Source organism: Mytilus californianus, unplaced genomic scaffold (assembly GCF_021869535.1).
Source record: "Mytilus californianus isolate M0D057914Y unplaced genomic scaffold, xbMytCali1.0.p SCAF_11, whole genome shotgun sequence".
In the NCBI taxonomy this organism is placed as follows: domain Eukaryota; kingdom Metazoa; phylum Mollusca; class Bivalvia; order Mytilida; family Mytilidae; genus Mytilus; species Mytilus californianus.
In genome coordinates, this window is record NW_026262593.1 from 48,793,995 (window position 1) to 48,938,173 (window position 144,179).

Consider the following 144,179-nt stretch of genomic DNA (forward strand, 5'->3'; position numbering starts at 1 on the left):
CGAGGCATCTGATTTAATGTACCGATTCCGATCGGACGTGGTTGTATAGTTATAAATCTCGCACAACCAAACGAATCCTTCTCATTAGCATGGGTTATAGAGTTAAATTCAGTAAATAACAAGAAATGATTGTAACAGGATGCTGTTACGAAGTCTCCCAAACAAAGCGCCCATAATTCGTAATTCCCAGGGTCGCCTGACATTGGGCAACGTCCAGTGAAAATTGGTTTGGTCCAGTAAAGTTATATGCATTAGGGGTGCCTGTGGACTAACCTTGTATATCATTCAAATCATCTTGGCATGACAAACCAGAATATATATGGTTTAGGGGTGGGGATCTCGACCATTTACAAGATACTAGAACATTGGGGGTGGGGAGGAACCCCTGGGGACTGGCCCTATACGTCATTCAAATGTTCATTACATGACGAACAGGAATATATATGGTTTAGGGGTGGGGATCTCAACCATTTACAAGATATTAGAACATTGGGGGTGGGGGAACCCCTGGGGACTGACCATATACGTCATTCAAATGTTCGAGACATGACAAATAGGAATATATATGGTTTAGGGGTGGGGATCTCAACCATTTACAAGATATTAGAACTTTCTCAAATGGCAGGGGGTCAGGATGACCCCTGGGGACTAACCCTGTATTTCATTTGATGTGCTTTATCATGACAAACCAGAATATATATGGTTTAGGGGTGGGGATCTCGACCATTTACAAGATATTAGAAACTTTCTCAAATGGCAGGGGGTCGGGATGACCCCTGGGGACTAACCCTGTATATCATTCAAACCATCTTAGCATGACAAACCAGAATATATATGGTTTAGGGGTGGGGATCTTGACCACTTACAAGATATTAAAACTTTCTTAAATGGCAGGGGGTGGGGGTGACCCCTGGGGACTAACCCTGTATTTCATTTGATGTGCTTTATCATGACAAACCAGAATATATATGGTTTAGGGGTGGGGATCTCGACCATTTACAAGATATTGAAACTTTCTCAAATGGCAGGGGGTCGGGATGACCCCTGGGGACTAACCCTGTATATCATTCAAACCATCTTAGCATGACAAACCAGAATATATATGGTTTAGGGTGGGGATCTTGACCACTTACAAGATATTAGAACTTTCTTAAATGGCAGGTGGTGGGGGTGACCCCTGGGGACTAACCCTGTATTTCATTTGATGTGCTTTATCATGACAAACCAGAATATATAAGGTTTAGGGGTGGGGATCTCAACCATTTACAAGATATTAGAACTTTCTCAAATGGCAGGGGGTCGGGATGACCCCTGGGGACTAACCCTGTATATCATTCAAACCATCTTAGCATGACAAACCAGAATATATATGGTTTAGGGGTGGGGATCTTGACCACTTAGAAGATATTAGAACTTTCTTAAATGGCAAGGGGTGGGGGTGACCCCTGGGGACTAACCCTGTATTACATTTGATGTGCTTTATCATGACAAACCAGAATATATATGGTTTAGGGGTGGGGATCTCGACCATTTACAAGATATTAGAACTTTCTCAAATGGCAGGGGGTCGGGATGACCCCTGGGGACTAACCCTGTATATCATTCAAACCATCTTAGCATGACAAACCAGAATATATATGGTTTAGGGGTGGGGATCTTGACCACTTACAAGGTATTAGAACTTTCTTAAATGGCTGGGGGTGGGGGTGACCCCTGGGGACTAACCCTGTATTTCATTTAATGGGCTTTATCATTTAGAACATTTTCAATTAAAAAGATTGTGTCTATCACAAACGGTTTTCAATTTATAATCATTTGAAAATTTAAAAAAATTAAATCCCATATGGTTCTATAGTAAAACCCTCTTTTCTGTTTGCCCCTCAAAGTACCCCTTTATAAACCCCATTGCACAAACAAAACCCTGATTGCACCACTAGACATGTTAGTCTAACATATTGTGAAACCCTAAGTTAATCTGACAAGCGGTTTTGGAGAACGGGTGCGGACAAGTTCAAATTTAAAAGCGGCGGAAGAAGAAGAAGAAGAAGAAGAAGAAGAAGAAGAAGAAGAAGAAGAATAATAAGAACTGAGCAAAAACAATAAGTCTTCCCAAACTTCGTTTGGGAGACTTAAATATATGTCATCAAGTACAGCCAATTTGGGGGGGATAGCTTTCAGTAGTAAATTGAAGACATGTGCTGCACTGATTGGTAGATCAAGTTTTCAATTAATGTTTTTTGAATAGATGGATCAAAACTTAAGTTCTAAAAAAATAAAATAAATAATACTGAATGCATTTAATTTTTTTTACTACATGATTGAAAAGTGATGGGGTCATTGTAGGAATAGAGTGCGAATTTACAGTGTGTTTGTAAACAAAGCCACGAGGACGGCCCACAAATGCCGCATGACCCTATGTTTAACTGGTTGCAAAAGATTGGGCGTCATTTGTACTTTAGTGAAAGCTTTTAGTTTCTAAACGTACAAATATGTATAAATTTAATTGAAGATATAGGTTTACATTGAATGGGAGATTTTGTTACACCTATATTGCCGGATGTAAAACATCCGGATGAACATATTGAACTTCATGCAAAAAGAAAATATGCTAGACCAGGAAGATCCTTCTCATTCGCATGGGTTATTCTGTAGGATGTGAGACGTCCGGTTGAACTTATGCAAAATGAAATAAGAAAGATCAGGAAATTATTTCTTGAAAATGTCTTCTTCAGTGACAGGATTTGATATTGAATACATTTATAAGATTGGTAAAAGAGAGGCGAAAGATACCAAAGGGACATTTAAACTCGTAAGTCGAAAATAAACTGACAACACCATGGCAAAAAAAAACAATACCAAAAGACAAACAACCGTTCACAAAACACAACATAGAAAACTAAAGACTGAGCAACACGAATCCCACCATCTCAGGTGCTCCGGAAGGGTAAGCAGATCCTGCTCCACATGTGGCACCCGTCGTGTTGCTCATGTAACTATAAATCCTGTGATAAGTCTAATTCGGTATATCACATTCGTGGAAAAGGGGACGGGATTGTGGTTACGACAATTGGAACATATCCGTCGTCATATGTGAAAATTGTAACTGTATTGAAAAAATCTGCTAATAATTAAATTATATCGAAAAAGCATTTCTCTCGCTTTAACCCATTTAAACATCGGCCGATCGGTTGTTTATTTTTTCATAAGTAATCTGTGCTTAGCTTGTCCTAAGACTACATTGTAGCTAACTCGATACATCGGTATTTATTTCTAGTGACAGCAATACTTAATGGGAGGGAAACTTGAGAACCAGTACCACAGCATATCGCCTGGGAACGAAAATCCACGCTTATTATAATCTAAAACTATTTTCGTCAAATTGACTATGTTGACAGCTACCCTTTGCTCAGTATAATGCGTTACAATGGTAACTACATCACTTCGTAACCCTATGAACGAAGTGATGTTGCTACTTTGACCAAAAAGCTTTTATTGTATACTCAACTGATGCAGCGATACAAATTTTAGTATTCGAAACTTTTGAACAAGAGTATATTGATGTTGCATCTTTGATTTGTTTATTGACTATTGGTTGCATAACGTCCAGTGTCAAATATTTCAGGACAAAAACAAAGTAACAATAAATTCAATAAGGTTAGTTTTGCAAAGTGGGTCTACAGGGATGAAGGATGGGTATTTCAACTGCCAATGGAAAGCTTGATATGGACAAAGTTTGCCTTGCAGCAGGACAGCATCAAAGAGCAGGAATTCCTTCACGTGTAGGGAGCATCGTAGTCTTCCTACGCGAGACTATGGATTTCAAGTTTTTATTCCGACTTTGTATTTATACATCGCGCACTATCATTATGTAACCCAACTGTAAAACACATTGTGAATAACGGCATGTAAAAGCACTTACTCTTACACAAGAGTTTGAGAGTCCTTGATTTCGACATAGAGCGTAGGAATATGCGTAGACAATGCTGGTTCAAGGAAATGTTGAGTTCCGTGCATATGTGATTAAAAATTACAACATATTTTAATAGGATGCTCGCGGTTCTAGTCGATTATGCCATACACGAAACATCGGTCTTTAGCATGAGTTTTCTACCAGAAGTGAGAAGACCGGTTGACCATGTTGAACTTTATACACATGCAAAAGAACATAAGCATGTGTAATTTTGCCGGATGTGAGACGTCCGGTTGTACATATTGAACTTTATGCAAAAAGAACATAAGAAAGATCAGAAAATTATTTCTCGAAAATGTCTTCTCTCAAAATTTTGTAAAAAAAACTTTGAAAAGAATATATTGATTAGAAAAAGATACAACCACTTTTGAATCTTTTATTGATTTATTGACTATTGGTTGCTTAACGTCCAGTGTCAGATATGTCAGGACGAAAACAAAGTAGCAATAAATCCAATAGGTTCGTTTTGCAAAGTGGGTCAAAAGGGATAAAGTGTGGGTATTTCGACAGTCTCTGCATGGAAAGCAAGAGCACGCTGCAGAGGGACAGAAAGTTGCCTTACAGCAGGACACCATCAAAGAGCAGGGATTCTTAGACGTGCAGGGAGCATGGCAGTCTTGCTATGCGAGACTTCGGAATTAAAGTTTCTATTCCGACGTGACGTGGCTGTGTATTTATACATCCCGCACTTTCATTCGGACGCCCGTCTTTAGCCTAGATTTTATTGTCAGACGAGAAATGTCCAGGGAATGTCTCTATACCCCACGCAACCGTTTGGAATTTGCATCCGTGGGAGCAAAGTTATCACTGCGTGGTGATGAATATATATGTAACCCAACTAAATAGACATTTGGAAAGTACAGTGAAAGAATAAGACATACAATCCATAGCGTAGAATGGCAAGTAAACTTACTCTTACATTAGAATTTGAAAGTCCTGGCTTTCGACATAGAGCGTAGAAATATGCATAGACAATGCGGGTTCAGTTCAATGTGTAGTTCCGTGCATATGTAATTCAAACTTGCAACATATTCTAAGAGGATGCGAGGTTCTACTCGATTATGCCATACACGCAACATCGGCTTTTACGTCTAATCGGACATGAGTGCGCAGTTATACATCCCAAAAATAAATCAATTGCTCCTCATAAGCATGCGTTTTTAACGAGAAGAGTGACGACCTGTTTACAATATTGAACTTTGTACAAAAGAAAATATGAAAGATCAGGAAATTTTTTCTCGAAAATGTCTTCTCTCAAAATTTTGTAAAAAAATCTTCGATAAGAATATATTGATTAGAAAAAGATACAACCACTTTTGAATCTTTGATTGATTTATTGACTATTGGTTGATTAACGTCCAGTGTCAGATATTTCAGGAAGAAAACAAAGTAATAATAAATCGAATAGGTTTGTTTTTGCAAAGTGGGTCTGAAGGGATGAAGTGTAGGTATTTCGAGACTCTGCATGAAAATTGCATAGGGACAGACAGTTGCCTTGCAGCAGGACACCCTCACAGAGCAGGGATTCGTTAACGATCAGGGAGCATGGAAGTCTTCCTGTGTGTGACTTCGGATTTAAAGTTTCTATTCCGACCTAACGTGGCTGTGTATTTATACATCCCGCATTATCATTCGGACGCCCGTCTTTAGCATAGATTTTATTGCCAGACGAGAAAAGTCAAGGGAATATCTCTATACCCCACGCAACCGTTTTGAAATTACATCCTCGAAGGCAAAATTATCACTGCGTGGTGAGGAATATGTAAACCAACTGGAGAGACATTTGGAAAGTGCAGTGAAAGAATAAGATAAACAATCCATTGCATAAAATGGCAAGTACACTTACTCTTACATTAGAATTTGAAAGTCCTGGCTTTCGACATAGAGCGTAGGAATATGCGTAGACAATGCGGGTTCAATTTAATATGGAGTCCATACATATTTAATTAACAATTACAACTTACTTTTAGAGGAACTCGTGGTTCTAGTCGATTATGCCATACACGAAACATCGGCTTTGACGTCAATCGGACGTGGCTGCGCAGTTATATAACCCCACAACCAATAATTGCCAATAGTAGCATGGTTTTTTTTTACAGACATGAGACGACCAGGTGACCATATTGATTTTTATACAAAAAGAAAAATAGGAAGATCAGGAAATTATTTCTCAAAAATGCCTTTTTCAAGAACAGGATTTGACATAATGTTAATTTCAGCGATGGTTAATTTCCGTGTTGCGAATTGTTTTGATAATTCTGCAGCATCCAGAATAAATTGAAATGTGCAAGAAATATTTTGTCCAACCATTTTTTTATTCATTTCAATTCCATTTTTTTCGGCAATCATATGTACTTAAATTGTTCTCAGCCTCGGATTTAAATACATGTGTGTACATACCAAAACCAAAAAGAAAAACGACGACATGTTCACAATACACTGCATAGAAAGATTGATAAACATAAGCCCACCAAAACAAGCGGTGAACTAAGGTGCTATGGAAAGGCAAGCAGTTTTTATTCCATTAGTTACACATGGCAAGTAAAAATTCCAAACAGATAGGAACTCTCGTTATTATACCGAAGAAAACAAACTCAGCCAAGATACCAGGCTTATAATTTGGTTCGTCAGCCGCGCGTTTCGTCTACACAAGACTCATCGTTGGCGCTCGTATCTAAACACTTCAAATACGAAGTTTGGGAGAGAATGGAAACGGGGAGTGTGTCAAAGAGACAACAACCCGACCAAAGAGCCCAAGGCCACCAATGGGTCGTCAACGCAAGGAGAAAATCCCGAACCCGGAGGCAGCCTTTAGCTAGCCCCTAAAGAGCATTACTGAACCATTGTTATTTGAAAGAGTACAAAAAACTACGGAAACGTATTAGGGACAAAGTAAAAAAAAATATAAAAATTGAACTTTTTTTCAAGGCGAAATTTTAACAATTGAAATGTTAACATTCCGACTTGAAGTTGAAATTTTGACACTTGAAAGGCTTAAAATTTCGCCCTTTCATTCGGACGCCCGTCTTTAGCCTAGATTTTATTGTCAGACGAGAAATGTCCAGGGAATGTCTCTATACCCCACGCAACCGTTTGGAATTTGCATCCGTGGGAGCAAAGTTATCACTGCGTGGTGATGAATATATATGTAACCCAACTAAATAGACATTTGGAAAGTACAGTGAAAGAATAAGACATACAATCCATAGCGTAGAATGGCAAGTAAACTTACTCTTACATTAGAATTTGAAAGTCCTGGCTTTCGACATAGAGCGTAGAAATATGCATAGACAATGCGGGTTCAGTTCAATGTGTAGTTCCGTGCATATGTAATTCAAACTTGCAACATATTCTAAGAGGATGCGAGGTTCTACTCGATTATGCCATACACGCAACATCGGCTTTTACGTCTAATCGGACATGAGTGCGCAGTTATACATCCCAAAAATAAATCAATTGCTCCTCATAAGCATGCGTTTTTAACGAGAAGAGTGACGACCTGTTTACAATATTGAACTTTGTACAAAAGAAAATATGAAAGATCAGGAAATTATTTCTCGAAAATGTCTTCTCTCAAAATTTTGTAAAAAAATCTTCGATAAGAATATATTGATTAGAAAAAGATACAACCACTTTTGAATCTTTGATTGATTTATTGACTATTGGTTGATTAACGTCCAGTGTCAGATATTTCAGGAAGAAAACAAAGTAATAATAAATCGAATAGGTTTGTTTTTGCAAAGTGGGTCTGAAGGGATGAAGTGTAGGTATTTCGAGACTCTGCATGAAAATTGCATAGGGACAGACAGTTGCCTTGCAGCAGGACACCCTCACAGAGCAGGGATTCGTTAACGATCAGGGAGCATGGAAGTCTTCCTGTGTGTGACTTCGGATTTAAAGTTTCTATTCCGACCTAACGTGGCTGTGTATTTATACATCCCGCATTATCATTCGGACGCCCGTCTTTAGCATAGATTTTATTGCCAGACGAGAAAAGTCAAGGGAATATCTCTATACCCCACGCAACCGTTTTGAAATTACATCCTCGAAGGCAAAATTATCACTGCGTGGTGAGGAATATGTAAACCAACTGGAGAGACATTTGGAAAGTGCAGTGAAAGAATAAGATAAACAATCCATTGCATAAAATGGCAAGTACACTTACTCTTACATTAGAATTTGAAAGTCCTGGCTTTCGACATAGAGCGTAGGAATATGCGTAGACAATGCGGGTTCAATTTAATATGGAGTCCATACATATTTAATTAACAATTACAACTTACTTTTAGAGGAACTCGTGGTTCTAGTCGATTATGCCATACACGAAACATCGGCTTTGACGTCAATCGGACGTGGCTGCGCAGTTATATAACCCCACAACCAATAATTGCCAATAGTAGCATGGTTTTTTTTTACAGACATGAGACGACCAGGTGACCATATTGATTTTTATACAAAAAGAAAAATAGGAAGATCAGGAAATTATTTCTCAAAAATGCCTTTTTCAAGAACAGGATTTGACATAATGTTAATTTCAGCGATGGTTAATTTCCGTGTTGCGAATTGTTTTGATAATTCTGCAGCATCCAGAATAAATTGAAATGTGCAAGAAATATTTTGTCCAACCATTTTTTTATTCATTTCAATTCCATTTTTTTCGGCAATCATATGTACTTAAATTGTTCTCAGCCTCGGATTTAAATACATGTGTGTACATACCAAAACCAAAAAGAAAAACGACGACATGTTCACAATACACTGCATAGAAAGATTGATAAACATAAGCCCACCAAAACAAGCGGTGAACTAAGGTGCTATGGAAAGGCAAGCAGTTTTTATTCCATTAGTTACACATGGCAAGTAAAAATTCCAAACAGATAGGAACTCTCGTTATTATACCGAAGAAAACAAACTCAGCCAAGATACCAGGCTTATAATTTGGTTCGTCAGCCGCGCGTTTCGTCTACACAAGACTCATCGTTGGCGCTCGTATCTAAACACTTCAAATACGAAGTTTGGGAGAGAATGGAAACGGGGAGTGTGTCAAAGAGACAACAACCCGACCAAAGAGCCCAAGGCCACCAATGGGTCGTCAACGCAAGGAGAAAATCCCGAACCCGGAGGCAGCCTTTAGCTAGCCCCTAAAGAGCATTACTGAACCATTGTTATTTGAAAGAGTACAAAAAACTACGGAAACGTATTAGGGACAAAGTAAAAAAAAATATAAAAATTGAACTTTTTTTCAAGGCGAAATTTTAACAATTGAAATGTTAACATTCCGACTTGAAGTTGAAATTTTGACACTTGAAAGGCTTAAAATTTCGCCCTTTTGGAACTCGAAATATTTTATTTTTTCGTTTCTCAAAATTGCGACATTAATACGAAATTTCGAGTTTTTAAAATCTTAAAACTTTGATGTTTTTAGAACTCAAAATGTCTACTGGTGCTTTGTCTATACGCCATTTTGTTTTTCTTTGTTGACATTTTTGTTTGTTTTTATAGTGATTAAGATTATAACACAATGTTGACTACAGTACCCCTATCATTGTCAATTTAGTTAACAATCGATGAGGATAACATGTGTTTCTTTTAAAACATATATGCAGCAGATATTCAACGAGGAATTATTATAGCTCAATTCAATGCTATAGGAGTACTCTCAAACAGGAAGTAAACTGTGAACACATTGGAAATCTGTGTGCTTTTCAACAATTAAAGCGCTATTTTGATTGTTGATTGCTTAACGTCCAGTGGCAAATGTTTAATGCATATTCAGGACGAGAACAATTTAACAATAAATGCAATATATATGTTCTGCAAGGTATGTCGACAAGGATAAAGGGTGGGAAATTTACAACTTGAAAATCATGGAAGTTACACAGAAGCAAACATTTAAACTCGCAACAGACCACCTATTGACCCATCAGAGAGTTACGTCAAGTGTTCTCTAACGTGCAGAGAGCATGGAAATCAATTTAACCGAGGATCCTGATTTAAAGTCTCATTCCGATCGGTCGTGATTGCGTAGTTACCCATCCCGTACAGTAAAACGGACGCCCCATGTTTGCTTCTCTTTATTTAGTAAATGAAAGCAACACTTTATATAAAAATTTGGTTCGTCCGTAGTGCTTTTCTTCATTTACTTTTACAGGTATCAGGATCGTTGAAAACCTAAAAAAAAAATGAAAGCCGGGATCTATATGACCTATAAAATGATTTAACCAAAATAGCCAAAGCAATCTAAAGTAAACTTTCTCATCGAACCTTTAAACAAACTTATTAGTAAAGGTTATCTTATTAATGTTGTAATAAGATCTTTGAATATTGTTTACATATTAGGTACAAATATCGATTTTGTCATCAACAAATTAAAACATAACTAAATTTGTATTCTTTTCGAATGGTTTTTTTGGATGTATAAATACACATCCACGTTCATTTTCTATATAGAGATTGCTTTATATATATATATATAACATTATACATATTTATTATAAGGTTAAATCCAAACTATCCTACCGCCTGTCGATACTTTTATTTTGGCATTGCACAAGTCATGTCTTCTTTGACTGTTCATGGCGTTAAAACACTAAATCCCTGGGATGTGTTTTAGTTGATTTTAGTCTCTGATGCAGATTTTTTTATTATTAATTGTTTTTGGCTTTTAACTAGCTTTCAGTAACTGCGAATACTCTCAAATCGTACTTTCGTGTTAATTTGACCTGTTACACAATTTGAAATGCATTTTTGTTATTCAATGTTTACTTATTTTGTGTTATATCTCGTCTCACTATTTTTAATATGTACCACCTTTGATAAGTATTTAGTATGACGATAAATTTTCACTGCTGTTCTCGTACTATAAACAACAAATTTATTTATTTTGTAAAACAATATCTCCGTACTCCTAACAATAAAATTATTATATTTAAATTTACCTGTGTACGTTATTTTATTTAACGCCATTTTGTCCAAGGTTATAGTTGTCTTTTTGACATAGTGTCATAGATCAAATTTATTCGTTCATTTTATGCTTACTTGTTTTTGTTAATATGTCTTTTTGATTGAGTTAAGCCATTTCAATTGATATTTTATAGTGTGTCTTTCTATGTTGTAATGTTACACTACTATTTCAGGTTAGGATGAAAGTTGGCGCCTTTTAAAACGTTTAAACCCGCTGCATTTGTTTGCACCTGTCCTAAGTCAGGAACCTGTTTCAGTGGTTGTCGTTTGTTGAGTTCTTAAGTGTTTCACGTTTCTCGTTTTTTATATAGATTAGACCGTTGGTCTTCCTGTTTGAATTGTTTTACACTTGTCATTTTGGGCCCTTTATAGCTTGCTGTTCGGTGTGAGCCAAGGCTCCGTGTTGAAGGCCGTACTTTGGCCTATAATTGCTTACTTTTTACACATTGTGACTTGGATGGAGAGTTGTCTCATTGGCACTCATACCACATCTTCTTATTTCTATTTGCCTGAGGGAATTTGAACTTTAAATGGTTTACTGGCAGAAAGGACAGATCCATGGATGACTATATTTCTATATTACACTCAAATCTTGGAATTGTGTTATTTTTAACATAAAATTATTAACCACATGGCCAGTATTTCATGAGAATTTGTTTAGAGTGTGCTAAACTCCACCGAGTTCAATACGTATCATGGACATGCTGAATCAAAGTCCGGTCGGAATGGGGATTTCATATCAAGTTTTGGGAACTACGACCTCTGTGCTTTTATAAATCCGCCAGAAAGCTTTGTGATGGGAAATATTGCAAAGGAAAAATTCTGCCTTGCCAAAAATCCAATATATTTCCAATGACGGTCCAGATTTCCCGGCATTCATCTCAGTCGATCAATTGGAATAGTACGTGTATTTAATTGTATTAAGTAGAAAATGTTTCCAACAAGCGTAAATTAAACTAAAATCAATCTTTATTAATCTCCACGATACGAGAGGACGTGACCGTGTATTTAAGACATCCCACATAGTTCTACATACAGTTCAGGAAATATTCTATTCTTAGATTAAGAAAAAATGTTCTATACAAAACTACAGATTTAAATACGACATTATGGAAATAATGATAATACCAGTATTTTTACGAAGTCCTGCATTGATTCAAAATGTGTAATTATACCATACAAATAAACAAACATTGGAAGATGATACGAATAGGAAACCAAAAACAAAGAGGCGAAGAAAAACACTATATCTATAATACAGCTACAAAAAGTTTGACGAAAAGAAAAACAAACAGAAAACTTGAGACTGAGGAACAAGAAATCAACAAAAAGAGGCGTATGCAAGGGTGCCCGGGACTTATAAATATGCAGCCACGGTAGTCCGTAAGGGGGACTTAAATCAGACGTCCGTCCTATAAAGTATCGTCTAATTTGTGCGATACAGAACTCATTTTCAAGCTACATTTTGCAAATTTGTAAACACATATTAAACCAAACAAAAGTACCCGTAAAAAAATCGAGTTGTCGTCCTTCCTCCATAGTTCGGATACAAATCTATGAATCAAATCAAACAAAATCAAAAACAGACGAAGTTCAATGTTCTGTTTCTATTATATGTGATTATGTTGACTACCAGAGAACAAAACAATAATTTTCAAATAAAGATAGCAACGTTGCAACAATTAAAAGATATATCGTTTCCCCATCACAAGTATTTAGTACTATCATCAATGATGAAACAGTCAGACATTCAATCTGTTTCTTAGCAAAGTTGAAAAGCAGTTACTGATAGAAAAAAAGTCAATAAATTCATCTATGATCATTTCATTTCATTTCTGCCACATTTGTTTTACTCTTACTCACTGTAACTTATCCTACATATCCCGCCAATTTTGCGATGTGCTTTTGTTTTTTAAACAAAAATTGGATCATTCCTAAACTGCACTATGATTGGCTAATTTCGGCCGTCAAAGTCTATCCAATTTTCAAGAAAAAATAAGACGAAATTCCATTTAATCAAATTCCGTCAAAGTTTTTTTTATCAAAGTTTTCTTTGTCGGTTGTCACTATAAAAAAATCCTTCAAAAACTCTGATCAAGTTCTTTGAATAAAGAAACAACGGGTCTTAACCAGCAAAACATGTCAAGTTTAACTACAGTCAAACCTGCTTAGAGACCACCTGTTTTAAGCAAAAAAGCAAAAACCTGTTTTACAAGACCAATAATTATAGGTCCCTCTGTTGTACATATAGATTGAAATTGAATTAAAAAACAAAAACCACTTTTAATCAGACCATGTTTTGCTCTACCGTAACAGCAGATTCACTGGATATTCAAGAAATTAGCTAAATACTATGTATTGTCCAAATTAACGTTTGATTGTAAACAGTATTTTTTTAAGTGAGGGTGTAGAGATATATACGTTTCACGCAACAAATTAAATTGAAATTGAAAATAAAAACCTGAGTTCGACATATTGAAGAGTTTCGTAGGATTGCCAATGAGACAACTATCCACAAACGACCACAGGACAGAGATGTAAATATCTACAGGTCAACTTCTGGATGATGAGTGAAACTCATACTGTACAGTAATCTACCAAAGGTCCCGGATGAAATAATTCAAACGAGAAAAACCAACGGTCACATTTATATTTAAACAAAAAAAAAAACTTCAAACTAATATGACAGACAGCATCCGACTACAACCACTGCATTTGCTTGTGACAGGCACATAAATAGTGTGGTTGGGGTTAAACATGTTTGTGAGCGCTCTTTGTCAAAAAATACAAAAGATACAAAGTACCAACCTAAGACTACTCCCAGTTATGGGATATACCTTTCCCAACTCATTCGGTATTCAAGAGCTTGAAGCTGCTACTCAAACTTTATAAAACGTCACCAATGTCTGAGCAGAAAGTTGTTGAGCCAAGGTTATGTCAAAGAACGTCTCGTCCTCGTCAAAAGTTCATTGGAAGATATCAAAACCTTGTTGATAAATATTCCGTATCAACTTCACAATTAATACATGATGGTCTTGAAGTATAGACTCTAGGTACTGACGTTGTTTATCATCTTAATTACGTGTTAACGTTCCTTTTTTTTTTGTCCTTGTACATGTATATATTTTTAACCTTTATTGTTTATCCATTTTTGATTATATACTTATGACGTGGATCGGTACTTATACATCCCGGCATTGTGTTATTGTGCTATGGTCAATTTTGAGTTCTTGTCTTTCATTTTTGCTTATGTTCTTTGTCTATATGCCATTTTGTGTTTCTTTGTTGAAACCGTTTGTTTTTATAGTGATTAAGATTATATTACAATGTTGACTGCTGTACCCCTTTTTTTGACGTTTTTACCTATTATGTCTGTTTGTTTTTCTCACACATTGTTGTCAATATAATGGAATTATATGCGACTGTCATACAAGTGAGAGATTTAGCTAGCTATAAAACCAGGTTTATTCCACCATTTTCTACATAAGGAAATGCCTGTACCAAGTCAGGAATATGACAGTTGTTATCCATTCGTTAGATGGGTTTGAGCTTTTGATTTTGCCATTTTTTAAAGGACTTTCCGTTTTGAATTTCCTTTGGAGTTCGGTATTTTTGTTATTTTACTTTTTAATGAAAGCTAGTTCAACTATTAAATAAAACATGGTTTCCCGGACTAAAATATCAATCAGAACATTAACAGATCTAGTGTATAGACTTCATAATCAGTCTGAGAATAGCATGATCTTGTGCAATGCTAAAATATAGGTATCGACAGGATGTAGGCCCAAACGTGTTAATAAATGGAACGCAGTACATATGTAGTTATGTCCATGTGTTAACTAATAAAAAAATCAATGTTAATGCCATTAAAGACAATCATATTTGTTTTTCGCTTACATTTGGTATCTGGTGGAAAGTTGTCTCATTGGCAATCATACCACATCCTTTTATTTTTAAATATTCAAAATATACAACTCTCCAGTTGTTCGTGGGATTCGTGTTTCTCCGTCTTTAATTCTCTTTGTTGTATGTTTTTGATTGATGTTTATATTTTTGTCATTCTTTGTCAGTCTGTTTTCATTCCCTCACGACGGGTGAGTTTGAATGTCCCTGTGGTATCTTTCGCCTCTCTTTTACATGTGCAGCCAAATTTTTATTACCAAATATTTGTATCAATGAAAGAATCAAGTTAAGGATTTGGGTAAGTTGTGGTAACGAAATATTTTTTTTTTATGAAATGTAATTTTACTCAATTGTTTAACATCTCCCTCTTCTCCTCGGTGTGCAATGCTACACGTGATACATTCAGAACATGCGAGGGTCACCTATAAATTCGTACTTCTTATATCCCGCTCCGAAAAACCTAACTTTGTTTTTTTTATAGTAAATGTTGTGAGAGTATATTTTGGGTTTCTAAGTGAATTGTCTATTATACCAGAGTCCCTAATCAAGCAGTTTTATAGAGTGATCTTCAACCACAATCTATGAAGATATATGCAGCATGTTCATAATTCCAATGAGTTTTTAATTCTGATTTGATAATACGACCTTACAGTTTTAACCCATTCGGAAAGCGTATCTTGCTTAGACTTTTGTACTTTTTATTCCGACCGCTGGTGTAATCCCGAATTAATCCAAATCTTGTTATAAAATTCACGTTTAGAAATTAAAAGAAGTATTTATGGGTTAAAGGGACATTTAAAATGAGATAACAGATTGTAAGAATTAGTTCACTGTAGTTTCATAAAACGAAAGAGCTTCAAGCTAATATCTTATTTTTCTACTACTTCTACAGTTTTTGTAATGCCCTTACTACCTGATGAGGTCTCACACAAACGGTTATATTATGATAGGAAGGGATAAATAATACTTCCTAAAGAAACCACCGTAATCATGATAATCTGTCACCAACAAGAAACTTAATATTTATGTTGATTGAAATTATGTATTATACTTGGTTGACTTGTGTTTCCAAAGACATTTGACATTCCTAACCATGGAGCTGTACTCTGCTCGCAAATCTGTTCCTGTGTTGGACTTCAGCAGGTGTCATTCAGAGGTATATAGTCCAGTTCGCCTATATGAATGATGTTGTTCACTGAATATTCAATGTACGGAGACCATGTGGCATCCGCATTGCTTATATGTTGGTGGGACTTCTCAATACGCAGTTTATGTATAGTTCGATCCATTCCACCAATTATGTTTGTTGAAGAACTCGTTCTACAAATTGGGTACAAAGTATAAAATCAAACACGAGTTGTTTCTCTTCCATTAAAATTCTCGTATTTTATATTATTTTGTTTGGTTTGTTTGTCTTAAACTATTTGGGTGTTAATAAATGTCTAGATGTTGGACGAAATGTAAATTAGTATACTTAATAACGATGGTTATTGTAACGATTTCATGGTTCTAGTCATGCCTGGAATAAAATTAACATGATTTATACAAGAAAAAAAGTTTATAATTATATGAACAGTTAATTTTGTATTTCAATGTGAACATGTTTTACAAAATCATAGCGTATATAAAAATAAGGAGATGTAGTATGATTACCAATTAGACAACTATTCACCAAAGTTCTAATAAAGTGGATGTAAGCAATTATAGGCAACCGTACGGCCTTCAACAATGAGATAAACCCATACCGTATAGTCGGCTATAAAAGGCCCCGACATAAAAAATATGAAACAATTTAATTGAGAAAACTAACGGCCTAATTTATATCAAAACAATTTACGAAAAAAAATATGACAGACGTGCACCAACGTCAAGAAAAGCTTGGAATCTTGATGGTTTTTGTAACAAGCAATGATATGATGAATAAAATTATAATGTTGTTAAAAAAAACACTGAACTACAGGCTCCTGACTTGGGACAGGCACATAAAGAATGTGGCATAAACATGTTTGTGAGCGCTCAACCCTGTCCCTAACATGGGACAGTGGTGTAACAGCACAACACAAGAACAAACTTATCAGATCGTTACAAAGAAAAACATCAAACAAAAACACAGACAGTACATGGCAGGGTATATATCCATCCCTCATCCCTAAAAACAACAAAAGACACTAAGAACAGTTCTGAGAGTACTCGCAGTTACTGACGGTTAGTTCAAAGCCAATAACAACTAATAAAAAAAATAACGTATCTGCATGTATAATTGTGTATGTAAATGCCATGCTGCCCATCAAGGGCCCTTATTATAGGAACAATAAGCATTCTTTTTCTTATTCTTATTTCAAATATAAGAATATTCATGATCCTGGCTTTGACATTATTTACTGAATGAAACTTTGAAATCTTTTGCATACATAGCAGGATACTAACCAGGTTTATGCATCCGGCGGGTGCACACTAATTTGAGTTCATAAGATTCCATTTATTTTTTCTTCTATCTTACGAGACTTGTATCATCCCTGATATTCTCTCTTTTCGGGACTAAAACCCATGCTAAAGTTTGACATCCGTTTAGGGATGTATATATACACAGCCACGCGGGGTTGTAATGGGGACTCTAAATCCAATTTATCGTGTTAGTCGTTTTGCCACGCTCTCTACACTTGCAACAACTCTATGAGTGGTCCGTAGTTGGCCTAATGAAAGGCAAAATGTCTGTCCAATCGAACAAACTCCCAACTTCTAATGACAGTCTAAATTTCCAGTTCTTTATCCCGATTGTCCTATCTTGTTTTAACAGTTTAAAATTTGTTGATGTACTCTTCCAAACTCCTTACAGTGATCGTTTCCGATACGGAACTATTTTCGTTTACTCCATCAAGTTATTATAGAGTAGTATGCGGATCGCAGCTGGAACTGTCGGGGAGTTGGTTCTATAAACAAGCAAGGTAAATGATCGATAAGAAAACAGAAATCAATCAATTTGAGACTTGTATTTTAAACATTGATATACAAACCGTTTTATTTTTGAATTCCCGCTCCGACGGAGGGGGATATATCTGTATACCTCTGTTCGTTTGTCAGTCCGTCCCATGAAATTGTCGTCATATTCTCTCAGGAATTACAAATCAGAGCTACCTGTTTGCTGAATACGTATAACAGTTGTATGTATATCATTAGCGATCAATATTTCACAGTACATTTTGTGTTAACCTGAATATATGCGTGATATGAGGGGAGTAGACAGGAGGACCTTGATTCCCTCTTTCCTTCCTCAACTCCTAATTTCTTCCCCCTACTCCCATTCCCCCTAACTCCCAGACAAACATCCATCAAAAAAACTTTTCCAGCATATCCCTATTTGTATTCCCCAACTTCCCTCAGTTCCCATGTTTCCTTACCCCTGTCCACCCCCATGATATATATTTACATTTGGATGTTATGTCAATAATGATCATTTTTTTTCAAAAAATCGTTATGCCCTTTGTGGTTTCAGTTACGTTCAAATGTTGTATGTTTATGCTAATAATGAAGTGCCAAATGTTTTGAAAACTATAAAATTTAGAGCAATCAGTGTTTTTTTTAACAATTAAATTTGTGCTCCATAAGTTAATAATCAAACTGAAAAGTTGTTCCAAATACGAATAGGCCAATCTATGTCTATAGAGACCCCTAAGTGTGTCAAATAATTTAACATTTTGTTCATTTTATGTAAATTTAGTGTTTACTAGTATAAAATGTTAAATTATTTGACACACTAAGGGGTCTATAGACATAGATTGGCCTATTCGTTTTTGGAACAATTTTTCAGGTTAGGGGAGGGTTTGGTGCCAGCAAACATGTTTAACCCCGCCACATTCTGTATATGCCTGAACCAAGTCAGGAGCCTGTAGTTCAATGGTTGTCGTTTGTTGCTGTTTGTCATATTTGTTTTTAGTTTACTGTTTTGTACCTTAATCAGGCCGTAAGTTTTCTCGATTGAATAGTTTTACATTTTGCATTTCGGGGCCTTTTATAGCTTACTATGCTGTATGGGTTTTGCTCATTGTTAAAGATCGTACGGTGACCTATAGTTGTTAACGTCTATGGCATTTGGTCTCTGGTGGAGAGTTGTCTCATTGGCAATCATACCACTCTCTTATTTTTATAATTATCAGTGATATGTCTTGTCAACACAAAAGTGCTGACTGTCGGGCTAGTAACAACCTCGGGGCGATTTCCCACCAGCAGTGGCATCGACCCCGTAGATGTAAAATATCATCAAAGATACCGGCAAAACAACAATACCAAAAAATGTACATGTATATAAGGGTTGATGGATATTTATCAACGCAGCATCTCTTTCTATCATTTGTCTTGTAAAACATGCATAAACATATGTTCTCATGTTTAACCTTGTCAATTTCACACTAATAAACTTCAAATTATTCTCACACATAAATTTCTAATTTTCCTTTGATCAGGTTATTACCACAAAATTTGTCGAACACCCCAAAAGGTTCGTTAACAACTTTATCTTATCCTTTGCGATGAACCTGTAAATTAACCAATTATCTTAGTACATGATAACGTTTGGTGTTATCTTGATGATGTTTATATACAAATCAATTTATTTTCTATTGTTTATAATCATCAATTAAACATCAATTCATCTCCAAGTGCAGAATGAGGTCCTTTGGGAAGAGTTCATTAAGTCTTGAGATAATTTAGTGATGTTGCAATAACATTTTAGTTAAACATGCATATGATGAGTTAATTATTGAGATTTCCAATTCAGGATGATGGAAGTTTCGCATTAAGATTTCTCTTTGTATTTATGAAGCAAAAGAAGCCTTTTGTTTATTTATTTTTTTACACTTAATGCCTACTGTAAACATTGGGCATCTAGCTCCGCATTTATAAGTAATTTTCTTCCTTTTTTTTTGTCCCGTCTTGTTCTGAATGTTTTTGTCGGTACACGCGAGGTTCAGAATAGAGAATAATGGGCAAAAAATAGAGAATAATGGGGTGCTAATTTATAAAGCATGGAGAAAAACGAGCAAAAATATGAAGAGTAGAGAAAAATGCCCCCAAAAATAAAAGAATATTGAAATGAAGACCCTATCATCCAGACCCTCATGCACGATATAGACGTTTATGCAACTAAGGGTTTTTTGGACACCAAATTGTTTCATGCTCTTTATTTTTATTATAATGGGTTACTTTTTATTTCATTATATTTTTATTTGGTTTATCAAGCTAAATTATATATATTATATTTTCCGATTAGTGTAAGCATTTAAATGCGAGTTTAACTATATTCAAAATTGAAGTTTTTAATCATTGGACAAGTACGGTAAATTCAGAAGTTTTTACGATGTTTTCATCATTGCGAAAATTGCGACGACAGAGGTTTCGCAAAAATAAAAATTCCCGTTTTAAATTGGAAAGCATTATTTGTATGAAGCAATTAAAATTGCATTTTTGTTTATTATTCAACAATCGCAATAATATATAGATGCACGCAAAATCTTCTGAATTTCTAAAGAACTTATTTAATGGGAAAAGTTGTAAATAAAATTTCTGATATCATTTGCAGCATATTACGGCTTATGTTAAAATGATAATAATTTTAAACAGCCGTATTGAAAACTTGCAAGCAAGGACACTGATTTCACCTGCTACATTCTGAACATACTTGTTACCCTAATTAAATGCTCAATTTAAGGTTGACAAAAAAATTTAAAGACGTTGATCAACTTTTTTACTTGTTATTGATGGCTCAATGTGTAAATATGAGACCAGAGGTAAAATCACAGGTTGCTGAAGATCGTAAATCAACAAAGTCATCCACTTTCTTTTATCTGCCGTGTGCATCAGGGTTAAATATAAGACTCTCTATTCTTTGTATTATCTGTGAATGATATCTAACTTTATCTGATGTAAAATCTGTGACACTTAAGGCGATAATGTCGCAATTATATTACAATAAATTGATGAATTAAATGATAATGACCAATCGTTTCATGAGAACAAAACTGTACATTTTCTTGTAGAATCATGTCCGATCCAAATCTTACAGGAGTGCATTCATTTGTAATATAAATATTATAACTTGTTTGGTTCAAACGCTTTCTTCCAATGATTGACAAGGTCACAGTGACTATAATGTTTAGAGTCATCCGTTTAGCTTCTGGGTGATGCATAATAAATGCGATGTCATGTTCAGACTGAGGACGTCATTTGTTCTCTGGTGGAATGTTCTCTCATTGGCAATCATACCACATCTTATTTATAAATTCAGCGTCAATATGAGAAGAATACCACACACTCTGCACATAGAAGAATCCCATGTGATACTGTCCCCACTATACGTATTATCCATACTGACGTAAAGTAAGGCCTTTTTTAGGACTTGTGTGTGGCCGTGGGACGTTAAAGATCAGTCTATACGTAGAAAACCTGGAAATTGATGACTTGGTGCCGTATGTTTCTATCTCGAAATCGTAAAAGATCAATTTTCAAATAATATAGATAAATCATACATAAGTTGATTCCGAATTCATTTACTCCACGAATATGTAACTTTTACCCACGAACCTTCCCCCTGTAGCATATGTAGTGTACAAAGTGCGTTCTAGCGTCCCCAGGTCATAAAAAGACCGTCAGACGTCAGAGCAACTCTAATAAGTGAGGCAAATGCTAAACACACAAAACAAAAACAGTTAATAAAAAAAATAATAGCATGCTTACAATTAAAATACCTATGGTATATTTACAAATATTAGGTCCTTTGCTTAAACTTTATGGGAGTACGCCCTACACCCGGACGGACGACCTTTTATGTACATGTAGCTATGGTTAATTCTTATTCAGAATATAAAGTGGACAGTGTTATAACCTCTGAACATTGAACCACCAGTATACCAAGATGGTCATTAATTTATATTGGTTAAAGATGTCCTTTAAACACATGGAAATCGCATTAAATTTTTTTTTTCAGCAGCCACGTTTAGCGCTGAAAAAAGAGGGACGAAAGATACCAGAGGGACATTCAAACTCATAGATCGAAAACAAACTGACAACGCCATGGCATAAAATTAAAAGACAAATAGACAAATAATAGTACAGATGACACAACATTGAAAACTAAAGACTAAGCAACACGAACCCCACCAAAAACTAGGGGTGATCTTAGGTGCTCCGGAAGGGTAAGCAGATCCTGCTCCACATGTGGCACCCGTCGTGTTGCATATGTTATTACAAATCCGGTAATTGGTCTAATTCGGAAGGTCACATTCGTGAAAAGGGTAGGGTACTGTAGTTACAACATAAGGAACATATCCGATATCATCTGTGAAACAGTTATTCAATAACGGTCAACCAACTCGTGGTGGCGTCCGTAAAATTTACAAAGGGATGATTTCAACTTCACCATTTGGAACTCTTGGTTTAATAGCTTCCTTGTGAGCAGCAATCCTCTATCAAGGAAATCATGAAAGGAAATACAAGCCCGGGAATATTGTATCAATTGGGAGATATATACTCCGTATGCAGGCGCTGCTGGAATGTTGCTACATAGAAATCGAAGGTTCACAATTGGGAAGCTGAAATCATCTCTTTTGTCGTAAAGTTTTGTTTTCAACCGACCCTCATTGTCAATTTCTAGATGTAAGTCAAGATATTAGGCAGACTTAACTGTATCTGTAGTATCCTTTATCTCTAGTTCGATGGGATAGATTCGTTCAACATAGTCACCAAATTTTGTATTATTTAGTGAGAGAACATCATCTATATAGCGGAACGTAAAGTTAAGTTAAAGGATATTGCTAACTTCTTATGTTTATCTTTCTTCCTAAGAAGTTCCTGTTACAGTATGAAGTCAGCCTCATAATAATAAAGAAACAAGTCGGCAAGGAGAGGAGCACAATTGGTTCCCATTGGAATTCCGACAGAATAATAGTTTTGTTTTATGTATATATGAATAAGTGTTTCAAATTGCTTTAAGTATATTAATTCGTCTCTTCATTTCTTTTAACAGTGTCACAACCAGCCAAAAATGGAGGTTCGCAGCTCCTCGCTCTTTTTTGTGTTATCTCCTTTGGATTCTGTTCACCCCTCTACTCTTATAGCCATGCCCTTTGCATTTTTTTCTGCATAGGGAAATAAATTCTTTTCAATACAAAGCAATCATTTGAACAACAAAATACTATAAATCCAGCAATAATAATTAAACTTATGCAATTATTTCAATTTGTGTATCTATAAACATGAGAAAGTTTGCCTTTTTCAGACATGAAGCCCTTCATCATAAAGATGTGCTAGTCTTTAATAATCAATAATCAATTTTAACGAGCTTTCATTATATTTCAAAATTTGAACTCGCGCAAAAATTCAGGGGAAATTCGGCATATCTGTTAAAAATCAGTTATCATTTTGTCGTTTCTTTTTTCTCACATATTACCGATGTGTTTTCAAACATCTAGCACATGAAACGTAAATAATATGTTTATCTTTAAATTTAATCATATTTTTATATCTATATACATTAATCCGAATTGAGTATGAGCCCTCCTATAAACACCTGAAAACGGTCCGTTGGAATCCGAGAATAGCCCATTAGTCTTACTGATAGGGTTTAATGGCGGTGTCACAGATTTGGTTTTCAAATATTACTCAAATAAGACGACATTATGATTTAATCAACAGAAGTATTGGATTAAGATATCACATAATATGTTTATTAATATTTTGATAACGAGAAAAAAGAATATATAGAAATATTTATTAAATGGCTACTAGACAACGTTTTAACTGATAATATCAAATGATAACCGTTGTTTAGAAAACAACTTGTCAGTAGGAGTCTAGACGATATACGTTAGGTCAAAAATGTTTCACCAATAGGAAATTCAAATATGGCAATCGGACTCCTTTGTGTTTAAAAAAATTTAAATAAGGAAATAGTGGTTCCAAATAGTTACATAGTTTAACAATTAACTCTGTATCTGTTTAACCAACAAATGTTTAAGCAATACGTAACCGAAGTTTTTTTTTACAAAAAAGTGCTTGGATGTTGGATGTGTACTGATTGCTTATTTAGTCTTAGATACCTGATTGTTTATTAGTTGTTATACTGCGAGTACATTTACTCTCAGATATGTACTTAAAGAGTCGTTTATGTTGTGAGGGATGTATAAATACCCTTCCGCGTCCGGTCTGTGTTTTTGTTAGGTGTTTTTCTGCTTTGTGTCGATCTGATGAGTTAAGCCCTTTTCAACTGATAGTTTGTTCTTATGTTGTACTGTTTCACCACTGTCTTAGGTTCGGGGCGGGTTGGCGACTTCAAACATGTTTAACCCGCCTCATTCTATATGTGTCTGCATGTCCCAAGCCAGGAGCCTGCAATTCAGTGGTTGTCGTATATTGCTGTTTCTCATACTTGTTTTTCGTTAATTGTTTTGTAAAGTTTGTTCTTGTGTTGTGCCAATCGACCATTGTCCCAGGTTAGGGGAGGGTTGGCGCCTTCAAACATGTTTAACCCCGCCACATTCTGTATGTGCCTGTCACAAGTTAGGAACCTGTAGTACAGTGGTTGGCATTGGTTCATGTCTACCATAATTTTTATTCGAAAATTGTTTTGTTATAAATTAGGCCATTAGTTTCTCAATTGAATGGTTTCACATTTTTCCAATCGGGTCATTCTATAGCAGACTATACGGTATGTTTTTTTTCACATTGTTGAAGGCCGTACGGTTGCTTATGATTGCTTACATCCACTTCATTTGAACTTTTGTGGATATTTGTCTCATTGGCAATTATACCACATCTCCTTATTTTTATATTTGATTATAAAACAAAGTAAGATGCTGTAAGATCGCCAATGAATAAAGTCAGCAATAAGAGGCTTGGACATTGCAACATCTGAAACAATTCTAATAAGAAAACATACTGCATGATTTATTACATAACAATAAACGAAAAACAAAGACAACAGACAGCAACCAACGACAACTACTGAATAACAGGCGCCTGGCTTGGGACGGGCACATACAGAGTGTGGGGAGGTAAACATGTTTTGAGTGCTCAACCCTTCCACTAACAACAATGTTGTATAACAGCAGAACACAAGAACAAGCTATAAAAATCAGTTGAAAATGCTCGAATATTCAGACTGAGGAAAACAAACAACAAAAAAACGTAATGTTTGTAAGACAAAAGACACAAAGAGTGCTTGCAATTACTGACAGCTATAGTTGAAAGCCACTTACAACTAATATATACGTCATGTTCTCCCTTCAGACTTGCGTATCCTATCAGTATTTTGTTTTTACTTTCCGCCTCTAAACAATTAAAATGCATTTTGTGAACCTTACAATGCTGCAAACCGTCAGCCTTATTGCATAATCTGCAAAGGCATACATCCTTGCTGTTCTTTTGCATACAAATTCGAGACTTGCGATTGACACTTTTAACTTGCCCTCTCGTTGATAGATTAATTGTTGTTCGCTTAACATCCATTTGCGAATATTCAATGCATGTTCAGGACGAGAACAAATTAACAATTAATACAGATGTTAGGTCCTGTAATAGGGGTCTACCGGAAAATTTGAAATGCCACTTGAAAATGAGGGTATATTGGATAGTGACAAAAATTTAGCCTGGCAACAAACCACCTAAGGACCCACGAAAGAATTGTTGCAAGGGTTCATAACGTGCAGAAAGTGGGACCCTCTCTCTACACGAGGCATCGGATTTAAATCCCTATTCTGACTATTTTTTTAAATATTTGTATTTCTCGATAAAAAGAGTTGCGAAAGAGCTAAATTTTGAATATATATATGCATATCCACTTCAATGATATCGCTTCAATTTTCAAACTGGAAGATATCTTATCGGGTAAGCACTTGGCTATAATATCTAATTTTCCTATTAAATTGAATAATTAAAAAACCCGTTTTCGGTCAAATATTACAACACTGACATGTCTATGACATCATAGAGACATTTGTAACAGTGATTTTTCTGCACTATATTGTCAAAACGTACATGATCCCATTCATTTGGCAATAAAATAACATAATTTCGAAAGGGATCAAATAATGGTTCTTGTCATACCTTCTACTTTATGTTTGTTTAAGGGATGACTGTAATATTTTTGTTCTGTCTATGAAGAAATAACATCAAAAATGTGGTGCACACTGAATAACCCGCGTAGTGGGTTATTCAAAAGTGTGCACCACATTTGTGAGGTTATTTCGAATAGACAGAAAAAATATTATAGTCAGTCCTTATGATTTAATTTTAAATTCCGTTTTAAGGAGTAAATCATGAAAAAAAAGCTGATGAAGTCACGGTCACATGACAAAATGATGTATATAAGCTGATAGACAAAAACCTTTCAGCCAATCAGAAGACGTGTTACATCCAAAATTAAATTATTACAATTTGATGGAAATACAGATTCACAATTCGTTTACTCCGTTATATTTTCTGTTCCGGTCATTATAATATTAGCCAATGAAATTTCTGCCAATAAATTTTTGAAGGTGTGTATCATTACGACAAAACAAGAGGATCCAGCAAAGTCCTTTTAACAGAAAAGATATCCTTGTTAGCGAGGCGTGGAGGCTTAATCTGCAGTGTATTTTAATCATATTGTGTTTGTTGTTGTTTGTCTAAAACTTATATCTTGGAATAAAGAATATCGCTGATTTAGATAAATTAATATTGCTTTAATATTATAAATATACTTTGAACTAGATCTGGATAATAGGACGTTAGGGCTGTTCACCAACAAATCTTTATTTCAACAAGATAACGTCAATTTTCCTATTGTAAACTTTCCAAATGATGTAGTAATCTAGCAGCACCTGCATACTAATGTTGATACGATATAATAAAGATTGTTTATGTGATCATAATGACTTTTTAGGGCCCGATTGGTCATATATCTCTTCATATATTCAGGCATTGACAACTGTATATGCATCATTGGGTTAAGATTTTGGATTTGAGCGTGCTTGATGAAGGTAAAACAAGAAAAACTCTTCGAACGCACAAAATTTAAAAATGGATACGTTCATTTGATTGGCGATTGATCTTAACAACTACTTTACTTTAGCAAGAGTTCTCCATGTTAAAATTGAATTCATAACTGCAAAAGAACTCTATAAACCACGACAACAGTGTCAAATATGTTAATAGACTGTATTCAGAAGTTAGCTTCTGATTTCTTAGGATTCTGTTTGTATCTTTGCGGAAAGCTTAGCTTTCACCATAGGAAGCAGTATGGTTCAGATGACGTACTTTTAAGAACGGATTCTAGATCTAGAGCTTATACAAGATTGTAGCTTGCGGAAAGCTTAGCTTTTACCATAGGAAGCAGTATGGTTCAGATGACGTACTTTTAAGAACGGATTCTAGATCTAGAGCTTATACAAGATTGTAGCTTGCGGAAAGCTTAGCTTTTACCATAGGAAGCAGTATGGTTCAGATGACGTACTTTTAAGAACGGATTCTAGATCTAGAGCTTATACAAGATTGTAGCTTGCGGAAAGCTTAGCTTTTACCATAGGAAGCAGTATGGTTCAGATGACGTACTTTTAAGAACGGAATCTAGATCTAGAGCTTATACAAGATTGTAGCTTGCGGAAAGCTTAGCTTTTACCATAGGAAGCAGTATGGTTCAGATGACGTACTTTTAAGAACGGAATCTAGATCTAGAGCTTATACAAGATTGTAGCTTGCGGAAAGCTTAGCTTTTACCATAGGAAGCAGTATGGTTCAGATAACGTACTTTTAAGAACGGATTCTAGATCTAGAGCTTATACAAGATTGTAGCTTGAACACTTCTACTTGTTTGTTTTTAATTTTATCACTACCATAAAGTATTCTGTATAAAATATAGTTTTTACATTTGTAAGTACGTGATAAAATTGTACAAACAAACCCAAACTTGATTGTGAAATATGCCTCCGTTTTGAGAATCTCTAATTGCTTTTATGATGCCGTCTCGATCGATCTTTGTATACATAATAATTAGCACCCATAACGATCATTTAAACCATCAAAAGTGTGAGAAAGTGACTATTTGTGTAATTAAAATATCTCTTACACTCGATTTTTGAGGTATCAAAACACCATTTAGGACATTTATAAACTTTAAAGACATTTGCTGGTGTCCAAATATTGACAATAAGACGAGTATTTGATCAGCTCATTGGAAGCGCTTAAGATCGAACGTCTGTCATTGTTCAATTCAATTGAAAGATGTTCATTTCGCAAAGTTTGTTTATACAGATTACAATAGAACTAAACATTTACTGTCTTTATGTAAATAGAAAAAGAAATAATGTGAACTTTTCACATTTCTTTCTACTTATGCCGGCTTAGGAATTAAACAAATGTTACGGAATAAAGATCAGATACTTCTTGGTTGAAGTTATGGATCAGTTTAGTTGACACTTTCAAACACTTTTTAAAAGAGAGACTTCTGTTAAAAGCACTCGTGATTCTGAACGATAAAAGCAGCAGGCAATGGTCGAGTATGTACAAATGTATATCAAGAGGCGTTATATTTCTATCCTCGTGAAACCCTTTAATTTGGCTATTATTTTAGGTCCTTTTGGGTCATATAGCTCTTCAACTGTTCGGTTCTTTCACATCATTGGCTTTCAAATATTCCTGATGAAGTTAAATCCAGAAAAGCGCTTTCGACGCATGAAAGTGTTATTTTCATATTTTATTGCATTTTTAGTTGACATTAATTTTTAGTGTGACACATTTTATTTCGTATTCAAAACTCTTCGAACAATAGATAAAAAAGTTTTGCAAAATCGATGAAATTAAAATTTTGACTATTATACGCCGCTTCAGAGAACAATTTCTTTCAGAACTTTGAATTCTTTCCTGGAAAAATACATCACGAAGAGTTGTTGCAGAGTTTACTGCCGACAATATTCTCTCAACATGGAGATTCGTATTTACCGTTCCCGTGTACACAACTTGTGCAAGACGTATCTGTATAATATTTATACATTCTGCACAGCATTCATTCTTTTTATTTATATGGGTTTTACTGTCCAAACAAGTGAAAGACACACTAGTTTATGTCGAAGCTACTAAAAGAGAGGCGAAAGATACATAAAGGGATATTCAAACTCACAAATGATACTTTCGCAATTCACGTTGTTGTTAATTGTCGCTGTGTCTCTTTATTCTTGGACGCATGATTCGTCTTAACGTTATTCGGTGGAAATTTATTTGGCAATATTATTCCACCGCAACTATCCAAGCAGGGTTCTCACTTAAGCGAGTCCATGAGTTGTGGACTCTTGAAAATCTGTCTGGACTCATCATTTTCAACACTGGTGAGTTCAAATGTTCATCAAGATTGCAAAATATTGAATTAATTGCATGAGTATACATACATGTTTAACACAATTTTATAACAAAAATTTAAAAATAACCTAAATATAATGTCATTTCCTTGCTCTTCCTTCCTGGTCATCATGAATGAAATAATAAATTATATAGCAATAAAATTTCATCTTCTCACTGTTGAACTCAGCATGGCCAAAAAATACAGAGTCCTTAGACTCGCCTTTAAAAGTCCGTAGGGAGAACTCTGTATCCAAGGTAATGCATATTCACATGGAATATAAACTCGAAGACAACAACCATTCGTTACGGATTCATATGTGGTCTGTCGTTATAAAATTTGTTTCTTTACAAAAAATGTTCCAATTTTTTCTGGCAACCATTGGTTTCCAACGATATCTGTCTTGTCTTTTTTAGTAAATTTATTCATATGCGGAAATAAATATTACAAGAAAATGAAACATGTCAATGCCCTATAGCATTTTTGGGTCTCTTCCACTTACTAGCTTATAAGCTAAGCCGGTCTTGTCTACGGCTAAATAAACTATATAATGTGTCTAATATATATAACAAATTTATATACTAGTATATAAATATATATACCATCTCCAGTCTTCCCGAAAAATGATACGAAGGATGACAAATTACACTGCAGATATGTGTTGCGCATAGGTTATCATATGTGAATGGCTTTAATTATTGTCATTTATAGTTTAGTAAACTATAACTAATTCATGCATGTAGTATCATATTTATTTTGTTTCATGCTTGCATTTTTTTTTTCATATCCTCCCTTTCAAAATACGTAATCCATCCTGAATCCATGTTTAGTACACTGGAATAAAGTTAAGAGTGCAGATATGTACGTAAACTATTATACGAGAGCATCAAAACTGCCGAAAAAGGCCAAAACGTTATAGCCTACCTAGATCAAAACTGTAACAGACCAAAACGGAATAGCCTACTAAGCACCAAAACAGTAAAAGACTTAAATGGTACAGCCTCTTTAGCATCAGGGAGCATCAAAACTGTGAAAAACCTGATTGGAACAGCCTCTTTCGCATCAGGGAGCATTAAAACTATGAAAGACCTAAATGAAATATCCTTTGAGTCTGTAACATCAGGAAGCATCAAAACTGTAAAATACCTGAAGGGAACAGCCTCTTTAGCATCAGGGAGCATCAAAACAGTAAAAGATCTAAATGGAACAGCCTCTTTAGCAACAAAATTGTAAAAGAACAAAAGGGAACTTCCTCTTCAGCTTCCGAGAGCATCAAAACTGAGCATCAAAACTGTGAAAGAATTGTAAAAGAACTGATGAGTTAAGCCCTTGTTAACTGATGTTTATTGTTTTTTCTTATGTTGCACTGTTACACCACTGTCCCAGGTTAGGGGGGTTGGTGCCTTCAAACATGTTTAACCCCGCCGCATTCCATATGTGCCTGTCCCAAGTCAGGAGCCCTTAATTCAGTGGTTATTATTATATAAAGGGAACAGCATCAAAACTTTAAAAGATCTAAATGGAACAGCCTCTTTACAGCATGAGGGAACATCAAAGCTGTAAAAACGATCTAAACGGACCAGCCTAGTTAAGACATGAACATGACAGACAAATACTTACTAAATTGCATACTTGTCAAAAGGAAAAGAGTATGAAAAAAAAAATACTTACTGTCCACTTAGAGGGCCAGGGATTTTTCGGTAAAGGTTTCCTTCCTTTAGATAAGTTGCCGACCAAGGATGACGAGCCATTTTCTGTCCGTTATCATTTCAGAGTTTTCTTTCTCCTAGACAAATTACCTTCCAAGGTTAACGATCTTCATCTAACCAATGTAGAAGTCTTGACATTGTAGAGGCTATGTGCTGGTAGTAGAGGCTTACTCACTAGACTCTCTCTTCGATTACATATGTAGGCTAGCCAGCGGAGGCTGCTTTAATAAAAACAACCACACTAGACGCATACAACAGCTCTGTGGAAAAACCACCAGCGTATAATTTTACTCCAATTTCCTGGAGGGAGTTGAAACCTTAGTTTTGGTACCATTAAATTTTATCAATAAGACATTTAATTTATAATCAACGTTAATAATTAATTTTAAATTATGGTAGTACCGAAGCAGTGGCTACTGAGTGGTAGGTATCATCCGGGAACAACAGTCCACTAGCGGTACCCATTTTGCATCCAATGGTAGGCCTCAAAGAATTGCATGTTTTTGTTTCAAACAAGTCCATTTAACACTAGATTATATAAAACCAAAGACTGAGCAACATGAACCCAACCGAAAACTGGGTTGGTCCCATGCAGATGCTCCGCAAGGGATAAGCATATGGCACCCGTCATGTTGCTCATATAATATAGTAAGTACAAATTTCGGTGATAAGTCGCATGCATTTTGTCATGTCATAAATCAGAAAAGACGGATGTGACGATTGTGAGATTTGGGGTATACTTCAATGACATAAAAATCAAGAAGACATGTAGAGGTCAAACTATGACCTTTGATGATTTTTTAAAGCATGTTTGTGTAGAAAAGACACTTTTGCAATTTCAGTATTATGATTTTTTTCTGGAAGACGTTGTTTTGGTACCTTTTAGGTATCTACTTGACACAAGTTATGTAAAAATAAGGAGATGTGGTATGATTGCCAATGAGACAACTATCCACCAAAGTTCAAATGAAATGGATGTAAGCAATTATAGGCAACCGTACGGCCTGCAACAATGAGAAAAACCCATTAAGTGTGGTCGGCTATAAAAGGCCTGTTTTATTTCTTTGATATCATCCTGTTGGATGTCGAAATGTGCAGGTAAATATACATGATATATTTGCCACTGAACTGTAAGCAAAGGGCCAACTAGACGTTAAAAGATTACCACCCCTTGTCAAATAGTGCATATATATGTTGAACAAAAAAAAAAAAAATAACATATATTTGTTATTTGTTATTATTTTCTCTATTTTTTTTTTGTAACTGTAAAATATGCAGATAGCACAATTCGTGCTTATTACTTATTACGAACTGTACTTAACAATGAGGACAATATGCATAGACTCCTACAAATATATAATATAGCTGGTCCTTTGTCGATCAAAGAGCTTTGCATTTTTGCTACACTACAATACTCTTAATTCAAGCGTCTGTTTCATCCGGACATAGGCTGTCTTTTTTGTTTATCCAATATAACCACGGACCCCTTGTATAAACACACAATCTACAAAGGCGGTAAACAATTCTTTCATGTCGGTACAGTAAAGTTTCAAGTTTTGAGCTGCAAATATAAGCTAATTATTGTTTAAAAAATTAAAGAGTCAAACATTCATCTTCTTATCAAATCATCAAAGAAGTGGTCATTTTCATTTAAAACCCTTTATTTTAATGGGTAATTAAAACTCTAAGTGACAGGCATATTAATTTGCACTCCTAAAAAATGGTATTTTATTAACATTGCAGGCTGATTAATCTTTTAAGCCTTTAGAAAATAAAAGAGATAATCCCTAATTTTACAAATAACATTGCTGTCCCGTTAATCCAAACACTTCTTTTCATTATTTACCTATATATAGATATATACCGTTAGACTATTTAAATCTATCGTATCGTTATCAAAGTTTTGGACATGATTGTAATATTAATTCTCTTTAATTGGTTTTATTGACAAGAAAAGAAAGTGTTCTCCTTTTAATATCAGTTTTTGATACACAAAGCGCATGCGTGTCAGGTGAGAGTTAATCTTTGCTTATTTGTGTATTGTCTTGTATTGAGTGGTATATGATAGCTAGTCGGAACATCAAAGACAGAGAACATGAGATCGAAGTCCAAAGCAAGAAAACTAACACACGGTAAGTTGACAAAACACACATACAAACATTTAAACGCACAAACGCACATTTTGAATTTTATTCATATTTTTTTCATCACTCAGATTCTGTATCAATTATTACCACCTGTCGTTTTTGACATCGAATTTGATTAAATACGACAAGTACAAGCTTTTTTTCTATATTTAACAATAAAATAAGACTTAACATAATTCGATCGATTTCTTCAATAAATTGATAAAAGTTTGTAACAGGTAATTGCTTTAATATTGTTCTTTTAGTAACTTTCCCTAATCTATTTTCGGCTATTGGAAATTAATTATTGGTCAAAGTGTAAATTACAGCAGAGTTTATGGAATAACGGTAACTCTGTTTAATTTGTCATTTTGATTTTACATATCAATTTTTCACACGTATAGAACAACCATATGGACATTTTAAAAAGGAAGATACAAAGTTATTTAATATTTAATAATTATTTGTCTTGATATAGAGTGTAATATTTAATCTTTGTATATGACATGAAATCATTTGTATTGTACATTTTCTATTGAAAACATTCACCAAGTTTGTATTGATATAAATTATGAATGCGTTTTATGAATGCTCGTGTATTAACATTTTGCGCGCATAGACCCATGGAAAGCCACTTATAACAATCAGAAATAGCAGATGTACTAAACTCCATGGTAAAAACCCATGTCCATTTGTATACAAGCTAGTTTAGAGAAATATTCACAAACATGCATGCGTTGTGCATCCTTCGCTTTCAATGTTTTGGCTATGAGCGTCCCTGATGAAGATCAATCCAGAAATGCGCATCGGACGCATAATTTTCTTTTTTTTCCAATAAATCGTCTGTGTGAAGGATACCTTTTTATTTACAGATGAAATCTATTTTGCAGTTTTGAGGGTTTAAAGAATCTGTGTAGTATAGTACATGTTGTATTTGCATGTACTCTTCGTCGTCGTAAGGACAAAAGCGATGTGATTTAATTAGATTAAGTAATGCCTTATTGCCATCTGCATTCACATATATAATTCTCTAAGACAAGGTTGATCTGGGACGATATTTACAAATCTTTTTTAGGTCTTGGTTCTCTCAGCTGGCTGCTGGAGATTTGGTCTTCATTTTACCCGATGACATTCAATAAGCGCGTTTTGTGTTGGAACGGGGACCCAATTATTTCCCCCATTACTTCAATGCAATTTTATCCAAATTGAGGGGCAGATTTTTTACTCGTTATATTAGACTGCAAAATTTCATTTACTTTCTCATACTAATAGCCCCTTCATGGTTTCTTGGAGAATTCTTAGAGGGTCATTTAAGAGAGCAATACTGTTTTGAGTATTAATAGGGTCATTTTAAAATTTGGACCATTTACTCAGACAATCATCATCCTTATACATTTCAGAATCACTTAAAATTTAACAGAAGTCAAAAGTTTAATGAATATCCTTTAAACATACTTCAATTTTAAGCATCTTTACATAATTTTCACCTCGGTACAATATCCCATTTAAAAGATGGTGATTTATTAAGGGACTTCATTCTTGGGTACTGGACTGGTATCCTGTAATTGGGATCCTATTGCTGCTCTAAAATTATTACCACGTGTCTTCCATTCTCCATTTTGAGATGCAAAAGATAATAATGTGACTTTATCCTATTCCGATGCATTATCTCAAACGAAAAGATACAAGAAATCAATATTTTCATGTTTTGATATTCATTGCTTAAATTGTGATATACATGACAACAGCTTGTTATGTTGTTTGTCTAAAAGCTTAAGTCATGTATTAGATGCACGTGACAGAAAACTTGATCTCTGGTGGATAGTCGTCCCATCGGCAATCATATTACATCTCCTTATTTATATTGATACTTGATTCTAACATTGTAAATTTCGAAGAAAAAATATCCCAAAACGCCATAGCATGCTTATACATTTACTTGAAATTTTCGGTTCTTAGACATATGATTTCATTGGCAACACTATTTGTTGCTTTCCTGTCATACAATTGACCTTTAGAAAATGTTATCAATTGAATACGCATACTTCTATGTGTTAATACAAAACATTAAATCAACTGTATGCTGAGGGTAGCCAAGGGTCAATTATATGGCCACAAGACCTACCAGCATCCGGTAGAAAGTCGTGCGTTCAACAGGCCTTTGTTTGCTAAACTGAGTGTACATGTACTCAGTCAAGAAATGTGTAACTGAGGTCTATAAATCTAAGGCATTAGTTCATAAAGTACCATGCCATTCCTATGTCAGTAAATCATACCAAATTTGTTCAAACAAGTGGTTGCAGACAGAAACCTTCCAAAACGCAACAACCAAATAGCAACCAAAACAACTGACCTTGATACATGCAGTCAACATGAAGAAATTCAAAACAACTGTGGTTGTCCCTTGTGAAGCTACTGTAGTTTTTTTTCAGATGCCACTTTTCTTTCAAAATATAATCTTTTGTAAAATAAAATAAAACAAGCGCTTGAAAAAATCTGCTTGGTTTATTTCTATTAGGTCAACGTACATAGTTTTATCAAGGACAAAACACAAAATGTAGAGTTACCCAAGTTATATCATATGGTGGAATAGGCATGATAATAATCAATAAATGGTTATTTTATATAATTCAAGTTGAGACTGCATAAAAGATGAGTATCCATCTATGAGATTACTCATTTTGGGTCTAAAAAATAAGTTTCAACATAGAAGACCGCATTATGTAATAAAGCACAAGACCGATTCATGACGAGACTTTTTGTTAGTTACGCCAAATGTTTAGGACGTTCTAACGATATGCTGCTCTATCTGTTAATTACTAATTGGATTTTTTTTATCACCAAAAAGTAAAGACGGAGAGAGATTTATTGAGTTCATCCTCAGAAAGATTAACATGGTATTATAAACTAAAATCCACACCCCGTATAGCACAACATGTATCATCAGATTTTCACTACAATAGGTATGTTGTCCTGTCGATAAGTAAATTAGCCTGGGCTGATATGAGTCAAATGGCGTGTTATATTTATATTACCTTTCAGTAATTTCTTTTAATCAAGTTATGAATAACAACAAACTATTGTTTATGCTTCATATGATAGAAAAGATAACAACTTTTTCAATGAATATCTCTATTTGATACGGTTTTCTTGCCAATTCAATATGAAATTGCAATGAGAAAGTGAAATTACTTGATGTCAAAGGGACATGTATTTGTCATACATAAGACTTAGTCATCGTGCCATGTACTTTACGAAGCTTACTTTTTTCTTTTCTGAAGATGAAAAAAAAAACATACAAAATAGTGAATTTTGCGTTGTATTTAAAGTTCAATGAGAACCGGGCCTTTTATAGCTTACAATGCGGTATGGGTTTTGCTCATTGTTGAAGGCAGTTTGGTGACCTTTAGTTGTTAACTTCTATGTCATTTTGTCTCTGATAGATAGTTGTCTCATTGGCAATCCTACCACATCTAATTATTTTTAGAATAATAAATTTTGCATTGTATTTCATGTTTAATGAAAGAATCTGGTCAAAATTGCCAAATGCAAATACATAGTTTCAATGTAAAATATGTTTGTATTTAGTTCGTCTTAAGGTTTTCATGCACGTACAAGGCATGCTTCAATTGTAACATGCATTGATGCGTTTTTTGCTTCCGGGGCTCTTGGCTCTTAAGCTTCACGATGAAGGTAAATCTAGAAAAAAAACTTTTCGAGCGCGGCAGTTGAGGATTCTGCTTGCAGTCGTTTCCGTCAAAATTAAGTTCATTTACTTGATAGCTTGACGTCCAGTAGCAGTAGCACATATTTTTTATATTGTATTAATACGTGATAAAGGTAAATGGTATATATAACCTGAAGTGGGGATGGGCTTGTTATTTTGGGATATTGTTTACTACCAGTGGCAAACCAAATTTAAATCGGTAGCGTTAAACATTTTGCCTTACAAATGCGGATCATCCAGAGAGATGTTGCTCGATTGTTTACCGTGTGGAAAGTGTGATATTCTCCGAGATTTTTGTATTCCAGTATGCAATAAATGGTAAATGCATTGGATTTTAACAGCTATACATGCATGCAACAATCTTCCTGAATGTACACATGAAATATTTTCCACGGACCTTCAACAAACACCAGTCAATCAATCCATGCTACAATCTATCAATTGATTGTTGTTTACCTAACGTTTAGTGACATGCGCATTCAGAACGAGAACCAATTAACAATAAACCAATGCATTAGGAGGTTCTGCTAGAATGAAGGGTTGTAATCGGGAATAGAAAATGTTGTATAAGGAGAAAAATTGTTACTCGCAACAAACAACCTTTGTATACGGATCCCCCAAAATGTTGTTGCATGTGTTTTAACGTGGAGAGATTGTGGCATTCGCATTCCCTACAAGTGGTGTCATATGTAACGTCACCATTCCGACTGGGCGTGACTGAGTGTTTGTACATCCCGCACAGCTGAACAGACGATACTTTCAATATACATGTACCGACAGTTTCGTCTTTATTTTCTCGTGGAATATGAATTTTAAGGTGTTCCTATGCAAGAAATTAATTGTATACTGCGTGCACATGTATATATATATGATAATCAATTTTATATGATGTTCAGTTTTGTTAAAAAATTCATGATGTTAGTATGCCTTTGTAAACACAAATATAGAGCTCTTGTTCTTGTGAAATACACAGGGAAATTGTGTCAATTTTTTTATCCTGATCATCGTTTTGATCTACAGCGTTTTTCTTTAAGTAAAATGTTTCGTTTTCTGAACACCGTACTCCTATTTCCTTTTTAGGCAAAACCTTTCGGAATTTGGGTTTTCTCAATGTTCTTCAACTTCTTACTTTATTTGGCCTGTTTTAACTTTTTTGATTCAAGCGTCACTAATGAGTCTTTCGTAGACCAAACAGAGTCTGGCGTAAAAAATTTAATCCTGGTATTTATATGATGAGTTTATTTAATTAGCATAACACACTATTTATTGCATTTAATGCCATTCTTGTTAGTTGATTATTTCAATGCATATATATTTGTCGTTAAATGTAGATTACGCTGTATCTGTAAGATTGTAATTATAAATTCTTTAGATTTAGTGAAGATTTACCCATTAACCCTTAAATCCTTTGGCCATTTCTTGCCAAAACAAGTTTTCTTTATGTGGACAATGGGTCAATACTTCTTCTATTTGTTCAGAAGTATTCCTCAATAGATTTTACTTTACTTTGGCATCTGGATGATAATGCATCGAAAAGAAAAGGATCTTTATGGGGGCTTAGTATACACTTAAATATTTATCTAAGACCAATTGTAATATGACACTCTTTAAGTAATATTTTCTTGAACCAAGGATAGTGTCTAAGACCTTAGAAAAACACACTTTAATGGATTCATCAAAAGAGGAGCATTCTCGCATTTAATTCTCAAAACAAAATATCTTCAATTAGGTGTTACATTAAAAACGACATTTTTGTTATGATAGGTGACTTCAATGACAGCTTGGGATTTCGGGCAATCCGCTATAAAGTAGTGGTAATGTATACAATTTGTGTGGTTAAGTAGCCACACTGACACGGTTTGGGTCATCATTGTACAAACAAAATGAAAATGTATAGATAATACTTAAATGGGTCGTATTGTTCACTTTTCATAAGTTTTATGTGTGAAATTTCTATCGGATTTTTTGTTAGTTTAAACTGTTTGCATTAACTCGTGTATTTTCGCCCCTTGTCCATATTTGATCAAATATTTTCAGTAATTGACACATTATGTTGATTTTTGAAGTAACAATAAATAATACTATCACTCTTTGATAATATACGTGAAAAGAACCATTTTTTAATCCGTCTCAATCTTTTACGAATGAATAAACGTAAAGTGCTAAACAGTTATTTTTTTCTTAAATATTTTAGATATTCAAAAAAAAAATAATAAAAATAGAGATTATTCTTGATGTGATTCTGCGAGGTTTGAACTATTCTTGATGTTGTTCTGCGAGATTTAACTTTCTTGACTCTTCTTTAAAAGATGACGTCGAAGGTTTGCATTCTGACATTTTCCTGAAAAGAGAAACAAAAATGTATTTGACCAGATTTATTTTTGGTCTTTGGAAATCGAATCACACACTGTATTTATTATAAATTATTTTTTTCAAATATGCACAATACAGATATTTTTATCTAAATATTATAGATCTTTGGACATATGAAAAGATCAATTGTTTTCCAACTTGCTATTAACTTTTAGATGTGCAGAAGATGTTTGTTAATGGTATTTATGATATTTTATAATGTGCCACATGTGGAGCAGAATTTGCTTACCCTTCCGGAGCACTTGATACCACCCGCGGTTTTTTTGTTGGATTCATGTTGGGCAGTCTTTACTTTTCTGTGTTGTGTTTTGTGTACTGTTGTTTGTCTTTTGGTCATTTTCGTTTTTTTCGCCATGGCATTGTCAGTTTGTATTCGACTTATGAGTTTGAATATTTTTTGGTATCTTTCGCCTCTCCTTTATGTATGTAGAACTGTTCATTGATGTTTGAATTGTTCCTTGTATATTGGCTTTTTATTTTATGTCATTTAAGGGAGAAGCTGCACAAAACTGTCTCGTTTTGAAAATAATTTACATATTTTCAACAGTCATTCCAACATCAATATTTTTGAAAGATGGATTAAAATAAAAGGATTGATGACATATCTTTTTAGGATAAGGAAGTCCACTTTGCAGAATATTATAAGTACAACGTCTTGCATTATAGAAATGGGTTAAATATATATCATATTTTCACAAAAACGTTGATTTTCTGCAATAAGTCAGTAAGACATCATATTATCGCGTTCAGTAAAAAAAATATAAATAGATAAATTTTGTAATTTTGAAAGGATACGGGAATTTAGTCGAAATCCAGACTACCATCGTCTGATGAAAACAAATAATTCCATTTCAAAAGACATTTATATTATATAAAGTACTAAGTAACACTCAGAAACAAATCTTTATGTCTTTTATGACTAATCTGATTATCATGAGAAAATCAATTTTAATATACTTTTGTACATATAGATATATTGAACAAACAAACCTTTAAGAATCAGAAACTCGTCACAAACAAAACGATTTATAAACTGATTATTTACCTAATCTATTACTTATCTTTTTAATCATCCTTAATCAGATTATCTCTTTTTAATAGATAATCCGTTGAAATGTGTGTATCTGGTAAAATCACCGCGGAGATAATTCTTAATCTTATAATCTTGTCTATAATTGAGGTGTAAATGAGGGGAACCTGTTTATAATTTATTTCGTACTGTTACAATAGAGTTTTCAGAAATGTGCTTATTTAACTAGACAAGAGGTCAAATTTTGGCATAATTCACTTGTCCAATATTTATAAAGTTACCAAATCCACAAAATAACACCAAACCTAGCCCGTCAGAACTCTGCTAACCCTTTAGACACCCAAAATTTAATGAAATTCTGACAGTTATCATAACTTTCATCATAATCCATAGGTAATTCATATATTTAATATCATTCAATTTTAATCTATTTTGCGCGTGTTAAGAATTGTTGAATAATGGTGGTAGATTATGTGTATTGGTTCAATACATGAAAAGAATTACGTAAGTGTCATCTAAGTCTTGACATTTTAACCTTCAAAGCGAAAAAATTAAGTGCAAAAATTTAATAAGGCTTTATGTTATTAAATACAGCAAGTTTTAGCTGAGACAAAGAAGACAGATATATTTATACTTCAATACATAGAAGAAAGAATACAAAGAACCATTTTCGCACTCTGTAAAAATTGAAATAAGATTGATGAAAAAGAAAAGAAATCAAATTAGTTCATGAACTTTTATCATATATATCGAAAATGAAATAGAGACATTTTTTGAATTTTCATGCAGTGAATATATCTGTCTTCCACCCTTTTAATAATCAGTAAGACTATTTTTTATTTAGTTTAGCCTTATATCATCCCAGAATATTAATAAATTGCCAATGCATTCATGGTTAAATCATGTATATGGGTATAATAATGGCTTGTTTATTTGTACTCATTGAAATTTCAATGTAAGTTACAAACATCAGAAAAAAAATCATTATTGACAACAAATAGTAAAGTAAATTTCCGCATTTTTCAATGTCTTTACAGCGGATAGCCTGTTATTGGAAGAATCACTCTGCAAATAGAAACATCAATAGGCGGAGATAAAACTGCTTTGTCTGTTATTGACATATCACATGAACATCCCTGTATCGTCAGTCATGGCATATACTAAAACAAGTACTGCATTTTACAGATGGTACATGCATAGACGTCGTTAAGCTTCTTTATAGTTTGTCATTTATTAGTTCACACTAAGATGTTTGGAGTAAGTTCATGCCTTTACTTCTGGTAGGAAATTTAAAAAGAAAATCCTGAACCATAAGTGTAAACAATATTTTATCTGGAAATACATATAACAATAAGAAGATGTGGTATGATTACCAATGAGACAAATCTCCACCCACTGATATAGAAATAAGCAACTATAGGTCACCGTACGGTCTTCAACATGCATGTATACAAAATCACATTCACTCCAGGGATTGTAAAACAAATGGAAAATCCCTTTGACAAATTCTTTTCCTCTGAACCATTCTTCCATAAGTCAAAATTAGACTGATTTTCTGTTTTCCGAATTCGATTTGGATTTCCGATATGTCACCCTACATTGATATATTACAAATTGTTCAAAATTTAAGTTGATTAATTGTTTAACCTTTCAGATAGTTCATTATGTATCTTTTATTCAATTTTATAAAGTAATTAAAATGAACAGATTTTATATGCATAATAGATGAACAAGCCAAAGCTATATCTCTGATTGATACAACTATGCTAATTTTCACCGTTTTTATGGAAATATAAATTTGGTGTTTCGACAAATGAACTGCTCTGAGATTTTACTTGTACTCAAATATTGTAAGTGTTATGTAGCACATCCATATTACTAAATACGATTCACAAAAAATCATGCTTTCTGAACTTATTTGGGTGTGGTTTTAGAGGCGTACATTTCTCACACCTACCATTTTGATATGTCGTTTATCTAATCTTATCCCGTGAATGAATCTATTGTAAATTGAGTCCCGAAGCCATATTGTGCGGAAATATCCATTCCAAAAATCCACCCTATACTTTACTATATACCAGCTATTAACAGTGTATTGACACAGAACGATGAGTTTAAGTGTATGGGTTGTTGATTTTATTGTCAGTTTAACTGTGGGATGAGTTGTTTATCTGATAGATCAATTGATCATCAACCGCAGTATGTTTATCATTATCATCATTGATAAACTTATGGAGCTAGACTTGCTATGAGAGGAATGTGTGAGGATCTAGTGGCGGGAAAAAAGAAATGCTAATAGATTTTTAATGAACTTAAATTTATCATAAAGGGTCCTACTTAGAAATATTGTATGGGTAAAAATATCTTTTTATTGTCGAATAGTTTGACAATAAAATGTCCGTTTACTATAGGCGGATTTAGCTGTTCCTTTTACACTTTTTTGTTTTTACATATTTTGCTTCTCCTTTTAAATAAATAAAAAAAAATAGGACATTTTTTTGGGGGAGGGGGTCAACTTTACTGTGTCTAGCTTCTTACGTCATCGCATCTAACTGAAAACGGCAAACTGTGCTTTCCTCACGACAGCAAGCATATTGCCATGAGACTAATAGCACATTCGGTAAGATAAAATGAAAGATACACAAAGAGTTAGTGCTTTGAGTCTAAAAGTATTTAATGACACAAAAGACAATCAGTATAGAAACAAAACGTACTCGAGTTGATTCGGTTTATTATGGAGTTAATTCAGTTCTAAAGCAAAAGTTTCTGACAGTGGTGGAACAATTTCAAGCAACGCCTTTCAGGGTTCGTTTGTGTTTTTGTAGAAATAAACAGCAGATTCATCAAATATTTTGTCCCATATATTTTCTTTTGATCAACAATTAAAATTGTTGTTGGGACGAATCATCCAAAATGTGCACTTACAATCATGGGGCTTCCTTACGGGGTACACAATCTATCATTTATCGAAATCGATTTACACAATATGTATATTCAGGGGAAAAATAATTTTAATGGAATTTTTGGAACTTTTCTAAAACCCTTCTTCGTTACAAAATCAACAGGTATAAGAAACAATGATATGGCTGAAGAATTAGACAACCCTTAGAGCGCCCTCTATTAGTTACTGTGAAAAATGTGGATGACGCTGAGATGTCATTTTAGATCTTTTAAACCGACGAGATAAAAATGAACATCTGAAAACACCATGAAACAGCCACAAAAATTAAAGTCATCCTGTTTTTCTTATTGAGAAAATGAAATTAATAACAAACATATGTCTAACAGATAAAGAAGATGTGAGAAAAGTAGAAATTAGAATTTCTCATCCACATAGTTGCTTACTACCGTGACCCAAGAATATATTAGCTGTGAATGCTGTTATCTCGGATGTATTTCATAATTTCCACATGCGGGATGCACAATTTTAACAAGTTGTATAAGATTTATAACGAGAAAACCATTTACCCATGCCAGGCACGATAATAATATACATTTATTTTTTCAAATTAAATAAATTACGACTGTCTCTTATAGCTTTGACACTGCGGTAAAATATCTTTTTATTAATTGAAGTATTTTTTTTAATGAAAGGGTTGCATTTTGTAACACCCAATCACAATAAAGAGTAGAACTGGAAGCGAAAATTCTTGCACATCGTTACGTTGAGCAAGTTTGATTAATTATCGTCTTGAACAAAGGCTTGCTAACCCTCCCCCATTAGAACATCTGCATCACTAGTGCTAGTACTTTGGGACCGATCATTCATCTTTGGTAGGGCATGATTTATTTTCTCTCGGTTCAAACAACTTTTTTTACTTATAATAAATCAAAATGTTTTCTCAATGGAACTAACCATTTATTTTTGTTGGAGGGCTTGGTTTATTTTTTCTTGGTAGAAACATTTTTTCTTCAGTTTTAATATAACAAAATAGTAATTTCCATTCATATACAGGAACAGTTTTTCTTAGATTGTGTAAGTCTTATTATTTTTCATTACTTTTACTTATTTTGCACTTCCCTTTTGAAACAAATATTTGTTTCTGAAGAAATTTAGAATCGAACAATTTGTTTTAAGGGAAAACCAAATCCCCCTCCTTCCCCCTAAAAAGACATATTTTAATACACACAGCACATTCGATGCCAAATATTTGGAAAGTAAAAAAAAAATGGTAAACGTTTGAGAGCATTAAAAGCAAAAGAGCCTAACCACATCGACTTAAGCGGCCTTTGAACAGGCGGCTGTAGCCTTAGTTACGTCCCAAAATTCTTCATCTTTTAAAAGACCATTGCTCTTCTAGAAAAGAAAAGTACTGAAGCCAATCATCTTTTCTTATATAGACAGAAAATATAGACTGTGGGAAAACATGGACAAGTGTGATCACCAATTGATTTAGTTATCACTTTATTTCACACTTGATTAGTTTTAAATTACCAGTTAATCTAGCAATGACCATCCGTTTAATATGAGAGACATATTCGAAGTAAGAAATTAATTTGAGAAATATACAAACAGATGATAACGGTTTTCAATCAGTGTGATCAACAACAAATCTATTTCCACGACTTCATGTCTAAAGGCATTCTATAATTTCCGATAAAAAAGAAGTTATTTAACAGTTCTATCTTAGGTTTACTAATTTGAAAGGACATGACAATGTTCTTAATTTGTCTTTCTGGCTGTTTAAGTAAATCTGATAATAATGGTAGCAACCGACTCATCAATTTTGTTCCGAATGAAAAGGCTTCTGTGAAATTGACAACGTTATATAAACTACTTGTATGGCTTGCGTCTGATCTTCTTGCCAGAAGAGCTAAATTGATGGTATGTTTTTGTAAGAACGTTATCTCCACCCTACAAAAGACATACAAGATTTATTTCATCGGGGCTTAATTTATTTTCAAACTGTTTTATTTGAATGTCTGGCTTCTATAAGGCCGAAGAGCGGATTCGGATAACGAAATGGATCGATCACGAAAAGGCGACTTCCGCAGAGGTTTTCCTTTCAAACAAACTTGGCATCAATTAATAATGCTTTTAAGATTAGATAATAAATTGAAGTTAGCAAGTGCAAAAAGTTACAATTAACAGGAAGTAGAAAAAAAGAAACCAGCTTCGTTTGTCTAACATGACATTTTATTATTATTATTAAAAATAATATCGAGTTTATCACTTTCGTATACCAGGGAAATCTCCGTAGATTTATACAAAATTATTCAGGTGACTTTGGCTTATTGAATTTATTCCAAATAGTTTTTTTTATATCTTAGTAATATTTTGTATTATAACAAAATTTAAATATATTTAGGATCACCACGATGGTTCTCGTGCTTCTTATAAAAAACGTCAGCATTATTTTTTGGCATACAATCACCATATTTTGGTGACCATATCCTAAGCCCATCATTAAAAAAATGTTTAAATGAATTTGTATTGACCGGCAACAAATATATACGAGATCGAACGTCCGTTTGGACTATGCATAGAGTTTTGAATGGTTTTTTTATTGGAGTTCAGTTGGGTTCCTCTCCTCCCTTTCCCATAAAAGTAGAAAATTATGTTTTGAGCTTTTTTTTATTTTGAAGGCCGCTACCCTTAATTTTCGGTGGGAAATCTGGGCCCTTGTGTTTGAAAGTCTTGGATCCGCCATTAATTTTACCTACAACAAGCCTCGATGTGTACAACTACCGTTTGTCCTTCTATCTATCTATCCTTTTTTTTTCTTTTTTTTTAATGTATTAATACAATGGTTCATTCTGACGTGATAATCTGATTACTCACTTTCACAAATGATTTGACGATAACGGAATTGGAGCAGAGTATATAAAGATACCCAATCAAAGAGAAAAGGACTTGGGTGTTGGTTACATCAATGATCATTAACGTGTGAACATAAAACAGGGTTGTATGTCTAACAAAACATTGAACGTGTTATTAAGGTGACAAAGGAACCATTTAGACCATCTACCTGATATTTTCCTCCCTGAAATAATAGATTTGAATGACAGTTATGTTTTTAAAATCATGGGAAAACTGCTGATTGACTTGAAAGTGATGTGATGTCGATTTCAGAGATACCGATTTCACTGTTCGATATATTTGACACTTCATTATAAAGTTCAAGATTTTATTGATATCAAATTTAAAATCTGGATTGTCATCACACACAGAACAGAACAATCATTAATTATTATTATCATATACATATATATATATATGTCAAATGCGTTTTGTTAAAATATACTTTTTCACTCATTTGGTCTTTTGGAAAATGTTGTTTGTGCTGTATTTAGACCCCTCTAACAAGAAATTTGTTTTGCATGTACACGTATAAAAATTGCGGTTTTTATCCAACGCAATCATAGGTTTGAACGTTGTTTTCAATTTAGACTTGTATATATATATATATATATATTTGTATGTTTTAATTTGACTGAGGAGGTTCAATCTTACGAGCAGTAATCATTTTTCATATATCTCGCCATACCTTAAATGCAACATTTACTGACATCATAATCATTATTACACTTAAACATTGTTAAGAAGACGACTTTGTTTGTGAACAACGTATCTTCAATGCATGCAACGATTATATTTTAAAGTTGAAGCTCCAAGGAGTCTGTATCGCACACTCGACTCCTGTATTTTGGTCTAATTGGAGCTGTTTATATCAGCTTTGTAGATAGTCGTCTTAACATTGATAATTTCTTTATTGACAAGGGTTTAAGCGTTGCTTCATCAGAAAGGGGCATTGCAATATCCCAAGGGGTTTGATGGGAACCGAACCAGTGTTGAATTATTTCTACTGCATGCATGTGCAGTTATATCGTTTAATCAGAAAATAATGATATGATTGGATAATTGATTTTGAAATTTGCTTGCTTAATTGCTTCCAGTGGCAAATATTTCATGCATATTTATGTCGTTAACACTTTTACAATGAACATAATAAGTTGTTTATGTAAAAAGGGAATGTTGAATATAAGGGCAGATACTTTTACTTTGCAACAGGCCACCGACGGACACTCTTAATGTCAAAGATACAAGGGTTTATTTAACGCGAACTATGCACGACATGCACTCTCATTACAAGAAGCATCAGATTTAAACGTTCCCATTCCGATAGAACATGGCTACTTCACAACTTGTATGGACTTTGTGTTGATGTAGAACATGTCATATCATATGGACACTTCTTGAAGCTTGCGGTTTGCATGACCTTTTATAGGTCTTATCCGATTAAATTGTTTTGTTTGGTTCCTGTCTTATAGGCGTTCACCCCACATATCGTAAATTTTATTCGTTGTTTTCAAGGGGCTCGATTGCATTTTTCGAATCATGCAAACTTGCTTAAAACACCAAAAATAGTTTGCTAACATTACATACAAGCTGAGTCTTGCAAAATTCTTAATGTCACAATTATCTAATCCTTTATATTCACTTATATTGTTAATTAGTCTTAATCTATACATATCACCGTATGCAAACTGAACTTTTAACATTGATAGAAAGATACATAGTTATCTTAAATAGTAGACTAAGTTTGGAGAGTCCTCTCAATGGATATGTCTATCATATCATAGCAACGTTTGACTATAGCCATGAGGAGAGATCTACCGTGGCTCCTCTACTTTAAAAGGGTTATCTTGTTTGACTGTGTCGGGTAATCCGTTTGCTGTCATCAGTGGACAGAAGTCGCACACCTTTCAAAGATAACGACACGCGGAAACGAATTTTCAATGTATACTGCCAAACCGCCTTAGATCATTTATCATATAACTGTTCTATATCTATATCTTAAGAGACGTTTTGAAAAACCAGATAATTTATTTGAATTTTTCCTTATAAACAATTTGTAAAAAGAAACTATTTGTATAAGACATTCGCCCCTGTTATAGTGAAGTTAAATTTATGTGTGGTTTTTAAATGGTTAAATTTAGTCCTTTTTAAACAAATTTAAACAAATATGGGAGATATCGAGAAGATTTAGCGGGTTAGTAAAACTTTCTTTCTTACACAAAGACAAACTTATTGCCTTTATATAAACATTCAAAGATATTGAGAAAATATTTTATTTTAATTTCATTTCATTTCATTAAATTAATCAAGAACGTCAGGGTAAAATGGTCATTTAAAAAAAACTATTATATCTTATAATTGAAACTTGTTATTGCTTGTGCCTGAATATTAAAGAATAACTGAAATGAATCACATCTATTTGAACTCGTCCGCAATATGGCTGCATATGAGGTGTTTGCCACTGGACGTTGAGCAAATAAAACTTAACAATTAATCTTATTTTCACAATTTTTACTGAAATAAGTATCAAAAAATATAATTAAATTTTTTGAAACAAGTAGGATTTGGAAGCAAGCAAAGTTGTTTTGATATTTTTTCCTCTCAAATACAACAACTATTCTTAAACTGCATTGCCAGGTTGTCTTATACACATGTATATATAACTCGTCGAAACATCAGCCCAACAATGTTAGATCTGTAAATTTGCTTTCGAAAATTTTTTGTTTTTCCCTCGCCGGGATTCGAACTCATGCTACTGAGATATCGTGACACCAAATCGCCTGCACTGTATCCGACGCGCTAGACCACACGACCACCTAGGCTTAAAAAAATAAAGCTTTCGGTGGCCGGGTGTTACCTTTCCTTGTCAGTTTTAATCTGGCGTCGTAATACAGTACATGATATATAAGGCATGAAGATGGAATTTTACAGTTCAGCTGAAATATCTATTGTAAAGGATCCTACAAATTAAATATATATATGAATATATTGTCGAAATCCGGATATGGTGTACAAAAACCATTGCACCTTTTATTTGCGGTATACCGTCTTTTCCGCAAGTTTATTGTTTTCTGTTTAGTATTAAATTTATAATTCAGATCCATTTATTACATCGGTGATCCGTTTATTTGGCAATCGCCAATGGCAGTCAGCAGGGTTTAAGTACATTTGTTGTTCGACCTGTTAGTCAAATGCGTTTTGTTAAAATATACTTTTTCACTTTTTTGGTCTTTTGGAAAATGTTGTTTGTGCTGTATTTAGACCTCTCTAAAAAGAAATTTGTTTTGCATGCACACGTATAAAAATTGCGGTTTTTATCCAACGCAATCATAGGTTTGAACGTTGTTTTCAATTTAGACTTGTATATATATATTTATGTATATATGTCTTGTGGTATTATTTGAATAATGATAAACGGTTTACCATTTTTACATCACCAGATGCGTATTTCGACATATGTCTTCACTGATACATTTACTAGCTCGAGCACAGACACTTGCCACTGAAAACATTTATCTATATACCTTAATGTTATATTAAGGTATATGGGTAAATTTTTTTTAGAGACAAACGCCTGTAAGCTCTTGGCCAACATGTTTGAAAATCTAAAAACCTAATACAAACGTTGAAGAGGAGATACATCTCCATATTAACAAGAGTGAAGCCAAACCAGGGCAAGGAACCAGAGCTATGCATGAGAGAAACATTCCTTGATTTCAAATGGTATCCTAAGTTTTATAACAGCAAATGTCTATAACACAATAATTTAATTTTTGATGTAACGCGTCTTCTGATTGGCTGACGTTGTTTTGTTTATCAGCTCATAGACATAATTTTGTCATGTGACCGTGACGTCAACAACGTTTTTTCATGGTTTACTCCGGTTTAAAATGGAATTTAGAATTAAATTTTAAGAAATGACTGTAATATTTTTTTTCTGTCTATTCGAAATAACATAAAAAATGTGGTGCACACTATAAAATATTATTATTATTATAATGTTATTCAGTGTGCACCACATTTTTGATGTTATTTCTTCATAGACAGAAAAAAACATATTACAGTCATTCCTTGAATATCTGAAGTATCATGCCAGTATACTGAAGTACAGTCTACTAAACTGATCATACCAGCAGTGGTAGAATTGACATTATTGTATTAATATTACTGTCCCAGATTTTCATTTGAAGAGTTTACTATTGGTAGTAGATCTTTGATAGTTTTTGTAGAACTTATATTCACAATATTAAGAGACTTGACACGATTTAGAACTTGCCATATTATATATAGACAATTGCTTGTCTGAATTTATAAAATGTATATTGCCATGCATCTAGATATAAAAATAAGAGGATGTGGTGTAATTGCCAATGAGACAACTTTCCATCAGAGACCAAATGACATATAGAAGTTAACAACTATATGTCACCGTACGGTCTTCAACAATGAGCAAAATCCATACCACATAGTCAGCTGTAAAAGGCCCCGAAATGACAAATGTAAAACAATTCAAACGAGAAGACTAACCGCCTGATTTATGTACAAAATAATGAACGAAACAAAAATGATATAGATGTCTTGTCTTTTAGTTTATCTGTCGTTGGTTTGCTGCCTCATTTACATATTCCCAAAATCTCCTTTTGTTCGTTTAAATTTTCAAGTAAATGACATGCTGCATAATAACGAAATACTAGGGTTTTGAACATGATAAACACGTGGAACCTCAGATAGAAATGTCTATTTTTAACAATGTATCTCCGAAACAAGATAAACATACGACTGTTTCGTTCGTCCGTGTACGGGAAAGTCTGAAAGTGAAGTTTATATTTCCTGTTTTGGATGGGCGCATATTTCACAATTAATGATAACAAGGAAAGACATTTGAGGAATTACCTTTCGATTAAATGAATAAATAACTATTATATTATACTGAAAGGTGAAAAGATACCAAGGGGCAAAATGTCAAATCTTCTTCCTACATGGTTTCCCTATAACGGAAACTTAAAAACTTTATTTTGAATTTGAAGGCCGACCATAGAAAACTTTCATTTTACTTGCATTCATGAACATCAATTCAGTTAGTATTTTTGTAACGCAAGACAAATTAAGTTTTTATATTTAATAATCTGTTTAGATTTGAATATTTCTGCAATATCAATGCAGTCAATAATTTAAATAGTTTTGTCAATGAAACTCTCAATCTCCCTTTAATCATATATGGAAACATAAATATAATGCCAAACATACATATTATAGGTTAAATTCGTAAACATTGATTATATGTAAAACATACACAGCACCGGTCAATCTACATTACCTCTACAGTCTCAAGTGTTTAAATAAAATTGAGAATAAAAACGGGGACTGTGTCAAAGAGGCAACAACCCGACCAAAGAGGAGAAGCCTTTTGTCTATATAAAACTCTGTATGTACATGTCCATGTACATGCATAGTTATGTTTTAATGAACATGTACACACGTGCTCGTAGTAAAAAACAGAAAATGAGTTTATTAAACATGATTTTTCAGAGGTGAAAGTAATTAATACAACACATAATAGCTTTTAGTCTTTGGTTGCAAAGAGGTCGCTGTAGGTCCGGCGGCTTCCTGAATGAATAGACATTAGCTATTTATACATGACCAATAGTAATTTTGTCTATTTATTAACTTTTTAATTTTGATATAATAATCATGTCCTTTTAATGGTCTGATAACTTCATCATAAGGTCCAGTAGTTCGGTCGTTCCATTAGCGCCTAAAACTAAATTGTTCTTTTGTCTAACAAAGAAAATAAAACAGAAAAGAGAATAAAACACGTAAAAAGACCCATTCTCTGTAGATTTACATGTTTTGAAGCTTCATTTAATAATCCTGACCCAAGAAAACATTTTGGTACTTTGTTTATCTATGCGATGTTATTATAGCCTTTTGGTTATTATTATTGCCAAATTAAACGACCATAAAAAGATGATTTGGTTATGATCACAAGGTTTTTATTGGATGACCAAGTGATGAGTAAGTTAAATATACCCACCATTAGTAATCGGGACACCCGAACATGTTATTAAGTGAAGCAGGGTGTATGTAAACTCCTCCTTCTTTCATGAAACGTGTCCACACATTGAATGTAAAATCGGATAAAGATGAAACGAAAAAAAACCAAAAAAAAACCAACAAATGGAAAAACCCAGCCGTTTTACTATAATTTAAATACATTTCGAATAGTAACTTTTACTTCAATTTAATACGTTTTGAATATTATCTGTTTAACGTCTAGTGGCAAATAAATGCATGCGTCCTTACCGAAAATACAAAATATCAGATAAACTTGTAGCCATTACCACAGAGAACAGGCGAGCAGAAGGGTGTGAAAATATATACACTTTAAACCCGCTGCAATTGTTTGCACCTGTCTTAAGTCAGGAATCTGATGGTCAGTAGTTGTCGTTTGTTGATGTGGTTCATAAGTGTTTCTCGTTTTTTATATAGATTAGACCGTTGGTTTTCCCGTTTGAATGGTTTTACACTAGCAATTTTTGGGGCCCTTTATAGCTTGCTGTTCGTTGTGAGCAAAGGCTCCGTGTTGAAGACCGTACTTTGACCTATAATGGTTTACTTTTATACATTTTGACTTGGATGGAGAGTTGTCTCATCGGCACTCATACCACATTTTCTTATATCTAGCTACTTGTTTGATCCAACATCTCAAAGGCGACGACTGTTTTTCTTTCTCGAGACAAACAATTATTATTTTATCACACACATGAACAAGATTTTAGTTTTAAAAAATCTATATTGTTTTGATTTATTATTTAAAAAGCTAAATCAAAATAAACTGTTTGTTTCACTTCTTGTTTTGTTTCAAGCAATTTGGAATACAAAGTTATGCTTCCTATAATAGGAAATTTTGGCTACTGTGGTTATATGTTGTTTATATGTTGTTAATATACTTTATCTAAAGCTTTCCCTGTTGGTGTTATGGCAAGTTGCTCCTCGAGAACAAGGCTAGTACTGAGTCGAAAATATGAAAAGGATAATCAAAATATCGAAATAAATTTGAAAACAGGAAATAAACCATCCACATCCCATCCAACACGTAAAAAAAACAAACAAAAAAACAAAAAAAATAAACAAACCGTACAAGAAGTAAAACAAACAAACAAAAAAAGACATATACTAATAAACAATTACATAACATTGTCTTGAAAGTAAGAACTCAAGTTTAAATATAGGGTTATTCAGGTGTTCTGGTCAAACCCATATCTTGCAGCTTATATGGCACCCGTCTTGAACAAAGAAGATAAACATGTCCAAACAACGTTTTTCTTTTCTTTTTTATTTGTATGATTTCTCTTTAAAATATAAAATTTTATGGAATATGATAGATCCAGCAGTTCGAACAGAAATAAAACAATTTATCAGTTTATTGTCCTGTTGCGGGATAAAATATATTAGTTTAAAATCACCAATGGATAGTTTTGTCCGTGGCAGGTACACGTCAGGTTCGCCTCCTATGACCCTAGGTGAATCTTTCGTGACCTAACATCATAAAATTTCTAGTGACAGTTTTATAAAGACAACATTTACCGAAGATTAGACAAACAATTTGCTGCGAAGTAAAAGATCCGGGTACTTGAAACGTTTGCATGTCAACTGTCAGGACCTTCTGTGCGTTTTACAATCCAAATAACAATCGGAGTCATTTAGAGATCTTTTAATCGAATTTGACATTTTAGATTTGAAGATAACCTACCGGTAGCGAAACTTCACTCAAGTGACCTTTTAATTTGTCACGTGAATTTGTAATATTTCACAGTTTTCTTCATTCAATAATTTAAAAAATGAAATACCGTAAAATTACAACTTGTAAATTCTAAGTGAGAAAATCATATCATTAGATCTTCATATATATTTTGTGTTTGAAACATTCTTTGCTGTTCTACGCCATACTGACCATGTGAAAATTTAATTAAGTTTCTACTGACCTCTAAGATAAAGATAAAATACTTATTAAACTTGGTCATGATCAACAATGAAAAAAGAACTGTTTATTTCTATTGTTTTGTATATTTTCTCACCCCGAATATTTAAATTGCTGTTGACTCACACAAAAAGAACCCGAATTACCTACATGTACTCTCTTGATCATTGTGATATTTACTTTTCCTTCTGATCTATGTTTAAAAAGGGAAGACAAAAACAAGGACAACATAGAAAATCGAAGAAAGACAACACATGGCCTCTATAATACAGACATTCAAATTTTATGCACATTTCGGTCTAAAACATAAAACTTCATGCATGTATATAGTCGTAATAATATCAACAGTCAATGCCTATTTATAATAGATATACATTTTCATATAAGAGACGAAAATCAATTGTAAAAATGTCTATATTATACTTGACTATGCATCATAAGTAGATATTCAAAAGGACTTATTTTGCATGTTTAGCTATAATGTTGTAAGAAACATCTTGTCTTTAAATACATTGATGTCAACGATATATTAGTGCGCCAGCTTTTGACAAACGAAAATCATTTTCATAAGAAGGATCGATCTTTGACTGATATTAAGGCAGTAAAATAGAGACAATTGCAATGATTACTGCTAACCTGCCACACATCAAATATGCCATCATTAAATATACTGAACAGCATTTCTACAGCAGCAATTGTATTTTTATAACTCTACCAACATATAATGAACCGATTGATTGACCATTTAACCATTTGGGGACCATTTTACATGCATCTTTATCATATGAAAATATCCTTTAATAAATTAATTTGAAGTTACTAATTGAGACGGGGAAGAATGTTAAGCAAATCTTAACTGAAATATTGCATATTTTGCTATGTTAGTTTTTAAATCTTTATATCACAACGCATACATACGAATCGTTCCAAAGACTGTGCAATGTGCAGGGTAGTTCAGGAAAAAATTTCCTCAATTAAAACGGACAGTAAAAGAACACATTTTCAAGTCATAAAGCAATTGACGTCCTTTTGTCGGCTGATATACTCAATTTAGAAAGGAGATTTTTATCGGCTTATACTCACTTAAGATAGGAGACACTTATCGGCTGATATACTCAATTTAGAAAGGAGACTTTTATCGGCTGGTATACTCAATTTAGAAAGGAGACTTTTATCGGCTGATATACCCAATTTAGAAAGGAGACTTTTATCGGCTGATATACTCAATTTAGAAAGGAGAAATCCTCATTGCTAAAGAAAAACGTATCATCAAACAACAACTTTACAGTCCCCGCTGTTGTTTTTTCTTTCTTTTTTGTATTTATTTCCAGTCCGAAAATGTTAAAATATGCCTTGTCATTTCTCCTTTAATCTATTTACTTCCTGGAAGGAATGGCAATAAATCTTATTCTGATCCCAACATTTGAAGTAAAAGTTATTTTTCCAGGCATTAATTGGAATAGTCTCAGCGTTTTGTCTTCTCTCTATTTACTTTCTTAATCATTTGAAATATCTATTTTCACATATTATGCTGCTGTAAAATATATAAGTACAGTGAAACCTGTATATAGATATACTGTCACCCTTGTCAACGGAGAAAGATGACCTTTAAAGAGAGGTGGCCTTTTCATTGAGGTTAAAAATTATAGGTATTAATAAAGCGGGAAAGAAGATACCTGACAGGCAGGTTGTTTATCAATGGAAGTGACCTTTGAAATGAATTAGGCGAGGACGGATTGACGTTATGCATTTTGCATGCATTCCGTTTGATGTGTAGCACTGAAATAATTTGCACGCTCAGTATACAGATGTAAAAAAGTTTTAATAATCCCTCTCACCTGTTGCACAAACACTAGAAGACGTTTTAAGTCGCGAATCCCTAAAAACAAGTATTAAAATTAGGATGTTATAAAAGATGACAGATGGACCAAATTCTATCAAAATCACATTATACAATAAAATAAAGCTTAATGTTTTATTTTGATCTTATTAACGTTAAAATCATTGAAAGAAGTCGTGGCAAGCTTATCTTTTTCTTTTGTCTTCGAGCATTCACTGATTTGGTATGTATAAATTTTTAACTTTTCAATTTTAAAATTAAATTTAATTACAAATTTCTGAAATTAAAAAGCCAATCAAATTTTATGTTTTTTTGCATTATTTTTTATATAGACTGAACTTGGAATTTTTATGACATAAAAAAACGCGCTACTTTCAGAACTTTAATTGGTGATTACAGCCATCAGAAAAATCATGCAAAATAAAATTTCAAAGAGTTAATTTAAGACTACTTGCAACTTTTGATACTTTTTCGATGTGTGTGTCAGTTTTTCTGAAATTTTATTTTCATTTCCCACATATCAAGCCTTTTATAAAGTATCATGGCGTGTGAAAAAATAAAGGAGATAGGGACCGCCAACAACGACATCTTCTTCAGTGTCATTCGAATTAGAATTGACAATGTTACGAATATCATGGGAATCATAACAAGTACCTTCTTATATGTTTTTATGACAAAATATATCCTTATTACAAATGGATCATCGTTCAGTAAATTATTGAATTTCTTGATATGTAACACCCGGCGATGACCTGTCTCGTGCAGAACAATTTGAGATTATTTATTCATATTTTCGCAATTAAATATGATGTAATAAGTTATTAAAGGCCTTATTATTATTAGATATGAGCATAATGGTATCAAATAAAAATATGTATCAAATTTTGATTGGGTTCTTTGATAACTATGATTTTGAAGAGCTGTTAACGAAGATCAATTTCAAACACCTGTGAAGATTTTTATCTTTGATATAAGCAGTAATTATCTGTGATGTAAGGGGTTGATGATCAAATTTTGGTACTTGTTACATGATTTATAAGTTTGATTCATAGATTCAGGGTGGATCTTCATTGAAGCAGGTCATTTTACAACCTCGCTTTGTGCTTTTAAAATAAACATGAATATATCCTGTTTTCTATTCAATGGCTTAAACAATATCAAGTTTATTCCCAGGGAGTTTTCATTTTTCTTCAAATATATTTTACTACGTTTTACAATTTGTATTTGTTAAATAGTTATATATTTGTATATATAGTGTCTCATAAGCCTGTCTAGGCTGGGAATTGTCTTATTTTATTGTTGTGCAATGTATTTTATATAATCTGTATAAAAATCTGTAGACAAGTATGTGACACTTTAATAAAATAAATTATTATTATTATTATTATTTATATTTCTTTTTAGTGACTGGTTTTGTTTTCCATGATTTTTGTCTCTTTTCTGGTTAAAAATAAACTCAATCAATATATATAACTATAGTTTGACTTTTGAATATTTTTGGATATTTTACAATAGACACATGTGGACGCGGATTTGGGGAAAGGAAGCAGGGGATCCGGGCCATCTTATGGAGCTACATATATGTTTATTGCATAGACGTGTATCTAGTCCCTCTTCTAACGTTGTCTTGCCAGCCTCTCTCTTTTCAAATTCCTGGATCAACACCTGATCTGTCTAATACCGTATGTCAATCTTTATATGTCACCAAGTTGAGGTTTTGTGTTGTTTGGTTGATGTCTCGTTGCCGTCATGTTACTCCACATCTTCATTTATTCTGATGTCTCGATTTTGATCGGAGTTTCAAACGAAAAAAACGTATTATAGTCACAATGGATCCTGAAACTCGGATTCTTTCATATTTATTTTTTATGGTTTTTTTTTCGGAAATGATACAATCTTGTCGTGATCTTATGAAATCAAAACATATTGATGTAGTGAAAAACATTAATTGTCATGCCATCCTAGTATATGTAATACCCAAATCAACAATTTAAAGCAATTGAATAGCTCCTGATATGTATTCATAACAGACTCGTTAAAGCTTATCTTCGAAGATATACAGTTGTAAGTGATTACTTATCATAAAATCATACGCCTGCAAAAGTGTTTTGTAACGCTTTGTTTTTTATTGTCGTTTCGTCCTTATTCATTTTTTGTCATGGCAGCGTGATTGTCAGTTTGTTTTCGACTTATGAGTTCAATGAATATCCCTTTGGTATCTTTCGTCTCTCTTTTGAATATTATATGCAGCGTATTAAAATGGCAAAAAGAACTTGATATGGGAAGTAGTGCAAAGTTTTTGCTTTGGAAAGATCGACATCCCTATTCAGATTAAATTGTGAAATTTCTCTATTAAGCAGACTGCGTAAATATTATAAAACGGTTGTCCTATATAATGCTGAAACATCATGACTATTCAAAATCTAAACGATTATTTTTTGTTGTTGTTGTAATCTAATTTTTTGTAATTTAAAAATCAGATAATTTGCACCAAGGAAGACAAAAATGGCGATAAAAGAAATTATGGTCGTTGATAATGCACACCGTTATTCCGAAATAACTTCCGGTGATTCAATCTCCCCGGGTAATTTTGGTCGCAGACTTATTTAGAAAGAAAGACAATCTTCGTATTTCCTTTCTAATGACAATGATATATTAGAAGGGTTTATCGTCGCCCATTTTGATTTTATTAAAATCCACAATGCGAAAAACGAAAGATACAACAGACTAAGAAAAAGATCAATTTCACTGGAAGATAAATGTTTCTCGATAAGGCAGTTTTATTGAATACATATCGAAAATGTAATTACACAATAGCATTATAAGGTATTTAAACTCTTGAATTACCCGTCGCATCTATTCCGGAATATCCTGCATTTATGAAAATTCTTTAATCCTTCCCTGATGTCACTTCCGGCCGTCTGTCAGCTGATTGATAAAACTCGCATCCAATCCATTGACAACATGGCATCGGTTTCAATATGTTTTAATAAATTTACCTTATCTTCTTGTCAGTTTCACCTAAATTGGTATATAATTACTAATAATTATATTGATTTTAACAATAAATGCTTGTCAATTTCATGGTTTTCTCTTCAAACAAATATAATTAATATAGCTAAATGTTTGCTTTGTAAAACCCTTGTGTTACTAACCAGATCTGCAGTTTAGAAAACAAATTATCAAAAATTATCAATATTATTTTCAAAGCATTGTGCAGAAGAAAAATTGATGTATCTGAAAAGATAACTCTTTTTTCATTAGAGCAAAATGCAACCGACCTAATTAGAACCATTGTCTGTTTTGTGGGAAAATGTTGAGTAGAAAACTATCCGAATGTTAATTACAACAATTCCATTCAGTGTTTGTGCACCACATTATTTTCTAATAAGTTGCTGCACGCGCGTTTTGCGATTCTTGTGCATCAGGTTGATCGTGGGAAAACATTTTAAATACAGAAAGATTTATCAATGTGGACAATTGGCTTTGTAGAAATGAAAGCACGCCTCATCTTGACAATAATTCTAAGAAGTTTACACAACATATTATATAAAGGCACTTTTTTGTACGAGTCATTATGATTTTTGTCTTGTGATGAAAGAACTATATCTTAATTTATCACCAGTATATAAGCTCACACATTTTAATAAAGCATAAATTTTGAGTACATTTCAAGCATAGGTGACACATAACATATCGGTATACTTGACTTGCATGTGTTGAAAGTCCGTGATCTGAAGTCCTAGTTCTTTGTAGCAGAAAGTCAACATTGACTTAGAATATTGTTACCGTTTGTCATTTTTGAGACAATTTAAAGTTCATAAGTGTCAGAATTCTCACCATTTCTTTTTTATTAATCCTGCTTGATTTACCTATCATATAAGAAAGATATATTACTAAACAATTCCAAACTCAAAAGGGTTTTTCCAAAATTGCTTTACTTTCAAAATCGTCTTAACTACGCATTTAAAAATACTATTGTAAGTTCAGCACATGATTACGGACAATGTTCATGGATTTACCTTCTCCACTCGTTTCCACACTATGACGGATTCAATTTCAGTTGTCCTAAATTGATCGGCAGGTGTTCTAGAACAATGTAGAGAATATGACAATCGAAATAAAATATTGAAGGTCAATGTAAGAACAAGTTGTCGAATAGCAATCTAGCTCTTAAACGCCGTGAGTCTAAACAAAGTTGCATTGTATCTTTGACCGTTTTACACATGCATGGTCAAACCCTAAATTTCATAAACCGTGTAGTATATTATAAAATTTACTTACTTACACTAAGCAAATGACATAATTGTCAACTTTTCTTACACTTTAGGCAAAGGTAAACTGTCAACTTTACTTACACTATAGGCAAAGGTAAATTGTCAACTTTATTTACACTATAGGCAAAGGACACCATTGTCAAATTTATTTACGCGAGGCAAATGCCATAGTTTTCAACTTTACTTACACTAGACAAAGGTCGCACTCCACATAACTTTATTTACAATAGGCAGAAGCCATAATTCTGTATGTTTCAACAATCGCAGGTCGTAAAAAAATGCGTGTTTGTCTTCCCTATATATGAGGGAAAGCTCATGAAGATGACCATCCGATATTCAAAGTGGGGGCAGAGGGTCAATTTTTTGAAACGTGTTTGCATTTTTTATGTTACGCGTGTTATACTGCCTGAAGTTCATTAGATTTACCGTGTTTTGTGCAAATTGGTGGAAAAGCAACGTGCAAGCCAACTTATTTTGCGGGAAAATAAAGACCACGCTGTTCATAGTATTTGTTTATATTTCAGGAGAACCTGAAGAAAATGTCGAATCCGATATAGAATTAGACTGCAACAGTGAAACCAGTGAACAATTAATGGATCTGACGTCGTCAAAACCTGAACTAACGCTCGCGATGGATAAACCCGAATTTCCAACTGACATTGAAATTAAGCCTGTTCCCGGATCTGGTACTTGTTCGGTTTTTACTAAAATCGTTGTCTCAAGTGGCAGAATATATGGTCCCAAAAAATTCGTGAAGCCAGAGAGCCTTCCAGGGGTAAGTGTGTCTATATTTTTGTTTGTTTGAAATCAGACCAATTGAAGTGATATGGCGTATCCTTGTCTATAGATACATCTGCATGATTTAATGTTGGGCCAACACATAGTTCATGTTATTGGTCTCAGTCATTTACTTTGTGTAAATCTAGTACATCAAACGGAAACATTTTATTATCCATTTGAAGTTTTTAAACCTGTTCACCAGAAAAATAACGAACAATACCTTCTTAATAAAACGAAAAGGATGACACTGAAACTATCAAAAGTAATTCCCATTTGTTGTCTTTATTTGCCACTCTCAACGACCAACAAGAAGATGACTTAAACGTGTTACATAATTAAGACTTCGGTACCCTTACCGAGATGATGAAGACAGATTTACATTAATATATGTTCCTGCAATAATACTCTAAACATAATAGTTTTGCGATTTGAATGCAAAATATTTTTCCCTCCGGGGTTAAAATACACGCATTGAACGAAAAATGCGCCCTTCACACCAGTATTGTTGAATTCACACAAGCATGTCGGGGACTGATTTTATAATTTAATACGGCATATGCAGTATGGATTTTGATCATTGTTGAAGGCCTATAGTTGCTAACATCTACGTCACTTGGGTCTCTGGTGGATATATATATATATATATAGTTGTCTCATTTGCATTCATGTCACATTTTATTTTTTTATAAAATAACCACAGCGCGAAAATGTGCATGTTTATTACATGATATGAAAGAAAACATGTCAGATAAAGTCAAAGCAGGAAGTTTACATTCATATCTATTCCTGCACCGAAGATGGGCGTCGAAAGCACGAAGAAGTGGCAGATTTCATAAATCTGATGGTTCTTAATACATGTTGTACCCTTTGTTTAGACGAAGCGATAGATCACTAAGATTTAAGTATGCACAAAGAATTTATAAAACATTAGTCTCAAGTGGTTGTAAAGTCCAAAACATTTGATTTCGTTTAGATATGACAAACAAGAATTACCTTTTGGTTATCTATTTTATTTGGATTTTTCCGTCTTGAGATCGTTACATGTCTTAATATGCAGGTAGGTAAATAACATAAATTATATTGTTAACATTTTTTACATGATTAAACTCCTACATTTTTTTTCAATTTTACGTAATATTTGTTTAAAATGTGAAAGTAGTGCTACAAATTTTCCTCTTGATACATATCGGAAATTCCAAGACTCGGGTACGCAAGTTTGATGTTTGTATTTTATATTATAAGATCACGTTTTTGTCTAGACTCCCATAATAGAATTTTATCATGATGTTTAAAATTCTTGCATGTGTTTTATTGTCTTGTCTTGTCAGAACTAGGCTTATTTTTACCTTAATTAATCCAGCCATTAGTAGCATTTACCAGTGAATTGTTGGTGTATGAAAAGTGTAACCAAATAAAAATAAGCAGGTGTGGTATAATTATCCACCAAATAAACTGAATGTAAGCAACTATAAGTCAATGTACAACAATGAGCAAATCCCATACCGTATATTTAGCAATGATAAGCCCCGAAATGAAAAAATGTGATACAATTTAAACAGAACTACAACGGCCAGATTTATGTCAAAACAGGTAGCGAAAAATGTATATGACAAACAGCAAGCAACGACAACGTAACCGCTTAATTACTTAGACATACAGAATATGGCGGGATTGAAAATGTTTGTGAACTCTCAACTCATGCCTTTTGCTAGCTGTAAAAAACTCAGTGTAGTTAACGTGTTTGTTATCAGTAGTTTCCTATGTTTTAAGATACAGATTTTTTCTTAAAGGGTATTTGTCGAATTTTCTTTGTCCTGTTTAGTCTTTAATGTGTCACAATTTTGTAATCTATACATTGGTCTAGGTTTGTTATTACTTTAGATAGATACATGTGTATTTTACCGTTTCATTGTCTAGTATACTCGTTGGTTTCGTCAACATCTGTATAGTCTTATAGTTTTACCCTAATTCTGCATGGCCTTAAAGCATCTCTTCTGATTAGTAACTTGACCTAAAAATTAATGCTTTGTATCTGTTTCACTTCTGTATGTATATATACTTTTGTTGCTCTACAGTTTCGTTTTTAGGGTGTGTCTTTGTTCTTTTTGTGTATTCAAAAACACATTTCCTTCTGTACAAACGTATAGGGTCAATATTGTCCTGACACATTGATATATAACCACAGATAAGATATTTTCAATTTAATTCATCCCCAACCAGTTTAAGTATCATGTAATATTTTATAAATGAAGCATGTAATAGGTATTGTAAATTAACATGTGTAGATTTTGCGGAGACACGCATTTCATGACAGTTCTTCTCCGTATCAAGTTTCTGTTATTAGGTACATTGTCACTTTTGGTAACTTTTGGACGGAATAGCCCGTACTGACATTAAGTGCAGGTTATCTATGTTTTAATGGTGAATATGACATGAATTTGTACTATTTTCAAATATCCTAATATAAACTTGTATATAGTGATAACAAATTTTCCTTTACCGTATTAGTTTTTCATATCGACAAAAATCATTAAGACTTACGTAAATATATAAGGTCGATGCATATATGTCTATGTTCCCACACATAAAAAGCTCTTAATTCGTAAAAAGTCTTAACAAATGATGTTTATAAAAAAAACACATCACCAAGTTTACAACCAGACTCTTGTGTTGCACCATGCTTAAAGTTATTTCTTTTGTGATTCTAAATATAGAAATAATTTCGACTTTTCTCAATTTCTGTATTCTCATCTAAATATATACTAAAAGACAAAAGTATGCAGAGCTGTTTTATACACGTAAATTAAAGCCTCGAGCTTTTGTGACAAAACATCTCGATACCAATTTTAATATGTTTTACGTTTTATTTACATATATGTAATATTTGACGTGTAATATCTATGATTTGCTGGTTTCAATCCATTCCATACAAAATAAAAAATTCCCCAATAGCACAGATATGTTTGAATGAAAATGTACACTTCATTTACTTATCATCCCATCTTAAGTTTTACGGACACCATCATGTTTTATTTACCCGCCTTATGGAATATTTGTGTCACATATGACCACGGATATGTTCCTATTGTCGTGTAGCCACAATTCTGTCTTCTTGTCCTCGATTGTAACATTACCAAAGGAGATTTAAAACTGAATGTGTACTTGCCAAGAGCAGCAAATCAGTTGACACACGTGAAGCAGGATCTGATTACCCTTCCAGTTTTGTGTGGGGTTCGTGTTGCTCAGACTTTATATAATAGTTTCTAATTTAGTGTTTTGTACAAACTGGTGTTTGCCTTTCGGCGTTTGTCACGGTGGTGTCGGCTTTTCTTCTATTTTTGATTTCTGATTGTCATTGGTATCTTGTGATTCTTTTATTTTTATCTGCCCAATCATGTTGATGGTTTCCCGACCAAACAAAATACATGTATACCTAGAACATGTAAGTTCCATATGAATAATATACATGGTCTTGTATACTGGACCGATATGCTGCGCCAGAATTAAAACGTGCTACTTCACAAGGTAGTATACAGCGGAGATGGCATTCTACCTAATGATGCATGAAATATTTCCCACTATACTAATCGTAATAATAATCCATCAATACTTGTACCCGGGAACAATTTTAGTGAGAGCCAGTAACTTGTTGCATTTATACTCGTATCGAAATGATTCAAGTTAAGCGCAAAAGAAGCAGAAGAGTTTTAAAGTCTTTGATTTGGGGTCGGGTCAGGAATCGAGATAGGATCTCTTGCAGTCTATTGACGAGCACACTTTCAAGACTAATCGCCAAAACCATTTATGCTCCTATTTTAAACGACTTACAAAAGGGACAGATTTCGATTAAATTGATTTTCATTAAATGTTGTAATCTTTCAGCATTCGGTTACATTGCGCAAATCTACAAAGAATTAATTTATTCAGTTTATAGATAAATAGTTTTTAATTCATTATACAAGTGCATGTGCGTAATTAATACCGTCAGCTTTTTAAAACGACCAGCCTATATTTTGTAGCATTTTATGGTTTTGAGATTTTATATCAAAATAAAGTTAACAGTCTTGATTTATTTTATGTAAATATTTTCATCGGTCCTCAGTAAGCAATAATCGCTCAAGCTGATGTACGTGGCAGTTGTTGTCAATTTCAAAAGGAAAGGAACATTTCGTCGGATGAGTAGATATTTACAGAAGCAATTCTGTATGCGTACCTCGTTTCAATTTTATGATAAAAAACATCAAAATGATATTAAGTACCGTATAAAAGTGTGTCTGAAGAAAGGTTAGATGAGGCATGATAAAGGAATTATTGTCATCATTCAGAAAATAATAATTTTGATGGTGTAAACGGACAACATGTGGAGAGGCCTGATCGATATAAGGGAATATGAAAGGTTGTCCTACAATTAGGAAAAAGGAAATAAAGAATGAAAATAAACTATTTGAAGGGAGAAATAAAATCTGATAATTACATGTACCACTTTTCTACATTTTAGAGGAAGGATTCGAGGGTATGACTGGCCAAAAAGTACACCAAAAATGTTTAAAACGTATTCAATTTCAAGTGGTCCCAGAGATTTATGCTTCAATGGTACGTCCGTATCCGAATGTCCTATAAAATCATTTTCCCTCACACATTTACACATTAACATTTTAATTAAAAGTGGTACAATACCATTTTAGTTTACTATTTATCCAAGAATCGAGGAACTTTCTACATGTATGTGCAATAAATTATCAAATACTTAATTTCGTGTACATGACATACATGTAAGTTATTCTTAAGATAATAAACAACCATTGAAGAACGAAAATTAACGTAAAAAAAATAGTGAAGAAACATTAAAGATCAGAAATGTATTTCCATAAAAAATATCAAATCTTGGACCCCGGCATAAACTGGGTCTAGGTAATGGCTTAAAAGGGTAAATCATATTGGCTTTTCTTATATCATGAAATCTTTAGAAATATATAAAACTTCTATATTGATATAATGCAATCTGTCTCTTACTTGATGGACGATTTTAAGAATAAATGATGATAAAATAAAAATGAAAATATGACAGAAAAAATACATCTGTTACAGGTTTTGGCTACTTAGATGATTAAATTAGCATTTTGTTTGTCGTATTTTGTCATTTTAAGAAGGAATAAAGAGAAATTAAAAAACCAGATCGAAGAACCCACTGAGGAAGCATGTCGTTGCAACGTGGTGTTGATGTAGAAAGCTGAAGAAGATTTGCATTAGTAAAATCGTAGACAGAGTGCAAGGCTTATAAAAGCTCGTGTTTTAAACTTACAACGCCTGAATAAAACAAGGGTGTGCAACGTTCTTACATCGTCTTTTGATTAAAAAAAATGACTGTGAATGGCCAGGATCCCTTCTTTTTCAAAATTAAACGGGTCTGTTTTTCTTCTAATGATTCTTAATTCTTAATTCAGTCATGCCTTTTTTAAAAAAAAAGATAAGTTTTATCAATCCCCCAAAACGTTTTTATCAGGAAAATTACCTTTTTCTCTAAGATTGAAGGACAGTTATCAAAGGACCATAACTCTTTGGGAGAATGAATTGAATAAGCATATTTATGTGAAATTGATAATGGGAAAATGACAAAATTAAAATATTTTTTGATAGTGAATTAAATTCCATGCATGGGGTTAACTATTTAATATTTTTTATTGCAAATTAAATGTTGCAATTTTCAATTTTCATATCTTTTGATGGATTTTCATTGTTGCAAAAAAGTTACATGATAAATATACAATATATGTGACATGATGATATGAGAAAAGTAATTTCAATTGTAATATTTTTGCAACGAGATATTGTCTTGCATGTCAATGCAACTCAGACATTTTGACAATTTAACCCGAGATAGACGAATAAAAGTGAAATCGAATTACTGATTATGGATTTGATAGCTTTATCTTTTTGTAATGTAACTTATATTTGATTAATTTTGTAACCTTGGTTGTCTTATCTTGGTTGTCAATTTCTGTTGAATGAAAAATGGAAAATGAATGATTTGAAATTTTGATAACAAAACTTTGCACCGATTGATGCAGGTATCTATAATTTAATTCCCAAGTTTGGAGACTTTTAAGCACCACTAAAAATGGGAAATATTTCATTATTATTGTTCGATTAAAACTGATATGACTTGCAATAATTGATAATAAGTTGCATATAAATTTAAATATACTTGATACAAATTATGATATACATTTACAAATAAAATTACCTCGAATTTGTCATGGCACATCGGCAATATGCTTGCAGATAAATTAGACTTATATGCATCAATAAAAGGAAATATTGAAATATGTCAAGGAGGCAACCCCCCTCCCCGACAAAAAAAATGTAGACATAGACATATATAAAAACAATACACACAAAAATAAATATATTTCTCCTGATTTATTCTTTTTTCGCTTTGACTGAGCGGTCATCTCACAGACAAAATATATGGAACGAAGCGAAGTCCGTGTAGTTTTAGAGAGTTTAAATAATGTAATAAAACATGTAACAATCCATAAACTGCCATTTGGTCCGAAGAGTCATGGTTATTTTGTTATTTATAAACAACTGTAAAGTTAAAAAAAAACAGCATGGTTTCATTGTTTACAGTGAATCAAAAATATATTCTTTAAATCATATACTCATGTATCAGCCTTTTATGTAAACAGCATGCACAAAAACACTTGAGAACACTTAAAAGTAATTGCTCTATCCTTCATTAAATGTAATATTGCACAACTTTAAAACTTTTATTTTTTTCAGCCAAGTTACTGAAACAAATTTTTTTAGAATTATATTAAAATTAGTTTGCGACGTAAAAAAATATATATAAATATGATCAATATGAGTATTTAGTATAAAATACATTTATATGCAAACGGCAGTTATATATGGGTTTCTGTTCTCTTTGTCTGAAAATTTAACTGCATATTCTGGCGGACGTTAATATTATATCTTGCGGTTTGACCTTTTGACAGTGTTTTGACATTTCTGAGGCTGAAAAGTGCACTTACATGTAGTTCAAGATGTATTAGTTTTCATCGCATTTATAAACTCGACCCAGACAATTGTCAATACAAGGAATAGTCGAACCCAAGGATAATTCTTCAACGACAAAATCAAGATTTTTTTTTACAAATATATCATCCAGATAAAAATGACGTGTCTGCGAAGACAGGCTCTTTTGTTTACGTTTGTAGGATGACGACTGTATCGGGCAAGAAATCTTGAAAAATCGTTGGGTGGCCTACCCCGTTCTTTTACTGTCATAGACCCTAATGAATACAATCTTGAAATTTAAGGGTGACCTTTAATTTTTGACACCTACAGATAACAGTAATTTGTTTACAAATTAAACCAATCGTTTAAATCGATTTAATTAAGGAAATAAATTTCTTGTCAATTGCACCATGAAATATACACGGACGACACTAAAAATAAACAGGCAGATGGAAAATTAATCCAATTAAATTGGAATTAAATTACATTTTGATCATTTCCTGTATTGTCAAAAACTGTAAATAGAGTAAAATGTTGTTGCTTCATGTCGATATTTAGTTTCATCTAACGAAATAACGTATAATTTCTGAAATGAATACGAGTTATTTTAATGACTGCAGTTGCTAAATATGGGATCTCGAAGGGGGTACATCTAATTGTTGAATGATCTCCATAAGATTAGATTTATGTGCTCTGAAGTTTTTTTCGTCTTAATACTTTTCTAATTTTTCAAAAATTTTAATCTAGTAAGTAAAATTATATTAACTTTTTTTACATTTATAATTGAACTTCGATGTCCTCTGAGTTGGCCCACAGATGCCACGATGGATCCCAGTAGTATCATATGGTCGCATGCTCCCTGTGACATCTCCCGGACAATGTATATATCTTGATCTTAAGATAAAATACCTATATTTTGTCTTAGATGGTTGTCAATACACAATCGCTTTTGAGATGACTAATTCATCACGGTCATATATTTTAATAAAAGATAAGATGAATCTGGCTGGAGCCACGATCTCTCACAGCAAGATCACGCAAAGAACAATAATAACTTGACCTCAGGAGTACAAATATGTATAGGGAAGTGATTGTTTGTGTCTAAATGAAACTGGTGTGAAAATTTGCATATAATGCGATTAAACATGTAGCATTTGCTTTAATCGGTAGTTTTAAACTTTCATAGTGTTATTCTTACTTCAGTTGACTTGCACTTGATGTACACATGTTGCTTTTGGTCATGTCGGGGCCTTTTATAGCTGACTATGGATTTTGCCCATCGTTGAAGGCCACACAAATAGTTATTAACATCCACGTCATTTGGACTTTTGGTGGAAAGTTGACATTGGCATTCATACCACATCTCCTTATTTTTATATTATTGGGGGCGCTTTAAAACAACATGGTTTTATGTTCCTATTCCTAAAAGCATTTTCGGTGGTGGCTGTTCTTTTTATTTGTGTGTTATTGTTCGTGTTGATGGTTTGAAACATTATTTTCGTGAAAAATCTCAAAACCATGCAGTTGGATAATTGACGCGACAAGCTCATTTACATATGGCGAAAGGAAACTTTTGAAACTCAAGCCTCCAAATCGATCTAGGTACAGGCATGCGCTTCTAAATTTTGGCGTTTTGAAATAAATTCATACATGTGACTTTGCGAATACTTTTCTGAATTATCCTTTATCCGAGGAATTGTGGTGTCACTTTCTAAGCCTTACTTTCATTTCCACAGTTTTCGTTGTACTTTTTTTGTCTCAATTCCCAACTTAGTATATACTTATACATTTCTGGCTTAACATTATAAAATGAAAATAACACAATATCACTTTGGTGCTTCCGAAGCGCTTTAGTGGGTTCACCTTTATATCAATATTAAAACTAAAACCCAAAAATATCAAAAACCAAGGATGTGTAAATACTTGAATAATCGAGGGGCTGTATGACCAAACAATGGTCAAAAAATGGTCAAATCCATCCAAGGTCATGCAGCTTTGTCTGAAAGAGTTCGAACCTTAGTTTCTTAATAATTTATAAAGTTATCAATTTAAGACTTGACAGGTATGTTATAAATCGTGTCATGATCGAATTCGAAGCACTGGCTACTGAGCTGATAATACTCTAGAGGACTAGTAGTCCACGATCAGTGGTATCGAACCAGTGCTAGACAATGAAAATAGTACTATATCGTCGCTGGGTTTCCAAAATGTCGTATATGACTTTTTTTTGCAAACAATACTTTTTCACACAAACCGTCTTGGCGGGAGGAAATCTCTGATATTCCAAAATATCACACATTTATACCACTCAAAACATTTGATATAAGATATGTGACACAATTGCCAATCTCAATTGTTGGTAAAGTTTGCATCCAAAATGTTGTATGTAAACTTTAAAATGGTTGTATAATGACGTTGGGAACCACAATCTTGTTGATTTCTTTATTTCTGTGAAAATAAGGTTAGTTTTTATATTATCCAGAAATGTCCAACTTTTTTATTTCACAGCCATGATAAAAAATGTTCAAGTTCACATACAACATTTTGGAAGCAAATATTTCATCCAAATTTTCAAAGCCTGTTTGTGAGATTTATTTTTGCTGAAAATTTGTAAAATACTACATTTTGGTAGCCCAGCGACGATATAAATGTGTTGCGTTCGAAGCATTTTTCCGTATTAACCTTCACCAGGAACGCCCAAACCCCAGAATGTATAAGTCATTCAGTCATTAGAGGAAAGACGCCTATGAACTCTTCATCCACTCTATTTATTGAATTAGTGTTCCCTTTTACTAAGATCTATATACATGCATAGAGAGGAAATAAAAATTCAGTGGAAATATTCAAAGGTTGAAAGAAATTTTCAAATTGTTCATTATGGTAAAAACAGAAGTTCCTATTTAGATAAATGTTCTTATCTCCTCTTTTAACACTTTTAATTTTGTTGAATAACTAATAAAATCGTTTTTAGAACAGAAACAGTATCCAACTATACTACCGGTTCACTATCTGTTGACATAATTACCATATTGATATAGGAGGGTCTGGATGAGTTTTACAGATTAGCGAATTATGAATAAACTAGAGAATAATGGGTTGCTAAAAATAAAAAAAATAGAGAATAATGGTTTGCTAAAAATTAAGAATAGAGAATAATGCATGGGTTGCTAAAATATAAAAGAATAGAGAATTATTGTCAAAATAAATAAAGAATAGAGAAAAAATGGCAACAGAAAATAATATAATACAGAAATGGAGACTTCCTCCTAATGCCCCATCTATAGACCCTCACATATATAATTTATTGGTATGTATATTTATAACCTCCCCCTTTCAGCATGATCAGTTGGTTGACATCTCAATCATGTGAAATGGACACTTTAATATTTCCTTAATGAAACTAGTCATAGATGTTAGTTTCCTTTTAATTTCTATCCGCAAATGTCAAAATATCACATGATATCAAATTCTTTCACATTTCATTTCAAAAATTTTGTGGAATGGCATGTACATCGAAGTAAAAACAGAAGTTTCATTTTTGATAATCATTGATTCAAAATAAAAGAAAATGATTGCATACTAGATTTTAATGATTTTGCACTAAAGTGATGGTTTCGGTCGAGGGTCAAATTTCGAGGCGATATTACGGACTTGCCTCTCTGTTGCTCATAATGGACAATCGTTGGATAAACGACTGATAGTGGGCTGCAGTCATGCGATGGCATTAAAATTTGTTTGTATGGGCAGTCAATGAACTTGAAAAATTCTTTGTTTTGTTTACTTGTTAAAACATGTGATGATATATAAGAACAACTGTCCCCCAAGTGTGTTAAACAATTATAGGATTGTATGGAGAACAAAGCTAGGTGTCATATAGTTGAGAAATATATAGTCATTCGAAAACATTTAATTCATAAATGTTATCTTTGAATTTCATTAATAAAATGATTTGAAAACGAATAAAGATTGACTTTTCGTTGAGGAATAAAGAGCCTCTTATATATAACATTATCTTTTCCATATGTTTTGTTGGTTAATAGTGGCAGGCCCTTTCTTGCGTATTCACATGTATTCTGTTACTTTTTAGTATGTATCATAATCAGTTTTACTTTCTAGATGTTTTTCAACATATGGTAAATTTGTTTTGTAGGGTTCAAGTATGACAATGAAAGAACACGATGGAGAACTACACTGGCTGAACTATATTCGGAGGTCCACAGACTCTGAAAACTCCAACATGATGGCCAAACATATAAATGGCAAGGTATATAAATTACCTATATGTATATAGTTGGTCGAAGTGGAGGGTATGGGATCTAAACCCTCTCTCTTCGTATTTTTCTTTAAACTATGCATGTACGTTATATCAGATTGGAATCACATGCACTGTTTTCCTAAAAATACATACATCATCAAGTACCTTCCAGTTATTTCAAAGTTGAAGTATCTTGATATGTATTTATATTTGCAATGTCTTCAGTTCATTGTTACAATTAGCAATTGTTTCGCATGCGGGATGTATGAAGTGTGTTAAACCTGATGTCTTGGAGGGAGATTTCTTCAACATGCATGCAGTGAGAATGGCACTCTCCCTGCAACATTAATTCGAATGGTATATGTATATATAGGTGGCATGTTGCAAAGAAAAATGCAAGTCATATTCAACATACAGTCTATTTTCAATAACAGTAAAAAAATATATATAATCGCCCTTGATATCGGTTTTCGCAGAACCTACATATACCTTTAGCTGTTGTATTCTTAACGTGTTCTCATATTGTGTATGAAATATTTGCCACTGGACGTTAAGCAAGAAAAAAATAATCAATTAGTTGATAATTGAAACCATCCAATTGCTAACCGTTACAAGAAATCGTCCAACAGTTTTTTTTGTATGTACATGAACTATATCAATACTCCTATTAGTGTTTAAGTTGCGTCTTCAGCCGATTTATATTAATAAATATCCGGCACCGGAGGAAGTTATAGTAAATTTTTCAAATTTATATATATTCACTTTGCAGACAACACAAGGAAACTATAGTATATAAAAATGTGTTTGGATGTATACATCAGCCCCTTTCAAACATTTTAATCTTGCAGGATTGGTAGCTACGTGTGCTTACCATCCAGTGGCAAATATTTCATGAGTGTTTAAGACAAGTTCTTTAGCACAATCTTTTGATTGATTTTATGTTGTCTTGTTAAAGAATGTGTAGACTGAAGATTGAACTTGTGTCGTAAACTTATGTAAATGAGTTCATTCATGTTAATTTTACAATTTTCCCAGATGAATCGGTCACTGAAAGCTTCGGATACAAATTGTACTTCAATGACCCTCAAGTTATCCACACATGTTGAGCAGTTTTTAAAAATCTTTAATTACGAATAATAAATATAGATTTTATCTGTCTATTGTGGTGACAAGTTAAATAAAATATGTACATTTCTGAATCACTTTACTCTGAAACCGACAACTTCTTGAGACAGTAATTAAAACTATTTGAAATATGTGTAAGATATGTGTAAAGACAATACACCAATTTAAAATGATTAAATGTAAATTTCTTTCATCTTGTCATAAGCTGTCATAGATCACGCAGTAGGATCCAGAATATCTAGACACTGTTTCGTATTATCCCCCGTGAAAAGTCAGGTCAAATAAAATTTATTTCTGCGCGTGAAAATGAAAGAAAATGTCAGTTTCATCAACTATCTTTCTTTGTCCTTGATGACACTAATTGAATGTATTGGAGTTTAGACAGTGTTTTTCCATACATAGTACATGCAGAATTCTAATTAGTATTAGAATGTCATCACGTTTATTCGAGACAGGAAAAGTCTAACTGATGGATGCTTGAAATTTATAGCCACTTGTAGATTGCGATATGTGTTTCTAATAATCGTATAACGACTTATTAAATGTTGAACATAGCAAATATTTAGTCCTTGAGTTGATGATAGGCCACTTGTTGGCACTGCAAGCTGCACTACATAATTAATGGAAACTTCTCGAGGAACATTAAGAAAAACACGTGTGTTCAATTTCGTTTGATGATACGAAATTCGTGAGAAAGAGATATTTTTATAAAATTGTGTCACTTTTTTATGATTTTGTAAAATTATGTTAAATGCCTTCCTCATCAGAACGATGAACTCGTAAATAAGCATCCCTTGGCTTCAAAAAGGGTTGTTGCAATTCAAAAGTTTTTATTCAAATTACACTAAAAAACAGAAGTGAATTCGTTGAATATGTGTTTGATTTACAAGATTGGTTCCATTCCATGATTGAAATATTAAGTTACCTAATGCACTATTTTATTCACATTTCAATAATTATTATGTGCATTCACAAATATAAATTTGTACTTAGTTTTTAAGGAATAAAGTATCTATGTATCTTTCATGTAAATTATTCAACAATATACAGATAAATAAACAAACGGATGAATTTAAACAAATAAATAAATAAATGTCATGAATTAGAATTCGTGCCTTTACAAAGATGGCAAGGAAAATAATAAACAAGTCTGCATTAATTTATTTTTTTTGTTAAATTGTAAATGTAATATATCTGAATTTGTTCACCGCCAAATAACAGAAATGCCACAATAATTTATATATGTAGTATTTGTATGAATATAAGCATAGGAATATATGTAGGAAGAAAATAATCTGCTTGAAATATTATCTAAAACAATTTCAGTATTCTAAAACACTTAAAATACTAATGTGATTAACATTTTGGTCAATATTATAAATATTTTATCTGACTGTATTACCGGAGAAATCCGTTATCTTTATTATTTTCTACAAAACCACTGTGTATAACCACCTGTCAATCATCCCGTTAAGCCGTAATGTGATACCTTATTGAAGATAGGGTAAAGATAATCACCAATCAACCGGTATCACCTACAACTAACAGCGACGATCTGATTGGCTAATGAATTCTGCAATGACAAGCGTTCAACCTATCAAATCCAATATTTTTTCTTAATCATTGAAATTTTGGATTTTATTATCGGTTACACATTATGAAAGTAGTTTGTTGTCAAAAAGCTTTTAATATTGACACATCTATTTAGGTATTTTATAAAGTTATAAAGGACATTGAAGCCGGTCAAGAGATGTTGTTATATTCAACTGACCCTGTGTATTCGGAAAAACAGACAGAGGGATTTTCAGCCTTTGAAAACGGTGAGTTGAAACTTAAAGTTTTTTTAATTAATAATTCACTTGTCTTTATGGTAACTTGTTTATGTTTCATTGCATGAATACATGCATATATAGACTTGTTATTGTAAAATATTAATTATCCTATTATATATGATGCAAGAATTAATAGTTATCTAGTCGAATTAGTATATTTGTGTATTGCAGCTGTGATTGATGGACAATATATGACAAAAACAAAAAGGTAACGGTCATAATGCAAAATTGTTTAAATGGAAAATACAAATTGAAAATGAAAGTTATATTTTATTTGATCTTTGAATCCATTGAAAGATAATATTGAATGTTTACATTAAATAGAGAAGAAAACGAAATGTTCTAAATTCAAATTTATTTGCTAACGATCAATAGAGGTATTTAAAAACAATTCATATTTATTGCCTATATTTCCGGTAGTTTGATTTTTAAAAATTATAAATGTTTGATTCATTTTTTGTTATTGAACTCGAGGTTTTTTTTGTGAAACTACGTCAAACTTTGTAATACATTTAAGCAATAATGCTAAATTTGCACTTGGCAAAGTGCATTTGTTGCAGGCGTCTTCAGTTGTTTCATAAAATATCTGTTTGATGTGTTTAACTGTGATGTTTAATTGTACGATTATGTTAATCTATATTCTGAGGGAACTCCTGTGAATGCTGAGAAAAGTCTTATTTATTTATTTGTCGCCTAAATAATCTTCATATCGTGTTCTTGATCTGTCAGCTATAACGGGAGAATTTCGACAGAAGATTCATTCAATACACAATTATCTACATAGATAAAAGCTTTGAAGACATCTAATAAAAGTTATTTGAGAAATTCGAATAAAAATTAATAACACCATGTTTGAAAAGAAACATTTCTTAATTTTGAAACATTAATATCTTTTGAAGTTGTAATAAATGTACATAGTTTTTTTTTTTTATAAATATCAACACATAACCATCACACAGATATTGTTAAGAATCGTATATTACAAAAAATTAATAAGAAAAACGAAATGAAAAATGGAATATTTTTATCATTTTGTCCTTCGAAAATAATTGTTCCTTCATACAAAATGCACGTTTTTCTTACAACAAATTGAAAGAAACTACCGTAAGAAAATATTTTCATTTAATTACACATTTTGGTTGTCGGTCTCATATTTCAAATCATTCTCACTACCTATTGTTTTTATTAAAATCAAATAGATTCGAATTGAATTGATACTTGCTAATTTGATAACGTATTCTAAAAGGCATTAACCGTGCAAATCTAAGAATTGTCACAACTTCAAACATTTTTTGACCATAAATGCTGATTTTCCAATTGGTACCGTTAAAATTATTATTTCCAATATGGGATGATAAACATATCATAAACTTGAAAGGTAATCAACAGGTAATTATTGAGCCCCGCCCATCGTACCTGGTAACCCCAGCTAGTGGTTTTTACCATGATTTGGCAGTATTCTTTTTGAACAATGTTTTGGGTTAGATGAGTTTCGTATTTCTTATTGTGAATGAAAATAAGGTAAACATGGGTATATATAATACCACGGAAACCTCAAAATCAATCAGCCGAAAAATTACTACTATTATAGTAAACTTGCAAGAGGTAAATGTCTTCATTCAGCTATTTATTTTTCACACGTAAACAACACATCTTGGTCATTGTTTATTTATCACAGTAAGAGACTTGTTAAGACGTCTTCATATATTGAAATGTGAGTATCGTTAGTGTCAACTTTAAGAAGATTTGGGGAAATATGACATGCTATCATAACTGTCTCTTTAAGATAGCACTAAATTAACTAATTGAAATTGATCGTATTTGTATTCAATAAAGCCCAATTAACAGATTAGGGTGTTATGCATTATCTGTTTATATCATATATGGAACATGTATTTTCTAAATTATCTTCTTTGAAAATTCAAGCTTCTGTGTATACATCTAGGATAAAAGTTAGTTGAATTAAAACCAAGGATCTGTATAGTATACAGTATATAGTAGAACATGTATTCGCGCACAACAGTCTAGCCTTATACCAAGAAAGCCTTACACCAAGAAATACTGTTACTAACGCGAAAAAGACGCGGTTTCAGATATTTTGTTTTTGAAGGTTTTTGACCCGTATAATTAAAAGGTTTAGCGATCTGATGCTAACATTTGTCGCACTGTAACAAATTTTTAGTGAAACTTGAAATTTTTATATCTTCCAATTGAAATGCGATCAGGAAAAATATGACGTTTTTTTTTTGGTTCTAAATTTTGTTGCTTGATTGATTGATGTTTGCTTAACGTCCAGTGATAAATATTTCATGCTTCTACAGTTCACGTAGTAAATGTAAGCAACCATAATGTTGATTTTGTCATCTTGTTGTAAGTATATGACACTTTGATGGAATTTTAGGCGTTTTACATACCATTAGGGTCTAGAGTGATACTCAGGGATATATTGTGTCCAATAAAACGTTCTAAAAATATATCGAATCTATTAAAAAATAAAATTCTATTGTAACTATAAATACGATAAACTACCGATTCCATTACTATAGCAAGGCGCAAACATTTCTGGTAAACTATTGAATTATTATTAATAGATATTTTATTACTACGGCGAGTATTCTCTCAAAAATGATTAGAATCAATTATTGGAAAATGAAAACATTCGGAATACCACCCAGGTTGACCTTTACATTACAAGTACTTTTCGAACCCACCGTAATTTATCTCACCAAAAGGCATATGTAATGAAATTGCATTCATTTATATGGTTTAGTAGTAAAAAGGTCTAAGTAATCATGAGTGACAAGGCAAAATATTGATAATTTGTTTCACCCACTGTGCCTTAAATATGACGAGAATCAATGGACAAAAAGATATATCTAGTCTAAGATGTATACAGTTCGCTTAATTAAATTCCATCCAAGGTACTCACCACAGAATGACAAACCAAATAATGCTTTGAACCCCAAATAAATTAAAATTTAAAAGAATTTAATTGATATTTGAGGAGACAGCCTAGCTCATCAATTTCATTAAATTTAAACGGATGTATAAGTTCGTGTAAATATCTCAAAATCACGCTTTTAACGACCACTTTCATTAAATTTGATAGAAATTTAATAAAAGACATGTGATAATTTCATTTTCTCTTTTTGATGAGGAACATTTTCACCCATGAGTTGCACTTGTTACTTTCAGTTCCTTTTGTGGTAAATATTTAATTTCAAAGACCCTCAACATCATACAATATTATTAAATAGGAGATTGACAGAAACAGAAATCTTCTTTGATTTAAAACATTTGAAATGAATTGATTTGAAAGTGTAGATTTCATTTATTTTTTAGCCTCTTTTACCACACAGTGTATCACATTTAGCTAGTCAATTTATTCTAGATTTTAAATTGTAACCGTATCCCATGTAATTATTGATAAAAGGTTAAATACAAACTCGCAGTATCCAATTTTTTTAGAGATCGATTTATAAAAGTGCAAAGGGCGCGTGCTCAATTTTATTTCATAAATAGAAGAATTCATTCAAAGTTAGGGATTAATTTTTAACATCCTCAAAAGAACTTAATTCAAAAGTTCACTTTTTAAATCTCTTTTTATAAATTAACATCTTGAAATGATGCTTGTTTAAAAAAATCATTTAATTTGAATCTGTGACATCTTGTCTTCAATAAGTGCTCAATAATAAGATTTATACCCTCTGAAATTTAATCCCTCATTACACGAGATAGTTGTTAATCATTTTTAGGGGGCAGATGGAACTCGAAGATGACTTTTTTCATTTCCAAAAATTAAAAATTTCAAAACAAATTCGGAATAACAATGACTTATCCGAGGCAGATGGTAGCGTTGCACCTATGATGTAAGACCGAAGTTTGTCAATAAACCTGTTAGATAAGATTAATGCAACATCTGCCAAGAACGGACGATTTTGAGGTATGCACATGTCAAAAGGGGAGGGTCGTCAGTGTCTCCACAAGCGCTAATTATCATCCGCGGTGCCCCGCCATTGTAGAGAATTGATGCGTGTTCAAGGTGCAATGACACCATCCTTTTGTACAATAAAATTTTATTATTGTTCCTTATAACGTTTTCAAAGAGGAGAAAATGTTTTGTTATAAATGAAAATTTACCGCATCCAATACCTGAATAAGGAATAATTGAAAGTTGGACAAAGGCTATAAAATGAGATAAATTTGTATTCCTTTCATATAAACTTTATGGATATCAGTGCAAATCCTTTGTGATTTTTCGTGTTGATTTAATGAGTTTTATTAAAAGTGACATATTTATTATCAAACGATGCTTTCGATTCATGCCTTGAAAATAAAACCGAAAGTTTCGAAAAGAGGAAATATAATCAATATGGGAATTTCTCATACACATTGTTTCAAAGGCACAAGATTTATGTCTTGAAAATAAAATGCATAATACACTCTCATTAATAGGAATTTCAAAGATTATTTAATTAATTAATTATTATTATTATTAATTAATAAACATCATGGAGAAAGTACCATCATCTTAAGTTTAAATAAAAACTAAAAATAAACCGGTATTTTATGGTCAACAAATAGTGGTTTTAAATAAACGAATTATGTTTAAAAATTATCAAAAATTGTAATTATTTTTTATCAGCAAACGGTAAGTTACTAGACATAGAACGAACATCAGAAAATTAACTTATCAATTCATCAAAGTTCTTAAATTATTTTTATTTTTATTTTCAGAGATAGCAAAATATCCTTGTGGAGATTGTAGTGCGATCCTTACCTCACGAGAAGAGTTGAAAAGACACCAAGCATTTTCTTGTACCAGACACATGATACCGACCAATGGACAAGGATCTTCTGATGAAGAGGGCAAAAGGTATGTATTGAAAAGCCAAAAAATACTACTGCCAATTGGGTGAGGGGAAAATGGCGACTATGCCACGTTTTTGGCTATTACCACTCTCCAAAGGCCAGTTATCGACCTTTTGAATGATAAATGTTCTGCCTCTGTACAGCATACCCATTTTTGACTTGCAGTTACAATTTTCCGTTCCTCATAACGGTCAGATCCTCTTAAATTGCTTAATTTGCTCTCGTCCTAAATATGAGAGAAATATTGCATCGAATGTCTCAAAAAACATTTAGATAATTGATACTTCATTAAATGTACTTTAGAGGGCACAGATTGTTGTCATGAGAGAAGTTTGTTTTCCAATAACATGTAAAATGCTTGTTAGTTTTTATAAATAAATTCAAGAAAATATAAACCACACAATAATATTTTCTAAAATTTGCATGGAAATACGATCTGTAAAGTTGATCTTTCAAAAAGGCCGTCAAAAGTTTCACAATGAATATATCATGTATTGTTGACATTAGGGGTCTCTTGAAGATCACTTTGTTAATAGTGTCATGACTTGTTATTTTATCTGATTGTAAACTTACTTCTGACAGTAATTAGCGATTACGTCTGGGGCTCCTACTTCAGTAGAGCTAGCAAAATTATTTGAGCAATAAATTAAGTTTGACACTAAATTGTTCTATACAACTGTGAAAAGAAAAATATTTCCAAATAAAAATGTACTAAATGAATTTTCATAATCAAACTTAATTTCTCGTTTCTAATAAAAAATGACGACTTATGAAAAATTACCTTTTGTAAAACGCATAAAAGACTTGACAATATCTTTCAAGTCATTGTAAAACTTTGAACAATCTGGGTCAAATGGGAGCTTGTTTTTGATAGACGATCATGTCACTGAATTAAACCTAGTCTTCTTTACAATGAAGTTCAATTATTATATTCAGTATTACGGTCTCATACAGAATTAAATTTCTATTATGAGTTTAAATGTCAATCATTAATGTATTCGAACTTTTTATATTACATTCCGCCATATCTATTTGTATTGATATACGAGGGGCCTGATGGGTTATTTTCGTTCTTCGTGATCGGCGCATTTTCGCTATCGTGATCCGTTTTTCTACAGATTTATTTTTTTTATATATTTTCGTGATCCGTGATCATATAAATTTATTTTCTGTGAATCGTGATTGACAAAAAAATCAACTCGTGAATCGTGATGAGACCCCCCCCCCCCCCCACCCATATACGAAGTTAAAATGAAGTTATAAAGTTGAAATAGATTGACTCATAACTGTATCTGATGAGAAAATTCCAAGAAAGTACTTGAAAAAACAATTACACCACACAGTTTTGGCAACAAAATTTCCTAGGACAATTAATTAAAGTGATGGGAAATCCCATTCGCATTATACGACCAGTTTCAAACAATCAACTTGACTCCCCTTTAATTTGGAATTCAATAAGAAAACATATTAAATGTTGCCCTTATTTTTCAGTAACAGTGCAGACTATATGGAAAGTGGAGAAGGGGACTATCGATGTGATGAATGTCCACAATCATTCCAGTGGAAGTCCAATCTATTAAAGCATCAGGTAAGCATATCTAAAACCACCCACCACTACTTCTCAGCATATCACCACTAATTAAAAGGAAAAATCTACGATTGGTGTTTTTTAACGTCTGGAGATACATTCAGAATGAGGAAATATTACAATTATTGTACAAGTATTGCCAACATCTTTAAATATTAAATTAATTATATTTAAAAAAAAAGAGAAAGAATTATTTACAATCTTATATGTAAATGATCGAACTAAGGATATTTTAAGTTGCCTTGTTTTCAGCATTAAAAGAAGTCCTTCAAAGAATATATAAATTTTAGACTTAATAGTCAGGCGAAGCTTATAAGGAAGCGGTTCAAGCACGTGTACATCCTAAATGGACAGATTTTAAAATAAAAATGTCATTTGTGTTGTCGAGTTGATGTAGATATGAAAAAAAAGATATACTTTTGAAACTTAAATGTACTTGTCATAGAAATTAATTGTTTTAGACTATTATATTAGGTCTCTGAATAGGTTGGGGAAAAGTTAAAATCTAAGTTGTAATAACTGTTTTAGACTATTATATTAGGTCTCGGAATAGGTTGGACTAAAGTTAAAATCTAAGTTGTAATTTGTTGCACTTATTTGAAGACCAAAGGTGACCAATATTTGCCGAATATACATTGTTGGGTTGTTTGTCATGATATAATATTTTTATTGAGTATTTTTTCTTTTTTTACAGGCAGCTCATGATGCTATGAAGCGATACTCGTGTGAAAACTGTAATAAAATTTTCACAGACCCAAGCAATCTTCAACGTCACATCCGGTCACAACATGTCGGTGCCAGAAGTCACACCTGTACTGAATGTGGAAAGACATTTGCGACATCTAGTGGTCTTAAACAACACCAACACATCCACAGCAGTATTAAACCATTCCAATGCGAAGTCTGTCTCAAAGCATATACCCAGTTTTCAAATTTATGTCGCCATAAAAGAATGCATGCTGATTGTCGCCAGCAAATCAAGTGCAAAGATTGCGGTCAGGCATTTTCAACTATGACATCCTTGAGCAAGCACAAACGATTTTGCGAAGGTGCTTTACGTAACGGGCTCCATTTAGGATTTTCACCGGAAAAAATGAACACTATTAATCTCCACCAAACGACATCACAAGCTGGAGTTCTGAACCCTCTTTTTTCAATGTACCGTCCACCATACCCATTTTATCCGCCATTAGGAGGTACGTTTCCAATGTTTCCAGGCAGCACTCCATTCCCAGGCATGCCATCATCGCTAACACCGTCTTCTCTTGCAAAGATGCGACAAGCAGGTTCTCCAGATCAGTCATCTGTGACATCATACGAATCACATATGCACAATGAGAATGATCAGCCACCGGAGAAAAGAATGAGAAGAAATTCATCGGGTTCAGAACATAGCGATTTGAGTTTTAGTTCTCATAATGACAGGGATTCTGGGTCGGGATCAGATGCCGAAAGCGAAAGTAGTGTTAGCAAAAAACAGGACATTCCGCATTCTCCGTTTGAATCCATTAGCCGAACATTGTTTCAGCCTCAAATAGTTATACCAAAACCAATTTCACCACAAAGAGAATTGAACATCAGACCAAAACTTGAACAAGAGACCCCATTCGATTTATCAAAGCCAGGTTCGGCTTCATCATCACCTGTATCTGTAAGTTCAGATCGAGAAAGTACAAAAAATCCATCAGAACAACCACTTGACTTAACAAGGAAATCGACAAAAGAAATAGCACAACCCGAGAATTCCCGAAAGACTCATATATTCGGTGATTTGCGTAGTATCAGTTTACCAGATAACAAACTACATTATGCATACCCTCAAATACCTAACCCAATGATGTTTGAGCATGCGCTGAGAATGGACAATGATCATATGAAAGCAGCATCTAAACTATTGTCAATGCCCAGATTTCCAATCACCAACACATCCTTCCCAGGATTCAATCCGTTTGTACAGAATATGTTCAAGCAAGATTCAGCTGCTTTTCCAATGCCTCATGGACTTAAAATGGACAAACTAGGAGAGCAGTTTCGCTACACTTCACCCATTAATAAACTTAAAGAACGATATTCATGTAAATTTTGCGGAAAAGTTTTTCCTCGCTCTGCCAATCTCACCCGTCACTTGAGAACTCATACGGGTGAACAGCCGTACAAATGTAAATATTGTGAAAGGTCCTTCAGCATTTCATCCAACCTCCAGAGACACGTTAGAAACATTCATAATAAAGAGAAACCATTCAAATGCCCATTGTGTGAGAGATGTTTCGGTCAACAGACGAACTTAGACCGCCATCTGAAAAAACACGAAACAGACGGACCAATTGTCGCTGATTCACCGGTCAATGAACCCGATTTGGATGAAAAAGATGAATCATACTTTTCTGAAATCAGAAACTTTATCGGAAAGGCGACAAATATTCCCCATCCACATTCCGCATTTCATTCCGATATGAAGACGGACTACCCGATAGATCATCTTGACGATAGAACTGAGGAGAAAATTGACGGTAGTATCGATGGTGAAATTGACGAAGATGACGTCGATGAAAATATTGACTGTTCAGAAGATGAATTACTAGATGAAGAAGAAGATGAACAACAAGAATCGCTGTTCTTAAAGGGAGAGAACTGTCTCGTTAACAACAATAATGTTGATAAAACTGTGGCCGAACCGTTCAGTGGTGTCATTAAGACTGAAGATCAAAATGAACTTGAACAAGACTGTAGGCCACTTGTATATTAGTTATTGTAATATCAATCTAGATATGTTTGCATTTATTTTATTGGGAGTAGATTGTGTTCGTTATCGATTTATGCATTTTTCCAATGATACCATTTTTTTAAAAATTTTATTTTAAAAGATAAGGGCACGGAACAAATACATCATATATTTTTCTTCTAAGCTGGAAATACTTTTCATTTTACATATATTTTGTCGGTTATTTTATCCTGATTTTTGTTTATGCTTTATTTATTTATATGCTTTATAATTTTCTGTATACCAACAACCAAAAGCCAAATGGTGCTATGATGTTTTTGTATATTTTTGTTTGAAGTGCTACCTTTACCATTATTTGTTTTCCCTTTTTTTATTGACAATCGCTTCATTTTTTATATCAAATTATTCCTATATAAGGCTTTATTGATCATTTTCATTCTTCATTTTGTAAATTGAATGCGCATTTATTTATTGAACAATCACTGCCAATTTCATTTCCAACATCACGTCACGTGATTGTCACATGTTTGAAAACCACACACAAGCGTTTGCTGTGATAAATTATTATACATCTGTCTTGAGAAAATATTGTGAAATAAAAGAAATATTAAAATATTATTTGTTTTGAAGTTTTTTATATATATTCTTCATTCAACTAACATTGCAAGAAAAGTTTAAAAGATAATCAATTGAATGCCGTGGCAAATATTACATGCAAATTGAGGACGAGAATTCACAAATCAACATTAAATCCAAAGGCATATTCTGTAAAGTGGGTCTACCGGGTTTAAGGTTGAAAATTGGACTTCCAAGAGCATAAAGAGCATATTACAGATAGGACAGAAGTTCTACCATGCATTATGTATTATACGGACCTTTAAAAAAGTCGTTGCTTGTTATTCACAGAAAAAAAATTCGTAGTAAAAACAACAATTAAGAAAAAGTATAAAATTGTGGAAAAGCACAACAAAAAAGAAAAATATTTGATAGTAAAGTGCCAAAGTTATAGATACCTTTCTAGACGTAACTAAAATTGAAAACTAGGTATATATAGTATATTTCTGTTCCATCGGTTGACGCTCAGATAGTCCGTTCATTTTGTGTCAATCTACATTCAATTCTTAAAAGGATATGTAGGGACATTTTATCAATCCAAAAGTAACTCTACAAAACTTTACAAAAAGAGACCATATACTCGTTTTCTTATAAAAGGCAATGATATACATATACCAATGAGACCGTTACCAAACAATAAACAAAAGAAGGCCAACATACACTTTTTAACAATATACAAGTGTATACTAATACCAATGAAACCAACAAAAAGAGGACAATATACGCTCTTTATCAATAGAAAAATGTATGCCTATGTCAACATGTCAGCAACCCTACAAGAAGCAAAGGACGACTGTTCATATATCAATGAGACAGTAATCCAACAACCAACAAAACACAAGTATATACATATATAAATGAGACATTTGCCCAGCAAGAAACATAAATAGCTATTGTACAATAGTCAAGTGCATACATATTCCAGTCCGACGTAAAACCGACAACAAACAAAATGAGGCGATCGTACACCCTTTTACAACAGACAAATATATACATATACCAATATGGCAGTAACCCTACAACAAACAAAAAGATGCCAGCATACGCTCTTTTACAATACACAAGTGTATATATATACCAACGATACCGTAACCCTACAACAACAAAAAAAGAGGCCAACATACGCTCTTTTACAACATACTAGTGTATACATATACCAATCTGACTGTAACCCTACAACAAATAGACAACGGTATACATATACCAATGTGACTGTAACCCTACAACAAATAGACAATGGTATACCTATACTAATGTGACTGTAACCCTACAACAAATAGACGATGGTATACATATACCAATGTGACCGTAACCCTACAACAAATAGACGATGGTATACATATACCAATGTGACTGTAACCCTACAACAAATAGACAACGGTATACATATACCAATGTGACTGTAACCCTACAACAAATAGACAATGGTATACCTATACCAATGTGACTGTAACCCTACAACAAATAGACAATGGTATACATATACCAATGTGACCGTAACCCTACAACAAATAGACAATGATATACATATACCAATGTGACCGCAACCCTACAACACATAGACAATGGTATACATATACCAATGTGACCGTAACTCTACAACAAATAGACAACGGTATACCTATACCAATGTGACTGTAACCCTACAACAAATAGACAATGGTATACATATACCAATGTGACTGTAAACCTACAACAAATAGACAATGGTATACATATACCAATGTGTCTGTAAACCTACAACAATTAGAAAATGGTATACATATACCAATGTGACTGTAAACCTACAACAAATAGACGATGGTATACATATACCAATGTGACCGTAACCCTACAACAAATAGACAACGGTATACCTATACCAATGTGACTGTAACCCTACAACAAATAGACAATGGTATACATATACCAATGTGACCGTAACCCTACAACACATAGACAATAATATACATATACCAATGTGACCGTAACTCTACAACAAATAGACAATGGTATACCTATACCAATGTGACTGTAACCCTACAACAAATAGACGATGGTATACCTATACCAATGTGACTGTAACCCTACAACAAATAGACAATGGTATACATATACCAATGTGACTGTAACCCTACAACAAATAGACAATGATATACATATACCAATGTGACTGTAACCCTACAACAAATAGACAATGGTATACATATACCAATGTGACGGTAACCCCACAACAAATAGACGATGCTATACCTATACCAATGTGACTGTAACCCTACAACAAATAGACAATGGTATACATATACCAATGTGACCGTAACCCTACAACAAATAGACGATGGTATACCTATACCAATTTGACTCGTAACCCTACAACAAATAGACGATGGTATACATATACCGATGTGACCGTAACCCTACAACAAATAGACAATGATATACATATACCAATGTGACTGTAACCCTACAACAAATAGACAATGGTATACATATACCAATGTGACGGTAACCCCACAACAAATAGACGATGCTATACCTATACCAATGTGACTGTAACCCTACAACAAATAGACGATGGTATACATATACCAATGTGACCGTAACCCTACAACAAATAGACGATGGTATACCTATACCAATTTGACTCGTAACCCTACAACAAATAGACGATGGTATACATATACCGATGTGACCGTAACCCTACAACAAATAGACAATGATATACATATACCAATGTGACTGTAACCCCACAACAAATAGACAATGGTATACATATACCAATGTGACCGTAACCCTACAACAAATAGACAATGGTATACATATACCAATGTGACTGTAACCCTACAACAAATAGACGATGGTATACATATACCAATGTGACTGTAACCCTACAACAAATAGACAATGGTATACGTATACCAATGTGACTGTAACCCTACAACAAATAGACGATGGTATACATATACCAATGTGACTGTAACCCTACAACAAATAGACAATGGTATACATAAACCAATGTGACCGTAACCCTACAACACATAGACGATGGTATACATATACCAATGTGACCGTAACCCTACAACACATAGACGATGGTATACATAAACCAATGTGACCGTAACCCTACAACACATAGACAATGGTATACATATACCAATGTGACCGTAACCCTACAACACATAGACAATGATATACATAAACCAATGTGACCGTAACCCAACAACAAATAGACGATGGTATACATATACCAATGTGACCGTGACCCTACAACAAATAGACGATGGTATACATATACCAATGTGACCGTAACCCTACAACAAATAGACAATAGTATACATATACCAATGTGACCGTAACCCTACAACACATAGACAATGATATACATATACCAATGTGACCGTAACCCTACAACACATAGACGATGGTATACATATACCAATGTGACCGTAACCCTACAACAAATAGACGATGGTATACATATACCAATGTGACCGTAACCCTACAACAAATAGACGATGGTATACATATACCAATGTGACCGTAACCCTACAACAAATAGACGATGGTATACATATACCAATGTGACCGTAACCCTACAACAAATAGACAATGGTATACATATACCAATGTGACCGTAACCCTACAACACATAGACAATGATATACATATACCAATGTGACCGTAACCCTACAACACATAGACAATGGTATACATATACCAATGTGACCGTAACCCTACAACACATAGACAATGATATACATATACCAATGTGACCGTAACCCTACAACACATAGACGATGGTATACATATACCAATGTGACCGTAACCCTACAACAAATAGACAATGGTATACATATACCAATGTGACCGTAACCCTACAACAAATAGACGATGGTATACATATACCAATGTGACCGTAACCCTACAACAAATAGACGATGGTATACATATACCAATGTGACCGTAACCCTTCAACAAATAGACAATGGTATACATATACCAATGTGACCGTAACCCTACAACAAATAGACAATGGTATACATATACCAATGTGACTGTAACCCTACAACAAATAGACAATAGTATACATATACCAATGTGACCGTAACCCTACAACAAATAGACGATGGTATACATATACCAATGTGACCGTAACCCTACAACACTTAGACAATGGTATACCTATACCAATGTGACCGTAACCCTACAACAAATAGACACTGGTATACATATACCAATGAGACAGTTATCCCCAAAATAAACAAAAAGAGGCCAACATACACTATATATTGTACACAAGTGTATACTAATACAAATGAAACTAATGAAAAGGGGACAATATACTCTTTTACGATAGAAAAGTGTATTCCTATATCAACATGTCAGCAACCCTACAACAAACAAAAAGAGGTCAGCATATGCTCTATTACAATTGACGACTGTACACATATCAAGGAAACAGTAACACCACAACAAGCAAATATAGGACACCATACACTCTTATATACAATACACAGGTGTATACATATACGAATGAAACAGTTACCATACAATAAACAAAGAGAAACCTACATTGCTCTTTTACAATAGTCAAGTGTATACTTATTCCAGTTTGACAGTAAAACAGACAACAAACAAAATGAGAAGATCACACACCCTTTTACAACAGACAAGTGTAAAAATATACCAATATGACAAAACCCTACCACAAACAAAAAGAGGCCAACATACGCTCTTTTACAATAAACAAGTGTATATATATACCAATGAGACCGTGACTCTACAACTAACAAAAAGAAACCAACCTTCACTCTTTTACCATAGACCAGTGTAAACATATATTAACGAGACAGTAAACCTACAAAGAGCGATAAGACATCAACATACCCTCTTATACACTAAACAAGGATTTACATATACAATGAAACAGTAAACAGACAGCAACCAAAAACAGGTCAAAATACGCTCTTTTACAATAGACCAGTGTATACATATACCAATGAGACAGTTACCCTACACCAACAAAAAAAGAAAAAAAAGAGGCCAACATAGATAAGGGATAGTAACTCTACAACAACCAAAAAAGGACAAGATACACTCCTTTACCATAGACAGGGTATACATACACCAATGAGATAGTTGAGATAGTAATCTTACGACAAACAATAAGAGGCCAACATGCACTCTTTTACAAAAGAAAATGTTATATACATATACCGATAAGACAGTAACCCTAGAACAACAAAAATAGACCAAGATGTGCTATTTAACAATAAACAAAGTGATACAATCTGAATCATATACAAATAAGACAGTAACCCTACAACAACCAACAAAGACTAAGATACGCTATTTCACAATAGACAAGGGTCGTTGTTAGTCAATACTTAAGTTTTAAATCTTTCGTGTGGAATTTACAATTTTGTAAACCACAGCACCTTATTTACCCAATGCTGCCAAATATTCCGCCACCCTATTGGTCTGACTTATTTGCCGGACACACATCAGTCACCCTTTTTTCTATGAATGTCGAGTATTACTAAGAAAGTGTTTATTCATTATTCACCTCTGTTGACATTGTATGCAACGTTCCTGATTTATTTTCAAATCATTATCGATCTATACTTGGATACGATTTTTGTTTTTTATTTGCCATTCAAAAAGAAGAACAAGACTATCAAACTGTCGATCATCACATTAAAATAGTCGTGATAAAAATGTCAAACATGATAAGGGCTTTGTTGTTTCTTTTCGAGAACAAGCTTTTGGTCGACATAAATCAAGTTCCTTGCTCAGGTAATTTTGTCCATTGTTATGTTTTCGGGCGAGGGCTGTTTTATGTAATGTTGTAAACGAAAGGGCATGCTTTTTCTTAAATATAAATTTCCATCGTTTTATAGAGTGTCGTGTATCATTGAGACAGCAGACGTAACAAATAACACCCAATTGCCTGATGCAATGACAATATTCTAAACAGATTATGTGAATTCCTAAACTATACTAGATGTACATGAACAAGTAGTGGTGATACTGTATTTCGAATGTAAGAAACATTGGAGCACGAATGCTGTCACTTTTTGCTACAATAATCGATTATAAGACCTGTTAAATCGAGTTTTTTTTATTTCGTGGGAGGCAGTTTTATCAGCAGCCTTCCAGCAGACATACATATATGTTTTTGGCAGATTTCCTGACAGACATTATTCTTGGTGATACAATTTTAAATAACAATAATTTGGATTTTTTTTGTCATGTTCAAATACGTATAACAAAAAGAAGATCTAATTTAAACATTTTAAGGACCTGTCATGTATATCTAATGTATACAATTCCACCCCCTCTGTGTAAAAAGTCATTTTAATAAACAATGTTTATTTACTTTTAATTTTCGGACAAAAGTCAACTGCTCCCCATTAATTGAGACTGAATCATGAAGGATAGTTTCCGAACATCCCACTATTCAATTCATTAAGACGCTTTACACATAGATCAATGTGATGACAATGTTTTATTATTGTTCAGTCACACCTACTTCTCTGAAAGTAGAGTGCAATTGTTAGCGTGTCAAATATTGCTTAATACTTCGTATTTTTTATTCTCTTTTTCTGTTTTTGTTCGTCATAATGTTTCACTGACACGTTTTTTATATTCACATGAATATAAAGTTGTCAGTTTAAATATTAGAATGATTTGAATAATGACTGCATGTATAACGTCGACCTGTTCAATCATTTGTATGGTGCCAACCGCTGGAAACTGCAACTATGCTAATTTGTAAGTTCGATAAAGAGACAACCATCTTCAAAGTCTAGATACTATTACGGACTTAGATTATTGACATTTGATCATTTGAATATTTTTTTCTCTGATTTAAATGACATTCATAAATGCTATTTTACAAAATAAAGCAACGTGTTAGTGCGCATAAAAAGTGGAATACGCAAACTAGACATATTTGTTATTGTTGCATTGCTGGCCCACTGACGTATATCCTATATCTTTTTTAAATAACTACATAGAGGGCAATATAAGATTTACAATGGAAAAACAGGTAAAGGTGATGCTTGCCCCGAGTCTAGAAAAGTAATACAAATTTTTAACAGTGATTATCTGCGATCAACACCCGATTCAATAAAATAAAAAAAAAAAAAAATACCAACAAACCACATAAACACACCACTTTAACTTTGCAACCATAAACCTACTACATTTGTACTATATGTTCCTGTCATTTGACAAGATCATGAACACCTGTCACGGCGAATCACTGCTTTTAGACCCACATTTTAACCTCGATCAGAGGAATAACTATAGGTCAGAATTTGAGAACACATGCAATCGTCGTCGGTTTAGGCAGTTCATAACAATAATGTGATTGCAATTTACGTAGGCAAAGGTGGTCTATAGACGACTTTGTCTGTTCCAGTTAGGCCCTTTTGTTTATGCAGTTAAGGTGTCAGACCACATACTCAAAATCCCTATATCTATTCAACCAAATTTTGCAATTTTCACAGCTTTCTTAACATTTTATCTTAAGTTTAACTTCATAGAAACCAGGTATATCCTGAATTGTACATGTATCACCTTTCTACATGCCAACTTTCACCCCATGTTTAAAGTCTTTTAAGAAAGAACTGCCTTTCAGAAGACAAGTACTACTAAAAATAACCACTGGTTTTCTGGAAATCTTAAATTAGTATACTATGGAGCGCATTAATCCTCAATTTTTAATGCAAACTCATAGACAAGTAAATTTTGGCTCAAAATGGTCTAAATATATTTCTCTTTCTCCAAAAGTTACATTTCTGCAAATTTGATGGTCAGTTTAAGTAAACAATGACATCAAAAGCACTATTTTGTGTCAGAGTAGGGCTACTTTTACATTCGTTCTAAATTGGAGGGAGTGAATTGGTGGTCTGCCACCTTAAACGTTTCTGATATATTTGGTTTTACAGACCTTTTGATACGAGGGTGCGATTATAAAACATTTGTCCGATGCGTAGTATTATAACGGAGTGACTATATTTTTAGAATGGTTCATTATAAACAAATCCTTTGGGGATAGTAGTTTCTGTTATTTACATTCTCGCTTAGTTTGGACGATGTACCGTAAATGTACCTTTTTCGCGACTTTCGCGAAAAGAAAAATATTTTTCGCGACTTCGCGAAAAGAAAAATAATGCTAATACAGTTGGTCGCAAACATGTCAAACTTGAATCCTACCTTTTATAAATATATCAAAAAAGTTAAAGAAAATCGCGAAAATAAATTACTGCAAAGTTGACTAGAAAGGAAAAAACGCAACAACAACAACAAGAAAATCCAACCAAAATAATTTGGTTAATGTTATCATCCACTAATCTAATTTCTTCTAAAAACATTTTGTTTTATTTCCCTAAAGTACTTTCTTGCAATTTGTTGTTAAAAGTTACGAAACTTTTCTTATCATTTTACTTTTGTGAGGTCTTCCGCAAGTAAAGTGACATACTACACAAATATGTCTAAAAATTCGATATAAAAATAAACAATTTCATTCATAGCCATATTCCCACTGAAAATTTTATTGACACAGAAGTTTCTAATGTCTTTTGAACTTTTTACCGTTGTTTGTAATACCACAATGAAACATTTCACTGCTCACCGGTGGTCAACCAAATACAAGAAAAACAGATAACATCAAAGTGTCGAGAATAAGTTTGTGAATGACCATTGGTCATTGAATCAATATTATCTGAGTATACTATTTACTTCAAGTATTTGAATTATAGTGAAAGTAAACTGTCAAAACAAATATGAGGAAGATGTGATACATCGGTTATCTTCCCTTGTTTGTTGTCTTATATTGATCTTAAATATGTGGTTTACAAGACAGGTGCGATATGGTCGTGAGAGGAAAGACTTATCGGCGAACAAAAATATATATGTACGCGTAATATAACGACTTGAATTTCTATAACTTAAGATTGTTAGTTTTTTATTTTATGTTCTCTCTAAGCTATGAGATATTTGAAATCTTTTATTGCAAACATGTATATAACACAGTTATTGTTGACTTTTTTACTTTTTATGTCTGTTTGTTTTGCTCACACATTGTACATTGTGCCTGTACCAAGTCAGGAATATGACAGTTGTTTTCCATTCGTTTGATGTGTTTGAGCTTTTGATTTTACCATTTGATAAAGGACTTTCTGTTTTGAATTTTCCTTGGAGTTCGGTATTTTTGTTATTTTACTTTTTGTATTCATTATTATTCAAGGGAAACTATTTTTTGTATACTTCGTGGGATCAGGTTTAACACAAAAATCAGTATTCAATCTACTGCAAGTTTCTTGTAGACTTGCATGTATATCGAATTTGTCAAAGCCACGAAATCAAGTATCCACACGAAATAAACTTTCCTCAATTCGCGAAAACATTTAACTTCAGGAATAGTTTAATCTTTTCGGGTAAATTGACCAGCCAAAATGGCCGCCAATATTTGATATATTTCTACATTGATAGATAATCGTCTAAAGAACCATCGAAATAACTGCTAAAATCTGAAAAACAGTTTTACCATTGTGCTCATCTATTCCGGTCACTGTCGGGGGGAAATGGTGGAGGGGGGATGACTTTCTCCGACATCGACGTCTATATGGAAATCGTTCATAGTGGGCACAACTCGTATAAACTACAGGACCTTATTGTTTGTCATCTTGTTGGAACTAAAGTAAGAAATGTGTGAACGACTACCATAACGAAAATTTATACCGAGTTTCAGTTTGGTTGCATATGAAGTGCGATAAAAAATGAAAGTGAGAACGATATAGACGGGCGACTGATGTCAAATGATTTCATGCAGAAGATCTCGTGACACTGACCAATGGATCTGGAAAAAAGAGCGTGGCCAACGGAATAAAAATGAAACAACAAATCACAAATAGAAGATTTACATGTAAAGAACAAATGTTCAAAAACATTCAAAGTCATTGTACTGACCTTGAAAATTCATGTAGGACAAAGGTTCTTGAAACCTTTCCTACAGAAAATAAGATAGACGCCCAGTGTAATACTATCACCTTAAAGTAGTTCCTTGAAGAAAGACAATTATCTTTGGGATGTGATATACAGTAGTCACAATTTGCAATGAGGACGGATACTGTCAAGTACTTTTAAGTATATTACATATCTAAAACGATATGTTAGTGTCGTAAACAGTCATTATCGCAATTTGACAACAGTGTTCCTCTTACAAGGTTAAAATAGAAGTAGCTTGAGAATGGCTTCCGGAGGCTGCTTTCAACAGATAAGTCAAAACAGGATTTTTCGTCTTTGTAAGGCTCATTTTGATTTGATAAATATAAAATTCCTATCGTTTTGCTCATTGTTTTCGGAAATCGCGTGTGCATATGATTGTCATACGATTGACACTTACGTGCATTACATCGGTGGAATGTTTTTTTCCGGTTTACGTAACCGGAAATGCATGCACGATGTTATCCAATAATTTAGATAGCAGCAACGTTCAAGTATTGTGACTATTTATTAGAAACATAAGTTAGTCGATTAAAAAACAACAACAAAAAAGAAAAAAAACAACAACAACAAAATAGAAAAAAAAAACAACGTAAAGGTTAGAAAATAAATAGGGACTGTTGAACACATATTTATTTTATGCATGTTTGTAATGTTAATACATGAAATCAATTTCGCAATACCGTACTTGACTCTATAATTAGATATTCTTGTACGACGTATTTCCATTCAGAGGGACAAACTTTTCCATTACCCTTAAGTGCTAGCGGAAAGAGCACATTTATCTGTTCGTTTGCTGTGTGTAATCTATGATTTTTTCAATTCTTTCAGTTTTAATTGTTAAGCTAAAACTATTTTCGTTTGTATACACGAAAGTTTCATGTCGAACATTTTGTTGAATGAGAAATACGATGGACATTTTTTAGCACAATTTATTTTTACCATATATTGGTATTAAAATTTTAAGGTAGATGTGCAATATAGTATCCTTATTAAAGGTTATCAGAAAACCAGAGTGCTATTTCTAGTAGTAGATGACTTTTGGAGCGTAATTTATAATTACAATATTAAAAATATTGGTTAAAAATGGCATGTTGATATATGTACAGTTCAGGCTATGCATGGTATTCATGAAGTTAAATTTTATGCAAAATATCAAGAAAGCTGCGAAAATTGAAAAATTTGTTTGGATGTATACTGTTTTAAAATTTGTGGTACAACACCTAATACCAAAAATCATGGTATGAAGGTTATCACGAACATTCCATCGTCAATTAATGTCTTAAGAAGATCAAAGATCGATATTGACGTTTACTTTGAGATGGATACATTTCATTTGTATATACAGTGTATTTAGAAATATCTGGACTGTTTACAGAGAATATGTAGTTATTACATCTTCTTGAACACAAACAGCTTAGTTGAAATCCGTCGTATTTCATAAGCGATGACACAATACCTTAATCAATGATGAAAATAGCACGAACAACCACCTGCCACCAAACGATTTTCATAGCACAAGAATTAATTCGAAAATCGACAAACAACTCGTCATTTTCCATGTTTAATAAAAAGCATCTTCAACCAATAAATCGCCCTTTTCCACACGCCCTTTTCCAATAATGATTTTGCGGGAAAACATCTTAAGCGTCGTGATGAAATGAAGCATGTATGATAGTATTGTTATCTTCTTTGAAAAATCACATCTTAAACGCAGATGCTGGATATATTATTACGCCATCTTGTGATTATAGTGCTTCATAATTGTTTCATACTTGCAAATTAAGTCATTTGGAAAGCCTTAATGTTAGTCCATGAATTATTATTTCTATTTAAGACATGGGTTAAGTGCCTGTTTGTTGAAAATGCTAAGTATATTTTGTTAATCGAGTCAAATGAATGTTTGTTGGGTAATAATTAGTTCATAATCGCACTATAATTGATTTGAATGTAAATAGCTTTGAATAATTTGTGCAAAACAAATCATAAGAATGTTTGCATACTTGGCAAATACTTTATATAATAAGAGTCTTTTGTTCTTAGCAAATATAAAAAAAAACGCAAATAGTTAATACGGTTGAAAATTAATTTCGCCTCTCTCTCTCTCTCTATATATATATACATATAAAGTGCCTAGAAAATCAACCTAACAATGTTAGAGTAGATCTGATTCTTTTGTTCCTCCCCGACCGGTGCTGGAACCTGTACTTTTCACTTCTCACATCTACAGCAACACCGGCTCGCATTGCGCAGACGCCTTATCCCTAGGTATTAAACAAGGACGACTAATCACAATACACGAAGTATTTTTAAGTGTACAGGAATATACATATATATATACCTTGTTTATATTTTTTCGATTGGGCTTGTATTATATTTGCCTTCGGGTTTATATAATCCGTCCATCCTATTTTGACTCCTCAAAAGAGTCTATCCTAAATTGAGGTAAATTGTATGGCTTTCCAAATAGCGTTTCGATTCCTAACATCACTAAAGAGACATTTATTGTCGAAAACCGGATATGGTGTACAAAAAACCTTTGCACCTTTTGTTTGCGGTATTACATCTTTTCCGCAAGTTTATTGTTTTCTGTTTAGTATTAAATTTATAATTAAGATCCATTTATTTGGCAATCACCAATGGCAGTCAGCAGTGTTTAAGAACATTTGTTGTTCGACCTGTTAGTCAAATGCGTTTTGTTAAAATATACTTTTTGACTTTTTTGGTCTTTTCGAAAATGTTGTTTGTGCTGTATTTAGACCCCTCTAACAAGAAATTTGTTTTGCATGCACACGTATAAAAATTGCGGTTTTTATCCAACGCAATCTTAGGTTTGAACGTTGTTTTCAATTTAGACTTGTATATATATATATATATATATATATATATATTATAGACAATAATCATGGATATTAATGCCATTCATTCATCATATCAATATCTGTTGGGTTGCAGTGTTAATGATTTTTATTCCAAAGCTATCGTCCTGTATTTGCATGAAATATTCGCCACTGGACACTAGTCAAACAATAAATCAACGAAATCTATTTTATTTTTATCATAAGCGACTATCTCCAAACACTGTAAGTACCAAGGCAACGTACTTATTATTGTTTTAATTTTTATAATGAAATATGAATGCACTCAAAGCAGATTCATGGGCAGGGTTCTTTAAGACTAACACATATGCTTATATACCCCATAAATATTTCGGGATTCATTTTAATGATACCTATCTGTCACAATCAAACACAAACATAAACATGAATAAGGTCACTAAAATGTTTTAGTCATTGCGCTTACCAATCGGACACAAACATAATTCATAATCTGTTGTTTTCATGAAAATAACAGTACATAAATTGTGTGCGTTCGGAGAAGATTTTTTCACCATGAACGCTTTAATCAAAACATCTGAAACCCAAGTATGTATAAACACTTGAATATATGAGGAAAATCGACAAAAAAAGGACACACAAAGAATAGCTAACTCAACCAAAAGTCAACTTTGCCTGATGGAGTTGGATTTTAATTTCTTTATAATTTCTTACGGGTGCCACATGTGGCAGGATTTGCTTACCGGGCCTTCCGGAGCACCTGAGATCGCCCCCAGTTTTTGGTGGGATTCGTGTTGCTCAGTCTTTAGTTTTCTATGTTGTGTTTTGTGTTCTGTTGTTTGTCTGTTTGTCTTTTTCTTTTTTAGCCATGTCGTTGTCAATTTATTTTCGACTTATGAGTTTGGATGTCCTTTTGGTATCTTTCCTCTCTCTTTTATAATTTATCAACGGAGAGTTTAACAAAAGCTTATTATAAATCATTTTAGTGCCGGAGCACATTGATACATTTTAAAAATAAAATAAGAAATAAAAGCATGAAATTGATCACAAAATGTATATTACTTATATGAAATTGAACATGAACGATGATAAAACAGAAAAACAGAACTAAGGTCAGATCAAAAATACAAGTTCAAATATAACAAAACATTGACGACATACATCGTCGATTATAAAACAAAAGCCTTTATCAACATCGTATCTAAAATTATTAATATAATTACTACTGCTTCAGCATCGTCGTATAAGTGTTTCAACCCTGAGAGTTTCCGAGAAAGATGTTTTCGAGGTATAAACTGATTGATTGGTACTTAACGTCAACAGCTTATTCAGAATGAGAACAAACACAACAAAAATCCAATTAGGTTGGTTCTGGAAAATGTATTGGATCTTTAGATTGAATGTGGGAATTGAATGTATGTAAAAAGAAAAATAATTTTGCCTAGCAACAGGTAATACACAAACCTCTCAAATAGTTAATTGTTGCAAAGTTTCTGTAAGGTCCAAAAAGTATGACACGATTCCAACCTCGGGTTTCACATCCTCATTCACTCAGACGTGACTACGGACACACCCGTTTAAGCACGAGTCGTGCTGCCCACTACCAGAAGTCAAGCTATTAATATTTCTATATAAAGTCACACCCGGATTTTTGAAAACTTATTTCCTTAAACTGAACTCTTCCAACGCACCGTGATATGATCATGTCAGATAATTATAGACTTCCTTCATACTTACTTAAATTTAATTGCCCTAGATCTACATACGAACCCGAAAACGTACATCTGACCTACTGCCCCACATATTATGTGCACAAAGGCGGACGAAAGTACATGTATGACTGTTACATTTGTTGTCATGCATGCATTTGCACATGTACATAGCACTATATATACCAGGTGCAATTAAATCAAAATGACATTTTGAGAGTGACAACCATTTCAGGTCGAATAAAAGTTATTTTTGCATGTTATTTTAAAGTATTTGACGAAATATAGGAACTAATTAGGGAATAAATACTTATCTTTTCTTTTAATTTCTCACGCTTTCACGGAATAAGACAATTTTGACATATGATAGTTATTAAATGAAATGAAGTGCCGCACTTGTTTTGTCATTCAAAGTTCAATAAATGTTCAAAAGCCGATTGTTAATTAAAATGTAAGATTATAATAAATAGTTTTAACAAATAAACAACTGGTATTCAGCAGTAATACGAATAATCGCAAATATGCCCAGCCAAATATTATATTTAAATAAGAGATTTCAAAATCATTCCTAAAATGTATATATTGAATAAGATCCTGTATGGTCCCCCCTCCCCCTTTTCTACCAACCCATCAACCCCCAGCAAAAGACACATATTGAAGATATGCATCATTGCAAATAAAAGATCACTAGAACAAAGTTAAAGAAATGAATTATGAAAAGTAATAATGACACACCACGATATAAAATAAATTTCTTTCAAGAAGACATGCAGTTTTTAAACACAGCATATTTGGAGAAAAAAACCCTGCCTGATACATTTTGAGATGCAAAATATTTTGTTTGGGTAGAAAAAGGGGAGACATCGAAGAACGGAATCAGGATAGGGGGCTCCAACACGGACATAAAATCTCAGTACATACATATCCTCTCATATTTTTCTTTTTTTTTCTCACCGGAGTGAAAGGTTTTGACAACTTTTTACAAAAAAAATACAATTTGCTTAATAACATAATTTTCTTCGAATAATTGTCCATTAACTTTATTTGCACGTGCATTTTGGAAAAGTTTTAAATCCTTTTATGAGGATTCGATTTAAAAAATAAATACATTTCTAGTCAAATTAATCTCTACAAATATAAATATGAGTCGTTCTATTTATTAATATGAATATTTCACAAGGTCAAAATTATAGATAGAGTAAACTTATTATAAGCAAATCTTCAAAATGAAATCCATTGAAAAAGTGTCAAAATATTTAGATTATTTATCAATTTCAATATCTATAAGTGCACGTATTTTATTTCTGAAATGCGATTTCGTTAAATGTAATATCTGATGATAATTGAGCAGATTTTCATCTTTTTTGTGATCGGCTGCTCTCATTATCGAAAACTTTTATACATTCAGACATTGAATAGTGCCAAAAGCTCCTTAAGAAAGGTCACTCAGTACAATTTTTGATGTGTGAATACACCGGGTATAAAATTATTTTATCTTGTCTTATTATAATATCTATCCTAAAACGGTTTTTATCAATCTAGCGGGGTTAGTTGGGACATAGTATTGTGGAATGAAATCAGTCTTTTATCCATTCTTTAATGGCGGGCGTTCCATATCTTCAATTTTTAATTGGGCGATTTTCTCATGAAATAATCATAAGTATGGAATTTATATTTTAATTGTCAATGAACTTAATTATGATTAAACTAAGAAAAGATGATGTTTAAAAAAAATATGAAATGTATGAAATATAAATACAAATTAATAATATCTAAAAAAATAATCTTTGTATTTACTGGGACTATTATACTAACAATTTCATATAGTTTTATAGTTATTATAGTTTTAGTATAATAGTCCCAGGTATTTAAGGATTTATAACGAAGCCCATGCATATAAGAATATTTTAATAAACTGTTATTTTAAAGACATCTTGATCAATCTGCTGATATATAAAAAAAAATCCAGGAAAATCATACATTACTAGAGTATTGTGTAGTTCAAAGTGCATCAGCATCACACTTATCTGGATTTAGTAGGAGGTATTTTGAGAATATTTGAATCTTTGTTATTTTCTTGAATAATGCAGGGTACCATCATTTCGGTTTTAAATTTATACATAATTTGAAAATATTATTAATTTTCTTCTTCTTATTATTATTATTAGTATTACTATTACTATTATTATTATTATTATTATTATTATTATTATTATTATTATTATTATTATTATTATGATTATTATTTTTATTATTATTATACCGGTTTCTAATGTTGTAATATTGCATCTTAGCAACAAAATTAAAGGTACCCCTTTTAAATCATTATAACATTAAATTCATTTATAAACAGTACGTCTTTCGATACTTATACATCCTTAACTTTAAAATATTTAGCTTTGAGCGTTCCTGATGAAGGTTAATCAAGAAAAGGACATCGAACGAAATTGTTAAATAGTGTTATTTTCATATTTTAAGTATATCCCATAAATCTTGTTTCAGGAATTAGAGAAATGAAGCAGAAATAATATTGAATAAAAAAGGTATGTGTCCTTGGCCTACCAAGAAAAAAATAGTTACTTCCTGTATGAAAATAGATTCTTAATGAATAAAAAAATTCAAAAAACAGTTGAAAATTTTCTTTTCTTCACAGGCAAATAGATAAAGAACAATTCGTATTTGTTAGTTTATCAGATGAAATGATTGAACATTGACTCTCCATTAGCTTTTACATATGACTAATATTTTGGATAATTACTGCAAAAATCTGAATTTAAATACATAGGTGCCGCTTCACAACGCTTTCAGACTATTTTGATTGAACATCAAAGGCGCGATTCACAACTTGAACATTAATTTGTCTCTATATATTAAGGTATTTCGATAAAGAAACAGACTCCTTGTGTCTAAAAAGATGAGTTTTTTATCGACATGACGACACTGAATGAAATACAGAAAAATTGGCACGTTTGAATTATAATTATTTTTTTTAATATTTTTTGCACTCGATTAGTTAAAGACAGTAAATGTTCTACAAAGAAATGCGCCATACAAATTATTTGTGTCGGTGAACCTATTAACTTATATATGAATACCTATGCATGTAGATAAAATATTTCTAAGCTAATCTTCAAAACGAATACAACAAAAAGACTGTCTATGCGAAAAAATATTGCACTTAAAATTGAATATAATATTGCTGACAAAGATACATCATTTGTAGGCATTTTAATATTGTAATAAAAGTAAGGAGATGTGGTATGATTGCCAATAAGACAATTATCAACCAAAGACCAAATGATAAAGATGTGATCAACTAAAGGGCACCTTACGACCTTCAACAATGCGCAAAACTCATTTCATATAGTAAATATTAAAAAGGCCACGAAATGACAAAATGAGTAACAATTCAAAAGAGAAATCCAACGGTTTGATTTATACAAAACATTATATGAATTAAGATATTGTAACCGTTAGTATACATTCGATTAAAGTACATTGTCAGAACATTTCCGAAATTAAAGGATGTAAGCGATTGCACTCCTTTCGGCATGATGAAGACGGAGACCAGGATATTGATTGTGTGGTCGGATTATGTTTTAAAGTCGTCTGGGACTGGACGGAACACTTAACTATTATTAACTAGCCTTGTATTAAATTCGTTTTGTCAATTATTTATATTTGTTAAAATCTGATCCTGTTTTTATAACAGTTACAACCTTAGATTTGAATGTGAATAAATGTAAGCTAGTACGTAACCAGAAAGTGATTTGAATAATTCTGCGCCCTCTAGCGGTCAGTTTCCTTACAGGGTGAACGGATCAACGACTGAATTGTATAGTTTTTCTGACGAAAACGAGACCAAACTTGTTATCTGCATTATTTACTAACCATTTTCTTTTTCCATTATTTTCCCAAAGTTTTGATAAAATTTTGACACAAATTCCAATTTATCTTGAAACAGTTAAGATCGAACACCATCAACGGAAGATATATCATTCGATATACAGACAGGATTAAAATAAAAGGGTCTTCTCCGATAGCCTCTCTCTGGATCTCCCGGCAACATGTAAGATTTAACTGAAAGGGATTATCTATTATAAACTTAACACGGTGGCTTCGTATCTGCTCTGACTTTTGATTTATGAAGTCGGAACTGTCGATCAATGATAAAGGGACAAAACTTATTTGATTTAGACTAAATGATTTTATTTGCTTCTGTTTCCACTATAGAATTCTACCTATCCCATTGATATGATAAATGATACACGACTTAAGCGATCAGTCGAATCTGTCTTAACAAGAAACTGAAAAAGTTGAATCTAACGCGATCCTGTCTTAAGTCGATTTTTTTCAGAATGGCGAAAAACGTTTTCTCCCTAGCATCCATATTCGAATAATGAAACGCTCATGCAGAACATGAGTAATTTATGGATAAACGTGAAATGTGGACCGACATCCAATCGACCAACATTTCGACAAATGTACGAATTGGGGAAGAAAATAGATCAATCAATATTCTATAAATCCTGGTAAAAACTACTTACTAAGAACCCATGCAATATTTAAGATTTCGGCATTGACATCAGTGTGCTCGACCTTCGGTTATAAATCCATCAACCGGAAAAAATTATTATGAAGTTTTCATGTACAGGTATATACTACACATTTGCACCAAAAGTCATATAAATGTAGTTGCATGTAATACATTTTGCATTCTATCATGACTACATGTACTTTTGAAAACCATTATGTATCATGTGTTAGAGGACGACAATTTGACTTTCGGGTGGAGGGGGAGAGGATTTTGAATATGAATAACCTGGCGTGGTAAGAGCTGAAAATAAACAATCTTGCAAAAGACAGAATGAACATGAATAGTTTGCAACACAAACTGCCCGGAAAAAAGTAAGCATGCGCAGCAACAGATGAAATTGAACAGTCAATCCGCAAAAATCTTCCTCCCCCAAATATCAAATGGTCGTCCCCTTATATCTCCATCAATCGATAAAATATTACGACGTATATATGTACATGGATATAACATATTTGCATAAAAGTGACATAAATGTAGTTACATGTAACATATTTTGCATTCTATTATGACTACATGTACTTTGGAAAACCATTATTGTATTATTTGATACACAATGAATATTTTGAGTTTTCATATTTCTTGGCATCTATCTACTTCACAGGATAGCCACGAAGGTTGCATGTGTGGAAGCAGCTTTAGCCAAATAAAAATATGATGTACATAAAAGTGATAACAGACATACAAACAAAGACAAACAACTACAGCGCATGATCCAGACAACCTGACGTGGTACAGGCACAACATATGGTAAAACTAAACCAGATTATCATAAGTCATATGTATCATAACGTGTGCACCCCTATTTTACTTATCTAGACTACATGTCGCAAACTAAAACACGTAAACAAACACCTGCACAGTGCATCGCCAATTTGAACAAAGACATAATAACCGGCACATAATTTTAAAAGTACAATTACGGTTTTTTCATTATCCTTATTTTGTTTACAGTTCCAAGAAGGTTTCAACGATGAACTAAAGATGCCATGCCTGTCCCCACCCTGTATTACAACATTTACGTATACAGTTGTTCCGTTGTTTTGTCTTAGTCATCTATCGAGAAAACCTCCAGTTTCGTAGACGATATTTAATACTTCCTATTTTGACAACAAAATAATTTACTAATTGTTCATAAAGCGGATTTAATTACAATTTAAAGTGCATTTTGTCTTTAAACTATTTTTCCATTGTACATTATTTAAAACATCACACTCATCGTTCTGTGCAAATCTTTAAAGAACTATTTGTGTGAACTCACGTGTAAAAAATGCATTATTTCATTTGCACTTCAAAATCTGCGTTGTTATTTAATAGAATTTTACATGAATATATTACAGGGTACACACGAACCCAATAACATATAGACAACATTGTTCTATTTCCGATTTTTTTCCGCGGCATTTAAATGTTCAGAGAGAATGGTCTGTTTGCGGGAATCAATACATATATATAAGTATATTAAAATTGTCTATCTTGATTGCTGAACCCCAAGATTTGACTGGGGTAGAGACATATAGTCATCCCTTGTTCTTGGCTGCATGTGCGGGATGTATAATTTCACATTCACGTCTGATCAGACTGGAAGGGGAGCAATTTACTTCAACTCCTGGCCTGTTAAACCCAATACATGTAGAGAAACATTGCATGTTAGCTGCCTTTTTCGCTACATACGGCCCATTTAAGAGTAAGAAACTGTTTGAGTCAGAGATAGTCCGACTCAATTAGAATAAGGAGTCCGGGTGGATAATTGGTTCAAATACTTACTCCGGTGTGCGTATCTGTCTATTATTTGGTGTTGTCGACTATTATGTACAGTGGAGATAACAAAATACATGCATGTATCCGATGAAATACCAAAGAGTTAATGTCAACTCAGAATCCCTAATAAAAGGAACGGAAATAAGGTTCATTTGATGTATGGAGAGTGAGGGTTTCTATCATTAAAATACCTATAATTTACAGTTTTTACATGCATGTATGTAGAATATCGTAAATAGAAATAAGAAGCTGTGGTATATGAGTGCCAATGAGACAACCTTCCATCCAAGTCACAATGTGTAAAAAGTAAGCAATTATAGGTCAAAGTACGGCCTTCAACACGGAGCCTTAGCTCACACCGAACAGCAAGCTATAAAGGGCCCAAAAATGACTAGTGTACAACAATTCAAACAGGAAAACCAACGGTCTAATCTATATAAGAAACGAGAAACACTTAAGAACCACATCAAGAAACAGGTTCCTGACTTAGGACAGGTGCAAACAAATGCAGCGGGTTTAAACGTTTTAACAGGCGCCAACCTTTACCCTAACATGAAACAGTTGTGTAACATTACAACATAGAAATGCATATTTATAGTTTGATATATTTCAAAGTGTCATGGAAGTTGAAACTCGGAGTATCACAACATGTTGATAAGTATAGGCCTTTTTTATTTAAATGCACCTGACGTTTAAAGTGAAAAAAAAAGTTTTGTCATTTTCTTCAAAAACACACTTTAGATCGATTTCAAACATTTTGTAGTAATCTTAAATGTGAAGAATGATTAATCGAATTAATTCATGATTTATTTTGTATTCTGTTTGATGGGTTTTCAGATACACCATAAGATAGGCCCTTGGTAACAAGTGGTACTTTTGACGTCCATTTTTATGATTGAATTTAATTTTCTGATTACTTTAAGTGTTGTCAACACAGAAAAGGGACAGATATTTCAATCTTCTCATTGTTCCTGACAAAAACGCACTGAAAAGCTTATTGATAGCATAATAGTAAGAACAGATCAATACAATATCTGGTCTAAAAATCACTCAAAAGATCCAGAATTAATTGATATTTAGACTTCAATACAGCTCTGTTTTTTGCTTTTGTTGTAACACGTTTGACCTTATAATTAAAATTAAGAAATTGACAGTTAGAGATAACACGTTATAATTAACCAATTTGAGCAAATCCGTACCCTCTTAAACTCGTCCCTTATTTTGTTGAAGACATGATTTTACAATTTCCTTTCTAATTTTGCATGGTTAATAAGATATCGTAAACACGACAGTTAACCTCTGAGTATATAAACTGTCATTTGGTAATCACCTTTATTTCGTAAATGTATTTTACACCCATCCTTATTAACTGCTATTAGTTATCAATTCTCCATTACGGTCATTATCAACTGCACTCCACCCAGTATACGATAAATATAAAAGTTAAAAAAAAGTTATATATAATTTTATCTATATCTGTACCACTGAAAAGAGAATTCAATATATATACAATACACTTTCATGAATTAAATTAAGCCAAATTTAGTAAAAAGGCGTAATATTGATAGTCAACTGCGACTCTTTGCTAACCCAAGGGTGACTAGGTATATAAATATGGTCATTTTGGTCTTCTTCCGACCGGCAGTAAAACCCTTACCAAAGTAGGGCATCCTTTTAGCTGTGTGGGATGGATGAATACGCAGCCATGTCAGGTCATAATAGAGACGTTAAATCCGATGGCTCGTGTAGAGAGGTTTAGGCTCTTTACACGTTAAAGAACCTTTGCAATTACTCTTATAGGGGTCCGTAGGTGACCTGTTGCAAGGATTATTTTTAGTGGCAGTTCAAAGGAGTAGGGTCACTTTCCTCTATGTTTCAATCACAGAGGTTTTTTTTTGTCAAATTCAGCATCGAAGGACACCATTAAACAAAATGAATTAGCTGCTAACCGAAAGACAATGCATAGCCTAACTTCCAACAAAAAATTTGGTTTTGGTCAACTATGTTCTTCTTAAACCTTTTGGTATAAATACTCAAAATTTGTCGAAATTTGTCAAAATTGCAGTTTTGGGCTATCTTCAGGCGTTAATAATTTAATGACCTATTTAGAAATCAGACATAAAAATGTAAAAACCTTGGTGTATACACATTGGGTTGTGATATTATGAACTGCAGTAAAATTGTAAGACTTTTTTGAAAATGGACTTGGTGTGAAATAAATTCAGGGGAAATTGGCCCTACTTTTTTCTTGCCATTCATTCTTGTCGCCCCACTTTGAAGAACCTATCTGTTATATTTATCGTTACTAGTTTGTCGTCCTGAATGATCATAAAATAATTGCCAATCATCAATCAATAATTTAATCAATCAATCAATCAATCAACTCCTCGTCAGTTATCATTAACCCCAGTCAAAGAGTAAGATACAAGAGAAAGTTACCGTCATCACTGTTGATTCAAAGTGATACCAAAGAAAGTTACACTCCTCGCTATAGAGCACTTCAACCCCCACAACAGAGCGAGATTCCGGTGAACCTCAACTCACTTTGAAGAGTTAAATATCAGTGAAATAAACACTCTTTGCTAGAGAATCTCAATCTTCGTCACAGAACAAGATACCTGAGAAGGTTGCACCTTTTGTTAGCAAACCGTAACTATATAGTCAAAGAGCGAAATATCAAGAGTAGGTCAAACTACTTGCAAGTAAATGAATTTTAAACAGACGGTTATTTTGATCTTAACATAATCTGAAAAGACTGAACAGTAAATTGTTAAGTCATATTAAATATTTCAGTCAATTTTCAGATTAATTGACTGCTGTACATTCAGTGCTGTTCAAACAATTCGCTTGCAGTTAATTCAGAAGAGTTTAGTAGCTTCTCAGACAATACAGTATATTGTTGATCTGTACAGGTAAACAACAACTATTGAACATTCTGAACATAGACTGAACATATCTTAATTGACTGCAAGCGAATAGTCTGAAACAGTACTGAATTTACTGCAGTAGATATGAATGAACATTGACTGAAAAAACTGAAAATGACTTAATAACTTATTGTTCAGTCGGTTAAGAGCTGTTCAGGTCAAAAATGACAGTTTCAGAGTAAAATTCGTTAACTATAGTGTATCTTTCGCTTAAAATTGAGAAAATATAGCACTTGCTGATGAACCTTAACCCTCGTCAAAGAGTGAGATACCAGAGAAAACAACACTCCTTGATAGTGAAGCTCAACTCTCGACAAAGATTGATTTACAACAGAAAGTTACACTTTTTTTATTTTATCTTAAGCAAGGTCTACCACTTTAAAATTCCTAGTAAAATGTACACACACTTCCGCGAGGAGATCACGACATCAATTCGTTTCATCAAATTTGTCTTACACAAATGTTACAAAAATATTGTTCTTGTTCTTTTTTGTTGACCCAATTGCATACATTGTTTCTTAGATGTCTAATTGTTAATATTCTATTCTGAAATCAATCGCACTCTTTCACCCGACCCAAACGTAACAATTTTTCTCCGCCAGAGTAAGAGGCCTTTTCTATAAGGTTAACCTTGAAAAGCATGCAGTAAATATATTTTTAATAACGAAATGATAACACGAAGATTTTTAGAACCTTACATCAACTGTCAAGATGAGGAACAGGAATAAAAGCCCTGTTCATTGATAATTTTCTATGTTTTCCATGTATTGTGTGCGATTTTGTCCCATGTACATTTATTCCATATCCTTTTATTTTCTATAGATCGTAGTAGAAAGACAACAATAGTGTATTACCTATGTCTTGTTTTCCAACTGTGCGTACTAGTTAGACACTTTTCTATTGCTGGAGACCTACATATACAAATACATTTAACATATACTGAACATGTACAAAAAGTTAGGTTTTGATTGTTATACGACCCAAAATTCATCAAAAAACCTATAAGACTCTATATGTTACAGTATGGCAAATTCACAAAAAGAATTCATGATTCCAAAAACAAGTTTTTTTTTACATACATGTATTTAAAAAAAGTATAATTACTGAAGTTCTTTCATGAAAATATTAACATTGTCGACAAGGGGTCTTAGATTTGGAACTTATATATATGCACAAATATCCCCTATATACCAAACCCTCAGCGAGATCGTGACTGCACTACTAGGAATCAGTTTAGCGAGTATTTTTGTGCTGACCAATTAAACATATTTTATCTTTTCAACAAAGAACAAATATACAAAGACTTAAGTTGGTCATATCAGTATCCGGGTGATAAAACACTTAAAAATTCCATCCGGCTTTAGATACAAAACGTAGTGTTTTGTATATGCCAGTCTATATTCCATGCACATTTCTACTCCACTAACGAAGAATGCTGTCCCTTAAGTTTTTAATTTTAAGAAGGAAATCGTGTGCGTAAGGATTAAGGTCATGACCGTGCAGTAATTATATGTATATTTATATTTTAGTCCACTTTACATGACCTTAAATTTTTTTTACAGGATATATAATATCAACATGTGTTGTGTTTTAAGAGTTGAATGTTTGACAAAAGAAATTGTCTCCTTCCGTCTTAAAATTTTAAATAAGGGTAGAGCAGGAAAAGAACTAAAAACATGAATGTATAACGGTTATCTCGGAGATGTGTGCTCAACGTAAAGTGACACATATGTCATGCATATTCAGGACGCGAACAAACTAACAATAAAACCGAAAGTAAGGTTCCGCAAATTCAGTCGGCCGAGCTAAGGGCAAGAAGGTTAGACAGCCATTGGAAAAAAGGGTATATTGATAGGAGCAAAAGTTGTGCCTTACAATAGACCATCTAAGGCCCTCTGAGAGACTTGTTGCAAGGTATAATAAAACAGTACAAGTACATGTATAGGCGTACACAGCACTCGATGCACTGTACTTGTACTCAAATAAGGGCTCATCTTCCTTATTGGGTCATATGAACAGAAGAATAAAATTCTGCATAGAACAATTTTGGCTTCATTATTTTTTCTTCACAACTTTTATTGTTCGATCAAATCGGTCGTCTATCAATAAAAGACATCATGATAAAAATCGGTATATGATTCCAATCTTTCTAGGTACTTCATTGACCGACTCTTATATATTGATTTGATATTTGCAAACTGTATTTTTGCAACAGAACGGTTTTTATGTGTTTAATGATTTTCCCAGGAGAATAAGCAGTTCTCGTTTATTTGTAGCAGCCGTCATTTATCATATCAGAAGTAAATATCTAACCATTAATAGTACTCATTGTAAAGTTATGAACGAAAAAAGTAAGAAGCGGTCAATTCAAACCATATCAAACGTGACCTATGATTCATAACGGCAATGATCAACCAAGTAAAGATGGCACCCGTACAATCTTAGAAGAACCAAGCTTAATATACAACTATATATTAAGATCCCCTAGGTCAGTAGTTGTCCTGTAAGAAGCACCTCAGTATGGATCCTGGTACAATGTACAAGCTCTGGTACATAGTATATTTTCTGAGATGCATGTTATTCCTCTATTTTCGTGTACTGTTGTATATAATATGCAATATCTTGGCAAGACAAGACACTTACTGGTCTCTTGTACGACCATACAAGAGGTTATATAAACATAAAATACAGTATTGCTTTGGTGACAAAAACAAACATACTATGATACAGAAATAAAACAACATACTACGGAAGCGTATTAGCGCCACACATTTTTTTTTATATTTTTCTTCCTACCTTTGCGATTTAACGCAAACCTTTGCGAAATAACGCAAACCTTTGCGATATAACGCAAACCTTTGCGAAATAACGCAAACGTTTGCGTTATAACGCAAACATCTCGATTTCAATTTTCATTAGGTTTTGTATATATGTCCGTCTGTCATTAAATTTCGGTTGTGATTTAGTTAAGAAAAGAACCATAAATACAAGGCAAAATCATTACAATAAATATGCATAGGAATAAGGGAATACTTGAAGTGCAATTATACACAAGTTAAGAATGGTTTGGTTATCAGAAAAGTATATAATTTAACAAGAACATAGATATGGTATAGGCATATTTTACTTGAAAGGCCAAAATTAAAAAAAAATTATTAAGTAGATAAGAGAAAAAATAATGACGTATAATTGTGAAACTGTCAAGTCAAATAGACAAAATGATCTTTCTGCTCTAAAATGAATTATTGAGAAAGAAACATTTTTTTTTATTTTGATTAAGAAATCGTTTTTTTAAAATCTCAGAATATGATAAAGATTCTTTAATAAAAAGTCATGGAATTTTCGTTTCAATCTAGTGAGGTAACTTTAAGATGCGTGGGTAGCAATTTGAATGGAGAGAACATAATTTTAATAATAAAACATCTTCATTTTATACATTTATTGCAAAAGGGTAGCTTGTTTGGATGTAACCAATCTTACAGAATGTTCAAACGAGAGCTTACTTTGGAAGTATATATCTATTCGGCTATAGCTATATTAACTGGGTTGATTTTTTATTTTCTTTGGTATAACTTCAATTTACTCAATTTTCTTTGTAATAGATATACAGGTATGTATATCATTTTGGGGGCCCTTTATAGCTTGATGTTCGGTGTGAGCTAAGGCTCCGTGTTGAAGACCGTAATTTGACCTATAATGGTTTACTTTTACAAATTGTGACTTGGATGGAGAGTTGTCTCATTGGCACTCATACCACATCTTTTTATATCTATTATCCTGCTCATTATTAGTCAATGATATGTTCTAAATATTCAAGCATTTTACTTTGCAATGATTAAAAAGGGGGATACATTTTATTATATGCAGCCTCCTCAATTAATAACTGCTGCTTCCTTTCAATCTTAAATTAAAAATAAAATAAAACAATGTTTGCGTTATACCGCAACTGTTTGCGTTATAACGCAAAAGATTTGCGTTATTACGCAAAAGGTTTGCGTTATTTCGCAAGCATAGGAAGAAATATTAAAACAAAAGTTGTGTGGCGCTAATACGCTTCCGTAACATACAATACAGATGACAAAACAATTAGAAGAATGCTGATTGGTAGGGGGAAAACACTTGCATAATTAAGACTACAATACATTGCTTTTAAAAAACATATCGATATTTCTATACAGCTGTACATGAGATACTGAAAACATGCCCTTTCGTTCAATTTCGTATACTAAATAGAAGAGGATGGATGGAAACGGGGAATATGTCAAAGAGACAACAACCCGACCAAAGAGCAGAACACAGCCCAATGCAATCGATGGATCTTCAACGCAGCGAGAAAAACCCGCACCCTTATGCCGTCTTCAGCTGACCCCTACACAACAATGTATATTAGACCAGTGAAATGGACGCCACACAAACTCAGAAACATACAAATAGTATTAATATATTCACAGATCTTTAAAAATTGAGCTTAAAATAAAAGCTACAGATTATTGTTAAAGTAAGCAGGAACATGTACTCTTTATTTAATGACTAGCAAGTACATTTTATGTGTACATCTATAATTTTAAGAGAGAGATATCCCGTTGTTCGTCCGTATTTTTAAAGCATTTTAACATGCAAGAAATAGATAATAATATTTTTATATAATAACTTCACTATCGTCCGAGTACAATTTATCTGAATCTTGCATGCACTTAACTGTATCCACTGTAAGGACGTTAAATGAAGCATGGTTAAAGTAATGATGAAGCTAGTATGACACACTGGAATTGTTCTCGTTAAGCAAGACAGATAGAAAAAACGCCCCATGGTACTGCATTGTTTCCTTTCAGACATTTCTAATATTTTACCCAAAAATAATGAAATCAAACCGCGATCAGATAAGACATTTTTGATAATACAAATCATGCAAATAGATAATTTACTACAATATTGCAAAAACAACACATAAGGGCATCTTGTTTCTCTTTGCGTGTTCATTCGGAATCATCATAATAAAGATGTTCCGAAAACAATGTATATTTCTTCTCAGACATTTTACATTACTGACAGTAAAGAAAGAACATATCTAAAGTGTCATCGACAAATGATTTTCGAAATTAATTTTTCTCAAAGATCAGTTTGCACCGATGTCACACAAACGTTTAAATTAAGGAGATTCTCGATTAAGATAATTTCTTAATGACTAAATAACTTAAAATCAATTTGGAAAATAGTTTGCGGTCATGTTACAATTGGGATTTACTTTGAGACGATTAAGAGTAATTTTGAGATACCACACCATTTCCCGTCAGAATATAATATTGGGGAAATTGTTATGTTTTTTCCCTACCAATCCTCTTGCGAAACGTTGACAAGAGTGACTTTGTGTTGAAGCAGAATAGCATGTGCACCCGCAAATATAGCACTACACATCAACACAGTGCCTGTTGATAAAAATAAAACACACTGATCGCAGGCAGATCAATAGGTATTTGGTTGCAAATGTTGTATAGAATACAATAATATACATGTATAACACGCCTATGAACTACCCCTCTAACTAAACATACACAAGCACACATACACATACAAAAGCAAAAAGTAATATATATGATTATATATATATATATATTGAATAACCTAAATAAAGAAGAGTGTCACTTGACATTAAAGAAAGACGGACGAAAACATAGAAAAGAAAAAAGAAAATCGTCATTTGCAAATTTTGTCGAAAGGTTACCACTAACTGACAATCGTATACTCCTCTGTTAATAAATGCATTGAACAAAATAACGTTATTAATTTTTGTCGACAATGACTCAGTGGTCAAGTGAGGTCAGCTATAAGACAAATGCATTACTGGACGGGCACAAAAATATACTAAATAATAGACCTTTTATCAGAGTTTATCAAAGGAATCATTTGCCAGCGTGGTCCTAATTGTTTGATAGTTTTAATGTTCTTATTTAATCTGATATGCGGATGGTCAGTTTTTAATCTATAAGTTATAGAAACAGACATTTGCGTCTGCTCTTTACAAAGACATTCATAAGACGTCAAATAAAATATCATTAAAATAATTATCTTTGACATACGTTTTAACATTTACACAATTATTCTGTTTATCCCTTTAATTAACTAATTCCAATAAAAACATTTATCCGAAATGGTAGGTCAGTTGTAATGTCAAAATATTGACGGAATGGACAAGATTATTCCCGGTTTTCCTTGGAAACTGTCATTTTAAGTGATATCACACTGCAAAATCTTATCAAAGGAAGTGTCTAGGGTATAAATGACCAATAAAATAGATTGGTTATTTTCACTTGATTTAACAAATTTAAACGAAGTGGAAAGTGTACAAATTAGGCAAGGTATCTATGAGACAGTACTATGTATTTTCCCTGTAGGACACGATACTTTGATTATATTATGCTAACTTTGTGTTAACCTTTAAGACATTTTTGTTAACAGGGAAGTTTATACTTTTAAGTGCTGGAAAAATGTGACGGATTTATTTTCAAGTTAAATATATCTTTTTATATTAATTTGAATAAAACTACCAAAGGCAAATTTGAAATGAAATGAATTTAAGAACTGTGTTTCGGCTCTTTTAATTTTTTTGCATAGCTATTTGGACATTCCTTCATGATAACATTTCTGATAATGATGGTTTAAACATTTTTTTACATAAGGAAATTCCTGTACCAAGTCAGGAATATGACAGTTGTTTTCCATTCGTTTGATCTTTTGATTTTGCTATTTGATAAGGGATTTTTCGATTTTTAATTTTCCTTGGAGTTTGTTATGTTTGTTATTGTACTTTTGGAACAAAATAGGTTATCTGTTATTGTTATTTAATGGCAATGAATAAAATGTTTTCCTATGTTTTGTTGAACTGAAATGAAACGTTTGGATTAAACGAAATGTGGAATATGTGCAATGCAATAAGAAGTAACTCAACAATACTAAAAAGACAATTGTAGCCGAAAATCTACTTCTTTTTTCTTAAAAGTGTCTGCAGTTTCATTCCAAGATATCCACCAATGCAGAAAAAGTATTATAGAAACGGATCTAATCGGGGAAAACTTGTAGAAAGTATATTCAAGGAATAAGCACAAACATTAAACATTTGATATGATTTCATATCCAAATCAATTTACATCAAATAACGTTTTGATTGTGTATAGTAGAGCGTACACGAGTAATTGTATTCTCGTGTAAATTGCTTAAACATATTGAAGTTTTTGGTGAGTCCACCTATCATGGACAAATATACAGAGTTATCGAAGCGTTTTAAGGAGGCGAATAAAATTAAAAGGACAAATGATTTTTTTTAATTGAAATCATAAAATATCTTTAAGATAGTACTTGAACAATGCACGTGTCACCTGAACTAGCTTATGACGACTCTTCAAGGGAGATTTGAAATTTATTATCTGTATAATTGTAATCTTATTTGGTATATTTACTCAAACTTATAGACCTTGCTTAAGTCTTTTTCGTCTTTTTGTAATATATGAAGCACCTGAATGATAAGATTATGTTACCCGGTGCATCGGGAATAAATTAAACTAAAGGACAATGGAAGATGACATACAAAGAAAATTAATTTGTCATAAATATAGAAATATAAATAAATAAATATGACACGACTCTTCATCGGTTTAGAAGTCATATTTAGCTTCTTATCATCTAATATTACCTTTTATTTGCCTAATATTGGTATGCACATATGTGCATTGACACTCATTATAATTAAATATGATTTTGACATAAATTTAGAAACCGAAATTATTTACATTTTCAATAAGTTATTCGGTTATCTATTAATACTTTAGCTTGCATTGTTGATTTTCCTCTTTTGAAGTAAGTGTTTAAAATGTATTATTATTTCATATTTACACAGCATACGTTTGGTTTTTTTTCATCAGGCATGCATACCTTAAATTTCTTCTTCTGATATAATTGTTTGATCTTTGCTTTCTTAGATTTTAGATCTTTAGATCTACCGTTTGTGTCATATTCCCGATCGTGAGATTTTGACTGACTGTGGATTCACATGACGGGTGATGCACACATAGCAGGAGATGCATACCATGTCTCGCTCATTCGGTTTTTCTTCTAAATCGAGATTTGAAAATCGATAACCTCCTGGGGCCTGTTTATCGAAACTGTCCTAAGATTCGTACTAAGAATTTCTTCGGACAGAAGTTAGGATAAAGTTAGGACCGACTTACGACACGTCTCAGCATGCACATCGAAGCTATCTTAGGATTATCTTAGCTAGGACGTCCTAACCGATGTCCTAAGTATTGGCGTAAAAGAAAATAACAAATTAAAAATTTTAAAGATAAAATATGATATCAAATTCAACCAATAATTATAATTTTTTAAATATGGTTAATTAGAAACTAAATATTAGTTTTAAATTAAAGGTAATAAATATTTTTTATATAATAATTGTACATTTAAACTGTATAAAACAAAACATAAGACAAAAATAATAACTACGTTTTATAAAAAATTTTAACAAACTAATTGTAAACTAGATATATAATCGGTAAAAATCATTATATATATGTTTTGAGTGAGTTGAATTCGAAGTGTCACGGTTTCATACTTTTAAAAGTTCAAAGGCAAATCTCGTGCATCTTTCATATAAATACGGAGTACTTCAACTTTTTTATAACTGTTAAAAAAAATACGTGTGAAAATGAGCAAGAGACGAAATCCGAACTTTACAGAACTAGGAACTTGGATTGCTGAACTACAGACTCTCCTGGACGAAGTTGAAAAGAATAAGACTTTGCTTTTTAGTAAGCTTTCGAATGTTTCAACCAATGGCGCTAAGAAGAAGGCTTGGGATTCCATCTGCAGTAAAGTAAATGCAACCAACACCGACCACAAAAGAACCTAGATGAAATTAGAAAGAAATGGAGCACGTACACGAGTAATGATAAAAAGCAGGCTGCCCGAGTACGCAGAGAATCCAGGAAAACTGGCGGTGGACCGCCAGCTGAAGAGCTGACTCCCTTGCAAGATAAAGTTGTAGGAATTATAGGCAACACCCCCATAGACGGAATAGAAGGAGGTATTGACACATGTCCTGGCATGGAAATGGACGGAGCCCCCGTCGAAGAACCTACCCAGACAAGAGATTCTGACTCTTCAAATGAGAATGGTAAGCTTTTTTTTTACCAGTGAATAAGTTATGAAAGTAAATAAAACATACATACTTTTGTGTAGTATATATTACATATTATGTCTGTTTATTGCATGAAGACACATATAAAATACTAATTTTCATACTCGCTTCTGTATAACAATTCAATAACAAACATTTCACTATTCTTTTTACCAGTCGTCCTGATCGTTCATGAAATATTTGCCACTGGACGTAAAAAAAACAGCAGTCAATCAATAATTAAACCACAGTGCGTTATTTGTGTTGATTCGATTTGGCGTTTAAGAGGTGTAAATGAAACATTCATCAATCTATCAATCCTAGGTAGGTGTTCGTTTAAATTAGTTCTGATTATATGTCTTAAAGAGACTGCAAGTTCGTATTTACCTTGTTCTTGTTTTATTTTGGTTGTTGTATATGACAAATGTATGTTTTTTTCAGTGTTTCGGTTAATCAAACACACCGATTGATCTTGACAACCACCCCCCCCCCCCCCGCCCATTTTTTTAACTGTGACCTTCTGCATGTCGACCTTACAAATACAGGAACTATGCATGGTATTATTCATTATTTTGACGTTTTGTTGATTATTTTCAGACATGTCCTACTGTTCATTTAGTGAAGCAAGGTGTACAAGAGAAAACTTTTGTGGCAATTCGTTTTCTTCTGGTGCTTCATCTTCCAAATCGTCAAAGGGGAAATATAGTGAACCATCACCAGAAGACTGTAAGTCTCTGACGCACAGCAGCTCCGTCGTTCAAATTACCATTGTAGTGTTGTCTGCCAAGACGTCCACGGTCTTCAAAATTGTCTGCAGGTAATGGAAGTCTATGTATTATACAAATGTTGTGCAATACAACAACAGCGATGACAATGTCACAACATCTCTTAGGGGTATACAATAGTGTGCCACCACTTGTGTCTATGCACCGGAAACGCGATTTCAGCAATCCAAAGCTTCTCTCCACAATGCTTCTTGTCTGCATATGTGCTTCGTTGTATCCTTGTTGTTGTCTTGTCCCTGGATTAAGAACAGGTGTGAGAAGCCAATGCCTCAGTGGATATCCACTGTCACCTAACAGCCACCCGTGTCCTATTGTTCGGTTTTCGAACATTTCACTATAATGTTAGAGTTAGCCCAGATGAACGCATCATGGGTTGCACCTGGCCACTTGGCAACTATATTCATGAACTTCATATCCGAATCACATACACCTAGAACGTTAACGGAAAGATAATTCTTCCTGTTCACATAAATATGTTCATTTACCGACGGCGCTCTAATTCTAATATGTGTGCCGTCTATTGCTCCTACAACATTATGGAAATTCGCTACATTATAGAACCCTTGCATAACACTTTGCAACTCTTCTGGGTCTGTAGTTATTACGACATACTGTTTGCAAACTCTTACTAAACATTGGGTTACATCCCGGGTAATGTTTGAGACGCTTGACTTTGATATATTGTAAACATCTGCATTCACGAGTTGAAAGCTTCCAGTTGCATAAAATCGCAAAGCCACCATAATCTGCAATGATACTGGAAATGCTCGTGATCTCATTGTAGGCCGTTTCAAATCATTTTCAAACATTCTACATAGGTCTAGTATCAATGGACGTGATAATCTATACTTGCGTATAATGTCAATGTCATCAAGATAGTCCAGCGGATTATCATAGTCCCTAAGAAGTCTATTCCTACGAATATTATTTGCTCTTCTTCTTAAACGTATATATGCGGCGGCCATGTTTGTTTATAAATTGACCGTCCTAAATATATCCTAAAGTTCGGACCATCGTAAGACACCTAAATTGGTATCCTAAAGTTAGGACAATTCCTAGGATTTTCCTTACTTGCGACATGTTTGATAAACCCACTTAGGACTAAGATGTGTCCTTAGTTGGTCTTAGGATTGTATACAATTTTACGAATGCTCAGCTTGCTTATAGCGTCAAAGAAAGAAATGAAGATACCAGAGTAAATAAAAAATCGTAGGTCGAAGAGAGACTGATAAAATCATGGCAAAAGACAAACAACCGTCTACAAAACACTATATATAAAATGAAAAAAAGAGTAATACAAATGCCACAAAAACCCGCGGCTGATCTCAGTTGTACTGGAAAGGCAAGCAGATCCTGATCCACACGTGACATCCGTCGAGTTGTTAGTCACCGAAAGCATTATTTGCTACACCGCTTGCTTTTATATCAATACAACTTCAATATGAAATCCTATTTCGTACAATAAAAAATTAAGTATGTTAAGCATGAAGTATTTTAATGTTTTTAAATATTGAAATAAATAATTAGTATAAATGGTTTAAATACGAATTGACTTTGTCTTACAAATTAGCTATCAATTTTCATACGATGCAACAGTTCAATGTTATAAATGCCTTAACCAACAACCCATCACCAACTTAAATTAGATATATTACCGAATCAGTCTAACGTCCTCGGAGACATAAATAATACAAACATTCGATGCTTTATATAACTTTAAACTATACGCCATCTAGCATATCACCAATTTTTTTAGATAGTTTATTTGTATAGTTCGAACAGCTTAGCGATAAGGAGCAGGGGGTATGTTACTGTTGAAAAATGGGAAGTTGACAATTGAAATGAGGAAATCATCAAGTTTGTCATAGATTCTAGTTAAAAGTAATCCATCTATGTTAATATCAAAGAAAAAAAATTAAACAAAGAAGCAGACCTTCTAGTTTAGCTAGTACCCTTAATCTCAAGCTCTCTAGAATATATCAGGTCCAAGCACGCACTGAAATGTGGGTTATTAGCCAATGACAGAACATCATCAATGTATCTGAAAGTGAAATTAAAAAACATTGCAAGATATTTTTGTCTTTGAGAAGTTGTTGTACGAATGTTGCTTCATATAAATACAAAAACAAGTCGGCCAGTTGGGGTGTCTGATTAACACCCATTTGAATACCGAAATTGACAAATATGTTGTCGATAAAAAAATGCAGCATTTTGATGCTGTTATCTTCAATGCATTTGTTTTTGAAATCAGTGTGATTCTTTATATAAACAATATCTTATAAACAAAAAGGTATATATACAAATAACCATCAAAAACTGTTACCATTTAACTGATTACTTACAATTTCAATTTTTCCTCCAAAATATTTTGTTTTTTATGTGCACACGGAATTCAAATACAATTGAGAGTGGCGTCCCAATCTGTTTAATAAATAGGGAATAGTATAGCGTGTAATAAAATACTGTAGAAATTTATTGACTACAGTATTTGAGATCACTTGGACATTGTAAACCTAAACGAGTTATGCCCCTTATATGTGTCCCTATGGTGATATTACCTGGCTCAGATCGTCCTAAAATATTGTTTATCATGGTTTTGTGACGTCAAATATGCTTGAGGTCATACAATGAAAATTTACTGTTTCTATCATAAAAATCACACAAATATATACAATACAATCAATCGATTATCAGATTTTCATCATATTGATATGGTAAGATATCAGCTGCTCGACACAAAAAGCTTCATATAGTGGTTTGCAGATGATATACTATATTATCAATATGCTGCAAACCTGATATTCTGTACTAATTGAGAACCAAATATTGCTATTTCGAGTTCGACAAAACATCAATAATGGTAAAAAATCAAAACTCGTTTAATCGAACGTTTGGCATAACAGATGCGAATGGTAAAACTGCAAATGCATTTATCGATAATCAGATTATACACCTTAAGAATGAAAACAACAATTTATAAATTTCATGCGTCCTTAGCGTTTTTCTGGATTTACCTTCATCGGAAACACTCAAATCCGAATATTTGAAAGCCAAGGATGTATAAGATCCGAAACAGTTGATGAGCTAGATGACGAAAAGGACCTAAAGATAATATAGTGACATACATCTAAGTTAATCTTAAGCGCTTTATAGTTTATATTATTAAGTTGATTTGATAGAACCGCCTCGGACCAGGCGGTCTCGTGGTAGCGTGTTCGCCTCGATTGCGGGAGGTCGTGGGTTCGAACCCCGGCCGGGTCAAACCAAAGACTATAAAATTGGTATTTGCTGTTTCTCCGCTTAGCACGCGGCATTAAGAAGTAAGAGAAAAGACTGGTGGGCTCGGAGTCATAATAATGTATCCGCGTAAGGTGACATGTCTTCCTGCGGACTGTTACCTTGTGAATTAGTACGTTATAAATCCGGCTCAGCGTGTCGGTCTAGTACAAAGCAGGGTTAATATTCATATTTACATTAACATATTCTCGTCCTGAATATGCAAATTAATTTGCCGCTGGACGTTAAGCAGCCATCCATCATCACCATCATTGATTTGATAGAACATTTTCCAGTGCAAAATTTAGTGGAAGTGCATTTGCCTCTCTTTGTTTGTGCTCGTATTAAGATTTATTCGTGATCTTTGGTACAAAAAGTTATAAAAGTCAATTTCAAACCTTCAATTTTCGTTGCTTTTGTCGTGAAACCACTGTATTTTTTCATCTTAGAACTTTCATCATTATTTCCCCCCCCCCCCCCCCCCCTATCCCCAACCACCACAATCACGACCCTCATAATTTATTTATACATCTAGGGAAGAAAGAAAAGTCGAGACAAGAGACAAGATTTTCATATTACAGACATCAAAAGGTTATGTAAATATTTATACAGGTTGTAACATTTTCAATGAATACGACTATTTCCCACTTTGGATCTATGTATTGAAGACAACAGAGCTCAAATAGAGTAAAGCATTACACAAGGAGAGTGTCATTTACCTAAATAATTACGTGTATGCAATGCATATAGAACAGCTACGATCAATTTTTTTCTTTTAAATATTGTGTCAACTGTTGTAAAATTACATAATGCAATAATTATCACTTTATTTTCTGAAGTATTATACATGAAATGTCTCCATTCAAATTGACCGAATTACTCAGACAGTTAAAACAAATAAAAACTTGATGCAACGTTATTTACATTTAAACTTTTAAATTCCTTGACACAAGCTGTGAAACTATTAAATAAATTGAATGTGTTAGACTTAAAACATCTTATGAAATGAAATATATATCAATACAAAAACAGTGCTATATAAATTGGTTTGTATCTTTCTGAGTGACTCATTTTTCACAATCGGATAGGGAACAATTTGTCAATTAAAGTTTCTCTTCAATAATTTTATTTTTGTTAAAAGTTAAATTATATGTCATTTGGATCCTTCAAAGTAAAAACCCCATATACAAATTAATTTACGCGCTAAATATCAAAAAGGATTAGAAAGGCGAAGTAATAAACTCAATTCAAAGAGTTCAAACGTAATCAAAGGGTCTCCCTCAAAGTTTCGTGTCTTTTTAATATAATAAAATACTTAAAAAAAATTGGCCACTGGATGGTTAAAGGTGACTTTTGGGGGATGACGAGGAATGATAAAAAGACAGCAAATAAAAGATGAAATCCAATTGAGAAATTAATACACAATTTGCACTAGGACGGCCCCTTTCTAGTGGCCTCAAATTATTAAACATCCATTTGGTAACGGGACCGATTTTATCTAGTCCAGTACCATCTTGGAGCATCGCAAATGCGTTTTACTAAATAGTTTAAAAGTATAAGTGTAAATATTTTGATTCGTTTACATTTAAATAATAACAAATTACAATTCTAAATGCATTTAAGTTAAGTTTAAAAATCTATAATTATTAAAAGGTTCAAAATTCCTATCTATGATCAAACAGTCATTAAAGGGAGATAAAAACGTTAAGTAGTAAATCTAAAGATTCTCATCAATTTGTCAAAGGCGGGATCTTCATGTTTTTAGTATCTTTTCTTTTAGACGATAATTTGCTGATGTTTCTCCAATAGATTCGACATTGACGGAGTTAATGGGGTGCAACATTGGTAGCTTTGAACTAATTGTTACTGTGGTCAATTTATGGTCACTTATATGTCCATATCGTCAGTAAAGGGCGACATTTTACCATTTACGGTTAAAATGTACAGCAAAATTATACATTGTGTACAAGTTCACTATAATAGGGCTGCTCCGAAAAATATAAAACGATAACTTTTAGTTGTCTTCAATTTATTTGCTGAAGAATACTGGATAAAGAGTTTTAATTGTTCTTCCAGAATTTTGTTTGATTTGTTTTTGAATGGGTTGTAAAAGAGTTTGACTTATAAAATGTGCTTATCCATCAATGACACATTGCCATACGGTACAACAAGAAAAATTGAGGGTCCAAAACAACAGTCAAGCGTTCATATACAATATGTACAACTCTTAACTATTTGTATTCGTTTGTATCATTTTTAAAAAAAATATTATTGTTTTTGAATCTTGCAACATCTGTAGTAGCTTGGAACGTAAATAATAATAATAATAATGAAAATAATTATATGTCTGAACAACATAAATGCCCCTCGCCTGTTACTAAATTTTACAACTTGCCGCCACATTTCTGGAAAAGCTTATGAAGAGACAGCACAAACAGTCGTGACGTACATTTTGTAATAAACTATTCTATGTCCAAGAACCGTATTTCCATTAAAAGAAGATCATCTGAGGCAAAACATGAACTCGAGTTGTAAATGGGCATTATACACCCATACTCATACATAAACACACAGACCACTGTTTAATGAAGGAAGGACGGAATCTCGGAAAGTAAGACGTAGTTAACACCCTATGCTCCTGCGATATAAAGGCTGGGTATATAAACCAAGTATTATACATTATAGTATGATTTTCACCTTTGCTCCTTATTGTATAGTAAATCAGTAAAATTCTAATCGGGAAGTGAAATAACGTATCAAAAATCACAATTTCGAAATCACTTCTGGAAAAAAAGTTAACACGTACAGCATTTCTTATTTGCCCTAACCTTGACTTTCAGCTTTTTTAATTATGGAATCGTAATCTTATTTAATGGTTTCATTTAACGTCGTATGTATTTGATAAAAAAATGAAGATGAGACGTCTGTCTTTTTGTAATATCACTCCGCGGGATTAATGACATGGGAATGTATATGTTAAAGTCGCTTCAAGTGGCGAAATGGTTAAACCTGCCGTGCAACACAATCTGCTTGTTTGTGTTTTAAAACACTTGGTGGTAATTATGAGAAAGACGATTGAAGAAGTTTGTTGACAAAAATCCCATCTTGAAGATAGTACTGTCCCAGTCAAAAAACCTCAAATTGATAAAATCTGCCACCATCTTTATTACAAAAACATGTTCTTTCTCATTTCTCATATCTAAAGAACGACGAAGGTCACAAGATGGCATGGGAACGTCTTGTAGTATACACCGAAGTTTACAAAGATGAGGCGTTGTCTTTAATGATGTAACAAGGATGTATATTTGTTATTAAAAACTGTATATAACTAAAATTATTAAGTTTGGAAAGCGTTGCCTTATTGTACATCACTAATACTTGATCTTTTATAATACAGGATGTTAAGATATATTTTTAAAATCGTACGAATAAAGGAAGATATTTTATTGTCGTGTCATTGTTCTAATTATATACTTTTTCCCGCATCTTCAGCCAAGTACCAAGACAATTAGATCAGGGGCGTAGGAGCCGAGGGCAAGGGGATAATTGCCCCCTCTTTTTGGTAAAAAAATATTTTGCAAACAAAAAAGAAATGAAATGATAGAGAACACTGCTATTAGACTACAGAACGATAGACGTTTTTTTTTTTGCTTGTCAATTTTTCCCTCCCACCACACAAACACAAACACTTTTAAGTACTCCTACGCCATTGTAGATGGTCTGACAGAAATCTCGAAGATTCAGTAGCATAAGGAACAAGTTTGCATGACATAATAGACAAAATGATTCACAAAATTATACATTATTTCCCAAATGAAGATTGCTTATCCAAAGACCACGTGACCCTCTGTCACCAGTTGGTGTCCATTTGTCATTCGACGGACTGAATTTCAAAGCTCTCCTTTCAGAGAATCGCTGAACCCAATTATATGGGGAAAATTCCTTGTAAGATACAAATCAGGTGTTTTGGCTTTAGGACGATCAGCCAATACATATAGACGCATGTGGAAGGATTGGGTTGACATTTAATAAAATTGAGAATGGAAAATTTAAGGCTATTTGAAACGCTTTGGAGACTATTTTTCTTATGGGCCTCTGAAATCATATTGAAATAAAAACTTATTAAGAATTTTAATATATTTTTTTTAACTTAAAACTTTAGTAGGACGATCGACTAAACAATACCAAATACGATAGAAAAGTTACATGTATTGTACCTACTAATTTAATTTTACATTGTGAGAAATTGACGGACCAGTATGATAAGAAACGTCTGTAGAACGACAACTCTAAACGAAAAACACAAAACAATGATAAAAACCAAACTTTTTAAACAAAATTCACTTGAAAACTTTAACACCGTCTCATTTTCGCACAGTATAAGGGAGATAACTCTCAATTATGTTGCCTGAGACTCTTTATATCTTCATTTATTGATCAATTGCATATACATTTAATTAGATGTCGTCTGAAAGATGAGGTTATAATGCAATATATTGCGTATAAATTCTTACGACACGTGGACAGACTTAACTAATCTGTGACAAGGTGAAAAATGGCGGGCACACATGGTCATCAAAATACGATTATAACTCTCATAACTACAGGTATAATGCATTTACAATCGAATATCAATCTGCAGTTGAAACCAATTTGATGAATAATTTTGTCATATTATGGAAAGAAAATATGATTAAAAACCTATTAAAGGTAACAGTGCTCTATTATCAATATCGTACTAATTTTAAAAATAATATATTGTCCTCTGATCATTTATTTATGAAATCAATAGAAGACAGAATAATGAATCAAAAAAGGAAGAACGAAAAAAAAAAACCAAAATACTTTATTTTTGGAAACCTCTGACCACCGTTTTGCTATACATTAGGCATATCATATACTATAAGTATCAAGATTTTGAATGGAACATATTAATTAGTCGACTTTATTCTACTTAAAAGATAATCCCTTTAAGTTATATCCTCGTTTTCTGAAGTCAAATAAGTAAGGGAGATAAAATTTGAGCATTACAATCCTGTAAAACATATTTTAGAATTAAAAGCAAAGATGCTTAAGGCTTTAAATGCAACGCTTTTCAGTTTTTAAGAAGGTATAACTAGGTTTGCAGCTGACACGTGTATTAATCTATTTCTCTTGACTTGGTGCATTCCTGTTTCATTTATTTAAATGTCCGCCTTAGTGGATCTATTATGTTTTTTGTTGTTGTTTTCTTTTATGCCAATTCTAATCTAACACTTTGCCGTTTTTTGTACAATATCTTAACCATCAATAACACATTTTCACAATAAAGGCAATTGTTGTTATACGTGATTTCTTAAGTGTGCCATATTGTTGGACATTCACTGCAGAATAGCCCCATTCACTGCGGAGCATACCAACATGGCCGACCTTGCAAATTTTGTTTGATTGTATGCAACTATAACAAGACAGCTTCAATTTATCTTGTCTAAGACTCTCAATTGAAATTAAATGAAGTGATAAGAAGGCATTAAAGATAATACTAAGATCATTTCCCATCCAATTATAACTTCAAATCGTCTTTGATATGAAGACGAGCAAATGATTAGGAATGTCTTTTGTTATTTTCCTAAATAACATCTCGCATACAAAAGCAATAAAAGCATATTAGCGGTCATGAAATGTCAATGAATTAACTAAATGGAGTAAAGTGGCTTATAAGAATTGTCGATTGCAGTAAAAATCGAATAATTTAATAACGTAGAATAGCGTATGGAGCGTTAAGGTTAATAACACGTATACAGTTGAAAAGAAAGAAAGTGGTGTATCATTTTGTGTGACACAAAATCCCTGTAAATGCACACGAAAAAGAGCAAAGGAACATTGCTTGTATTGCTGTTTTTCATCTCAAACTAACAATGAGGCCCTCAACATGTAGTTAACACTCTCAACTCACTGCAAGTCAAAATGGTTTCTATCAACTGTTTTTGCGAAAATCTTCGGACGATCACACTATAATCTATGATTTGTCAGATACATCGGCGGGGTACTATGAACAATTATCATAAACTATGACTGGCAAGAATACAAAAAAATAAAAAAAATAAAAAAATACAGTCATAAACTGTCCGACAATCCCAATGTAAAATACAGAAACAATACAATCATTAAGGCAACCACTTGGCATACCAACATATATTTTAGATAACTTGGCAGCAAATTACGTATGAATATGGCAAATAGTTTTGATAGATTAATTACAAATTTTAAATTAGGCAATCTTACAGAAAGCGAGAAAAAATACACCATAATTCTAGTTACAGATATTTGCCAGTACTTCTTTCTTTCCAGTCTTTTAAATGATAGATTTTCAATGTGTTTAGCAGTTTAATTGACAAGAAAAACAGTGCAATGAAAGAATGGTCAACATGGGGTACAACCATTCTTTTCAAGTATTAGTGATGCATTTTGACGGCGAATGTTGTTATTCTTCAAATTGTCCTATAAAGGTCATATGTAGTAGATTATTTAGAATTTTTGATGCTTTATACTCCAATCATATAAATATTCTTACGGGTGTCACATGTGGAATAGGATCTGCTTACCCTACCGGAGCACCTGAGATCAGCCCCAGTTTTTGGTAGTGTTCGTGTTGCTCAGTCTTCTGTTCTGTATATTATGTTTGGTGTACTGTTGTTGTCTGTTTGTCTTTTTCTTTTTTGGCCATGCCGTTGTCAGTTTTTTTTTCGACTTGTGAGTTTGAATGTCCCCTTGGATACCTTCGCCTCTCGTTTAACTCAAGGAGATTGTCTTTCGTGCACTCTCCTCATACAACCGCTTTGTTTAACTCAACACATTTTATACTCTTTTTTCCCTTATAAAGAGAAATTCAAACGATATTAATCGTGAGATAGTTAGACTCGACACATTTCGAAAAGTCCGAACTTTTTCACAAAACCAACGAATAAATAATAACAAATAAAAGTAATGCAAAAAAGATAATCAAACAATAAATAAATAGCATAATACAATTTATAAATGTATAACAAAATTAAAGAACCCCCCTCCAAAAAAATGTAATTTTTCAGTGGAAACTTATTATATTTGATACGTTTTTTGTTATATCATTCTATTAATCAACCCGGAAGAGGAATGCAGAACATGCTATTTGTTGGCAAATTGTTTATACATTTTGTATAATTGATTATATCGTCAACTGTAACTTGTTATCTTCAATGTTTATTATGATACCATGTTCTTTCAGAATCTTCTCACGCCTCCTCTTTCCCATGTACGCATATGATATCATGCTTACAAACCATCAACTGCACGTGATGTGCAGAAAATGTTTAATTTATTAATTGTCATATAACAGTTTGATAACAAATATTTATAACGGGTTCATTCTGCATTGATTATATAAATTTAGTTACATAATGGCCTTTAATGAATGCTTTCTGAATTCCCGCGCATTTGCACGTGCCATGGTGGTCGTCTACTGTTGATTGCAGAAGACACTTGTGTTCTGTGACAGACAGTTTCATCCGGTGATGCTCTGCATTTACTCGATTTTCCCACGTTTTATCATTGCCATTCGACAAATATCATTTGCTAAAAAATCTGCAGTTCATTTATGAAAGTATTTCAGCTGCAGAAGCGCAGCCTGTTGCTCTAGAATCTCATTTGATTGAAGACGCTCTTATACAAACAATCACTTGTTATCTGATCACCGTAGTATAGGCTCAAGAGGGGCGATACAACGTTCTCATTTATGACTTATTCAAACGCAATGTTAAATAGAATTTAATGCTTGAGCGTAATATTTTGAGTTTTTAAAGCGATTTTATCACAACAACTGAATTACAGGCTCCTGAAATCGGACAGGAACATGTTCTTTTAAGATGTCCTATAGATATTAGGATTTTCAATCATGATTTCTATTTCATTATCATCATTGCTACAGTATCACGTGTACACACACCCTGATATATCTAGTCCATTCTCCGATAGCTGCACAAGCTCTAGTTTTGACATCGGGTCTGAATCTGGTCACCGCATTATATACGAAACCCAGACCCAACCTAACTATATACTCTTAATGTATATTCAGAATAGCGCTTCGGACGAGCTACAAAGTTTTATTTTTATTTACTAGCACTGGTTCGATACCGCTGCTGGCGGACTGTTAGTTCTCGAGAGGAGTATCATCAGCTTAGTAATCGGTGCTTTGATATTAAAATAATTTATGACATACCTTTCTTAACTTTTCCTCTGAAAAATGTCGGAAGTTTATAAGAAATTGTGTTTCCAACTCTCTCAAGCAAAGTTGACCTTACGTGGATTTAACAATTCCTTTTATGTCACTTTTGGTCATTATGAGTCTACAAGTATGCGTGCATCCTTTTCTTCCATTTATGAAGGAAAATTCAGGGAAACCTTTCGGACGCACCAAATTTATGATCTGCTAGTTTTAGCATTTGACAGAGGTTTGCGGTTTATCTTTATACTATGTTGAGCGAATGGTAATGTCCAAATAGCTGTCACAGTTTATTTTTCATTTTATTTCGCGGTCCGCTGTTTTTTACCATGTTGACTTCGGTTGGATAAAACCCAATATCTGTAGATTGCCGGAAAATATAAAATTTATTTGTACAATCTTTAGAAACAGGAAAAAGCTAGGCTCGCTTTTATATTGTATATGAATTCATTTTAATAGTAATAAATGCTTCATTTCTGTCATATTTCCATATTACAGTATGTGTTTGACCCTCATTTGAAATATAGTTGTAGCGAAAATTTAGGGGAAAGTGGCCAGGAGGATTTTCACGCGCAAATGAATACCCTGGTAAGTTTAGAGTTGAAAATAAATGTGTTTGCTCAAGCCAGGATAAAAATGAATAATCTGCAACACAAAATGCAGAATTAATTTATGTTCAAAAGTGAAAATAAAAAAAAAACAATGCGTAGCAATAGATGAAATTAAATAGTCACTCCGCAAAAAATCCTTCTGGTCCGCCCACAGAAAATGAACAAGCTCAAAATAATACAATTCAATGACACGAGGTAACAACTCTGACGACATGGGAATGAAAATGCAATTTTTTAATCAAAACAACTTTCAGAGAAGATTCTCACGCTTAAGATAGTCCCGGAATGTAAATTATCCAGTTTTTAACATAAGAAACATGTGTTTATCATTTTTAACAGTGTAAGTGTCATCGAGAATGGCTTCTTTGAAGTCCGTTATATAACGCTCCCTGTGTCAAATAAATTAAGCGTTAGATCTTAAAATTATTTAAACTCTTTCTGAAGATGATTACGAATATATATTAATTTTACACTAATTTTGTGAATTTTGGAGCTCATTAAAAAGAAAATAAGCATGACAGCGTGGGGTTTTTGATGATTTAAAATTCCACTGATGTTTTTACAGTTTCATGTTCTTTTTATGAAATCAAGTATTCATTTTGTAGTCATTATGTTGAATTATGTAATAAAGGACAACTTCGTTTGTCTTTTAACATGGTGTGAATTACTTGAGACAGACATTGTGCATGATATTAAAAAAACAGGGCTAGGATTACAAAGTGTTGACTTAATATTTAAATAGATGAGCATTTTGATGAACATCTGCGCGTTTAAATTTGTGTTACTGTCATTAATTTAAAGTTAATGTATTAGCATATTAAGTTTGAGGAAAAATATTTTAATTTAAAAGGAAAGGTTCATATTTTATGTGAGCTGATCTTATTTACAATAAAATTATAACATTTTTAGTTTGAAATAATAATGTAAATATGCATTCCTCAGGTGTTTTTTGCTATTTATAATTAAAGCAAAATGCAGGAAAGAAATAATTTCAAATTGATGCGCTATGGTTTTGTAAAAGTGTACGAGCTGAATACATAACAACTACAAAAATAGAAAGTATAATGATAGAAAAAAAAATAGTTGTGTGTCAATTGTGTATTTTAAATACATGGTTTTATATGTATATTAATAATAGAACCCTTTTTTCTTTTAATGTACTCAATATATGAATAAATATAATAGAGGTTGGAAGCATTTTCTTCTTTAGTACAACAACTTAAATTCTAATGTTTGAGGAGGTAAGTTGTCACGCAAGTACAAAAAAAGACCTATTTTGTTTGCTCAATTTAAACTATGTTCGTATTGTTTATTGGCTTTTTTTTAATTTGTTAATTTATGTTATTAACAAATATTTTATTTAGATTTACAGATAAAATTCTTATTCTTGGCAAACATACAATTGTTTTACCCAATAGCATTCGCGTACATTTGTAAGTAGAAGGGTGACAACTCTGAATATCTTTAAATGCACGTGCACAACTATTTTTGTTTCAATAGTATATTGATAATCTTCGACTATAAAAAATAAATTCATGGAATGCAAATGTTAATAAAACAAGAAAAAGTAAATTCGTAAAGTCATTAAGACGAACGACAAAGAAATTGATGAATTCTCTATGGCTGGATCAGTCTGACCCATGTATAGCTCTCGGAAAACACCAGATTCAGACCACCGACAATCACTGATTTTGGTCCGGAGTAATAAGTGTTACGACATGCTTAAAAAAAGAGAACATCAACACAACCTCGTTTCATGTAAACAAATATAAAAAAAAAAAAAATTAAAAGATACATTTGTTTGTGATGATGTTTTCAGCATTTACGTCAAGTCAGTCGCTCGACACAATATGAATCTTCATAGTTCGTAGCTGTTAAGATACTCGTGCAGAAAACATGATAATTTCTTTAAAAGTTCAGGTTTTTTACTTCTAATATAAAAACAAAGAGATGTAATATGATGGCCAATTAGAAAATTATTTACAAAAATCAAAGTACAATTAAGGATGAAAACATCTACAGTACATGCATCACATAGAATTCAGCAATGCGCTAAACTCATACCGTATTGAAAGCTTTGCAGGGTCCCGGTTTGACAAAGTGTGAAAAATCGCTGTGATTTTAGCTAAAAACAAAGCCCAATTTCGCATTTGTAAGGGTTAATAGATACATGTAGTTAAAGTGAATTATTTCCCTCTATATAATTTTACTTGGAAAACTATTTTCTTCACCTGCAACCCAGAATTCTTTAATACTGGTCCGGAAATTGACCATTGTTAAATATATAGAAAAAAGGAATGCTGGCATGTCCAAACGTCGTTATTCCCAGAGCTTCACAAAAATCTTCTCTCATTAAAATATCTTTTGTTCACTGGACATCTTTGACAAAAGAAATTTAATGCTTAATATCAAATTCAAAAAGTTATAACTATTATTTCCTGTGTCCAGTTTAACTAGCCAGTGGTCACTTCAGGTTTTGACATGACACTATTTGACCCTTCCCATGACCCAATGTCCACTCTCCGGCCATGCCTCCGGACATTATCTTTTTGACAGACATATTTGAAAGGTTTTTAAAGTGACCATTGTTTGGGTTGAAAAACTATATGCGATGACCCATACTTAAATATTAATATTACCATAATTCATAATTTGGATGAAATTTTTGTCTTTAGCATCCCAAGCAGGTGGTGATTTTATTCTTTACAAAAAAGTCAAGATGCCCCTAACTGACCACCACTGGACATTTGAGTTGATAAAGAAGCGACGTCCAAGAGAGACTTTTTAAATTAGATTAATATTTGCAGAAAAAAAAACGCCAGATGGATTTTTTGGCGATGACAGTATTTGTTTGTTTATTTCTTTTATTGTTTTGATTTCTTTGAGTTTTTGTGTGTAGCAAAGCATTTTTTGTTAAAAAAAAACTTTTATAAAATTTTGAACTCTAATATATACGTATGTTGCTTTACACTGCAAAGCACGAGTTTCCGGTTGATAACGGCGGTTTGTAAGGGGTTTATTTTGAGATTGGCATTAAAAAATATTAAATAATTGATCTATTTTATTGATGTTTATTAAACGTTCAGTGACAAATATTTCATACATTCAAGACGAGATTAAGTAATAGAAGTAAAACGTGATGTTTTGCATAAAAAATGGTCCACATTCATATTTTTGTATTCAATATCCATTAATATAGTGTATTTATCGATTAGTTCCTTATTCAATTTCCTTCATTTGAAAGAGGATCGACTATAAAACACTAAGTAAGATTTTTTTTATTATATCTTGTTCCCCCACCCCCCACAATTACATCAATTGTCTTGTTTTACACAACAACTATCACATACTTGTTCTTCATTTATTGTAAAGTACAAAATTCGAATTATGCTATTGACTACTCTTAAATGCAAACATGCAGTATTATATCCCTTTTGATTTGTGTATTCCGCTCATCACGTCTTTGTTAATTCTTATATACATCCTTGGCTTTCAAATATTTGGGTTTGAGTGTACCTGGTGAAGGTAAATTTAGAAAAGCGATTGGAATGCACTAAATTGATAGAGCCATTTTCATTCACAGGCTTTTATTTCAAATATTTCAAATTGACACTGGAAAAAATGAATTGGATGTACATGAGGAAAGCACGCCCGAGATACTTATAAAAACCTTTTATATACAATTCTATTTAATTTGCATTCATACATTGGGAACTTTTTTATTTCCACTTTTGTAGTTATCCCTCCTGTATTTCTCACTCCACTGTGTGTAGTAATTAATATACATTTCTGTGATCAATGTTAGGAATACAAGAGGGGTGGGTTGGGGTTAGAATAGAAAATAATCGAGAATAATCAGGATAAAGAATAAAGAAAAATAAACCAAAAAGATAACGAATGATAGACTGAGGGTTCTTAGATATAAAGAATAGAGAAGAATGGGCTCTTAAAATGTTTTAGAGAAAAATGTCATAAAAATCAAAAGAATACAGGAATAAAGACACCTCATCCAGACCCTAATATAAGGCAAAAGGTATGAAAAGGATTCATTCATTTTTTCCAATGACTTTCATCTATACTACTTTAAAAGAACGTTAAATATTACGGGTTAATGATAAAATAAAAAAGGAAGAAAAGACGTACAATTAAAGAAATTCCATCTTTTTGATATCAAGACACATAAATTCTTAAAATAGCCTTCAAAAAAGATCAAAGGTTGTAGATCGGTTTGAAAAATAAATAAAAAAATCTTCTTTAAATTCCTTGTGAAATTAGTTATATAAAATTTAAGCCATCCACGACAGGGACTATATGATCCTTGACCGATCTCACATAGGGATGAACAACTCATCTATTTGTTTAGGACATATTCAAATTCAAAGAGAGAATTAGAGAAGAAAAGAAACACAAATGTTGATTCATCAGTTATCAAAACTGATTTTAAAACCCAATTACGATTTGAAATTTTTGAAACCAGAAATGTTTTTGACTGGGGCTTAGTATCAACAATTTGTATTGTGTTCTCCTTTTGAAGGCGTCTTTCCAGGTGATGCTTTAATATAGTCATTAAAACAACATTATGAAATTTTAATAGAAATAAAATTCCTTGTCACTTTTTAGTTTAAATGTAAGAACGAAAATAAATAAATGTAATTGACAGTGAGTCATCTTTTGGTCTTTAAAAGCCGTAAAGATATACTAGTTATTATATTTATTTTGTATTAGTATTAGTATGGGAAAAGGATAAGCCATAAAATTATGTTATTTGTTGTAAATATTTTGATAATAGCATATTTATTAAATTTGAATTTTTTTTAAGTAATATCCTGTTTTTATTTTGGTGACTGGAATGCATTTAAAATTGTAATTAGTAACATAATAAATTTACAAATGTTAAAAGTTAGGCTAACTTCCCTCCTTGGCACAGAGTGTAGTTGCAAACATAAAATGGATATAAAAAATATGTGTGGGGTTTACATTGCAATGAGGTGGCATACCATCTACAGATATGCAAAAGGCATCCAGTTCATTTTAACAACTTGCAACATTTTATATAGAATACACCTTTACTACCTTTAGTTGTAAACTTCAATGTCATTTGTTCTCTGGTGGAAAGTTGTCTCATTGTCAAGTATACCACATTTTCTTATTTTTATCTTTACTGCCACCAGAAAAATAGCTTAGCAAAATTTAATTATCGTAGTAGAAGTATTTGAAAAACGTTATTTTTATCTTATAGCACTGGGTCGATACTATTAGTCACAAAGGATATCATCAACTAAGTAGTCAGTACTTTGATACAGAAATAATTTTCAACAATTTTTCTTAAATTCAGGAGAGTTCAATCTACTTCAGGCAAAGTTGACCATACATAAATTTGGCCTTTTTAGGTCCATTTTGGTCCTATATGTCCTTTACTTCAAACTTTTGGGTTTGAGGGTTCCTGATAAAGACACACAAGAAAAGCGCTTCGGACGCACGAAACTATAGTGTTATATGAGGGTGGTAAAGGGTTATTTTCGTGCAACGTGTTTTACCATTTTAATTTCACGTGCAGCCGTGAAAAAGGTTCGTTATCCACCGCGTTTTCGTGAAATCGGTAAAAAGATCAACGTGCAAGAAATTTTTAATTGTTCGTTCATCGTGAAATGGCAATTTTAGTTCGCGTTCTTCCGTGCAGATCCCCCCTTTTTCGCCCCTCTTATATTGATTTTCTACATAGAAGATACCTTAGCTACCATCAGGGAAATAGCTTAGCACAACTTGACAATCGCAATATTTGTAAAACAAATTGCAGGAAATAAGGGTGAACAAGAGTGAAAATAAATTTTCTTGCGACGTGGCAGAAAAAAAAGCATGCTTATCAACAGATGAAAATAAGTAATCCATTCGCGGAAACATATTGTCTTACAAAACACCATCCTATTGAAACAATTACTGCGGTAATTTGTCCGAACTGTTCAACCATTTTCAGGGAAAACTTTGCCTGTTAATTATATCTTCGTAAAAAAAGTTTTTCATAGGATTTCTTTTCTCTTTACATTTTGTTTTTGAAGCACGCTTTGGGGGTAATATTTCAGGATAAAAGTGAAAATGCAACAGTTTGAATCTTTCAAGATTTTTCAATTATACAACTATAAATGCGTTGGCAGTTTTATTAGTCTCATTAGAATAAATTTTGTTTATAATTTCTATATGAATAATATTATCTGTTAAGATATTATCATGCTCATTGTAATAACTGAAATATCATTTTTAATATCTTCACCGTAAATTCTATCACAAAGGTGTCTCACAAAATTAGAAAGCTGCATGGATGTTAGAAATTTAATTCTTAATTTAATAAAGAATTATTTTATTTGTAATAAATTTTCAGTGCATATATAAAGTGAAATCTCATTCGAAAAATATTCGGAGAATTCAATAATATTTTTAAATTGACAATTTCACTTTTGTAAAGCTTATTAAATGTTTCCATATTAATTTTGTCAAAGTGATAGTAAAGATTCTTTACCCAAACAAGCATGATTTAAGCTTCTAAACAGGTGAATTTAAAGGTAGGTTATTATTATAGATTGCAAAATAATTGACTTAATATTGAGCCTCGACAGGGAGCAGATGTTCCCCTTTGTTATATAGACTTTGATGTTCACTTTTCAGATCATCACTTGATCCAGGTTTTCACTCTAAACTGTTCAATAATAATAAATTTGTAATTAGTTACCTGTAAATTTCGATTAAGGTTTTTTATTTATACAATTATGAAGGTGTTTCAGCGGTTTCAGACTCTTTATTTATGATAATTTATTGACAACTCACTGAATTGAGGTTGAATCATTTTTATAAGTGGCAAATGTCATTCGAAAGTAATAAACACATCATAAGCAATAGTAAACTTTGTAAGAATAACTATATATAAATATCAAAGAAAGCAGATCATATAGTAATCACAAACCACCGTAATGTTTCATTCATATATGTGTGTACATTAAACAAATAGTGGTAGTGTAGTCACACATAGAAAACAAAGTACACAATTTCCCACTCATTGTAGAAGTCTTACTATTCATACATTTTTACCCAGTTCCTCTTTTGTTTGAAAATAGAAAGTGAAAAAGACAATTAACCACAAAATATCAAAAACCATTTCCCAATTGCATTGATTCAGAAAGGTAGGTATACATGACGTCAAATTGTCTACAGAATGATGACAAATCATTTATACGTGCATTTATATAAGGTACATTAAAAATATTCTAACTAAAATTCTACATAATATAAAAAAACAGCTTGATTTATTGATTTATAAGTAAGTTTTTATCCATATAATAGTAGTTTTCGAAAGTAATTCTTTGTCTTAACAATCATTATACAATGTCCAATGAGTACTGCTCACAATCAGATACCTTACTTGAATCAGCTAAAATCAAACTCTTGATAGTCAAGAACCTGTTATCTAGGGGTTTAACCATATTAAATATCGATCATGGTGCTATTCTTTAGCATAAATTGGGTCGTTGATTTTCTCTTTTTGAATTGTTTCACATTTTGTTGTGCCGGGGCCGTCCATAGCTTTAATACCCTATGGTATGATTTTTGCCTATTGTTGAAGGTTTTAAGGTGACCTATAGTTGCTTACACCATCGTCAATTAGCCTCTATTGAATAGTTGTGTCATTTTAATCTATTTGTTATCATAATTCCGTAACAAGACTAGTGTTTATTTTAAGCAACTAATGGTATTTTCTATAACAACCTAATCCATAGTTTGTAAAAAAAATTTGTGAAAGTATGTATAATGAAATGCTCTTCTAAAACAGTTTTTTTATACTTTATACTAGACGTAGCATCAAAACAATGTAGAATGTTTACAGAAAGATACAGTTTCTTTCATTTTCTACTTTATTTCTATTAAAAATAGTTTCTTTCATTTTCTACTTTATTTCTATTAAAAATAGTTTCTTCCATTTTCTACTTTATTTCTATTAAAAAAGTCCATGGCCAATTCATTAAAAAGAATAACCAATCCAAGAATTAAAATATCGAAAAATATCCAACTCGTAACCGAACAACATTGAAAATTATCTTAAACGCTACGCGCATTCGAGAATGAATGTGTTGTTCGCTTACTCGCGTTTCCTTGGATTAATCATTCTGTAATTATTATTGTTATATTAAATATGAGGATTTTCCTTTGGTAATTCTTGTTCTGAGTTCCAGGAAAAGAATACTGTTGCTGGATAGTATTGAGATCAAATTCAAGTAGACAACATATCATATATCGGGATTATTCAGGAAGAATTCACCATTTTAAATTGCTAGACACTATCAAAGAGGAAAACAAAAACTTTATGTCGAAGAAGAAGACAGAAAACACCTCAGTGAAAAGAAGGAAAAGACAAAGAACAGTCCGAAAACCTCTAACTACACAACGAAGATTGAGTAACACAAACCCAACCGAAAACCGATAATCAACTGGTTCCTGCTCCTTTAGTAACACCCGTTGTGGTGCCTATGATACGTGAAAATACGACGATCAGTCGCATTTGTTGATATTATATTCGAAATTGTTTTTTATGAGATTGTGATTACAACAAATTGACAATATCTGTGACACGGATATGTCATAACAACCAACAAAATCATGACTGCGATCTAAAACATTCGAACTAATTTACAATTCAAACGTTTGTGTTATAATAGCTTCCTTCTTAGTATCAACACTCAAGGAAATCATGTTAACATTGTCTATTTAGCGGGATTTTAATGCCTCGTTATGAAACTTAGATAAGAATAGTGACTCGGAAGAGAATAGAAACGAACCAGTTAGACGTGAATTACATCTATATTCTCAACTGAATACACATAAGAAAATTAAATTACAACTGGAAGAATAAATATACATGCTGTGCTCTGAAAAATTACCAAGTTAGCCCGGGGGATTCGTAGCAAGGACAATGAGAAATAATTATGATGAAAGAAAGAACTAGAACACAACATTACTAAGTAAGCACTATTCGTAAGTCTGCATAAAACATCTAATGGTTCGGCTTTACAAGATTCAGGACTAATGCTTGTTGATAACGATCACGAAAGCCCTCTGTATACAGGGATCTTGGTATATGTGATTCATGATTCTGAATGCAAATATGTTTTTGTTGTCGACGATATTGTTGTTTTAACATACATGTCTTTTTATTTAAATTTACGTTCAACATATCTTTTTTCGTGAATTGTCTCGGTTTTATGTGATCCTGTAGCTTTCATATTCTCTTGTTTTATGTAATCCAACAGACTTTCCGTTTTCCTCAGACAAGTTCGCTTCTGTATCTATATATTTTAAAAACCTCTTTATTATGTTTCATTAACAAAAGCTTTTGATCTTAATTCATTCATCAGTTAATTTCAAAATTATAAATTCATTTCTCAATAAATCAAGTAGAAATAGTGATAGTTCATATCCATTTCATAACCGCAAAACCAATCTGTAGTACCGACTCAGATTATATTTATCCAGTGTTCAAACTTGTAGTAACCACAATTTCATTCAGAAATAAGTAATGATGACTTTGCAGATTTTTATGTGAATATCTATATTTCTAAACACTGGCTAGAAGGAAACTGAATATCATATCATATACCGTACAGCCAATCACAACGGTAAAGAATGTTAAACGAATAAAAGTCAGTGAAATCAATAGATGCTTGTAAAATACTGACAACACTTTTGTGACTTTACGTTGTAATATGGTGTCAATAATTGGCTACTAATTTTGAAAAGAAGGGAGGAGGATGCTTGCATTTTACACTTTTTTACTCTTTTTCATCTTCCGTTTCATGCGATTGGTAGTCAGACTTTTCTAGCCTTTACTTACATAGATATTTGTGTTGTTAACATCTCTGGCAACACATTTTCCCTTTCCAAGGTAGAAGTCTTATAATTTTTAGGAATTATCTGAAACTTATATTTTTTGTCATATATTTACGTTTTCGGCAACAGCATTTTTTTGTTCTTTTCAGAGCTAATGAGTTACAAGTTTACGTATTTACTGAATATTTTGTCTTTAAGTTTATTGTTCAACTGAGGATGTACCTTTAAGTAATGCTTTCATTATAACAACTAACATTGATATTTCCCCCTGAACTGATGTGAATACCTTAAAGTTTGCTTTTCTCCGTCGTTTTGAACAGATTTCACACTCTGAGCAGACGGCCTTTGTGTGAACGGTTTTTCTAATTGTTAACTGGATTTCTACCATAGTATATAAACACTGAATGTTTGCTTCAGTATTTCTCGCTTAGGCAATACTCACTGCATCTGGGTGAATGGGTTTTCTGGTGTTTCCTTCAAATTCTTTACTAATAGCTTCTGGAATAACACTTTCCCAAGTTTTTCTTTCAAGTCTATGCAATTAGTCCCTTTGTGAACAGTTTCTCCAATGATTTCTTTTGAGTCTGTACTCTTATACTCTAGTTGAACAGTTTTCCAAATTTCCCTTGCAATTCTGTTCTCATTGCCCCTAAGTGAAATGTTTCTCTGTTGTCCTATTTGAAACTGCAGTAATGGCTTTTAGGTGAATGTTTTTTATTTAGTTTTTCCCTTTGCATCTATACTTGTTGCCTCTGAGTGAATGATTTCCCCGGTGTTTTCGTTACCTGGTGAATATGTACATAAACATAAAGTTTTTCCAGTGTTCCTTTCAGAATATGATGATGTCTCACTTATTTATTCGTCAGTTTTGCTTAAGATAAACACATGTCTGTTGCTGTTCAAAATTGTTTGCTATGTGTCCATGAACTTAACTAATAATTTAACGGTTGATTGCGCCACAATCATAATTGCAGTATTAAGCAAAGGTAGTTTAAGATATAAGAGAAATATAAGCAAGTAGAGATTGCTGTTATGATGCTTTTTTTTAAAGTTAAAATGACATTTTCTGACAGGGCAAACTATTGATATGTGTCAAGTTCTAAAACACTTCAAGGAGCATTTCATATTTTGTCACCGTATAAACTTCGTATCGGTTTTTGATATTTGAATAGGCTATGTTCTTTTACTTATTTTACCCTTTTCTATCGGCTATAAATTCTGAGTAATATGACAGATATTGCATTCAGAGTATATACGGCTTACCCTTTGGAGCACTTGGAATATAACCCAGTTTAGTAACAGTTCGTATTACTTACTTTAGATTTTTTTATATGATAAAAACTTATAAATCTGTAATAAACTGTAAACGCGATTCCTATTGATGATTTCCGTAAAATGCATCTTATATCTCATACCTTATATTAACAGCCAAAGTACCATGCCGATGGAGAAACAAGCTAAGATGCGATATTATGACCACCCTGTCTGATAACATATATAATGTGTTTGTGTATGTGGTTTTCAGACATATTCGAAGATTCCCGTATGGTAATACTGTAAGTGAACACAGATCTAGTTCATCACAAATAAAACCTGTCGAAAAGGAGAATTTATCATTTTACTCCTCATTAGCGAATTTAGACTCTTCATTAAGGAAGTATGACCCTCAACAACCGAACTAATAGTACATGTACATTAGTGGAGCCGAGATTTACATTTCCGTAATGACAACACAGAACACCATACGAGGTAAGCTACATGAAATCTTGTGCATATATTTACTCAATCTAGCCATCGAAAATATTGTTGGAGCTGACATATCCTGCTTGGAAAATGGATGTGACTTGACTGTTTGATCAAAAGTATGGTTTCGATCAAACTCGGCAAAAATGTAATAAAACAGGGAAAATTTGTATTAAGGAGAGAGACATATTTTATTATTTCACACCACATAGTTCAAAATAAGAGAAGAAATAACCACGTGAGAACGTATTCCGGAAGGAAGTCACACCATCCTCACTTGTTTTACAGAAAACAGGACTATTTATATTTAACAAAGTCATGTAACAATACACGATGTCGATAAAATACAAATAAAACATTAAACTGACAATAAAAGAATAGTAGCTTTAGCTTATTCAGAAATAAATGAGCAATGACACAGCTTAAACACTGATAATCTTGGATTCTTGTATTACACACCCACAAAATTATACCTGAACACCATTTAACATGGGCCGTGGCCGGAAGTTGTCATGCAGTAAATGCAGCCGTAAAAATGAATGCACAATGTGCATATTCGATGCAGAATAGTTATATCGAAGAAGACATCAACGATAATCAATATTTCTTTTCCTGTTCTGTCACGAGTAAATAAATAAGATTTATTCTTCAATCTAGCCTATAATAGCCTTGACTGGTATTTTCCAGGAACGACGGAAAAGGGGATAAGGTTTATCATATCATATTGTGCCGGTGATAAATGACATGATCAGGCGATTCCGAATGTCAATTGAATATTTACTTTTGTAATCCGATTCTATTGAATGTTTAACCGCCTGCTGATTTCCTTTTCAAGGGTTCCATTTAGGATACATCTAGCATAGAAGGATTATTTGTATTATTGATGTCAGTATGTTAGTGCGGATATTCTACGTTTCTTGTTGGGAGATAGACAAATCATTTTAATAAATCACTTTTGTTTATACTTAAAATGTATCTGTTTAAAAACAAAATGTTGCTTTTGTTTTTAACCATATGCATACATCATTAATAGTAGTTGCATCACAATTACCCTGCAAAGTAGATTCATGTATAAATGCATATCGAATTAAAACTATGGCACAACAAAATACAAGGTCAAAAGTCTGATAATATCTACAAACAAATTGTTCAGAATATACAAGTATTTAAAAAAAAACATTATCACTTGTTAATCACATACATAACAGAACACGCGTTTTGGAGGGTTCGTGTTGCCAAATCTTTAATTTCTGAAAGTGTTTTGAGAAATGATGTTGTCGTTTTGTATGTTCTCTTTTCTAGCCATGACACAACATACTGTACCGAAGACTTTAGATTGAGTAACAAAAACCTAAATAAAGAGGTGAGAGGACTTCAGGTACTGCGGAAGAACAAGCTATTGTTTCCTATTAGTAATACCCTTTGTGTTGCTCATGCCAATTAATACTCGGAGATACGTCACATTAGTTAATCAGTTAAACAATCAGAGATTTTCTTATCAGTACATCCATAATATAGGGTTGATCCTAAAAAGGAAGCAATTGAACCAAAGGGTCTAAGTTATAGGGCTGAAGATTTGTCTTCGAAAATATTACTGACGCAGTCCTTGCATTTTTTGCATTCTTCTGACTCAGATGACGGCTACGTTCCTTTTATCGTCGACAAAATTTAGTTATCCTTTCCTCGTTACGATTTATCACGGAATGTGACGCAACATGTCAAAAAAGGGACAGGAACATCTTACTCTAATGTAATTTTATGTAGCAGAATCTTAAGTTCACTGTATTATTTTGTATCTACG

The 144,179-nt window shown here is 32.9% G+C and overlaps 1 protein-coding gene across 1 annotated transcript; it reads left to right on the forward strand.

Moving 5' to 3' along the window:
• The first annotated feature begins 32,896 nt into the window (after positions 1–32,896).
• LOC127720236 (histone-lysine N-methyltransferase MECOM-like) lies at positions 32,897–84,870 on the forward strand. Its single transcript, XM_052226723.1, has 7 exons — positions 32,897–33,036; positions 60,583–60,833; positions 72,009–72,122; positions 74,947–75,058; positions 79,808–79,946; positions 81,434–81,530; positions 82,225–84,870. Exons 1-7 carry the CDS (start codon positions 33,000–33,002, stop codon positions 84,274–84,276), a joined length of 2,802 nt encoding a protein of 933 aa, XP_052082683.1. The 5' UTR covers positions 32,897–32,999; the 3' UTR covers positions 84,277–84,870.
• The last annotated feature ends 59,309 nt before the right edge of the window (positions 84,871–144,179 follow it).

Bases quoted from the DNA above. Each gene is read 5' to 3' on its own strand.
- LOC127720236 (XM_052226723.1), top strand. From the start codon at position 33,000: ATGAGATCGAAGTCCAAAGCAAGAAAACTAACACACG. The intron at 75,059-79,807 runs GTGAGTTGAAAC...TTTTATTTTCAG, and splicing joins ATTTTCAGCCTTTGAAAACG to AGATAGCAAAATATCCTTGT. The intron at 81,531-82,224 runs GTAAGCATATCT...CTTTTTTTACAG, and splicing joins CCAATCTATTAAAGCATCAG to GCAGCTCATGATGCTATGAA.